Here is a 144,179-nt window from a genome sequence, read left to right as displayed (position 1 = left end):
ATGGCAGCACTCCATGGTGGTGTGAGTCAGTGGTTACAATATTTCACTGTAAGTCTACGCCAGTTAGATTTTTGCAGTGGCCATATGGGATTAGAAAAAAGGTGGCTCTCTAGTCACCAGAATAGTTTATAGATGATAGCCAAGGAGTCTTGGCTGACATGATATTGTCACCTGTGCAGTGTCACGGTAGCAATTAGAAACTGTTGTTCTTTGGACTACATCAAGCCCACAACAGAAGGCTACTCTCAGTGACCAAGCAACCTAGTCAGCTGTTTAATCCATTCTCAAGGCAACTATACCATCCCAAAGCATACCTTGGTTCCCTTAAGTAACTGTCTCTGGAGACAGTCTATGCTAAGGATATATGGAGCCTTGAGACCAGTCATAATAGGATGCTTTTCCCACTCCTTCCCAGATACGCATACCTCAGTCTCCAACACAGACCCTTGCTGGGATCCTCCATCCCTCTAGAAATACTAATAGATGCTTCCCTATTTAACTTATCTTGTTACAGTACACTGTGCAGCAGTGTCCACTAGAGCTTTATACTTATGGGGGGCTGATATGTTAGGCCATGTCAGGCCACTGTGGCAGATCTAGGTCTGTGTAAAATAGACGGGCTTTGACAGAGGAACTTCTGGGTGTTGCAAATCCTTTATGCTGCTGTTACAGTCAGAGCGAGGGGGCATGATGTTTTATGCAGTTCCATTCAGTGCTTTTCAGAGTCACAGTGAGCTCCAGTTTTGCAAGTGTGACAGCCCTACAAGCAAACCCCTACATGTCTTGCAGGGGTTTTGCAGTTTAGTTGCCTTGGCTTATGTTATGAAGGAAGAGATCTCTGACTGTACAGTTTCCTGCCATCATGTCAGTTTGGGTGGCAAGTTAACTGTATAATCAGACTTTTGTACACGGGGATGCCCTCTTTCACCTGAGTGTTGCAGCCTCTCTCTAGTGATATGTAAGGTCTCAGGCTGTGTAGCTTCAGGCCCACCTAGCACATCTGGGAAGAGACCTTTAACTTAAATGCCTATCACTGAGCTCCCTTGTGAATCGCCTAAATTTTGTCGATCATGTTGTACTGAAGTAAGGATTGAAGTACTTGAAGTAAGGATTTTTTTCTCCACATGAGATATTTTCTGCTGGTCTGTGCAGCACTGTGGAAGTGCCTCATTTCTTAAGAGTCTTAGCTTTTATTTCAGTTTTCTGGAGTTTGTTAAGCACTGACCGATGGCTAGAAGGTGTCTGGAGTCCACTTCCTCTCCCCTTCCTCGCTGCTTCTAATCCTGCAGCTGAAGTTTTAACATCCTTCCACCACTTCAATCCTTTCTGATTGCAAATAGATCATGTACAATCAAGGACACTAGTTGCTGAAAATCAATTGCTTGAGCAAATTAGTTATGAATTGATTGAAGGATTGTTGCCTAGGTCATTCTCTCTGGGAGGTGTACTCTTTCATTTCAGATGCCCTGTACCATTTCAATGCTGATGTTACAATATCAATTTTTATTCTATTCTGAGCAATTATTTTTGAGAAGTAGAGGAGCGTGGAATCAGAAAAAATCATATAGAAACAGTTTTAAAGCTTATTCTGTATTTATTTTGGAGAAGGATTTTAGATGGGATATTCAGTAGTGAAGTTGGCACAGAATTATTGTGAGAATGCCTTATTTTTATTTTCATTGGGTAATTTTTTTGTCTCATCTTTATTTTTTTCTAAGATGTCTTACCTTTCAACAGTCCCCCAAACAGAAATTGTGAATTCAGGACACACTGAAACTAAAGCAAAAGAATCCCTGGGAACAAAGAAGAAAAGCATATATATGGAAGACATTCTGGTAGGTGCCAGAAAGTCGTTGGATAGAATAGATAAGTATAAAAAGTTCATAAAAGTAAAATCATGCAAATTTAAATCTTTTACTTGAAACAAAATTTTGCATACCCTTTATTTTATTTCTTTCTCCACTATCTGTTAGTGGTTGCTTTAGAAGTAGTGTTCCATTGAAAACACAGTTTTTCTCTTTGAAATTATAACACATTCTTTGTGATCAGGAAAATGTGGTTAGTATTTGTTACCTCTTAAATTCTAACTCATTGTAAGTGAAACATATGCAATTCCTTGAACCTCTGCAAGGTGTATACTTATGTGACACTCCAGAAAACTCCATTTGACAAGAAGAAATGGACATTAACAGCTTTTTTAGTGTTTTTTTATTAAAAATCTTAAAACAAAGTTGAAGTTACGTTAAACATTTATCCGTTTCATGTTCTGGCTCACCTTAAACTATTACAACAAATCTGTACTAAGTATTAAATTTGCATTTTTTTGTACCCTTTGTGTTGGAGCAATTTTCTGGTACTCCTGCACAATTTTAATTTATTGATAAGTATTTTAACTCTAGGAAACAGTTGCAGCTCTACACTGATATATAATCAAAGATGCATTATTTTCTTATTGGTGATGTATTTCACTTGGTACTGAATATCATGATAGTGGAATCATTTCAATGAGAGTGTGTTCAACATACACTAGGCTGATTTACATACTGAAATTTCAAATGCTTCCTATACATGTGCTTCCTATTGCTATTTTTTCTTCTGTGGCATTTTTTATTGATGTTATTTACTTAAAATCCCATACCTTTAACAATAGCCTGAATTCTTATTTTAGATGAATTTGTTCTGAATTCAATGGTTCTATGCCTTTTGGTAATAATTGTACTTTAAGAGTGCACAAGGTAGCCCTTATAAATCATAAATCATATTAAAATCCCTTCATAAAGTGACTAGCAAGAGTCATATAAATAAATTTTTTTCTGTTCCAGACTCTACATCCTCAGTTCAAGAAAATGTTTAATTATAAGATTAGAGAAGAATAAAATGTTAGGGTACTTATATTTTCAGATACAAGGAAAGCATTTTGATACCTTGTAGATTCTAGTGATAGATGAATTCCATGTCTTAATTATCTCAAATCAAAATCTGAATCTGAAAATTATTGTGTCCCATCCCAATATTAACCAGAGTTAGCAAAGTTATGGCTACTTGTGAATTAGTCTGACTGCAATATAAATGCCAGCACAGCATGACTAAAACCTTTAACAAAATTCTTGCTCTGGACAGTAAAAATCGCAACTAAAAATAAAGACAAGAGGTCTGAGCAAGTTTTGGGTAGGTATTGAAACTCTTAGCCCATGCCCAATGTGGTGGATTGTAGAGTCCTGTTATGTTTATTTGCATATGGTCAGGCACTCATTCTTCTGCAAAGTCTTACTCTGAACAGTAAGGTGCTTTGGTTAATAACACGAGCAGCAAAAGCAGCTCTTGCAGAAGCATAGTTTTCCTTCTGTGTAAATAGTAGGCAGATCACAGAGGTATGGTGGGCTGAGGAGAGGCCTGAGTCAAGAATCTCTCTCTCACACCTGGTCAGGAATCGAAATGCAGACTATTTCAGGAGCAAAAGCTATCCAAGACTACTATTAGCTATCCAATGCTACTCTTGCATTATTCTACTTATGCGGCTTACTGTAAAGCCACAGTTTACCTTTTATTTGGAAAGAATTGTTTTACTGCATATCTCACTCAAACCATAAAATCCCTCCTAGGACAGAATATTTTTATATCCTTTTTATCAAATGAGCGTGTGTTATGAATGGATGATTTAAATAATGGGTTTAAATAAGCCCGTGCCTTTTGCCCAGGCCTCTGGCAGCAGGCAGTCGTGTTATTGAGATGGCCAGCACCCCAAGACTAACTCTCATTCAAGTCTTTAATAATGGCTGATTCAGTCTATTATATAATGAATTATTTATTTAATAGACACAAAACTAACAGACATAAGACTTAAAACAGACTATTTTACTATGTAGTAACAGACTACACAGGAATAAGACAAAAAAGAGGACAACTAGTATTATACACACAGGGTTAAAGGTACCTATTAATTTTACAGCTAGCAAAGAAATAATATAACTTAGGATCCAATGTTTCTTACCATCCAGTTCCTGATGGAGCACACATCGAAATTCTTTCTCTCAATTCTCAGGAAAGTAACCACAGCATTGTGTCCAGGCTCCAGGTAGAAGTCTCACATGCTTTCAGGGCGTGTGGGTAGAAGGCTTCTCAGGGTGTGTGTAGGAGACTTCTGCCTCCATGATAATTGTGCGGGTTTGTATAGACATAAGAACTGTGTCTTTTGGTCAATAATACTTATTTTTCTTTCATCTCTTCCCACATTTGTTCTCCAGACTAAGATGTTGATTCTTAGCTGGGGGCCTGAGCCCTTTGCCACCAGAGATGACCCCATGTGACCCAGTGACCCGCCTGGGTTATCTTTTGCATATGCACCAACCATCAGTGGTAGAGAGCAGGTACGCACGTCCTGCCACAGTTTTATTTAGTAAAATACAGAATAAACTTTGAGAACGAGCAATCATTTTCTTAGAACTAGCAAGCTGTGGTTCAGTTAGCTGAATGTTATATTTCAAAATAAAAGTCCCGAGTATTATAAAATAATATAATGCTAAACTGCCCAATAAAAAATCTGCAGTAGAAGGACATCTTGATTCTTTTTTTTTTGCTGCTAGAGCTGTCTTCATTGAAAACCAGAGAATCAAAGAAAATAATATAGTATGAAATTGAATGTAATTCAGTGTAACTCTGAATACAACATATGTTTATTTAATTATTGTGATGTAGATGGGCTTATCTATTGTAAAATACATTCTTGTTTCACAGCAATAAGAAATCATACAGATAATAAAAATTCTACAGAGTAAACTTCCATGGTACATAAAATTCTAACTCATTTTAAAATAGTAGTTTTTATTTCTGTGGCATCTTCTTGCTGCAAGTCTTTAATAGAATTTATAGGCAGTAACTAATAAAACATTGTAACATCCCCATGAACAATATAAGGTATCTTAGATAACTATCAACCCACAGAGTGCTAAAATAATTCTAGATAACTTATTCTGTACTGCACAGCTTTCAAGATGGGCAATGTACCACAGTGTCAAGAGCTCAGGGGGTTTTTTGTATAATTTTTAACATTCATTACATGTTTTTTTGAAGAGCAAATATGTTTCATTCTAAACTGCTATTCTAGGGCCTTCAATTATCTGACAGACATATTTTCTTGGTATCAATGACACTAATTTTCATACCCTATTGTGTTTACTCACATCACATATGGATGTTTGTGGCATTTAGGTTCCTAACGAGAGTATTGTCATCATGTATTTGGCTTATTGCAATTCATGATCATATTAAGTCCTCTTCATTCCATTTATCTATCCATCTATTCTGTTATACTGGGTCTTTTAGATTATAGGTCTGGGACATAAATTCCACGTGTGCATTTAATTTTTTTTTTTGTAATTAAGTGTAGTTGCTTCAACCTGTGACTTCATTTCTCCTGATCCTGCTGGGGAGAGGAGGAGTGGGTGAGCAGCTCTGTGGTGCTTATTTGTTGGCCAGGTGTAAACTGCAGTTATTTTGGTGGCCAACATAGGGCATGAAGGGTTTGAGTTAATTACAGATTTGACTAGAGTGAATGAGAAGGGATTTATATCTGTAAATGGTTGCTTGTATTCATTCATCTGTTCTTGATATTAGCTTATGTGATCTGTCATGCTCTTTCTTTTTTTTTTGTCTATTATAAAGATTGGCTTTTGCAGTTCCTGTGCTCTGTGGAGCTTAGTGATGCTTTGCCTGGGAGATTTATTGCTAAAACTCTGGTTTTATCTGGTATTTTGGCTCTATACTGAAGTCACTATTGTACTTCAATGATCATCTGATGGATACAATTAGCAACTACATAATTATCATTCTTTCTTTGAGAGGTGGTTTTCATTTGGGTTTTTTAGGAAATACAGAATGGCACCTTAGCCACATTTTGTGATGTTTTCTCCCACATTACAATAAATTCTCAGCATCCTGGCAATCCTTGACTAGTCAAAATACTTCTATTGGTGTTTCTTAGGAATATTGGTTTGGATTTCTAAAGCTCAACACACTATTTAGGAATATGACCTAGGCCCCTTGGCAGTGTGGGTATGGGTGGGAGGACATGTCAGAGAATATGGGCAGCTATCTGGAAAGCTCCTCCCCTTATTTGGATCTTCCTTCCTGAACAAGTGCAGAATGCTGACAATAATATGTTTGAAAAGAGATGCCCTGGCTATTTCAAAGAAGCACATTTTACTGCACTGTGCTGAGGCCTGACCAGTACCTACCAAACACTGATCAATACTGTAAGCACCTCCAAGAATGAAGGTCTCTGAATCTGAAAAATATCAACAGACACTATGGCTAAACCAGAGACTCAGCCCTCCGCTATATCAGTTGCCCCTATAATTAAAAAGAAACAATGCAAATGAGGTCAGCTTGTTTAATAAGGAATGAAGAGGCTTCTTTGAAGAGAGAGGAGGAGATATAAAGAGAAGACACAGTCTGTTCTGCAGCAAAGAAGTCACAAAAACAGGAGGAGGAAGAAACTGAAATATTAAGTGAGAAACCACTCAATTCCTGTTCTTAAGTGAGCTTTGAGACATGTGAAAATATTTCAGCTGTCAACTAGGCAAGAAATGCTGAGTTGACTAATCCAAAGCTGTGATATTGGTGTCAATAGTCAAGAATTAAAGGGTAAGAAAGCCTGGCAGCTGGGATTCCTTGCTAGGGATAAAGCCATTGATGAAGAGATTGGGAAAAGAGCATGAGTCCTCAGCTACTTTTCAAGTGTGAAGGACAGGTATCCCTTCAAGGAAGATCCTGCAAATTCCTAAACTAAATGAACTAATATTGAGGAAGGTATCCAGTACTTGAGGGAATTACTTGAGGTGGAGATGCTCTACAATAGTCTCGATAACCACCAGGTATCCAAAAGCCTGGATGAAGTCTGGGCCATGCAGTCCATGTGGCAAAAGTTTAAAAGAACTTCAGTGGTATCGTATGCCAACAGACGGGTAATAATGAGCTGGATAGACACAGAATCTATGGGTAGATTGCCCAAACAACGCCAAGAATATGAGGATAATCTCACTGCCTTCTGATGACCTTGTACCTTGACTGTAGAGAAACTGAACCAAATATTGTCTGAGCAGTTCAAGGATAGGCCTTCTTCATGCACACCAGCCAAGGTCTCAACTATTAAGTCAGCCTTCCTCTGCCCAATAGAGAGGGTACTGATGACATACACTGTGTGTAACTGTGATTCCTCCTGTGTGACTGGAGCCAACATTAAGAAGTGGGATGGTCAACCTAGCTGGACACCAAAAACTTGGATACAGGAACTGCATGCTGAAAGTACAGCTAAGAGGCATCCATCAAGGAAAATTATTAGTTGACCAGGGTAGAAGGCATATTTGATGCTGATGAAGGTACTTCTGGTTTGAAGTTAAAAAATTCAAGTAATAAATACTCCAACCTGGAACAGAGGGGTCCTGCCTTTTGCCAGGAGGAGGAAAGGGAGAACTGGATTTGCTGAAAAATGCAAACATCATGTAAACACTTATCAAAGATAGGAAACACCTCATAAAAAACCCATTGTACAGCATGATCTGTCTAGGTCAGACCCTGTTGCAAGCTTTTCATCCTCAGATTCTGTATGATAAAACCATACAAGCAGGGACTTGTAGAGCCCCATCAAGAGGCCCAATTATTTGTTACACATTTTAAAGTATGATATGCCCCCATCAACAAAGCAAGCCGTCCTCACTTTCTGTCTGATGACAAGGCAGATCCTTTAAGACAATGAAACAACGTAAGAGTAAGGCTAAGAACCTGGAATATAGTTAAACCATGATGATCACAGAACAAAAAAGGAGGAAAAAGAGTCTGCATTGCATGAAGGTCATGCACTAAAGGGACAGTCTACCAAGCTTCTCATATTCTCTTTATTGACAGATTCTCTTCCTTCTCCAGTGTATCTCTCTAAATCAGAGACATACATGTTTGGTGGGTGGACTGTTCGGTTCATGAGGGATTGGTTGGGTGGTTGCATCCAGAGCTCAATGGCTCAATGCATAGATGTGGATCAGTGACAAGTGATGTCCCTCACAAGTCTGTATTGAAACCAGTATTATTCAGTGTCTTCATCAGTGACATAGACAAAGGGGTTGAGTGCACCCACAGCAAGCCTGTAGTGGATACCAAGCTGAGTGGTGCAGTTGAGAAGCCTCAAGGACAGGATGCCACACAAAGGGACCTTGACAAGCTCCAGAAGCAGGCCCATGGGAATCTTATGAAGTTCCAAGCCAAGTCAAGTGCAAGGTACTGCACCTGGGTCAGGGCAATCCCCAGTATTAACACAGGCTGCAGGATGAATGGATTAAGAGCAGCCCTGCCCAGAAGGACTTGGGGGTGCTGGTGGGTGAGAGGCTGCACATGACCCAGCCATGGGCACTCACAGCCCAGAAAGCCAAACGTGTCCTGGGCTGCATCCAAAGCAGCGTGGGCAGCAGGGCCAGGGAGGGGATTCTGCCCCTCTGCTCTGCTCTGGAGAGACCCCACCTGCAGTGGGGTCTCCCCAGAGACACCTCCATCTCTGGGGTCCCAGCATAGGAAGTACCTGTGTTGAAGCCCTCTGAAGATGATTGGAGTGCTGGAGCACCCCTCCTATGAAGACAGGCTGAGAGAGATAGAGAGCTAGATCCTAGAGAAGAGAAGGCTCCAAGGAGATTGTGGATAACCCAGAAAGCAAGAGGATATCCTGTTCCTAAGTTATTATATGACAACTGGGAATTTTACAACTTTGGGAATTTTCAGGATTGTGTTAAATTCCTGCAACCTGAACATGAAAGACTATTTATATTATTGTTTTTCCTCAACACTGAGCCCTTTCTTTTGCATTGTCTCAAACATGTTTTCCAAGATGATCATGTTCTTGGTGAAAGAGATAATTTATTTTCAGGAACACCTCTCCTGGTTGATCTGTTGATCTGTTTTTCCACTAAATGAAAGAACTATTCAACACCTGGTATTTTTGTTTCCTGGGAAATTTCAGTCGTAATTAGATGCTACTGAAGTGGAGAAAGGTTGCCTGTTTTTCATTTAGATATGGTAAGTGAGTTAAACTCTTCAGTTTTTATCCTGTTAGGTTTTTTACTGTTCCTGAAATAACTTTTATCTCTTGCAGAACTGAATTGGAGTATGGCTCAACACATAAACTTGTTCTCCTGACAGAACTTCAGATGGAAATGAATTTTGTATCTGTGGTACCACATAGAGGCTAGTGACAGAATTCAAGTAGAAAAACAGTAATTATGAGACAAAATTATCATGTGTGCATTCCAGTGTCAACATTGATTACATCCATATTTTTTCTCTGTTCAAGTATCATGAGACAAAAATATGTATTCCGCTTCTGAATAAATGTAAATAAAGGGGCATTCTGAATACAGTGACAAAATAAAGCAGACCCTGAAATATTTAGACAATGTACAATCTGGTTTTAGTTGTCTTTAGTCTGTCTTTACTTGTCTTTACTTGTCAAGTGAAATTGTCATGAGGATGAAAAAACACTCTGTGGCACACATATAAATTGCTGATTTGTTTCCAAAATTCTGCATATTTGACAGATAAAATCTGGTAATATCTAAAGGGAAAGTAACTAATTCTTTAACAGAAGGCAGAGATAAATATAAAAAAAAAAGGTTATGATATACAGATAGAAGAAGGGTTTTTGTATTTGTGAAAAGGTTAACAAGCCCCTCCTTTTTAGGTGGCTATGCAGTCCTTAAGAAAAAGCCTCTCTTCATATTCTCTATCACTTGGATCAGGAAGTTGTCATGAGTTCTCTCCAGGAGCCTTCCAGATTGCTTATAGTCTGTGCTGTCCATCCAGCAGATATTGAGCTGGTTCAATCCCCAAAGAGGATCAGGGCCTGTGAATGTGAGACTGCTTCCAGCTGTCTGAAGAAGGTCTCCTCTATTTTAGTTCCTAACCAAGCAGTCCATGGCAGACATCCACTATGATGTCCCCCATACTCTTCAACTCTATACCCTTACCCAAAAGCTCTCATTGACTCATCATCCATCCCCAGACAGTACTCCTTGCACTCCAGCTGCTCTCACATATAAAGGAAAATTGTCCATCCTTGTGTTTCTAGCAAGTTCTTTCTAAAAACCCTGTATCCATATATTGTAGTACTCCAGTAATTTGTGTAATCCCATCACATTTCTGTGATCCCAACAGAGTAACGCATAGCGCTGCAACTCCACACAGATCTCTAATTCCTCATGTTTATTCTAAATGTTTCAACCATGTAGAGGCACTTCAAAAAGGCATCTCAGCGTGATGATTTACAGAGAAGCTCTGTGGGTTTACCCGATAATGATGCCATGAGTCACTTGCTTACATGTAAATGTTTGAGATGACTCTGCTTAAGCCCTGCTTTGCTGATTATGTATTCCTTTTTTCACACAAGCCCAGGCCCTTTGCTTGCTTACCTTGTTCATCGCTCCCTCACATGGCTGCTGCTCCTTTCCTTCCACATGTTTTGAATTCCTTCCTATCTAGACAGAAAATTTGACTATGTTCAGTAGCAGAGCAGCAGGATTCTGCCAGTGGTGACTTCTCCAGTAGATGTCACCCTCTTTCTGTACTGCCTGAAACTTGCTGTCACCAGCATCCTGTCCCTGCAGCTGGTGGAAACCAGGTGACACCCCCTCACCTAAGAGTTGCCAGTACTGAATAGAGCAAAGAGAGAGAAACAATCCACAGACACCAGGTTTTAGCACATACTCAGAATCTTCATGTCATCCTCCCTTTTTCACAAGAGGCAGGAGGTAGGGGGAATATTTGCTTTGCTTTTGTTTCCATGTTTGGTCATCTCACAGTGGAAGCAAAGAGGCCTGGCATTCCAAATACCACATACAGGAGATTTTGTGCTTTAGCTCGGTGCAATTCAAATACCCTTATGTAATGAAAAGGAAGATCTTTAAAGGTATGTATAGGGAAAAGAAGAATATGGGAAGATGGGCCAGTAATTTATGATGTTTGCTGCATTATTTTCTGCTTCTGTTTCAAGAAGGCTCTAGAAGTCATGGCAGTCACTGCTGCTGTGTCCAGGGACAATCCATAACTTCCTGAGACCCTTTCCCATTTCAAAGCCACTGGACTAAGTCATCTATAAAAGGTTTTTCTGTGCAGTAGCCATTTTCTGAATGCCATGGTTTGCTATTAAGTAACCCATAGAGAGTCACTGCCTTGACTGTGCAAGTTTCAGTCGTGTTGGCACTGCATGGATGGCAAAATCTGGACACCTTATCATATGTGGCTCTCTGCTTCAGATATCTGCTGTGCATAAAACTCCTATGACGGGGTAAGACATAACATCTTCACTGCTCCTTTCATCCACTGAGTACTCCTTACTGAATGATGAATGACTAATCTATGCAACTTACCTTCAGTACGACTTGTAGAACTGGGACTTGCAAGTTTATAAACGGCTTGAAAGATTACTCCTATATGGAGGGACCTCAGTTCATAGTTTATTGTTACATGGATTCTTCCATTCTAATTCTACTCCAGAAGATGACTTGGACACAAATGCCTCACTCCTTTTAATTTCCAAGCATTTATTAACAAATGACCTGTGTTCAGAGCTAAGTGCCTAGTCTTTATTATTCTGTTCATGAAATGAAAAGGAACAACCAACAGAGAAAATTTCATGATCATATTTGAAGATTACTTCTTTTACATTCTTTCAATCTATAGATGCCAGAAAACAAAGTACCAATTCAAACTGCAAATCTCTTGTAAATTTGCAAAGCCAAAAGGAGCTTAGTCTCCCTTGCAGACTTCTTTGCATACAATGCGTTCTCACTTAGAAGAGAATAGGAACATTGTTAGCTATTAAAAAAAAAAAAAAGAAGAAGAAAAAAGCAATACCCATACTAAAAATAATTCTAAAAAACACATGCAAAGACACCAAATATTAAGCACTGGTCAAGATACTGTGTAGTGGTTTGGTTCAAAATATCCATTACTTACTTTTATCCTTCTGTGAGATAAGAATTAGGAGAAAGCAAAGCACGCACAAAACTTAAAAGAATATAAAGAAGTTCATTAACAGACCTAAAAGAAAGGAAAAAAATGTCAAACTAAACCTTCAGAACACTTCTCCTCCCCCCACCTTTCTCCCTTCTCCCACTGACAACGTAAAAAGGCAACCCTTGAGATTTGCCTTCAGTTTACCACCTCTATAGTAACCTTTTTCAGTTCACTTAGGGAGAGGAGTCTCTCTTGCTCATGCTATGGAGACATCTCCACAAGAAACAGCTCTCTCATGGCTTCAATGTCAGAGCCAGACAGCCGCCTGGGTTGGTTCTCTGCTCACATGGGAAAGTCCCTTCCCCTGACTTACAGCTTTCCCCACAACTGCTTCCAAGGGTTCAATCTTTAATTGGTGTTTCTGCCCAATTATACGAACTGAACCCGCTACATACTGAAACCATATTTGTGGTATATGGTCCTAGAAATATATTTTAATTGCAATAAAGATCAGAAGAGCACTGGAAAAATAAAAAAAACTCCTTCCTTCCTCCCTTCCCTTCCCTTCCCTTCCCTTCCCTTCCCTTCCCTTCCCTTCCCTTCCCTTCCCTTCCCTTCCCTTCCCTTCCCTTCCCTTCCCTTCCCTTCCCTTCCCTTCCCTTCCCTTCCCTTCCCTTCCCTTCCCTTCCTTTCCTCCTGTAGTATAACAGCTTCCACAGCCAACAAATCCTGTTGTTGGATTCCTGATTAGAATATCTAATTCTTGATTAGAATATCAATAATCAATAGATGATAAATTTCTCTAAATTAGCAGCACAGAAAAAAGAACTGAAAGAAGCAAACACAACTCAGTAGCACTAACCCATACATAAGAACCTTTCAAAAGGAAGCAAAACTTCAGAAAAAAGTGATGGAATAACATTTCACATCATTTCCCAATATCTATTGGCAACTATTTCACCTGTGCCCTTGCACTTAAGGACAATAGGTATACATATAATCCAAGATTTTGCTTATCTTTTAATTTAGTTGTCAATATTTGACTTTAAAAATCCAAATACTTTTGGGTTAGACTTTATTTCTTACAGCCTGTTTTTATGTATTAACAACCTACTGATTTTTCACTTCTTTTCTCATAAATTTCTATTAAAATAACAATTGAAATAAATTATATTTATATCAAGGTTTGAACTTAGTCAAAATATAAGATAAATTATTTTCATTATATAAAATTATATATACATATAAATATTTAAAAATACTTTATGCATAAGCAACAGTCATAAAATGTTAATCTTTGTGATGCCATAGTAGACCTAGTAAAGAAGGCTATTTGGCTCTCCTTTTAATTTTCTCAAATAATTGCTTTTATTTTTCATTGCAGAATATCTTTATTGTGTGAAGTTTTATTCACTTACAGTTGTATAAAAGTAGAACTTTATTATCTTAAACTGATGATCTCCATATGATATGAAAAACACAGTATGCCCTTTATTCACATAGTAACTCATTATATAACTTCACAGTGTGGTTCTGAATTACTTTGTGTCACTTGATCAGTCACTCAGCAAACTGGTCTGCTAATGTCATCATCAGAGACCTTTCACAGCTGTTTACCAGCTTCAGCTTATGTATTTAATTCCATGGTTCATTATTGGTCTTTCTTTCTTTCTTTCTTTCTTTCTTTCTTTCTTTTTCTTTCTTTCTTTCTTTCTTTCTTTCTTTTTCTTTCTTTCTTTCTTTCTTTCTTTTTCTTTTTTTCTTTCTTTCTTTCTTTCTTTCTTTTTCTTTCTTTCTTTCTTTCTTTTTTTCTTTCTTTCTTTCTTTCTTTCTTTTTCTTTCTTTCTTTCTTTCTTTCTTTCTTTCTTCCTTTCTTTCTTTCTTTCTTTCTTTTTCTTTTTCTTTCTTCCTTTCTTTCTCTCACTTTTCTTTCTCTTTCTCCCTTTTTTCTCTTTTAATTTGTCCTTTAATTTCTCTTTTCCCTTCCCTTCCCTTCCCTTCCCTTCCCTTCCCTTCCCTTCCCTTCCCTTCCCTTCCCTTCCCTTCCCTTCCCTTCCCTTCCCTTCCCTTCCCTTCCTTTCCCTTTCCCTTTCCCTTTCCCTTTCCCTTTCCCTTTCCCTTTCCCTTTCCCTTTCCCTTTCCCTTTCCCTTTCCCTTTCCCTTTCCCTTTCCCTTTCCCTTCCCCTTCCCCTTTCCCTTTCCCTTTCCCTTTCCCTTTCCATTTTATTGCAACTGAAAATTGAAACAGTTTCTCTAAGCTGGTGAGAATCATGTTTAAAGACAACAGATCTGCTTTCTATAGGACATTTTTTATTTGGCGTGTGTCTGTTAAGATCAGTCTCTTCTTTTTGTCTTTAACCCATGCTTCAGCACAGGATCTTTTGATCCTGTTATCCAAAGACATGTGTCTATGACTACATCTACTTTGGAATACTTTTATAATAGATATTTTTACTGGAAAATTAGTGTCTTGTGGAGGTGGAAGCCCTTCACACAAGACACAGACACTTCAACTTTGAAGGAGTTTTTTGACTGGATGTTTTCCTGACCAATCAGAAAGAGACAAAGGGAAACCTGAATTGAGAAATTGACTGCTTTATCTGATAAGAGACTTTAAAATTTTTCAGCTTCTCAAAAGCAGCCAGTAATTCTGGTACCTCACAGAATCATACCTGTAACAATCTCAGAATGAGTTGTACATTTGAATCAGTGTCTTCCATCATCAGTTGCAGGCAAAGAAGTCTAGAGCTGGAGAATTTATTTTACTTACTGACAGCCAATGCAAACCTCCAGTCACTGACTCAGTAACTGTGGAAAGTAAACCATGATCATAAACATTTATATGAACACTTACATAAACACTTGTCCCTTCCCCATTTATAAAACTTTCTGCAATTTGTCTGCAGGTTATGCCTGCAGCTTAGGCAGCAGGCAGAGTAGGCAGTAAGGCTGTTTGTCTGAAGACTACTTTTACTCTCAGTCAGGCTCTCATGCTGCTTTGATCCATTAGGGATGTCCTTCCCCCAGCATGGATCATTCACAAGCCCACTGGGGATATCTTGCCCTGGCATGGGTCACACATGGACATGGTCCCTCAGAGGGGATGTATTGGAGGGTTAATGCTGATGCTGCCTGAGCTTTTTTTTCCTATTCAAACTTAATCTTCAAATTTTGGCCATAGGACCATGATATGTCTTCATGTTCTAAATTACAGAACCTTTGTAGCTAATTTTACATGGATTCACTTTCCAATTAAACAGTCCCATGAAAAAAAATTCCAATAAAATTTGTTTAATTTACAATTAAAAGACATTCTTGCTTTAACAGTGTATTCTAGGTTTTTCTGCTTCTTTTCTTCATAAAAACTGGCAATACTAAGGAAAATATGGTTAGAAAGGAAGAGGGCTTGTGTTTAGTTAAAAAACTGTTTTCAGCCCATATTATCTACTCCCTAAATTCCTCTCATTTCTTCTGTGATTCACCAACAGGACTTTTTCGCCCAAAGATGTACTCCCAGAAAATTACATAGTTAAGATATCCTTAATGCCACCTTCGTCCATGACATAATCTGGATTATAACATCTTCATTAAAATGCAATTTTTCCTAGCATCATAATTATGTATCAGTGATCTGTTTCTATTGAAGAGCTTTTCCTTGATCATTAGAACATCCATGTTGCCAGGGAGTCGTTTTCTTCCAGATATGTGGGTGTGGGTGATAAATACTTACATCAGCTTGGAAGATGTACTCAAATAACAGACTTGGAGGAGAAGAACAAAAGCTGGTGTATCTAATAATTTGGTCAATTTTAAGCCTAGGTATTTCGCCCTCAAGTTTTATCCACAGATCTTATATTTTTAAATAAGACTGTGTGACATAAAGGTGTTTTCCTTCATATTAATGTTTCATATAGTCTATGTCATCATTTGGTAAGAATTGTCAAACTATTAGATTGCACTGTTATAAAATATATTTCTTCAATCAAATATATTTTTCAATCTTGGTAGACAAGCTAGGTAGAATTTTTAGGAATATTTGTGTGACTTTGGTAACTTTCTGTCTGCTGAAACTACTGGAAATGCCTCTGCCAACACATAATGTGCAGCAGAACAGAAGGCTTACCTCCTTTCATTTACAGTAGTACTCTATTGCTAATTTAAACTGGTTTTGATTTCAGCTCATTTCAGTTTAGGGTTGAAAGCAGAATTTTCCAGGAGAACAATGGAGAACATTACGGGAAATATCATTTCAGGCAATTCAAAAATAATTGTCAGAATGCTGCATTAGTAGACCTTATTCTCATCTACAGGTATGTTCAACCCATTTGAGATTCTGCTTCTTTTTAAAGAAAATACATATTAAAAATTAATGTCATTTTTCCGTAGGAACAAAACCAGCCTGGAAAACCATCAACGGAATCACAAATATCCCAGATCCAAGTCCTCAGGAAGCAGTAAAACTCCCTAGTGAATAATTCAGATCAGAAGACCAGGTACTTTTTCCCCAGCTAAATGAAGACTCCCAGTACCATCACACATATTCCTCTTGGTGCTGTTGAAGGGTTTGTTCTCAGCTAGATCTGATGTGCCTCCAGGCTAAGCCTTCTGTCACTCAGCTCCTACTAGGTTCAGTGTCCTGACAGCAGCTGAAGGGAATACATAATTCTTATCAGTGTATGATTGTCATCCACCAGTGTTGTTATCAAAGCTGGTGTAAACATCAAGGTCTTGGCTTTTAGGATCACACAACCTTTGAGAATCAAGGACTGTCACAGAGAGATGTAATAGCTCTGGCAAAGTGGGGAAAGAGCACTTTTTTCAAGAGGCAGGCCAGCCTGATTGGAAGAGTTTTACACTAGGAAAATGGAGGAAGGACACTGCAGACCACAGCTAAGAGGTAAACAGTAGAAAGGGGTGGAAAACAGAGGGTGAAGAGCAATGGCAACAAGAAAGACCCAAAGAATGATAAAACAGGATAGAAAGGAACCAGCCTCAAATACATGCCCACAAATATATGAACCTGGGAAAAAAAGCAGACGTGACTAGAACTCCAGCCACAAAACTGGGATGTTTTTTGAAAAACCAAGGTATGGCAGAACAGCTAGCACAACTGCTCTGAGTTATGTAGAGGCACAAGTTCTTCAAGAGAGACAGAATAAGGAAAGAAACTGTCTTACTGTTAAGAAGCGTCTTGAATGCATGGCACTCCTCTCTGACATACACAAAAGGCCGTGTGAGAGCTCATGTGGTCAGGTCAGTAAGGATGGCACCATCACAGGACTGTGTCCACCCAACCAAGGTATGGAGGGGGACAAGCTTCTTCAAACCATAGCAGGAAGTGACTGTGTCACAAATCTCAGTTCTCCCTGACATCTGCAGGCAATGTAGAGCAGTGAGATTCAAACATTCAAGATTTCCAGAAGCTGTTGAGGGTCACATCATGATGTGGAATGACATGCAGTTGACTCTACTGCTCAGTAAACAAAGAGACAAGGTGGTGGATGTGATAATCAGTAGCTGGTTTCTCTGTAGTGAGCATGACATAGCAGAATGGTTACGAAACCCGATCCAAACTAATTTAATCTTCCAGAAAACCATGATAGTGCCAGAACAAATAGCGCAAAGGTATGTGTTAGTCTGTGAAGGCAGCTGACCTTTTTACCATGAAAAATTGCCAAGTGATCACATAATTAGAATGATGTGCTGAGATCATGGTTTCCAAGATGTCCTAGAAGTCATGTAGGATTTAAAAGAGTGAAATAATTAAGAAAATATGCAAATAAAATAAAATAAAATTTCATCTTGGAAGAAGGATTTCTTTCATGTACCAATCAAATGAAAATTCTGACATCCATTAGGTACTGAAATAGCAGGCCTCCTTTCTTGCTCTTTTTGTGCACACAGTGTGTGTTGTATTTTTAATAACTGTTATTTTGACAGCAAGGATTATTCCCTTGAGACCACATCAGAATCACATGATATGGTTAGTACATTTAAACCTTTTTCTAAGTGAAATGAACTCTGTTGACTGCTATGTATGAGATGCAAATCATCCATCTTACTTTTTGCAACAGAAATAGGACATTTGATTTTGAGACAAAGAGACTGTGGAAGTGGATAAGGTACAACATAGAAAAAATGAAAAAAACCCCACAACTAAATATGTATATACCTCATACAATGTTAATTCATTGTCAGTAACCAAAATGTTTAGTAACTGCATCAAAACAAGTAAGCAAACTATTGATCCCTCACTCGACTCAGCAAGTTGCTTGCCAACAGAGAAAGTACTATCTACTGTTACTGAATAAGAAGGGCCACATATAATTACAGTGCCTTCGAAGGAAATATTAAAATACTAACTCATAAAACATATAAAATAGTAAAAAACCTGAAATGCAATTATTTATGCTTACATACCAACACATTATATCCCTATATGAAATGTTTAACTGTTTGTGGTAAAGTCTCAAAAGTGTTAAAAATCTAAAGAATTGTAGAATGCTTTGGTTTAGAAGGGATCTTTAATGATCATACAGTCCAAACACTCTGACATAGGCATTGACATCTTTCACCAAAACAGGTTTTTAAAAGCCCTATTACTCTGACTTTGAACACTTCCAATTGTGAGACATCCACTTCTGTGGGCAAGCTGTTCGAGTGTTTCAACACCTTCATCATAAAAAACTCTTCCTTTTATCCAGTCTAAATCTACTCACAGTTTAAAACCATTACTGCTTGTCTTGTCACTACAAGTTCTAGTAAAACTTCGCTCTCAATATTTCTTATAAGCCCCTCTTTAAATAATGAAATGTTAGAATGAGGTCTACCTAGAGCCCTTTCTTTTCCAGTCTGAACTCTCTTAGCCTTTTTTCACAGCAGAGGAGTTCCAGCCCTCTGATAATTTTTATGGCCCTTCTCTAGACCCTCTAAAAGGTCCATGTGATTCTTATATTGAGCTGGATGCAGCACTCCAAGTGGGGTGTCACAAGAGCAAAGTAGAGGCAGAGAATCACCTCTTTCAATCTGCTGGCCATGCTGCTTTTGATGAAGCCCAGAATACAGATGGCTTTCTGAGCTGCAAGCAGACATTGCCATCTCATGTCCAATTTTTCATCTACCTGTACCTCCAAGTCCTCCTCTGCCAGTTGCTCTGAAGCAATACATCACTATGTCTGTACTGATAAAGGAAATTGACTCATTCAGGTGCAGGACCTTGCACCTTGCCTTGCTGAACTTCATGACATTCTTGTGGGCCCACTTCCCAAGCCTGTCAAAGTCCCTCTGCATGGCATCTCTTTCCCTAAGCATATCAATGGCACCACTCAGCCTGGTGTGCTCTGCAGTTGTTGAGGGTGCACTCAATTCCACTATCTCTGCCTTTAATGGAGATACTGAATAGTACTAGTCCTAGTATGTACTTTTGAGGGACACAAATTGTCACTGGTTTCCATTTGGAGTTTGATATGTTTACTGTACTCTTTTGATGTAACCACAAAGCCAATTCCTTTTCCATGTAACTGTCCAATTATCAACTCTATATCTCTCCAGTTTAGGTGTAAGAATTGTGAGGACCATATCAAAGGTCCTGCAGAAGCCCATGTAGATTACATGCGTTGCTCTCCCTTGCCCCTGTCGGATGAAGTCACTTCATTGTACATAGTCACAAGATTAGTCAGGCAGGATTTGCTTTTGTGAAGTAATGTTGGCTGTCTCTGATCACTGCCCTATCTTCCATATGCTTCAACATAAATTTCAGGAAGATCTGTTCCATGATCTCATTGGGAGCAGAGGTGAAGCTGATTGGTTAGTAATTCCCACAGTCCTCCTTTCTTTCTTTTCAAAAAATGGGTGTGACGTTTCCCTTTTATTTCCAGTTGCTGGGGACTTAGCCTGACTACCATAACTTTTTCAAACACATTGGAGAGCAGCTTGGCAATTACAGCAGCCAGGTCCCTCAACATCCTGGGCTGCATCTTGTCAGGTCCCTTGGACTTGTGTATATTCATGTTCCTCATCTGGTCTTGAACCCAATCTTCTCTTCCAATCTTCTTTCCCCCAGTCCCTGTCTTAAGGTTCAGGGCCTTGAAGAAGAGGTGATTACCAATGAAAACCAAGGAAAAGAAGTTGTTGAGTATCTCAGTCTTCTTCATGTCATTTTCACTTGTTTTCCTGTAAACAAGAAGACTAATTTCATTAGTAAAGTCTAAATATTTACTCGTGTTGACACCCAAACAGAACTCCATGATAGAATTTAAACTGTTGGACACAACGTTATTCTCCATATTCTCTAAGAGAATACATTTAGCTTCACTGGGTTGACACAGCTTCAGGTGCAGGGAAGGTTTGAGTAGGAAGCTGCTGCAACCTAAGTACAAAATAGGGTATGTTCATTGATAACTGCAGCTGTTTTGGCAAATTCCTTCCTCTACAATGAATTCAACTAAATGAGCTCAAGAATGAAAAAACGGTTTCTATTTTCTAAGTGTTCTTACTAGGAAAAGAATAAATTCCACACAGTATTTCACAATTCCTATAACTTTTAGATGCAGTTATATTATAATTTCTAAAAACTTATTTTCCATCTGATTTGGAAGATGTATTTCAGTTATGTTTCTCTCTGTCAACAATATACTCAGATTCTTTTTGTTCTGACTCTCCATGTTCATAGTCAAGTAAGTATGATTTGTTGATACAAGAAATATATAGAGTTACTTATCATGCAAGAATTGTTGATTTGCATAAACATTTTAGTTTTGGTCTCTTCTGATGTCTTTTTTTTTCAGGCCATTATCAAACCCCTTTTGTCTTTCTTTTTCATAGTAAATCCCATAAGAAATTAAATGCACTTTTTCCTTTTGGTATTCTCAACAAGAAATCCATTTGCTGGTTTTTTTGTGAGATGATGTCCTTGAGTGGAATGAGCGCAGTTCATCATTCTGCTCCCCATTGAACTCATGATCTTGAAGTATTCTTCGGCACAATGACAAATCCCACACGGTAAGATTAGAAGACAATATATTGATAGTAATCTGTTGTACATACTCAGTTTTGATGAAGACTAATCTAATTATACCTCCACTGAAAAACAAAGTTTTTATTGTTGTTTTTCTTGTTGTATTATTATTAGAATTATTATAATATTCCAGGTATTTTTTCAATATGATTACTACACTGGAAACAACAATGGAATTATTATTGTCTTCATTTGTCTTACTTTTTTGGGCAGAGTGTGTTTGAAATATCTTTATACCATTCATATACTTGACATCTTCTAAGGCTAACATATGAGATCTGAATACATTATAAAAATAGGCCCAAGCACCTCCATTTCACAAAGAAGCAGAATCTGTTTTTACTTAATAGTTGGCTTAAGACATTACTTTGATTCTTGTCTAAAATATACTCAGCTCCTTTGTAACGTATTTTATTATACATTACATCTTTAATTAAATGCTGCTTTGGAATGATAGAGCAAAAAAAAAGCTGCTAATTGAAAAAAAGTTTGAGGTTTGAATGCTCAATATCTCTAAAAATCATACCTTCAGTGTTGTTCAGGGAAAAGGGTAAAACAACTTACTGATTGAAATTAAAGCAGACTCAGATAAGAAGCAATCATAGTTTAGCCAGGCTCGGTTCTATCACTCAGAAAACAGTGCTCATCTTCCACCCTTGAGATGACCTCAGTGTGGATAATCATTACTGCAGAGACCTCTTTTGCAGAAAATAAGTCAGATATTAGGCATAAAACAAGGATCTTTGTTACAAATGCCCTTTCATAAAAATAATAAAAAAAAAATTCTTAACTTGCTTTTCAATGAAAAACTCTATTTCACATGTTTTTTTTCAGTATTCTGCAATAAACCTTTTCCATGAGATAAACTCATGACTGGTGTCAATGCCTGCCCATATCTGTCTTAATACCTGCAAGAATTCCAATCTCCTACTCCAGCCATCACATGACCCCAAAAAAACTCTTAATGTTTAATTTCTACAGTGAACATGTATAATTTCTGCCAGTATTCAGGAGTTTAAGACCTAATGTGACATTTACACAAAATACTGTAATAAAAAAAAGTAGTAGGGCAATCAGCAGTTTTAATCAGCAGTTTTAATCAGTTCTAATTTTAAGACTGTTTCAAGTATTTCATGATGGAAAATGAGACATAGCTTAAACAAGCTCCAATATCTTTTCTCCAAATCAAATATGTTCTAAAAGTTTTAAACCAAGATGATGTGTATTTACCAGAACTTTTATCTGGCATTGGATTCTGCCACTCTTTAACTTTGCACGAATGAATTTATACAAAATCTCAAAATGCTAGAGAAAAAAACCCTCTATTTTCCTGCCTTAGTTTACATCAGGGAATATTCCTACTTAGTTTCAAACTTTATTCTTCACCATTGGTTTTATCCTCTATATTCTTATCATTTACAGTTTAATAGTTGGGTATTTCAATGTTTATAAATTCTGGTGGTTTGCCTAAATAAGCTCCGTTTTTCAGGTCTCATGTCTGGGAGATGGGAATGTCGAGGAGAAGATACCACACATATTGTGGATAGGAGAGCTGTTTGCAGGGAAGACTGTGCTGATGACAGGTGCTAAACTGACACCCTTGTAATAAATAACATACCTGAGTTTTTTGCTTACACCTGGATTTGAAAATAAATATGGCTTCACTGTCTTCTTTCTTTGTTTCCTGATCATTTGCATGAAAACCTGTTTGTGAAAGAGGGTTTGCATACATTAATTTGTTACTCAGATTAGGGCTCCTGCTACACAGGCCTTGAGCAACATGCCTGCTGGAGAACACAGAACATTATGGGAGGACTGAATAGAAACAGTTACTTTTCTCTTCTTGCTCATGTTTGGACCTGCAGAGGACCAGTTTGGTCTCTCACTCAAACTAGATTTGCCTCAAGGATCTCAGACCGCACCACCATTAACCTCTCAGTGTTGACTTTATTGTGATGGTTTGATAAAGAACCTATTACCCAATTACATTCTTTATGCTTATGGTAATATGCTTGTAAGACTTTGCTATCTTAACAGCATTTTTTTTTTATTTGCACATATAGCTTGACATCAATCACTATTTCTATTTTTAAAGAATATATATATTCAGACTACTCCTTGAGTTTATATTATTTTTCTTCATTTTAATCTTTCCACTACTACAACATGGTTTAGGTGCAAATCCGGTAGTTGTACGTATTTCATTCCCTTAAGATGTATAGCCATAATGCCTACACTTAATTTTAAAAAATTATAATGAATTACATTAAAGAAAATCCTTTCTGGAACTATTTTTTAACTTATTAATAATTTGATCAGAAACATGAACCTAATCTTAGTGGATCTAGAATAAAACAGAAATAACTTTCCTAAAATTTCACAGCTGTGTAACATATGAATTTGTAGTATCATTGCTGCCCAAAGGGACTCAGACATGCTGAAAGGAACAGTGTAAAGAATTCTTTAATGATTTAAGTCCAATGAATGACACTGCTTTTTTCCTAGTCATTACTTTTGTATCATGAGCAGAATATGATAAAAGTGGTGTTTACATCAAAAGTGTGGGAAAAAGACCCAGTAGTCATTCTTTTTCCTTTATACTCAAACATTCCTCATTTTCAATATGTTTCATGTGACTTTAAATAAAACTGCTGAATGTTCAAAGGACTTCCTTCAGACTAGAACTATGCATATGATCTTTTTTTTTTGAGTAAAGCACCTCTATATTAACATTTCTAAGTCAATACAGAAATTCATTATAGAAAATTGTGTGTGTTCTCCAAAAGGAAGCCTCTTTCAGAGTGCCTATTCCCAGATAAAAACCTGGCCCATTCACTGCTGAGAGACACACACAGAAGAGAGCAGTCCTTGGTGTACTAGGTGAGCAACTGTAGCAGAGGGGACTCATCCTACAAACCTGACACTTGCCTCCTTTTCGAAAACTGTAGTACCACTTTCTCTGTGAGTAACATGTGCAGCTTGGGCCAACAAGTGATTGAGAAGACCCCTGCAGAGAAGAACTTGGGTTTGAGGGTTGACAAAATGCTCAACATGAGTTGGCAACGAGTAATCACAGCCCAGAAAGCCAATTGTATCCTGGGCTACATCCAAAGCAGCGTGGCCAGCAGGGTAAGGGAAGGGATTCTGCCCCTCTGCTCTGCTCTGGTGAGACCCCACCTGGAGTGCCACGTACAGGCCTGGTGCTCCCAACATCAGAAAGACAAGGAACCATTGGACCAAGTTCAGAGGAGACCACGACGCTAAGAAGGGGATGAAGAACCTCCTCTGTGAAGACAGGCTGAAAAATTTGGGCCTCTTCTGCCTGGAAAAGAGAAGGTTACATGGAGACCTCACAACTAGCTTCCAGAATGTGACAGAAGCCTACAGGAATGCTGGAGAGGGACTGTGATAGGTTAGCAAGCATAGTCCCGGAAGGGATGTCCTTGCTAAGGGGTGCTTACAGCTTCCTCTGGGAACTGATAGAACCTATCAGCTGGCCAGTTTGAATATGGACAATTCTTTAAGCCACTTAAAGTTGTGACCACCTCTGTGATCCACACTTAAGAATAGACAAACCCCCCACAGCTCACTCTCTCTCATTTCCGGCGCTGGCACAGGTGGCTGCGGGCCCCGTGTGGGGGCCAGCGGGCCTGGCCAGGCCCTGCTCGGGCCAGGCCGGGCCGGGCCACGGCCATCCTGGAGCCATGGACCTGTTCCAGCCGTGGAACCCCCCCCACAGTGCTGCTGTGGGCAGCCGGAGCAGCTCAGCTCTCCCCCCTCTCCACTGTGATAAGCCACATTCCAGCTGCAAGGCCTAGGTGAGATTAACCCTTTTATTGCTGTGAAGAGCTGAAAACCTGAGGGAAGAGAAAGAGGAGATGCTTAAAGCTGAAATTCTGTTGTGAAGCTATGATATATCAGAGTATCCCGTTGTAATTTCATGAAGATATGGGGGGTGGAGCGTTCAACTCGTAAGCAAAAGCACCTGCGCTGAGATAGGCAGATGCTGACGCAGCTGTAATTTCATGAGAAGTTTGGACAGGGAGAGATGGACCAGATGAGGACTTTTGCTCCAAATGGGAAAGGAGAAAACCTCAGTTCCTAGAGATGCTCCCAGAGATAGTCCTAACAATGAAGATGAGGAAGACCCTTTGCTCTCCTTCTCAGGGAAGGAGAAGGGCCTCTATTTTTTGTTTCTGAACGGCTCAACCTTAAAATTGTATCCCAAAAAACTTCAAGAGTGGACCCTCAAAAGCAGTTGTGGGAAAAGCTGCAAGTCGGGGGAAGGGACTCACATGCGAGCAGAGACTCCTCTTCCTAAATGGACTGAACAAGGTTATTATGGAAGTGGTAAACAGACTGAACATCTTAAGGGTTGTCTTTTTACATTGTCAGTGGGAGAAGGGAGGAAGGTGGGGGGAGGAGGAGAGTTCTGAAGGTATGGTATGATTTTTTTTTCCCCTCTTTTAGGTCTGTTAATAAACTGCTTTATATTCTTTCAAGTTTGGTGCCTGCTTTGCGTTTCTCCTAATTCTTATCTCACAGAAGATAAATAGTAATGAGTATCTTGGACCAAACCACTACAGGGACTCTTCATCAGGAACTGTAGTGATCGGACAAGTTGGAATTGCTTCAAACTGAAAGGGAGCAGGTGTAGATTAGATATAAGGAAGAAATTATTTTCTATGAAGGTGGTGAGTAACTGGAACAGATTGTCCAGGGAAGTTGTGGATGCCCCATTCCTGGCAGTAGTTAAAGCCAGGTTGGATGGGGCCTTGAGTAACTTGGTTTAGTGAGAAGTGTCCCTGCCCTTGGCAGGGTGGGTTGATCTGGATGATCTTTAAGGTCCCTTCCAACGCAAACCATTTCAAATAAATAAATAAATAAATAAATAAATAAAATAAAAAAAAAGGACTGTCATCCTCAAGCACTCAAGACAGAGAACCTTTCTGGGACCTACAACACATTGTTTTTGCTGTTCAGCAACAGTTGGAAAAGCTTAGAAAAACCTCTAAAATTATTAACCTGTTTTGGAATTCATGAGTTGAAATATCAGTGTCTTTTCTGGCAGAAGACTGTTCCATGTGTTGAAAATAAGGCAGTTTTATGTATTACAACAGGAAAATAAGGCAGGATTATGTATTACTTATGATCACTTCCTTCTGTGTGTTTGATGTTTCAAAGCCTGTCTTTTCAATTTAAATTGTGGTATTACCAGGCATTATCATTGCAATAAATAAGAAAAAATAATAAAATTAAATTGTTCTCATCTACTTATATTATTAGTTGTTAAAAAATACTTTTTCAGGACCTTTTAAAATATATTTCAAAGAATCTCAGCAAGACTGAGATTGGAAGGGACTCTGCAGTTTTCTGATCCAACCCTCTGGTCATGCTGAGTCACCTGGAGCCAATTCCCCAAGACCATGTCCGGGTGGCTCTAATCTAGCACTCTGTCACTCTCACTGTGGCAAAGTGATATTCAGAGGGAACCTCCTGTGTTGATGCTTGTGCCCATTACCTCTTGTTCTGACACTGACCACACCGAAAACGGCCTGACTCTGTCTTTACTCATTCTCTTCTATTCCTAAACTACATATATACATTGATAAGACACCCACCACAGAGGCCTTCATTTCTTCAGGGTGAACTACCCCATCTCTCTTAGCCTTTTGTTTTAGGAGAGATGCTTCAGTCCCTTCAGCAGCTTAAGGCTTTTTGTTGGACTCTCTCCACTATGTTCATGCCTACTGTATATTGAGGAGCCCAAAACTGGACACAGGATTCGTGTGGCCTCCCCAGTGATGAATAAAAGGGTAGGATCACCTTTCTTAGTCAGTGTCAATACTGTGAGTAATGTATACCAGAATCCCACTTACCTTCCTTATGCCAAGGGCACATTGCTGACTTATATTCAACATGGTGTCCATCAGGACAAGCTGCTTTCCAGCTTGCTGTCACATTGTCTAGCTGTGTTGGGTTGACCCTGAGTTGATGGACAGTCTTTAAGACCAATTACGCTTCTCACAATTTACATATTTAAACGGCACCGAAAGGCGGGACTTCCCCTTTTTGGTCGGAGCTCGCCTGCTGGAAGGTGGGGGGGCTCCGAGCCTCCCGGCCCCGCTGGGCCGGGCCGGGGCCACTGCCCCTTTCCCCCTTTCCCATCGCTGCGGCACGGACCCTGGGTCACTGAGGGGGACTGTCCCAGAGCCGCAGGCAGCTACAACCAGCCATGGACTGCTCACAGCTAAACCCATCCAGCGCGGCTTCTGGGGACAGGCGGGTCCCTCTCCTCTCCATGCGGAGCCGGCGGAGCCAGCGGGAGCCGGCAGAGCCTCCTGTCTGCAGCCAGCACACTCCGTGCTGAACTGAAGAGGACACCACGCAGCCAGCAGCACAGAGGGAGCGAGGCTTTCCCCACCGTAAAGCCCGAACAAGAACACTCTTCAACATGGCGGCTTCAGAGTCAGAGAGAAAGAGAAGTGAGTCACGTGGGACGGAGCTGAGCATGGCGACAGGAGAAAAGAGGGCGGTGCCGCGATTCTGGCGCGCAGCTTAAAAGAAACCTTCTTGCATGCCGTGGTAAGAAACTGTAATACCACAAACTGTTTGTCTCTTTAATCCATTTGAAGAACATGGGGGGGGGGGGGGGGGTGGAGAATCAACGTGTGCCTATGAAGTTTGTGAAGAGTGCCTATGCCAGGCTATATAGAAGTCGTAAGAGGCTGTTAGAGACTTGTGGCGAAGGAAAGCCTCTGTGTGCAGGCCAAAATAACTTATCCTTAAAAAGATGAATAACCCCATGTGATGGCCCATGTTCTGTAGTGTGAAAGAACTGTGAAATTCTTCATGGGAGAGACGTTCTACACATAGCAGACTGTTTGTTTCCGGGCGGGTCTGCTATTGGTGGCAGTTTGGGAACCACGTGCAACTGAAGGAAAACCCTTTTTTCCTTAAGCATAAGAGAGAGACTTTTCAGGAACTGCAACACTGACTAACATCCCATGTTCTGTCATCCTTGTGTGAGCTGGATAAAAGGAGAGAAGTGCTGGAAAGAAGGGGGTGGGGGGGAATTTACTTTAATTTTGTTTTGTTGTTTTCTCTTTACTTTTAATTCTGTTAGTAATAAAGCTCTTTCATTGTACTGCAACTGTTTAAGGTTTGTGGCCTGCTTTTGCTTTTCTCCTAATTCTTATCTCACAGAAGGAAAATAAGTAAATAATGAATATTTTGAATCAAAACCACTACATTTAATTGGTGTTTTCCGCCCGGTTTCAAACTCAACCCGCTACACTAGCAAACATTGTTTAATCATTGATTTGCCAATGAGAGCACAGACCATCACACTGTGGTTATGAAACAAACCTTGGATGTACCACAATACTGACTGTTAATAAAAGGGCCCATATATTTTGACTTTTGCAAACATGCTGAGAATACATCTAGGTTTACAATCTGCCAAAGTACATTATAACTGTGGTATGGCTTAACTAAGAGACTAATTGATTTCATTAATAATTGCTTTTGTTGAGGAGAAATTTACTATATCTAATGTTAAAGACATACATAATTTGATAGAAGAAAAACACTTTAAATGTCTTAAAGAATCACTTTTCATGATGATTTTAGGGTTTAATTGAAATTTTAAAAAATTTTACGCATGCAAATGGTTGTCAAACATACACTGGAAATAAATATCAGTAAGATTTTTTGAGTAAACTTTTTAGTCAGAAGCTCAAGGTTCAGTTCATGTCAGCTAACTTTGATCTTCTACACCTGTGCATGTGAATTAGCTGTGCATGCCTCTCATTGCAGGAAATGGTGGGAAAAAGGTGCTGTTAGAACACAAAATCATCCTCTGTGTTTAATATCTTTATTTTGGAATGAGACGCATCGCATTCTGAAAGTACATGTTTCTTTCTATAGACTGTAAAATGAGCCTGCCATGACTAGTTCACATGCTTATATCACAGGTAGACATTGTAAATCCTGGCCCTGATGCCTAACATAAATTGGCCATCATGTTGAGCCTTAACTGTTATTTCTGTTCTCATATGTATAGTGTATCATTTTCGCTCAATTCAACACTTAAAAGTCAAAAAGAGACTGAAGAAATAGATAACCTTTGAAAAGCACACAAAATCAAAAGACTTGGATGCTTTCAAACGGAAAATTTCCTTTCTGACTTATAATGCAGTGACTCAAAATTCAGGCATGCTAGTGACTCTCAATTTCCAGAGCTTTCTTGCAGAAATTGCTGATCACTGATACACAGCTACAGGCTATTGTTGAAATACAGCTATGAGAGCTCATTGCAATTTGAAGGGATCAGGGCAATGAGGGAGCGCTTCTCTGAATGAAATTTGCACCACTTCAACAATCCAATTTCCAGGACATTTCACTGAAAAGGCCGTCATGTAGTGGAAGAGTATGAATGCATTCATACATCTGACATCTTTCACTTCCCTCAAGCCCACTCCCTAGACACTCAATGTCATGGCTTTGGACAGGTGGGTAACAGGCCCTATTCTCTATCTCATTGTTTAAATTGTTTGCGACATCATCTCTAAATTCCTGTTCTTTCAATAAATATATTTTCTGAAAGATGATAAAAAATGTGGCTATCAATCCTTTTGCTCTCTCTCCAGTAACAGTAAAAAAGTACATATGTAACCTGTATTTGCCCAGTTTCACCTTTTCTAACCATGTTTACTTATAAAAGCAGATGTCAATGTAATGCATTTGGGGAAATATTGTGAAAAAGCCTCACCGAAGTCTACCTGATCATCCAGTCCTTTCATTTGTAGAACTAACCACCTAGATTCGTTACATTACTCCTGCAAGTGAGCAATCTATTGTACAGGCTTTTGCTGCCAAAATGGCATCACTTCAATTAGAGCCCACACAAGTCCATGACAATTCCCTCTCTTGGAAATGTCCATTGAGCACAACAACAAAGCACATCACTTTTTACTTACAAAAAGTTCTACCTTCTTTTTTCCTCTGACATGTCTTGCTATAGCAAGTATTGCATATGTATACAAAATTAAATGTGCTATATTTACCCTTAAAACAAACAGATATTTTAAAAAACTTGGCATCAAGAATGATTTACAGTCTCTTCTACAGGCCTCTCATTCCTAGTGAGCATAGACGCTCTTGCATACATGAAACACACACACAGATATCGAGCAAGAGATGTTAGTTATTTTTAAATAATAAATTTTATTTCTCTTCATAAAAAAAGCAAACAGTGTTTAAATACTTGTCCCTGTATGGCTTTATACTGCTACTTTAAAAGCACTTTTTTTCATTTGCATATGTAGCTTGACATCAATCACCATTTCTATTTTGAAAGAATATATATATTCAGACTACTACTTGAATTTATATTCTTTTTCTTCATTTTAATCTTTCTACTAATATAACATGATTTAGGTGAAAATCAGGTAGTTGTACATATTTCATTCCCTTAAGATGCACAGTCATAATTCCTACACTTTATTATTGAGAATTAAGTAGATTTTTAAAAAAGATAACGAATTGTGTTTGGTATAGCAATAAATTTGTAGGACAGTACAATTTTTTCTGTAGGAGAAAAAAAAATCTGACTTTTGTCAAGCTCAACAAGCAATTTTCCTTCTGCAAATCATTTATATATTTAATATATCTGCAGTAGATGATAAGAGACAGGTTTGAGTCTTACTTAAACTCTACTTCAGGTTTTACATTACTGAAAAAATTTTAAAATACTTGAATATTAAGTCTGACATATATTCTCAAACATTTAGGTATTTTTAAGATGAATACTACCTTCTCTACATTTGGCATAATGTAGGGAAGTATTCCAGTGGTACACTTCCTTATAAATACTGAGTTTCTCTATGACTAGGACACAATGAAATATATTCATCTAAATTAACTCAGTAGTGAATACGACGTATTCTGGGGACATCAGTGAATAATACTTACAGCAGGCTGAGAACCAAACCCCCCTGTACTGCACATAGACATGTTCTATATTGTTTCCAATACTTTACAATTAACCATTTCACAGGGTGATGGTTATAGAGATCTTTCTTTTTAATACGAACACATGAAGTCCTCAGATTGAAATGATATTCAAATGCTATGTGGTTTTTGCTATTAATAATTTTTCATCCTTTGCATTGAGTTCTCTATCAAACAAAAGCTAATTTTGTTAGCTTGAAAGAGACTTCCATGCCTATTTCCCTCCCTACTGACCATGTTTCACTCAGTACTATGAATAACCATGTCACCTATTTTTATCTCCCACAGGATCAGACATAATTATTCCCTTTTTGAATGCATTCTGCTTCTTTTTAGGCCACCATTCAGACTTGGCAGGATCACCTATGTGCACATACAATACTTTTTCACAGATAATCCTTCAAATTTTCATAGCTGTAATGTCGACTAAAAGGACTAGTAATAGCTAGTCTGCTATTCTGCTGAAGCTACACCCTTTTAACACCACAAGCATTGTCCTGTGTGGGTTTTTTTCTGTTTCTGTACATCTGTAGTTTCTTATGTCAGGTTTAATTTTTTTCTGTGTTTTTTACCATATTTGACACCATTGCTTCCTAGACAAGGGTTCTAAATGCAGTAACAATAACAATTAATTGATGACTTTATCTATGAACCCACTGCCACCCACACCCTGCTTTAAAAATATAATTTGAATTGTGATTGATGCACTTGCAGTGCATCATTCTTATGGGAGGAAGAAGCACAGGTTAAAAAAAGAGGAAACAAAAGAGGAATTTTTATCTGGAAAATGAAGAGCTACAATGCATTCAAAAAGCTTTGGAAAGTGCAAAGAAACTGCAACATTTGAAAGGGATTTCATTCTTTCATTTTTCAAATAGAAATTTTTTTTTTGTTTACTATATAAGTTTGTGCAAAAAGCTGTCTTACTTTTCTTAAATTTAACAGTATTTGTTAGAGATTAGGTCCTTGTTTTTCCTGCATTCAAGTCTATCCTTAGATGAAGAATAAATATTATTTACATACTCTGAAAAGTGTGTGGAATGCATGTAAACAGCTCAACTCTTTGAAACAAGGTGGTAAGAGCTTTGTAAGATTCAACAAAAAATTGTTATTGCTACTAAAAACAAGACTGAAAATTTTTTGAGGGATCATTTCTGCCTGAGATGCTAGCAGGCTGGAAGTGTGCTGATGGTAAAATACCATACAAAACCAAATATGATGGTAACTAGTCTGGTCAACCTAACATCAATCCCCCCCTTTAAAAAATATGGAAAACTTAACGGACTATCTATTTAAAAAAAGGTGTGATAGAATTAATAAGAGTCTCCATCAACAGAGTAGTCTTTAAAAGAGTGATTTTTTTCTTCCAAAAGCTATCACAAGCATATCAACAAGTTCATTCAAAAAATGCAGAAAGATATAAGCAACCATGGCTAAATGTTCTGTCACTTATATCTGACAAAAAACAGTGAAAGAAATATTATTACCTAAAAAGATCCTCTTACACTGAAAAAGCTGCATTTAGAGTAATCACCCATTTCATGAGTACTTCATTCACCAAATAGCTCAACATTTACTATAGTTATATATGTCTGCCATCATTAGACATATTTCTCTTACATGCTTGTTTGATCCTCTTGAGTTCTTTGTTCAGTAATTTTCTTGAGAAGTTATCACAGGGATTTCTAGTCAATGGAAAATATTATGAAGTCTTAAAGGATGTCTATGACATACCTGTAAATCTTTCTGCACATTGGAGACATTAGTTCTCATGGCATTTAGAAGTAGCCCATGATCCTTGCCTGAAATGCACACCTGCAGTTTTAACTACCATTACTTCAAGAATATTTGAATCAGATTTCATAGCTGATCTTTTTTATTGTGATATGAGATCACCTAGGGCTTAGCATTAGTGTATCTACTCTCACTGTTAAATTTTCATTCAATTAAGGATTTCTGAGCAGGTGATGGTAGTTTCATCATCAAAAAGATTTCATCATTTTGCCTTTTATTAACTGCTCACAGAAGGGAAGGTTAGACAGAATTTCTTTTTTGGTTTGTTCAGGGAGATTTTCCTCTGAAATATAACCAAAGGAGAACCCTAAATCCATCTAGACAACACTGAAAAATTGGTGTGTACAGGAGTTGTGACTGTATTCCTTGCTTGTTAGATTTCAATGTACAGATTTCCTACTATGTTGCAGGGTCTAATAGGGTTGGTTTTTCTTGAAGACAAAAAGTTTTTTGCAGGCTAATGAGCTAGCTCATAATACACAGTAAGGGATAATGTAAATATCATTTACACATTATCAGGTACATCAAGGATTTTGATTTGATCTGTGACATTGAAGATCAAGTATTAATGAGATTTACCAGGACTACTCAAAAATGAAATTCCCAAGGGTTATGTTCTACTTATGGGACTTAGTACTCCTTAACATCAATTCTTATACATATATCAACTTCAGTTAAAACTGGAATAAAACATTGTTCCTTTTTCAGAATAAATGGCTCAGTAACCATGTGATACAACACTCTGCATCATGGAATGAATGGAACTATCCTATTTGACTTAAAATACTGTGACATATTAAATGGCTTTAATGCAGTTGTTTAGACTAATGCTGATAAAGGACTCCATCATTTTGTTGCAAAAGAAGTGTCATGAGAACTTTCATATTAATAAATAATAAATATGAACTTCAGTTTCAAAATGGATCTGCAGATATTCATTCCGGTAAGTAAAAGGACAGCACTGTGTTTTGGCAAAGGATAGCTTTTAAAGGACAGATTGCCACTGTTGTGATATTAACATCATCACTCGCGGCAGCCTCCCTTGTTTTTCCTCATAGCTTTTGACAATTGTGAGACCTTATCTAAAGTGGTGGAAAAAATGCAAAATAGAGCTTTGTATCATGATATCTAGATTATAAAAATAATAAAAAGCACCTCTTTTTTCTCTAATCAGAAGCATTTCAGTTGTATCCTTTAGTCTTGGTTTCCAATGCACCAGCATCAGGTTCTACTGCAGCAAATGAAAACATTTCCCAAGCTATTGACATGATAAAAATGTCACAAATTTTCCATAAGACCAAAAAATCTTCATCCATTTAACCCATAAATGTTACCTAATTTTCATCAAAGTTTTTAAGCTAAAAATAAAAGCTTTGAGAAAGCTTGTGAGGGGGATTTAACATTCTCTTTCTTAGAGCAAGCCATTTGTGGTTGCATATTAGAAATCTGTCGTGATGGACACGGTCTACAGTCCAGTAAGGTCAAAAGAAAGAATACTATTAATTTCAGTGGGCTCTGAGAAAAACATTGACACTGGAGACAGTAGCTATTATTATGTCAATAAATAGCTAAGAGGCTTTCCTTGCACAAAACTATTTGCTATTTACTTTGCAAATACATCAGTGACTACTCTTTAAAGATAACTTACAAAACAATCATATATTAGCTTGGTAGGATAATTCCCTATGAAGTATTTTCATCTGTGAAACACAAGGTATTAATCTGTATTACCCAGTGCACAATTTATTGACTTCAGTCAAAAGGTTTTGTGTCTATCAATGGAACAACATGAATTTAAGAAAAAAAATAATCTTGTGCCAGTATTTTTTTTCATTTTCCAGGCCTGGAACAAAATGCCATATGATAGCATGTATAATCCAGCGGGTCTTTCAATTCATAACACTGGAAGATAATTTTTCAAGGAAAACACTTCAGCAAAGAGAAAAATACAGATTCAGTTTCTTAAAACACAGAGGACTTGACTCTTACTAAATGTAAATTACTGTAACTTCTTGGACATCAATGGGCACTTCCTGAACAGTATAATTTATTGGAGCTATGACAGTTTACTCCAAACAATAACCTGACCTCTCATGCCTTCAATTTCATGGTGTTTTATAATGGATAAAATGTGTTAGACAAACACCATCTTCACCCTTGAAGATGATTTGATCTGAAAAGGCAGGAGAGTAGATAATACAAATTGACAGAATCATCTACCTTGATTTGGGGTTTGTTTTACTTCAGGTTTGTTTGGGCAATGACTTTTACATTGCTAACTTTTAAATCAGTAAGAAGTAAATTTCCATTTACTTCAGTAGCTTGTAGTCTTGCCCAAAATGCATCTACAATAAGAACAAAACATATAATACTACTTGATTAGCAGCTCCCCAGAGTGGAATCAGATGAGGATAAATTTCCCAAACATTACACTGGCAGGTGGATAGATGGGAGCATGGGCAGGTGGATAGACAAGAGCATGGGGTAGCATGGCAGGTGCACAGCACTGCCAGTGATGAACACCTTAATTTCTGTAAACTCTGCCTGTGTGCAGAGACACCACCTGCCTCCAGGCCTCACTGACAGCCATTCTGGGTTCAATGACCATGTGACACTACGTTAGACAATTTCCTGTTCTGTAGTTCAGAGTTTTCAGCGGCCCAGCTGCAACTGCATTGTGGCATTCAAAGCAGTGTTCACAGTATTTGCTCACAACACAAAGCTAAGTTTATACCATGGTTGTTCCTAGGATTAGAGCATGCCATAGTTCCTTCACCTTTGGCTGCTAAGAAACTCAGATTTCACCAAGAGTCATTCATATGTAAAACTCATGATTCCAGGCTCAACAACATGTTTTCTACTTTCTGGAAGCTCTACCCGGTCTTGTACCTTTGTCAGTCAACTGTTTCTCTGAAATACTGCTTTCAAACCTTACATACATTTTCAAGAGGCAAAAGTGATGTGTGCAATTTTGCAGCTATTTCAAACTCTTAGAAAAGTGCTACTTATTTTCATTTTATGCCTATCTGCAACACTCTTTTAGGTCTCACTCATTTTTCTGTAGGCAGTCATTTGTCATCTCTATTGCATCATTTTGCAACTGCAGATCTCTCTCTAGGCACTAGACTGTGTTTGGTGAAAGCAATAAAGACTCCAATTACCTATATGTTTCCCTGCTGAAGGTGAACTTTTGAACTACAAAGATAGACTAAATTTTCTGCACTTTACTTTGCAGAAGCAACTGCAGGCCAATTTCATTTCTCAGACATACTGTAGCTCACTGATATCATTCCATAATAACAAAAACATAGAGGAAACGTTCAGAAATTTTTAGCATTATTATAACACACATTCAAGTACATGGCTAAAACTTTAGATGAATAGAACATATTATGGAGTAGGTATGACCGAAATTATTTTTTATGCTTAAACTGTTTATAGCATGTGTAAGATTTACTGTGAAAATTTGATACTTTAAAGAAAAGCAGTATCAATTAGTCTAAAATATTATTTGACTTAATATTTTTTTCTTTAATCAGGTTATCAAAACTTCAGATAAAAATCTTGTCCTTTTCTTCACTTATCTTTCTTATACATGGATTTATAGTTGGTCCAGCTTTCAAGAAAAGTAATACATATTTTCTCAAGATGAAAGTAGAATTTACCTTATTTACAAAAAAAAATAAGTACTTAATAAAAATCTGAGAGTAAAACTCTCAGCGAGTACTTTAAGTACTTAGTAAGAATCACACAGTCTGCTGGATGAAGATGAGAAAGTTGTTGCCAGTAAGAAAGGTTAGTAATTATTACTCCTTTAATTAAAATTAATCCAGAATTCAATCTTACAGTAGAGTACAGTGCACGATACGCATGATTTCCTAGAAAAATGAATAATATTGCTTCATGTATGAGATATGTCTTAGCTGCTGTGGGACTTCCCATATCTGACACAACTTAAGACACAAGGAGGAGACTAAGCAATTTAATGAATGTGTAAAAGCCTTATGCTCACTCCATACAATGGAAAAAAGAAATCTCTTTATTTCTATTATTTGGAATGGTATTTCTGATTTTGTAAGGTTTCACTAAGTGAAGTTTCATATTCACCACTAGTTTGGTTTTCAATTTTCTAACAAAAAGGGAGATAATATAGACTAGGACAATACATTGTAGAATTAACTGGCAAGTACTTAACAGTCAGCATTATTTTTGTATTGTTCTTGTTTGCAAAGAAGCTTGCTGAAGGTTAACCTACACAAATGAGCGAAGCTCCCTCCAGCTGACCGTAATTCTATGTGTTACTAAAACTAATGGGTCTGCGTTGATTTCCATTATCTGAGGCTGGTCCACGGTCTTTCTACTACAGCAAATTAGTTATTTAATAAAGCACTGAGGTTTAGATGTCCGTAGCTGCACTCATTAACTCTAGCTCGAAGTAATTTGCTGAGACCTAAGGTTTGTGGGAAAAATGAAATTATGTGCTCCTTGTGATTATGTGCTTCTAAAGTTTGCATCATAAATATCAATAAGACCACCTTGTCTCAATTTCACTGCAAGAGTTAAACTAAATAAAAGATTTTCAGCAATAAGTTTCTCATTGTTTGTTTTTCCGATTAGAAACAGAAAATTAAATGCTGCAGATCAATTAACATCACTTTTGTTGCAGTCACTTCACAATTTATTTATAAATTAATACATTTTTGGATCCACATGTTCTGTTCATGAAACCCCAGTACTATTTCCTGAAATCTGGGTGATTGACGTAAAGTCTGCAGCTGTGTACTGATGCCTTGAGACAGTAGTTTTAACTGATTATTGCTTATTGTATGCTAGAAAAACATTAAAATGGTTGGCTCTTTTTTCCTTTTTTTTTTTCCACTACTCTTCAGGAAACAAAAAAAAGTAGGTAAATTTTGCTCTCTTTTACGTTAATCTTCGTTAGTACTGCTAGAACATACCAGCTAAAATAGAAGAAATGGATCAAAACTCAAAATGTAAAGTACTTATTCAAATGTGTAGAACTGAAGAAGCCTATGACAACTGAAGAACTACAAAGAGACAGTTTACCTGAATAGGCAATCTTGTTCTGCTGTATATGCTCCATGAGTGCCAGTGTTTCCTGGCACTGACCTTTAAGGTTTCTTAAAGGTACTGTTTCACAGGAATAAAAATGCACGTAGCAGTATCACTGCAATCATGTGTCTTTTCATGTGTTAAAGAATGGAGCTTCTGAATGAATACTGTGCTCTTATACTTCAAACAAACAGATGCCTGTATTCCAGCTCTTAGTAAAGACCATAGGGTATCTCGCAGAGAGCTGATGCTTGACTGGATGGCTGATGGCATGGAGTAGGTCAGAATTGGTACCTTGGCTTCCATCAAGCACAAATTGAACTGGCGAGGTTTTTATAACCTTCTCCAGTAGTTTAGGGCATTGACCACAGCTAAACCTTGTGTGTCTGCATAGAGATCTGTTCCCAGCATCAGGAACTATTGTTAAAAAAAAAGGAGAATAGTGCAAGGTATAAGCAAATATATAGCATATTAACTAACTCTCTTTTCAGGTCTTTCAGTCCACACAGGCAATTAGTGAGCTAGGAGTTCACACACTGACTTCTTCCTCATTGCCTTGCTTTTGTAGACAAGCCCTTTCTGAACTGAGCCACAGAAACACAGATGTGCATTTGGATAATCTCCAAGATCAAATCATTCCAGGCACAATAGGGGAGCAGGAGTTTCTAAAGGTAAGAATATCTCTAAAGGCAAGAATATCAAAATAACGACTATAAAAAGAATTGCATTCCACCAAATGGTTCAGCAAGATTTCTAACAGGAAACCCATGGGAACATCTGGGGGCAAAGAAGGGACATGATCCTCAGCAGTGCATCTCTGTTGTAAAACGTTCATAGGTGTTTTTTATGCAGGAGGTTTACAAAAGGTCTAAATCATGCACACCAATATACGGGGAAGTTTTATGATGCCAGGAAACCCCAGTCAGTACATCTGTTTGCTCTGTTTTACTGGGGCTTTTTCTAAGGAGCAGGATTTATTCCTTTTAAGCTTATTACGAATTTGCTGTATTTGCAAAATATTCATAGCTAAAACCTGTATGCTTCTTCTGTGAACTTCAAGAGGTCTTTTACCAGCTCTGGTTTACCTTCTGATGTGAAAACAGTGCATTTGTGTCATATGTGTCCCAAAAGAGATGTTCAAAGAGAAAAGGTTTAAGCTTGGAAAGAAGCAGGATAAGCTAGTAAAGAAGAGAATGTAGGCTAAAATGGAGAATGAAGTGGAAGTAAGAATAGAAAAGAGGTTCATTTGAGGATTAGCAAATATTCCTGTCTGTGAATGGAGAATGAATTAAAGAGACAGAGAAGTGTACTAAAAATCTAGGTCCTACCCTGAAGCAAGCATGTTGGGTTATACAAGGCACAGAGGGCAAGGTTCACTGCTCTGGTGCTTGGTTGGTTGGCAAGAATAAACGCACAAAAAACCTGTTTCTTTGTTCTGCCAGAATTGGGTGCACTCTCGCATTATGACTTGCATATAGGGAAGCAGAAAGAGTAGGTAATCCATTTTCTGCTTGATGTCAGCTACAGTGAGATTGAACCTTTTCCCAGAAAACTTGTTAACGTTTTGTCTTGATGCCAGTTAAGATGTTTCTTGACATATCTTCACCTCACTTGACATATCTCCACCTCACTGAAATCCATCCTTATTGAAAGCTAAGAGAGACAGTAATAGCTCAAATAAGGCTATTTTTGCACAGCAGAAATCATCCTTGCAAAGATTAAAGAAGCATTTTTTTCATTCAAGAGAGGGTTTCGTCAATTTCTTTGTTTCATTACCCTTCATAGCACCTGCTCAGAACTTAGTATTTAAGGAAATTCCAATATGATGATTGTCTTTTTTTTTTTCTTTGGTATCAAATGAATTGTTAAACTGAAAAATGTAAGTTTAAGGTCGGAGTTTTTCATTTTATAAGTAACGTATCTTAGTCACTTACTTCAGCCTGATCTTGAAAATGCCATCTTAAGAATTTTTCCCAAGTGTCTGTTAAATGTGATTTTCCCCAGTGTTCTTTGTCTGTTTTCAAGTGAGCCTTTCTTTGCAAGTAATTAAAAAAAAAACCAAAACAAAAACCCGACTTCACATTTGATCTGTTTTGAATTCAAGTATTTGTCTCTGACCTTTGCTAAAACTTCTAAAATCACAAGGAGATAAGCATGAAAGAAATCATGTGCTGTTCAAGTACTTAAAGTCTAGAGAAATGCACTGAAGTAGAAAGGGGATTAAGAGAGGAAGGAGGGTGAGGCCAAGCCATACTGTGTTGGTACAAGAAGGATTAGCAAGCAGACTGAACCAGGAGAGAAATTAGCTGTGCTTATTTCAGGTTAGACAGTCATAGGACGTGCAGAGATAGAACCAGATCTCAGCAGTGGAGAGGTACCAGGAAGAGAAAACAGGTACAATGCATGAAGTATAGCTTCACTTTATGTTGGAGCTGGCATTGGAGAACAGCAAGAAAACAGCGGGGAGAACAAGACACACTAGTTAAATGCAGAAAAAGCATGAACTGGGGGAGGGAAGGAGGGGTGGAAAAAAAAGTTTCAGAAAACTGGTGCCTTAGATAGGTTTTAGAATTTTGTGGTAGTGAAGTAAATGTGTCTAGCAAGCATAAAATGTGAATGAATATTTTGGAAGAATTTATAAGTTAATGAGCAAATATAGGTCTACTTAGTTACTATCTTTTGTGCAGATAATGAGAAGAATATTAGTGTCTGTGATCAGAGTTGTTTGCCTTCTCAGACAGAGTATTGAAATGTAGAGTTAGAAGGAATTTTCTAGGGTGAAAGGGGTAGCCCAGAGATTTGTATCACTTGTTTTTATTTTGCTTTCTCTCTTTCTCTCTTTCTCTGTCTCTCCACAGGGGGAGCTAGGTGTCCCATCACAGGAAAGTCAGCGTGTGTGGACAGCCAGCTCTGGGAACAAGCTGGCTCTGCTTGACCCGCTGTCATGCGGATCCCCACGCTGCTCTACCTTTCCCTGCTCCTGCTGCTTAGCACATTGGGTCGAGCTGGAGCTCAGTTCCCTCGGCAGTGCGCAACTGTTGAGTCCCTGAGGAGCGGCATGTGTTGCCCAGACTATTTCCCTGTGTTTGGGCCAGGTACTGACCGGTGTGGTGTGTCCACGGGAAGGGGCCGGTGCGTACAGGTGACGGTCGACTCGCGACCCCACGGCCCACAGTACATCCACGACGGGCGGGATGACCGTGAGCAGTGGCCCATCCGCTTCTTTAACCAAACCTGCCGCTGCAACGGGAACTTCTCTGGCTACAACTGCGGCTCTTGCCGACCCGGCTGGACTGGACCTACCTGTAGCCAACAGATCAGTATAGGTAAGAGCATCAGAAATATGACATGAAAGTTGCTCGTTGTCAGTGCTTGTTTCTAAATGTACCTAGTCTATTTCTTCTCTTTAAGACACAAAATGTCCATTATATTTATTTAGCAAAGGTATGCTGTTAGAGGTTATTAGGGCAAGTGCTAGGTGAGCTGTTCAGCACATGTATCAATTACTTGTATTTACTAGCCAGTAAAAGGAAGAAAAGAAACCTGTAGTCAATTTAGGAAAGTCCATTAAAGGACAGAATGTATAAATTAAAAAAAAAAAAAAAAAGTATTATTTGGAATTATTTAAGAGTAAAACAATATATATAGACATGTATATGTGTTTGTGAGTGTGTCTGGGAATAATATGTACCTCGACATATTTAACACCTCGTGACTATTTTGTGAGGCAGCGGTTCTTTTCATTCAAAACCCCTTATTATAATTCTAAACTATGTACCTGTTCCACTAAATACTTACTCTCCTTGTCGCTATCAATATCTTTAAAAACGTTAAGTCATGACCATGGACTGTTCAAATGAATCAGTCCAGGGCATAGTAAGTCTTTCTGAGAGTTCTCCAGCTTCAGTTTAGTCTAGCATACCACTAAACAGATCTTTAAATTTTTTAAAAAATGTATATTAAATCTTTGCAGGACTAGAAAAATGTTGAATATTATAGGTAAATTTAAAAAGACAAACAATCTTGGGGACAGATCCTTGTTCTCATCTGAAAACCATCTGAATGAACAAGATTTCAATCTTTATTTTTAACCTTAAACACTTCTAACTTTAAAGATGTCATTGAAATCCTGTAAAATCCATAATTCCCCCCAAATGAACAATGGGTTCTGCTGATATGTGAAACAAGAGGTTTCTAGCACAAATGTACAGTGCCTCTTGCAGAAACAGAAATCAGCACGGACGTTTTCACCACATAAGGGAATATTCCATGAATGTAAGAGCATGTTCCAACAAGGGTTAACAAAGCACCACTTACCAAATCAAAATTTTAACAATTCCTTAATAATAATTTATTGATGGCTATGAAAAATATATTTGAATTGGTTATTTTCAGCCTTCGAGCTCCAAGAACTAAACTAGAAAGCAGAAAGTATTACATCTGAATTGGGTCTGCTAAGCCAGATTGCACTCTCTGGTGTTCAGGCCTATTCTATTTTATAATGATAATACCTCTGAAGAATAACCAAGAGATAAATATTAACACACACAAATTTAACAAGGTAAAACTAGAGATAGGCAAACAGCAGTTTTAGCTAATTTTCTAGAATGTACAAGAGCACTTCTTACTCTTCTCTCATTAAATCTTTTACAATGCATTAAAATGCCAAGTAAATCAGATATATTATACATGATAACATGAGTTTAAAAAGAGTAAATTAGTTTCTTATTATGCTTTAAGTTTCCACATTGAGCTCATCTCTTTTGCCCATTTATAGACCTGGCCCCATCTGCTCAGATTTTAGAAATAATTACTGGATTACTGTTGGCATATCCATACTAAATTGCTGTAAAATGCAGTTTGGTGTCTTCATATCTTCTCAGTTCATGACTAACTCCATTAATAGTCACAATTTTTTGCTGTGGCTCAGGCATATACTTGGAAAATGAAAATGTTAAGATGCCTATGTAAATAGTTCTCTACTTGAAACACTACAAAAAACACCACAAACCAACCAACCAACTAACCAAACAAAAAAACAAAAACAAAAAATGCAACACTTCAGTGATGAGGGCTAGCCTGTCAGTTCAGTTCTGCAAAACAGAAAAGCATGTTTCAGGATACGCAGTCCTTGGATGACATTCCTGTTTCATGAAAGCATTTCTTCAAACTTCCCAAAAGCTAAAATATCTCTCACTGAATCAACGTTTTTTAGTGAAATGTAATTCACTTTTCTTCTTCATATAGATTCATGTTGAATATCTGTTGCTACTTGTATCAACATAATCTATCCCTTGGACAATTACAGATTTTAACTGTATTTTTTATAATGACAATAAGTAAATATTGACTAACAACTGTGAGGATTTCTATCCTCATCTTAGTCTAAACTTAGCCTGAAATCTTCTCAGACCAGGTGAAAGAAGGACTGGGGTGATCTGAACTCTGTACTTCTTGCTGAAATACTGGTATTTCAACAGGCCAGTTTTCTTCCTTGTTTCACTCTCTATATGTGGATAATGGTTTTTTTATTATTTTGAGATATACCTCTAAAAAGGATTAATATATGGCAATTGTTAATGACGTCAGGTAATGACATTAAAGAGATCTGTACTATGTGAAATTCACAATAATTCACTGGTGAATCTGCCCTTTTTCCTACAAGGTTCAAGAATAAAAAAATTAATTCTTCATTAAATTGCCAAACAGACAGTTTCTGATTATTATAAATTGGTTTATAGTATTCATTTCTTGTACATTATTACCACCGGAAACCTTAAGTATATTGGATGAAGTTCTGAAATATTTGTATGACCAAGAACTTTTCTCTGGCAGGATGGAAAGATGATCTGTAACAGTACTTCTAAAAGCACTAAAATTGCAAGGACTGGGGCTTTATTTTAACTTACCTCAGCTTTTCTCAAAATAAATAACATCTTCTATTTATTCTCAGTGAGATTCCCCAATTAAAAAAAAGGGTGAATTCTTCAAGAAAAAGGGACTTATCCAGAATTATTAGGAACGCAATAAGTAAGTTCTGTGAGATCAGACTTGAGTGTCTATTACTTTGGTAACTTGCTTCTTCTGTATTACCACAGTCAGAAGGAATCTTTTGGATCTAAGTGCAGAAGAAAGGAATCGCTTTGTGAATGCCTTACACCAGGCCAAGATGACAGTCCATCCTGACATCGTTATTGCCACACGAAGACGTGAAGAAATTTTTGGACCTGATGGCAACACACCTCAGTTCGAGAATATCTCCATTTATAACTACTTTGTGTGGTCTCATTATTATTCTGTCAGGAAGACTTTCCTTGGTGCGGGGCAGCAGAGTTTTGGAGGAGTTGATTTCTCTCATGAGGGACCAGCTTTTGTCACATGGCATAGGTACCATCTATTGCAGCTTGAAAGAGACATGCAGGTGAAGTTCGTGTTAATGTTGGCTGGTATTCATGCTATGTTTTGTACAGTTAAAGAACTTCTCTCCATATTACAGAGGCAAAAAATGAGAGCACCATTTCCTACGTGTTGAAATAATTCTGCTTCAACTTCAGTAACTAATTTGGTACACTAAATTTAATAGAGTGCATTTAGGCTTCAGACTGTCATTTTTATAGAGATGTTAAAAATAGTATTTTAATTAGAGCAATAGAAAATGTAAAATTTCCATAAAAATCTCTTGGAAAAAAATATAACATATTCTAGATATAAGACATTTTATTGGACCAACAATATTATTTCCAGTGGTGTTTTTAATCTCAAGGCCATGATTCTTGAATGACATTAATCAAAGCAGAAGAAACTCTGAAGTGATAACAGGGATGGCTTAGGGATTCAGAATCACATTTTATTTGTGTAACTGGTTAGAGAAATCAGTGTTTTGTTATAAGCTGCTCCATAAATTAGTGCTTCTCTTTTTTCTCTTCTCTCATTCCGACCTATTCATAAAAAGGGTATAGAATTTTATGGACAATCACCCTTCTTAAAAAAGCAAGAATTAAGTTTTCAAGGTCAGGACTAAATAGTGTCTGAAATCACTTCAGTGTTTTCACTAGCTTTAATTGCTTTACATCAAGCTGAGGCACAAAGTCCTTTCCAAGACACACATTTGTCATCAGTGGCACTTCTCCATGTGGAAGCCTTGAGAAGTTCTATTTCTCTGTGATTTAATATATATTCCTATTTATGTCAGTTGACTTGATCATTAGTCAAAGTAATTTTGCCTCACTAACTCCAGAACTGTTCAACTCCAACCCATACCTGAACCAAACAATTGCAATTGGAAAAGCTGGTATCCCTATTCTTTACATTTCCTTCAGTTGTTCCACAGTCCACCTAGTTATTATGTGCACTACAAACACTGCTCTTGCTGACAGGCCGTTAAAAATATTTGGAAAACGGGGGCTTAGTGTTAATTTATGTTTCTTACAACTCACAGTATGGTTTCACGGAAAAGGTACTGTCTTATTAGTGAAGGAGACCATGACTCATTTCAGTAGTCCAGCTCTCTGTTCTGAACAAAGGTATCAATGTGAAAAACTACCAAAAGCTTCCACATGAATTTTCCATAGAGTTCTTCTCCTCTATGAGGCAGGATTCTGACTTTTACTAAGATGTATTTAGCTGGTTTTTAGCATTTTTCTAGCAGTAAATATTATAGCTGTCTGTGTCACACACATAGTAACACCATATTTATGTGGTTTAGAACATGCTACAGGACCCCACTTTTGGACTGCCCTACTGGAACTTTGCAACAGGACAAAATACATGTGATATCTGCTCAGATGACTTGATGGGAGCTAGAAGCAATTTTGATGTCTCTCTTATAAGCCAGAACTCAATCTTCTCTCAGTGGCGAGTGCTATGTGAAAATGTAGAAGATTATGAAACTTTGGGAACCATCTGTAACAGTAAGTATGAATGATGGAAGATATCAGGAGAGAAAATTCTCTTAATAATAAATAAATATAATACTTTACATTGCAGTGTTTTTTCCCAGACAAAAAGTCTTAAAGTGGTTTTTGAATATTCTTGATCCATGTTTCATCAGTCTGTTAAAACAATACATACTATCGGGAGCTTGTAGCACAAGAAAATGTAAATGCTTTGCGCTCCCTTCTTATGCAGTACCTATCATCTCCTGCACCATAAATCATTAAGTTTGGCAGTGTTATTTCTTAACTGAAGCTTAAGTTTTCTTCTGACTACTCCACTTATCACCTTTATGCCATTCTGCTCCTAAAATGAGAACATCTAACAACTCCCTATATTATGTGGACCATGATTTGAATGTAATACCAGATTCTAACACACCCAACCAAATTACAGGAGTTTGAAAAATTCCAGTAAGTTTCTTATATAAGCATTGTCATGGAAATAGGGGAAAAAATAGGAACCCCCCAATATTGGGTTAGTCATTTACATAATCTTTTCCCCAGCTACCCTATCAGGACATCCTCATAAATCTTGGCCTAGGTCTCATCAGGAAATCACATTGAAAATCTGTAGAAAATTTTCCTAAATCACTTAGAGAACAACAAACCTCAGTAAGAAGCTTGTAGATGACTTGTTACATCCTGGAGCAGAGAATCCAGAACACAGGACCCCATGGAGATTCTTTGCCTGACATAAGGAACTGACTGGTTCATTCAGTTGTGTGTCACTTGTGAGGGACTTTTTTTCTCCATGGTTCAGTCATGAGAAGTATTCATTCTGTGGCCTACTGCTCTGCACCTTGTTTTCTCTCTTCTCTCCATTTCCAGGCACTGAGGGTGGTCCCATACGACGAAATCCTGCTGGAAATGTAGCACGACCTATGGTACAGCGTCTCCCAGAGCCTGAGGATGTTGCCCAGTGTTTGGAAGTTGGTGTATTTGACACTCCTCCTTTCTATTCCAATTCAACAGACAGTTTCCGTAACACAGTAGAAGGTAAACATGGCAAATAAATAGACCTGGAACAACTCCAAATAGGTCAAGGAGCAGACTTGCCATTTTTCCTGTTGGAAGTATGAGTTTGGAGACAGGCTGTTGGACAATAAGAACACATTGTTCTCAGCATTAAGTATTAGCTCAGTATTAAGTGGAAATAAGGTCTGGATAAACTACATTATAGCTATAGCTTATGTCTCCTAAAATGCACAAAAGTCTCAAGATTCTGTTGCTGGTATACTAAGTAGAAACCAATTTAGGTTCCTGAAACATAGTTAATAAATTGCTTTTGTCGAAAACAGACAGTCCTTGCTTTTGGCTTGATGCCACTGCATCCCTAAATGCAGCAAACAGTGCATCTAGCAGTTACTCTTGTATCTGAATTAAAATGAACAAAAGAAAGCAAAATAAATTGAAAGCTTTGGTAATAGTTAGTGCAACGGTATTTGAAATAGTAATTGAGGTCTGGGTACAGGATTTACTGCTAAACATGCTAGCCCTGCTCTCTGGGTCATAAAACTGTTCTTCTATAAGCTCTGTGCATTAAAAATTAAACCCTCTGTCACTGGCACCAGAACACACACCCCCCCAACAGAGAAAACAGCCTAAAGGTTTGATTTGTACTGTTCAGACAGTATCCTGACAACTTCTTCTATACTTTAATAATCCAGAGCTTTTAACAGGAAAAGGTAACAAAGTGACAGTTCAGATCCCTGCCTACCAATACCTAGGTGTCTAAACATGGCTTTAGACAATTAGTTGTATGTATCCCTCTCTGGAACAACTGGCCAAAGCTCAAACACAGGAGGAGTTTTCATGATGCTTCAGATCCTAACACCTGACATGAAGGTTGTGGAGTTTTGGGCACTAGCAAAGCTACAGTCTGTCTTCTCTGAAAAAATAAACAATATCAGAACATGTGAGTTTTTCTGATACGTGTTCCTAGTATGCATGGAAACAATGTATGGAAACATAACAGCTAGCTCATTAGAATAAATGGCAAATACACCTGCTTTAGCAACCAGTTACAAAACTCATGCAACTATTTTAGTATGGTGAAATATATGTAGGGTATAAATATACACCTCTATTTTCATGCTAGGATGTTATTTATTTTGGCCATTTTTGCTGTAGAACCCAGCAGCTTTGAAGTCCACATTCTCAGCATTCTTTTATAAAGGCTATTTTATCTGAAAATTATGCATACCAGGAACATTTCTCAAATGTCAGTAGGTAGAGAGTTAGCTACCCATTTGTTTTAAGCAAAGCAACACAACAGCATGAAAGCCTTTCAGAGAAAAAAAAAAGTATTCATCTTGAACTGCAGCTTCCAAACAAAATCTTCACTGGAATTCTCGTGTTCTTTGTTTGCATATTCAGGGTACAGTGATCCTTCAGGAAAATACGACCCAGCAGTTCGAAGTCTTCACAACTTGGCTCATCTGTTTTTGAACGGGACAGGAGGGCAAACTCATTTATCACCCAATGATCCCATTTTTGTCCTCCTGCACACATTTACAGATGCTCTTTTTGACGAGTGGCTGAGACGGCATTCTGCAGGTAAGACGTTCTCATGGACAGAGGCAGGATGGGTGGCTGTCTGTCTCTGTAGTCACAGGAGCTCAACTCCTTCTTGTGGGACAGCAAGATGCCCCTAACTTTAGGAGAGAGGACTGGAATTTTAACAGTTAGTAGAGTTAACAACGACAAAGTTAAAATGAGCAAGCACTCTTCCTCACCCCATTGACATTCATTTGCAGATCACTCTGTGAAGGGACCGGGTCAGAGAGACCAGGCACAATTCAAGGAAACATTATGTGGGACTATACTGTCTCCATAGAGCAAAGACAATGTAACCCTGGAAGGACATTCCATTGTTGTGTGGACTAAATAACGATTTTCTTCTTGTCATTTTTACCACCTTTGTAATATACTACCAGCATTCAGTAACCATCTCCATATACTTCTAAAGGATGGTTACTGTTCCTGCCCTTGCTTTTTTAACTCCAAAAAGAACAGAGGAAGTGAAAAACAGGGAGAAAGGAAGAATAGAAGGAAGGATTTGAAAGGAATGAAGGAAAAAAAAATAAAGAGGGAAGGAGACTGATATCAGTGAACTAGGGAGAGAATTCAGTCTAACCCTTATGTCTATGCATCATGCAGCAAATATAATCATCTGCACAATGCAACAACTGGATTCCTCTTAGGATAATCCATACGCCTCTTCCTTCTTCTACAGAAGAACAACTGTTGCTGCACAAATGAGACTTCTTTGTGCAGCTTCCACAACCTGCCTCACTTAATTTTCCCACCTCAGCTTTCAGAGAGCAATTTTATCTCCTTGTGGTTCTTACATGATCTATCACACGGTTTGGCATCATCTAACCAAGAAGGACTTTCTTTTTCTTATGTTCTGAGCTTTGTTGTTGCTGTTGTTGATGGTTTGATTTTGTTTGGTTTGCGGTTTTTCTGTTTTCATTCAGCTGACTTCCTTCTGATTTAACACAGTGTTGCCAAAACTTCCACTGGAATTTACATCAACTGTCCTCCTGATGGGAGAGCTGTTCATCACTGTTACAATCAGGCAAAGCTAGAATGTAGAAAAAAGTCTTTTCCATATTTCTCCTTTTCCAAGTGAGAAGAAATGAAAAGTCCAACACAGGCAGAATTTTTAAAAATTTATTGGTGGTTTCTATTCAAAAACAAAGATAACACTAGTGGCCTTGGTTTTCAACAGTGCAGAGTGTCTGTTTTGTATCTGTCACACTAGAAAACCAATCCATCTGGAACAACTGAAAAAGAATACTGGGGTACTCAAAATCCTGAGTTTGAAAAAAAAAAGTAGTCCAAGTTATTTTGAACTTATTTACAGAAATGTGATTTGACTTTCAAATTTAGATATCTCAACATACCCACTGGAGAATGCCCCTATTGGACACAACCGACAGTACAACATGGTGCCTTTCTGGCCTCCAGTAACCAATAATGAAATGTTTGTTACTGCACCAGAAAACCTGGGATACACCTATGAAGTCGAGTGGCCAGGTAAACTGTGCAACCTAGATACTTCCTCTCCTTTTTTGTTTTTTTTTTATAGTATCTTTGTCATTTGACATTTATTCAAATTTCACCAACAATATCTGCTGTCTTTGTAAAGGCTTTTTTCTCCTTTCCTGCCTTACTTTCTGATATTTGTTTGGGATGTGGTATAGCTACTGGTCAGAGATTGTTCCAGCACGAGGTTCTCAATTTTAGGAGAAGTTCATATTTGGATCTTAACCTTGCAGAACGTCCTTATTCCTATGTCAAATAGCTTCATTAACTCATAGAGAGAATGCAAGTCCTCACAAACCAGGCGGCATGAGAAAGGTCCAGGACAGATTTTAGAGAGGAGCAAGATAGACTAAAACTTCTCACTAAATCTTCTAATTTCTGAACAAAAATTATCAAACAAGATTTGAATTAGTTCTACTCCCCAGCTCAGTGAATAATGACAAATGCTGAGTTTCAGTCTGAACCTCTGATACTTATCCATATACTTGACATTTGCTTTTAATATCTTTGCCTTTTGTTTTCCTTCTTGTAGGTCGGGCTCTCCATGTCACAGAGATGATAACTATTGCAATAGTGACTGCACTGGTTCTTGTTGCAATTATCTTTGCTGCTGCCGCATGTATCGTACGTGTCAAGAAAAATAAGGATGAGTTGCATCAGCCTCTTCTTACTGACCAGTATCAGCACTACTCAGATGATTATGATGGCATACCAACACCAAGCCAGTCTGTTGTTTGAAGAGATGGCACTTTTTTGCATCTGTCTGAAACTGGGGATCTTTTTGCTTTATTTCATAAATGGTGGTCATCCACCTGCTTTAAAATAAAGAGCATAAACTGTCAGGCGTCTCAATATGTTTGCTTCAGATTTCACTTCCACTTTCATCACACCTAGGTATCAGTAAGTCATATTTGAAATGCTAATTCTATGTTGATTATAACAGAATCTCTCAAGAGTCACCTGCAAGCCTTTTCCATGCATATTTCTGAAAAATCTGGCAAACAGTAGTTAACTTGCCAATAGCCAATGTCATCTGACTTCATCCAATCTTTATACCCAGAATTCTTTTATGAAGTACCTTTGTGAAAAGGTCAAATCTAGAACAGGACAGAAGGAGAATATGAAATACAAGTAAACACCTTGGCTAGATGAGTAGAATGTCTTTCAAAACAGCCAGCATGCCAGACAGGGAGTGACAACAGAATTCTGAGGAGAAAAGTGTATTTGAAATCCAACTTTATTCACAAAATATAGTTATGAACTTATTGCTGCATTTAAGTGGATCTATGAAAGAGATTCATTGTCAAAGCCACTCCAGTATTTGGACACTTAAAACTGGTGTTCAAACACAGCTGCCTGAAAGGGCATCCAGTTCAAAGGACAGCTGGCAGCAGCCTTTCCTTAATTTTTATTTCTATTTTTGACTCTCTCTCTCCCTTCCTCTCTCACACTATCCCCAAGGCAGGGCATTTCCCCCAGCAATGAGAGACTTTGCTTCAGTTGTCTCATGCTGAAATTTAAACCCACTCTTGTACTTCGAGAGAAGGCCCTAGGCATTAAGCTGTAGAACAGACTCAGAAAAATAGCCTTAAGCAGCGGCTCTTGAATAAATTCAACAAAGCCAACAGGAGAGCAACAAACTAACACCTGCCTTTACAGCCTGAGGTAGGCTTGAGGAATCTGGCTTGAAGCCTCACCTCCTCTCTCTCATCCTAACTGAGTACCAATAAATCATCAGATTGTCCTCCTATAATGTGTTATTGAATTTAATTTAGCAGTCATTATCTGACAACAGAGATGTTCCTGGTTTCAGGCCATCAAATCCCACACCATGCACTGAGCTTTAACTGATTGTAACATCAAAATGTCCTTTGTCTCTCTTTCTGTCTGAGCCCAACTTCACAGAAACGGCAAATGACTTCGACTGAGCTCCTTCAGACTGAGGCAGCCCTCCTAGAGACCAAGTTACTAGGCAGAAGTAAAGGTCACATGCCTTGCTAGCCTCAGGAGTTGCAGTGAGGACCAGGTGTGCTCAGGGCACATGCACTCAGTTGCAAGAAGATACATCGAGAATGATTCAAACAGGAAGCCAAGTACTCTTGGCTAGGCAAGTGGAAGATGAGTTATCATCTCAACCCATTTTACAAAGCATGAGCTCTGGAGAGCAACAAAAATGTACACATGTAACTGATACTGAGAAAGAAAAAATTCACCTATAGCACCCACAGCACAATTACCTAGAAATTTTTGTTGTGCTCTTGTTTTAACTTACAGGCTAGCCAACAAGTATATCACATATACAAGCAGCAGCTTGTGCTCCAACTTAAATGCCTTTTCCTGTCATTCTTGTGTGTACCAACTAGCAACTTAACAAGTCATCCATTTTACTGATTTCAGTGCATTAAAGTAGGGTGATCCAACATACGTTGGAGTCAAGAGACCTGGATTTTATTCTTAGCTGTTACTGACCTGGTGAATGTTCTTAGCTAGCACATTTTTACCTCTGTGACTCATTTGGCTTATTTATAAACTGAAAAACATTTCTAAAGTGTATTTACTTCAATGGATGAAAAAAAACCATACAGAAGCTTGACAGGAAAAGGAAAATGTCAAGGCAAAATCAGATTTTGAGAAGAGGATGTTAATCATTAAAGCCGTTCAATCCTTAAAGTAAATGCATACACTCGTGTTCTGAGGAGGGCACAAGTCTTGAGGGTCGGAGATTGAAGACAAATGCCTGCTAGTTACAGCTGCCACACATAATGAAGGAAACAAAGCAGGTTTTCACAACGGAGGTAAAATAAAAGCGACAGCAAACACAGGAATTAGAGACAGAAGGAAAGTGGAGAACGGTGTGCTTGACCCATTCTCGATAATAGTCTCACAAGTCCTTCTTCCTTTGGTCACTATTTGCAGTAGTTGAACTATGTCTGGGTGTGGAGAAGTTCCTGCCATTCATTGAAGCTGCCTGGTGCTTGTTCCTGAGCTAATACGATGGTGGAGTAACTAACTTGGATTTGAAATCTGAGATGACCAGCATATGAAAAAAATTGAAAAAAAAACCCAAACCAACAGAAAATTGGTTGTATCATAATTAAAGTCGTTAACTTTTTACATTGAGGCAAAAACAGGTAGGAAAGGTCCCAAGAAGAGAGGAAGGGAAACTGTGGAAAAAAAAGGATTGACTGAGAAGTCCTAGGTGCAGCAATTATGAAGCACAAGGTGTCATTTCTCCCATGTCTTTTCCTCCCTGTTCCTCTCCTGAAGGTTTATTCATATAAGAGTTTTACATGAATAAAAGCAACTATAAAGTATATCTGGAAATTGTATACCTGGAAATGACGGTAAAACAGAGCTAAGTTCATGGTGAACTGGTGACCATGCCAAAAAGAACTGTGACATAAATAGCCAAAAGTTGGCACCATTAAGGAAAAACTGAAAGGAGTCTCAGATTCGGATACATGTAGAGTTCCTCAAAGATCTGTCAGGTAGGAACTCACACAAATTAGAATTGTGAAATTTATGTAACATTTGGAGGTTACTATATAGTATTGATAATGATGCTAAGGGGAACAAAACCCAGGAATTTAACTGCTGATAGATCATCTTTCCACAAATAATTATAGGCCTAATTATATACCATATTATTCTTCTTTTGACTTATATTGCAGTGACTGTATCACAAAACAAAACCACAAAAAACAGCCAAACACACAAACAATTTAGGCCTCTTAGGCCTAAATTAGGCACCCTATAAAACTGGGGATATTAATGAGTTGCTTTCTTAGCTCCCTAAGTTTGGCTTTTGAAATTTATTTCTCTTATAGAAAACTAAATTAGTAGACAGAAACTAGTGAACTCAAATAGTGAAACAGTAATTCAGGTTCTCTCCAGACAGCATTAAATTAATAGAGGTTTTGAGAATATTCAAGAGAGAAGAGGAACTAAAGTAATGAACTTTAGAAACAAACAGAAGGCTGACAAAACAGCATTTCACTTTGGAAAGGAAATATTGAAAAAGTTCTTTAACCATGTAAATGAAAACGCAATAAATGCAGAGTCAAGATTAGCATGATACACATAAATTTTCCTATGTCAATGATACTCGACCTCTGTTTTCATTAAGATGAACTACGTTTCTTGCACAGAAAGAGGTAAAAGCTAATGGAATGATAGACAGTAACCACCTAACAGGAACTAAACAATACATCTGCACCAAGACATGGGGTAATTTTCATCAGAGAGCCTAAAAATTACTTAAGAAACTGTAAGTCTGTCTATAAGGTGACTGAATAACTTCACCAGGTCACCTGGGACATTGTGCAATTGGGAGTAGAAATATTTTGTGAGGGAGGGAAAGTAAAAATGTTCTCTGCAACTACAAACTTATTAATTTAGACTCAATAGCATGACAGTCTTCAAAACAAACCATGGAAATACAATTTGGATTAAATACGACAGATTTATCAAAGTTAGACTATGCTAGTTAGCTTAATATCTTTCTTTGATAAGATAAACCAAAGATTTTATTTAGGAATTATGTTGATTCTGAGGGCTTTGTAAAATGACATGTGCTTAAGCCTGAAAGTTAAGAATTGAAAGAGGAAGTGTGTGGACTGGGAAGAGCATTAGCGAGAGGTAGCGATGCATTACTGAAAGATGTAGCAGGGGTACAGGGCTGGTTCCTGTAGCAGAATAATGAAGATTGAATCAGCCTTATTTAGTTCTTTCAAGAGAGATTTGATGCACAAAAATGCACTAAGTGGATAATTGCTGACTTCGGCGGGGGGAAGACATGCAGACAATCAATGTGATTGATAAAGCAAGCTTCGTTTATTGGCAATACAGAGGCACTTATATAGTGTGAGAGTATATGCTTATCAGTTCTTTTAATTGGTTTAAACTTACGAAAGTGCATCCTTACTTCTACATAATTGGGTTAGATAAAAGACTACATTTGGCAAGCTTCTGTTATTTATGTTTAGACTTGAGAAATCAAAGTTCTCCTCCCTTCTCATGGTCAGTACATCTTACCAGCACAGCACTGTACCTCCTTAAAACTCCCTTTTGGTTCTCAGGCCTGTTTCTCACACCGGCATTTTCTCATGCAGGCCTTTGCTTGTACAGCTCTTTTATTGATCTGTCTTTATCAATGATCCGTGTCCCTGATCCTCTAACCATTCTCCAACAGTGGATGGTCACCCCGTTAGGACAGTAATGGAACAGAACATACAGAGGCACAATGATAACCTGCAAAATACCTTGTGAACCTGAAATTTGAAGAAAGGTTGAGAGGGAGCAAAACAGCACAGCAATGATATCTCCTCTCTTTCCCTAGATTCCAGTAAGAGGAATTTCTATTCCCACATCCAAACTTTTCCAGTAAGGAAAAAAAGTATTGCCAACAAGTTTGCAACAGCAAACCTTATGCCACCAAAGTGATACTCAAGTGAAAACAGCAAAGGCAGTTGGCCCTAAGATACAGCATAGTTCATTCAATAAATATACTGTATACCCTAGAAGTTTTAAAGATTCTGTGAGTTGGCTGCCCACAATAAAGGCAGCATCTGAGGAAAACATTTCCTTACACATTGATATTTCTACATTAAAGAAAAGATTTTCAAAGGCACATTAAAGAATTTAGTGGAAGCTGCTAGGTGATTAGGCTGTCCAGTTAACTTCCTCTTAATGATGGGTAGTAAAACCACAACTCTTCTAAGCATTTGCTTTGGGCACAAAGCTGAACAATTTTCTAACTCCAGAAGTCTCACTTCATCTATGTGTGGGAGGGTTTAACAACCCTTATTACTAAAAGCTTTATGTTGACAGTGAATTAGAATGGCTCCCAAAACAAGATTTATTGCCAAAGCATATTCTGATTGCCACCTTAAATTTTTAGTGTTCAAAACATGCCTACCAGCTAAATATTTGACTATCAAAAAAATAATTCAGCAAGGAAGCATGAATAAAACTGAGATGTTTAGATTCAAAATGTTAATTTGAAGCAAAATGTATTGATCTCCTCTATAAAAACTAAATTTTAACTTGATATCTCATTTAACCTCCAGTTCAGAATTAAATTGCTGGCTTTAGCAGATGCAATGGTACCTTCCCAAGCTAGCATGTTGTCCTGGTACCACGCAAACTGCTGCCTGCCCCAAGCAAGGACAGATGGAGTCTGATCATGGCGCACAGGGGAACAGGCGAATCTCCAGCTTGGGTTTGCCCCACTCCCAATGGCTGGCATGCAAAGGAGGTAGGATAAAGCAGAGGGCCTCTCGGGGGGCAGAAGAGCTTACTCCAGGCTGAAGAACCCACGAGGAGAGACCAAGCCACGTGCCGGGCAGGTTGCTTTTGTACCCTGACAAGGAGGCACAGAAAACTCACAGTAACCAATGATACATCAGCCAGGGGGTGTTACTGGGGTGGGGAGAAGGGGTTACAGCCAATGGAGGAAGGGGTAGGCAGGGAGGAGTAACATAGGCCAATTAGCTGCCGAATAACCTACAGCTGGCTCTGGGTCTCTCTGGGAAAGCAGCTGGATATGGGGAAGGGAGATATGCAGCTACAAGGTAAGGCATGGATTTATGTATTTTTCCCAGCCTTATGAATGCTCAGGGCTTTTGGGGCTGGCCCTGGGGTTGGTCATGGTTCACTGCAACAAGCAGATGCTCTGTCCAGGTAAAGTGAAAGGGAAATCACATTCATAATACTTGCTTCTTGGTGTTCACTGGAGAGAATTAGCACAATTTCAACAAAAATAAACCTTGGATTGATTTCTGTGTAGATTTTTAAACATAGAGCATAGTGTGCATTGTTATGTGTCATCCTCCCAACCCCCCCCCTCCCCAATACCCAGAGTATGCTTAGGTAAGGCATTTCCAATTCCAGTTACGTGCACCTCTGTTCCCTCTTCACCCCTCAACTGCTGGGAGCAAAGGACAGGATCTAAACAGTAATTTTACAGTATGTTGAGTTTTCATGCATAGAAACTGACTTCAAGACCTTTGGCAATCAGCCAAGAATGGATTTAGATTTTATAATTCATAACAACTCTTTGAGGAATAAGGCTAGTATCTTGCTAAGTCCATGCCCCTGTTCAGTACAGGAGGGACCCATGGTTCTTGCTTGAAGCTAAAAAATCTGCACAGGAAGACAGAAGCAATGCTGTAGAATCTACCAACCTTAATTTGAGGCTGAACTGGGGACAGGATGACTGCCTAAGAGGATTTTTAAGTTGACCATTCAACCTGTCTGCTTACCACTGGTGTTAAGTTTTATTTTGCTTCAGTTCAGAAAGTTTCAGAGAAAACTAATGGTATAGATAAAAGGTCTTATGCTGAAGAGAATTTCTCCAAATAAAAAAAATCTCAAGGGAGAAGAGAGAAGACTGATAAAGTGTTTGATAGAAACTGAAAGTTGTGTTGTAGCTGAAATGGACTCAGGCTATTGAGCGTGAAGTTTGCAGGAAGAACAATATTTCTCTCTAGACTGACAGATAATATACTACCAAAAAAACCCCCAAAAACCCCAAACCAAAAAAACCCTCCAAACAATATCATTGCATCTAAGGCCTCCAAGTGGAATTTTATCTTCTTGTAACACATACGAATCAATATATAGGAACACTTCTCAGTATGAGCAGCAGAGTTACAAAGAATGAAATAAAATTAAATAGCCTTGACTGATTGAACAGTTATGTCTGGCATTAATCAAAAGCAAAGATGCTGGTTTCAGCTGGACTTTGAATGACAGGAATCATCTGTACTTCTTATTTTTCAATTTATGTGGTGGAAAAACATCACCCTTGCTAACAGATACTAAGATATTGCATTTAATATGACCATAAAGCATAAGTCTTGTTCAAAATAAGGCGAATTACACCATGGCTCCAAGTGTGCAGGCAGTGTAACCCCACCAGGCTGCTGCTGGCCCCAGTGGGGAGCGCACAGTGTGGGGTGCGCTGCTGGATACATGGGAGTCCTCTGCCCAACAAGCCAGGTCGTCCTCTACAGAAGAATAGAAAACCACTGAACTAAAAAGGCACTTCAAGTTCTAAACACAGTTTTCTGAAGAAGTAGTTTAATTTGTGCCGTTCATCTTCCTATTCCAAGAGAAGTCTAACTTCTTTTTCATTGGGACACTATTTAAATTGTTGCAGAGTCACTATTTTACAAACGTATGCTTAACAGAATCAACTCATGCCTAAATGTCTCATATCGGTAACTGCATTACTGGTTCACAACAGCAACTAAATGTTGCCCACTCAGGAAGGCAATGATTATTGTTGTTGTTGTTATTATTAATAATAAATTGGTTTTTGACGGGCAGAGACATGATGATCAAAGTGTCTTTTTTTTACCCCTGGACCTCAAGTGATAAGAAAACGGTGGCCTACCAAATACTGACATAATTTGATATTGGCAATTTATTATCTTAACTTGTTATTTTCGTACTTCTAATGTTTTTTTTCTGGCAGTCTTGGAAGACAAATCAGCAGCTGAAGCAGAGGGCCCTCAAAAAGAGCATCACTCCTTCAAGTAAATAAGAAGCATCCCCATCTGAGTAACTTCTTCAGATGTTCTCTCATTAGTTTCAGGCTTATTATAATTATCCTTAGGGATTCTTTAAAATGTCTCTTCTAGTAGTGAAGATTTGGGGTCAGAGAGAAGAGTACTTCATACTTCAGCTTCCCACACACAGAAAATGCGTATTCTGTTCAAAATTACCCCAAAACTATTTCTGACTCAGAGGAAAATATCATAAATGTTAATTATGGCTCTTACCCTTCAGGTGTTAGTGAAGTGACAGGAAAAATAAGTCTATTCTCTTAGCTATGGAAGATAAGATAAGGAAAAATGACAGATAATGAAGGATAATGACATCAACCAATAGTAGATATCTGGAAGGAATTCTGTGAACCTTAACATCTCAGGGTCATGTCCTGTATCATCCTCAGGGGTTGCATGTTCTATGATTCTATAATTTTACACCTTGGAGAAGGAGCATTAGCTTTGACATTTGCTTGAGCCATATTAAGGCTAGAGGTGCTTCCTAGGCCTGACTGTTTTGTGACCAGTGATTCACCTGGTTTGTTTGTTTGTTTTGGTACTGCTTTACTGTTTTTACTGAAAAGACCCCTCTTGTTCTGCCTCATCTCTCAGCCTTTATTCAGGTTCAGCTCAGCAGCACTGAGGCTAATGGGTCAGACCACAAAACAGAGAGGGTTTGCTTTTCAAACCTGTCACCAGCCTGCAGGTTGGAAATCTGCAAAATGTTACTGGTCATGTCAGTAGCAGAGAGATGGACAGGTGAGGAGAACTCCATAAACAGAGGAGAGAGGAAGATAGTATTTACTTCTGGGGGAAAATTTGTCTTTGTGCATGATGTCTGTTCGCGATCTGTATCTTCAAATGACTTTGGATAGCTGGCTATCCAAAGTCCTTTGGATAGTTACTGAAAGCAGGCCCTCTGCATGTGGATGAATTTCACCTATTTGAGAGGAAACTTTGTCTTCTGAAAAAACATTTTTATCCAAAGTTTTGACTTGAAAATTTCCATCCAAAATACGATAATAAATGTTTTGCCGACCAATGAAAAAAATATGGAAAACGAAAAAAAGATGAAAAAGGGGAAAAAAAGAAAAGACTATTAAGAAAACTTGAAGGATGGGAAGCCAGAAAGAGAAATGAGCACTAAAACATTTTAAATGAGTATTGCTTGTTTTAATCAAGTTTTCAGATTATGTTTAAAAAAGGAGGAATAAGTATTCCGTTGTGGAAATACTTGCCTGTATTTAAACAGCTGTAGGTTTTTTCCCTCTCGCAAGGTCCTTTCTGTTTAAGTAGCCCTTGCGGTATCATTCTAGCACAGCCCTCTTTCCAGGATAGGAAATAATCCTGTTTAGTGTTTCATATCCATGTGTTTTATGCAAAAATAATGTGCTTTGCCTTCCACTAAATTTCTCAAAAGACCTAAATCCAAACTGACTTGGACAAACACCCCTTTCTGCAGGCAGTAGCCTCTCCTACAACCCCAGGAGAAGGCAGACACGCAGCACAGCACTGGATGTTCATGGGTCCTCCCCAGGCACTGGATGTAGCAGCCTGCACAGCTATTTTGTCCAAGGATGCTTTCAGGGACACAGCCTGGGACTCTCCAGGCCCTCTGAATCCTTTTGTACGACCTACCACTAACAAGCAGATCAACTTCAGCCCCTGTGGTCAGGCACTTCCAGGCACAGTTTCTGGTTTCTCAATCAGCTTGTGTTGCTTTTCCAGACAGAGAAGAAAATGGAGCCCAGTAATTCTCAAATAACATTGTGTTGATGTACTAGGTATGCAGTGTGGAAGAGGGAAATTTTTATCATCTACAACCAGATATTGATGACATTGGAATTTCACTTGTAACTACCTGTGGGATGCACTGGTGATAGTCCCTGAGAGATGAGCACACCATAGGTGGTACAGGTAGGCATGGCTGCTCCAGCATGTGGGGATGCAAGACCAAGATACCGGTGTGGGATCATGACTGCAGCTTAGCTTCTTCCATAGGAACAAGGGTCTGGAAGGACATCTGTGACACCGTAAAAGTAGTCAATGAGGTTATCACATTTCATTCTGGATTTGCACTTAATTCGGTGAGAAAGGTCTATAGACCAAAGACTGTATTTTAGAAATAAAACAGAATGTTAGAGTAACACTTAGGGGCCTCAAAAACCAAATGCTTTCTTGACTATTTGCTTGACATCACCAAGTATTAAGTGAAAGATACTTCCCTAAAGATTTAGATTTTAAAAATTGCTTTATCATTGTATAAGGAATATGCCATTAGTGTCTGAGACAAAAGACTGTCCTTATGTCTAAACAGCACATAGAGCCAGTCTGTGTAACCTTCACATTTCTCTGCCCCAGGCTTTTTGTTGGCATCAACCATGTGCCTGGACCTCTCTTCAGGAAGCACTGAGGGCAACTTCCATAAAAAGGAGAAAAACAATTTAAATTCCTAGCAGGTTAGAATTTGGGCTGACACATTCTTCACCTATGGCTAAGCATTGTGTCCTTCCGTCTAAAATTAGTACCCTCAGACACCATCTTCCTAGGTACAGGTTATCAGAGAAACAAACATATGATGGAGAAGATCAGCTGTGGGAAAGGATGGTGTCAGAAGATCCTTCAATAAGTGCATTTAGGGCTATCTCAAGGACAACAAAAGTAGGCTTGAAATATTTCACTTTATTTAAGACCCTGAGCCACCTGGAAAAAATTATATCTGTTGTGGTATCATCTGGCTGCAATTTACCTGAGCCTGAATTCAAACCTGATCTTTAGGCTTAGTCACCTCCTGAGGCTGCAATTTTCTTCTTCTCCTGAGGCAGGTAAAGTTTAGTTAGGATCAGGAAGTACCAGGATAGGTGATTCAGGCTACAGTCTCTGTGAGGTAACTGCTATCATCAGACGCTGTTAACATTTTTACTTGCTTAACTAAAGCAAGCTCTTGTTGCAGTACAATAAGTGGCAGTGGCCACTTCAACAGAACAATCGGAGGATTGGTGGACAGGCCTCCAGGACACAGAAGTTTAATTCTTACCTCACAGTTACGGTGAGTTCCCATGGTCCCAGTGGGAATTAGTTTGCATATTTCAATGTTACTGGTTTAGGAGTTCTCCACCCAGTTTTATGTAAGTTCATGTTTAGGCATTTTCCCTAATTGCTTATGCATTAGTTCTAGAAAGTTCTCTTTTCTTCGATGCCCCATTGCTTGGTTCATGTAACTCCCTCCCCTAAGTTATCCCCATTGGTTATTCTCCTGTTGTCTCCCCCCTCCTCAGTCAATCCCCATTGGCTGTTTCCCTTTCTTCCACCTCCACATAAAATACTGTGTTCTCCCTTATCCCTGGTCTTTGTCTCTGGACCCTCCACCTGTAATAAACCAGCTGGAACCTATACAAAGAGCCCTCTCTCATCCTTTGCGTCCACCGACACCTTGCCAACACCTTTGTTTGGGGCTTGCTCCTTGTGAAGGAGCCAGCCTTCTCTGTGCTGCAGCTAAAGCCAAGGACGTCTGCAGTTGGACGCTGTGCGGCCTCGGGCAGCCCCACTGGCATCAAGCTATGGATTAACCATGTCAATACAGTAGAACAGTATCAATGGGAGTTAGAAAGTTGGGCTTTGTAGGGGCTGCCTAGGAATTTAATGCTCACAGTGCCTTCTGTTAACTACATAATTTTAGGTCTAGGCCATGTAAGCACCACCAGCTAAGGCAAAGCAGTGGGCATGATATCACGGTGCCTGATCTCATTGCAGATTACTGCTGATGGTCTAAATCTAGCTGGATCTAAATCTAGCTTTATCTGCTCAGCATGGACACTGGTAGGGGACTCCAGGAAATGAGGATTACTTGCTTGAGCTGTACTAGAGGCTTAAGGCAGACTTCAGTAACTGTGCATAGTATTATAACTGGTTTGGAAGTCTTCATCCATGTTTTACCTCATGTTATAGAAACTCAGTGGGTTAATTTAATTATAGCATTGGGATTAATACTTGTTCTGACAAGCAGCAATAATTACTTTTTTGAAGAGAGAAGTTTTCAAGACTACATGTGTGCTTTGTAGAGAGGTATGTGCTAGGGTATAGATTATGTGAGGAACTGATTTGCTAATCTGGATTAAAGTTGATTGTCCAAAGAGAAAATATTAAATCAATATGAAAATAAATAAATCAAACTATAAAAGCCATCATTTACTATGAAATTAGGTTTCAAACCATCAAGGACTGATCTGCTGTTTTGGCAGTCAGAATCTTGTTCAGCAGCTGAAAACATCCCAGAAGCTAAATTTACATTTTGTGTGTCTTTGGCTTCAGAGTAAATAAAACTGCTAGACCTATATACTAAATGACATACAGAATGGCTGAGAGTGGTTTATGGCTGCCCATTGGGACTAGGGATCAGTCAAGGACCAAGGTTCAGATGAACATGCAAAACTGGGTTTATGGGGCTAGTGGAACAGATCCACAGACTATCCTGATTGAACTTACTGATTGGATGGAGCACAGAGCCACTGGGAGGGACACAGCTGATGAGGCGGGGGGTGTGCTGCATGCTTACTTATACTTGGAATAGATCTCCACTTCCTGCAAAACCAAAGAGCATCACTGACAGAGAATGCAAAAGCTTGACTTTAATGGACACTGGTGATTGCCATTCATTTGTTTATGCTTAATAAGGGAAAACTGAAAATATTCAGATGAAAATTGTATGTATGTAACCAAGTTGGGAATGGGCTAGATTTTTGGTGTGCTTTACCAATCTAGGCAGGAATTAAATCAGCCTAGGAATTTTAGGGTTTTTTACCCCTTGTTCCCTACCCATAAGTTTTAGTGAAGTTATTGTTAAAAGCTCACAACAAAGAGACTATTGGTGTCACTGTGTTTATTCCATGTTAAGTATTTTCCCAGCAGAACTGGGAGGGATGGAAAGCACTTCAAGACACTTAAAATAATGAGCTATTTCCTCTCCTTATAGCACTTAAAATAATTGTCTTAGGGAGGGTGAAGAGTCATTCCTGGCAATAATTTAATGTGTTCTCTTCATATTATTCCTTTCAGCGATATCAAGGTTGTCTGTAATAAATGACTCTTCTACAGCTGACAGCTTTGATAACACTGTTCACTTCCCATAATAAATAAGATCAGCCTTCAGTGCCACTTTCACTGACATTTATCTTGTGACTCTTAAGGTTTTTTAATCAGTGCAAGGCCAAACACAGACCTTACTGTGTTTGTGACAGGTCCTGAGCCTGACTGTATAGCTGCTATTGTAGTGAATAAACATCTGTCCCCTTTACCTAATAAGCAAAGACTAGCTGACATCAGGTGGTGTGCAAATGAAAAAGACGGGAGAGGTTGCATGAGCAACGCCTTTAAGATGTCAAAAGTGAATCTTTCAACAGCAAGATAAAAAGTAGGACAGCAATCATGACCTGCTTTGCATGCACTTCCTGACCTCCCATGGTTTTCCACTGCCTGCCTGGGGACAACGAGAACGTCTGTGCTTCGAATAATGAGTGTGGTATCTTGCTAGGAGAACCCAGAAGATTCATGCCAGGTCTGATTTGAGTCACTGTCATTTCCCTTGGAGACACTATTTGCAAAACTCAGAACTGGTTGAAGAGCCGTTAATAAGCTACAAACAAGAGGACTGCTGTTCAGAAGACAGAACCCTTCTGCTGCTTGAAGAAACAGGTTTTTGAATAAGGTTTCTCTTAGCAGCAAGCCAATATACTTAAGTTAATACACTGTATGAAATCTGGAAACCCAAGCAATTATTTTAGCTTACATACAGAAACAAATCTACTTCAAGGCCAGGTTGGATGGGGGCTTTGAGCAACCTGTTCTAGTGGAAAGCATCCCTGCCTATGCAAGGGGATTGGAACTAGAGGTTCTTTCTGGTCATTTTCAATCCTAACCATTCTAGGAGTCTATGAATTCATGAAGTAAACATAAAAAGACTAGAATCCAGAGGAATTAACAAATAAAAGAATACAGTATCTTGTCTCAAAAATTAACCTGCTTCATTCACTTACAATTTTAACGGAAAAATTAAGGTCCATTATACTTGAATTAAAAATAACTTTTATTCAACAGAAATTTTTTGAGACTGGAAAGTCACAACAACCTTAGAAGCTGTACAAATTGACTGGTGGTGTCAAAAGCCTTTTGACCCCTTCGAGTCTTCCTTCCACCACCTATTCTTCAACCCTCCCACAGTGGATGGACACAGGAATACTTTAGTTGGAAACTAAACTGTGCCAGTTTGGACAAATTTGGAGGAAGAGATATCATCTGATAGAAGGCGGGTTACAACCAGCCCTCTCCCACCAGGGGTGGGAAAAAAGAAATTTTCCTCGGAGGAAAGTGAAGGAGATAAAAACTATTTAACAAACACACAGGAAAAGCATAATAATGCTAAATAATAAAACCTCTCACTGTGGAGAGAAACCTGGAAAAATTGCAGAGTCCTTCCGTAGGTGTAATCTCTCTCCTCCTCCTTGGAGCTGGGTCATGGGCCCACCTCCAGGGCCTCGGTCGAAAATTCTCCCAATGTGTTCTGATGTTGAAACAGTCCAGAAGAGAAGGGAAAAAATGAAGTCCCAGGAAAACAAAGTTCAACTCTCCATCTCCCTCCAGAGAAAAGGAGCCAAAAGCTGGCTAGAAAGCAAGCAGGGTGCTTCCTCCGCTCTTGTTACTGCAGCAGCAGAGGAGTGTGTATCTGTGTCCTTGAACAACTGCTTTGAAAAGTTTGCTCAGTTTTTTCCCTCTCCCCCCTCTCAGGCTCAGTTTAAAGGTACAGAAAGGCACAAAGTTAATTCCTGGGCATAGAGCAGCAATAGGGGATACACATCATAAAGTCACCCCAAGACAATAGCTAACCTGATTTTTTTTATATTGAAGTCTAGAAAGAAGCAGAATGCTGATGATAAAAATACAATTAAGAACAATCCTATCTTCCACTCCTTAACATGACAGATGTGTAGAACACTTTATATCTATGCTGCTGGAACAATAAAAATAGGAATCAGTGGTTTGTTCCCTTACATTTTGCTGAAAATTAAAATAGGCACCTTCACATTACTCAGTTTCATGTGATAGAAAAATTTCAGGGTCCTGAATGTCTTCACAGCTCCAGAGATTAGTAATGCATTACAACTGGCTTACAAAGCCAGAAAGTTTAAACTGGCCATCCAATCTGAACAAAAAGAAATTTGAATGGCTTTGCAAGTCATGTGTTCTTTATGAATCAATCTAATAAAAAGGATCTTACACTACTCTTTGTTTATTGGTTAGAATGTCACAATTGTATGTGCTATTATTGTAGCTCTCCTTCACATTAATTCTGTCACCTCATAGGCTTTCCTCTTTTAATTTCTATGATTTAATTTTATTTAATTGCTGCTATTTTACAAACCAACAGACTTAATTTCATTTCAATATAATATGAAAAGATGCTTCCACTGTAAATGCTCAAGGGGAAGGCAGGGTGTGGTATCTATAGCTTACTCAGTAAACTGGACCTAACTGGCCTCTGCTTGAACCTAGTGCTATTTAGATGCTTTGGCATTTCTCACACTTGTAGAATGGCTATGTTCCCAGGAATAGTAACTGAGCATGTGAGTTCCTTTTAGCAATTCTCCAAGCCCTGAATAGAGTCACATTTTCTGCAGTCCAATTCTATGCAGCAGTGATAGCCCTTTCTTAAAATACAGCCTTCCTTCTCCTTAGTCCATCTTGGACAAATATCTGAAAATTAATATGCAAGCTTACAAACTTACATAGGGTAAAAATGGCTAATTCTTAGGAAAATTAGTTTTTTAAACTTCTCAGCAACCTACTATATCCCAGAAGTCTAACTTCAGCCATTTAATCTTCATTCTCTCCAGGGTTAAACCATGAATCCTGAAGCCACAAAATTGTTTTTATTTCTATAAATCTATTAGAAACTCTAAACTGTGAAGCAATGAGAGCACCAGATGTCTGTCCATTTCCATTAGCAAGACTGAAACCTCAAACAATACTGGCATCACTAAAGGAGGAAGCTAGATACAAGGGGTATCTGCGGTGGCACAGGGGAATCAGTCATGGCACTGACATAATTTTGGCCTATTGAGCACAGTTCACCTGCAGCAACCTTGGGCAAGTGTATGCAGCCTGACATGTAGTAAAATAGTATATTTTCATGGCAACTACTGAAATAAGGGAAGTTTTAATGGTTTGGGGTTTTTTCCTCTCTTTTTTTTACAGAGATGTAGAAGAGATGTGGAAAATCAGAGAAACACTTTCTTACCGTGAGGTGAAAATGGGGGAGATACTAGCAAAAAACACTACTAACAAACTACAAATTCTTTTTTGTTTGTTTGTTTGGATATATACAGTAATTTTTTTAATAAAGTGTTACTTCTCTTCTAGCATCCCTTGGCTTTCCAAGTAAAATACGTGTGTCATGGGTTAGCAAGCATAGTCCTGGAAGTGATGTTCTTGCAAAGGGGTGCTTACAGCTCCTCTATGACCTGATAGAACCTATCAACTGGCTAGTTTGAATATGGACAATTTTTTAAGCCTCTTAGAATTTTGATCACCTCTGTGGTCCACATTTAAGAATGGACAAACCCCGGGAAAGCTCTCTCTTGCTTCCAGCCAGAGGACTGGTAACTGGGCTGGGCCCGTGCGGGGCCCAGCGGCCCTGCCGGGCCCTACTCAGGTCGGGCCAGGCCGGGCCCCAGCCATCCTGGAGCCGTGCAGCCCTGTTCCACCTGTGGCCCCCCCACAGCCCTGTTACGTGCAGAGCAGCCCGGTTTCTCTCCCCCTCTCCAGTGTGGCCAAGATTCAGCTGAAGCTGCTCTGCTGCCCGGCAAAGATCATGTGACCAACAGTGATAAGCGAAATTCCAGCTGCAAGGCCTAGGTGAGATTAACCCTTTTAGTGCTATGAAGAGCTGAAAACCTGAGAGAGGAGAAAGAGGAGATGCTTAAAGCTGAAATTCTGTTGTAAAGCTATGGTGGTGATGGACTATGGTATATCAGAGTACCCGCTGTAATTTCATGAAAGCATGGAGGGTGGAGCATCCAAACTGTACTTGTGAGCAAAAGCACCTATGCTGAAACAAGCAAATGCTGAAGCAGCTGTAATTTGATGAGAAGTTTGAACAGGGAGAGATGGAAGCGATGAGGACTCTTGCTCCAGCTGGAAGGAGAAGACCTCTGTTCCTAGAGATGCTCCCAGAGATAGTCCTAGAGATGAAGATGATGAGGACCCTTTTCCTCCCAGGGAAGAGGAGGGCCTTTATTCTTAGAGATAAAATGCTCCCAGAGATGGGTGAAGAGAACTTTTGTTTCTGAACGGCTCAACCTTAAAATGGTACCCCAGTAGCTCAAGATTGGACCCTCGAAGTCAGTTGTGGGAAAAGCTGCAAGTCGTGGGAGGGGACTCTCACATGCAAGCAGAGAACCATCCCAGACGGCTGTCTCATTGTGGTAATGTCTCCATAGTATGAGCAAGAGAGACTCCTCTTCCTAAATGAACTGAACAAGGATATTATGGAAGTGGTAAACAGACTGAACATCTCAAGGGTTGTCTTTTACATTGTCAGTGGGAGAAGGGAGAAAGGTGGGGGAAGGAGACGTGTTCTGATGGTGTGGTATGATTTTTTTTTCCCCTTCTTTTAGGTCTATTAGTAAACTTCTTTATATTCTTCCAAGTTTTGTGCCTGCTTTGCTCTTCTCCTAATTCTTATCTCACAGAAGATAAACAGTAATTAGTATTTTGGACCAACTACACTACACTAAATTGGTGTTTCTGCCCAGTTAAAACTGAACCCACTACAATGTGTAATATACCTAAAAAGCTTACAGATATGGTTGTTGTTGAAAATCCTACCTTACCTATGCTCAACTGTCTTTCTCCACCCTGAACTCCTAAACCCTCAGTGCCTTCTATTCCCTCATGCAACATCCTCCTTCAATGATCAGAGAGTCTTTGTTATATCCCCTTACAACCAAGTGCAGTGAAAAGGTACATGTACCTATTAATTCTGTCACTAACTGCTAGGACAGACCCTGATGTTTGCTTTTGACAAGTCCAATGTGGAATCAGGTGCCAGAACCAAGAGCAGAAAACTACTCTCTTCATTTTTACTGAGCTCTCCAAGCAAAACAAAACTACAACAGACAATAAGAAAGCACCACTTCAGTCACCCCCGCCTCCCCTCAAAAAACCTAAACCAAATAGAACACAAAACAAAACCCTAGAAGTCAGGTGTAGATGAAGAAGACTGGAAAAGACTGAGTGGAAGGGAAACAGGCAGACAGAAGAGGAATGGAAAAAGTGTTATCAGATGAAAAGTGAAGGACATTCTGAAGAACTCAGCTGGTAGAGAGTGAGCTAGAAAGGCTCTACCTTCAAGCAAAGAGAGATGGAAAATTAATGGCTTCTTGGTCTTACATGATGGTTCTTAATGGCTTGGAGCAATAATGAGGAATTTAACAGCTGACTGGGCTGTAAGTGAAAGAGGCAAAAGAAGAAGAAATGAATTCTTAAATTTTTTTTGGCAACCTATTCAGTGGAACCTATTCAGAGGAAGGTATCCCTTCCCATTACAGGAGGAGTGAACTAGGTGTTCTTTAAGGTCTCTTCCAAACCAAACCATTCTGTGAGTCTGACATTATTGGACTTCGGCTGGCAGTTCACTGACAGAATGGAAATTAGACAGTCATTAGCAAGCTCAGGACTAACAGAGTAAGAAAAGTAAGACTGAAACAACAAAGCTTAAAAGAGGGCAGGAACTGAAAGACATAGGTGAGAGAAATTATGTTGAGTCAGGAAGCAACTGCATGTGAGAAAGAAAGCAATTGAATGTGAAAAAGATGTGGTTGAAACTAAAGCCTGTGATCACACAATTAAATGTAATACTGAAAATACGGAGCAAGACAGTTTGTGCTACAAAGAGTTGCATTTCTTCTTGCAACACTGTCCAAACTTGTGAGTGCTTAATTTCTGGGTCTGGTATTAGAGTGGATATACACCATTTGCAGGAAAAGGTAATTTTGCTAACAAGGAAAGAGGTAGCAGGCCTAAATCTTAACTGAATACTCCTGCTGCCTTGTGTCTGCCCTTTAATTGCAGTTATTACAGCAGGAAATTCACATTTTCTCCAAAGACTTGAACCAAAGCCACTAGTTATAAGCCATGGTTATAAGCCATGTGGTTAAGAATGTTTTCATCATATGCTACAAGGGTTTAGCATTTTGTCATGTATGTTAGTCTTGGAAATGGTAAGAAAAATTTGAAGGATTTGCGAAAGTATGTCTATCCCATGACTTACCTTCCCAAGTCTTTTTACAGAGAAATACTGCTTATATTTCTTCATAGTAGGAAGAAATGAAGTTGCACTGACAACCATGATAACTTAGATAATCAGTAATTTAAAAAGAAAAGTTCAATCAAAGGAACTGTTTTTCACAGGACAAAATTGTAGAATTGACTTTTTTAGGTTGGAAAAGACCTTCAGGATCATCAAGTCCAACAACTCAGAGCAGGGACAAAAAGATGCTGAATTGTTGAGCCAGGTGCAAGGAATCTGTTCAACCAAAATCATAAAATCATTGTAGAATAGCTGTTTTCCCCCACCAGTGCTATCCACGTGGGGTGCACTGATGCTGGCAGAGACCCTACTGAGAAAGCAAGATAGGGCTGTACAACTGATCAGCATCCTCAGGCCGTACCAGGTAAAGCTGAAGATACAACAGGCACTGATGTACTTTGGCAAATCACCAGGAAGTTTAAAGCACATAACAGAACACATTAAAAACATAAAACTCTCTAGAAATCTCTGTCTTTGGCACCCACAAAGCTTCATTGCATTCCTGAGCCAATACAAATTGCTACAGCATTTTTTACCCAACCATGACCCATTCACTAAACTGAGCCAGGACATAGCACAGGACTGCTCATGGCCAAGATTCAACTGAGTTAAGGCTGCATTTGAGTATGTAATGTTGCTGACACACTCTGAAAAGAAAAGGAACTGTACAAAGACACATAAGGTGTAAGTTTAGCATGTTCCTATGTGCTCAGGGCAAGTTCTCCAAAATAATTTCTGTTTTGTGAACAGAACAGTATATGGTTTCTGAGACCACCCTCCTGTAGTGACAGCCAATTCAGTTGTTCCTTTTCTTTACAAGTTGCTAAGGAAAGAGAAAAATGCTTATTTTACTGTTTTATCTTGCCAGAAGGACTGAAAGTTGTACTCATAAAAACTAAACAAAAACTGTTACTGTGCCAAATAATATTTTTGGTACTTGGGTGGCATACTTTTGATCCTTTCATGAGGATACGAGGCTTATGTGAAGAAAGACCCTGGTGTTATGGATCACAAAGGTGGTTGTTCTTCCAGTAGCAAGGAAAATCCTTCCCTGTGAACAGATGTAAACAAATTATATTTTGGAAGCAAAGTACCAGAAACTGAAGTAGTGATAACCTCTCATAATAACAAAATACTTCATAATTCTACATTCAGATAAGCAAAAACAAGGTTTGAAAAGTTTCTAACTGAGAGACCAAGGTGAATTCACTCTACAGATAGAACATGATACAGAAGGGCCTGAAGAGATTTTTCTGAGAGCCTCAGAATACCTGGAAAGAGAACTAAGGTCTTTTGAACACAAATTCAGTATTGACTGTGTTATGCTGATGCATCCTGCTTTTTCCCCTGAGGTTTCTTCCCCTCTTCAGGACAAGAAACTATCCTTACATAACTTCTACATCAACATGTCACAGACTAAAAATTGTACCCACAAATTTTCTCTAACTAATGTGTAAAATATCTTTCACCTGATCTTTCCACTATGGATGCTATTTTCTCACTCAGGCTGAGACTTTTAACAGAATAAAACTACCAGTGCTTGTGTGTAGTGCAACTCTGTCAGCAGTAAATACGAAAACAGCTCCAGCAAAGTAGTGACATCTGGAAGTGACGTCACAATAAAATAATATTCAATGTCACAGCAAAACCATCCCCATATTCAAGCTTTATGTTATGATATATCTGTGATATACGAAGGGCAGACAGTCAAAAGATTTAGAAATATGACTAGGCAACTCTCACACTTCCTCCTTGTTGGGGAGGATGAAAGTTTGGTAAGAAAGTTTCACAGATATGTAGGCTTGGCAGAAAGATCTCTGAATGTAGAAAATGAGGATGAGATAGAAATGAAAGCAAGTTTTGATACAGAGTAAAAGATGTTTTGCTGAAACACTGATCACTGAATAACTGAGAAGGCAAAGGGTGGAGATGAGTTGGAAGGAGATTTTTATGAATAGGACAAAGGTATGTGACTACAAACAAAGACATGTTTTTCACCAAGTAAATAAGTCTCAAGAAGAGCATAAGTAAATAGAAAACGTGTTTACCAAAAAGAGAGATATGGCAGGCAAACAAGAAATGTCAATGTAGGAAGAAAAAGAGAGGTCTGAGAATTTTCCATTGTAAGCTTAAATTGTAACTTACTCTTGTGATTGGATAATAATGACTACAATATGGTGATGGTAGTAGCTATGATAGGCTATAGGCAAATGTAAAGGTATTGTGTATGGTGCTTATTGGTTGTTATGTATTAAGATACTCTGCAAAGAAAAGTATATAATGCTTTGTAACGTGAACAGAAAGTGGCTTCAGGTATGCCTACAGCTGGAGCTGGCAGCTGAAAGGCTGGCTCTGGATACCCACTTCCCTGAAATGCTGTAACTTCCCTATGCAATAAACAGCTTTCAAGAGAGCCGCCTGAAGTGCAGACATCCTTCGTGAAACTTTCTCCTATACCTCCTGTAATGTGTCATAACTGCAAAGGATGAGCATGATTCACAGGATGTTGTTACTCTTCTCCTTCCTTATGTGTCAGACCTGACTGATTTCAGAAGTTTGTTTTTTTTGATGTAGATGTGATGTAACCCAATGCTTGGGCCTCATGTGAGGGTTTTGGTCCAAAAACACTGGATGGTTGAAAATTTTTTGTCCCAAGAAAAAAAATCTTTTAAATTTAGATTGTTGCATTGACTAGCATTCTCTTCTTCACTTCATCTATGAAACTGACATGCATTATTAATTTCACAACAAATAAAGGACACTCTTCTGTTTGTGCATTGGGAGCACAGCTCAATTAAACTTTTTCAATCAGTGGCTTGAAATCCTTGGGAGATCTGTGGCCTGTTTCTCAGGCTTCCTTTACCAGCTAGTCTTCCTTTACCAAGTGGTCTGAAATCTACTGTCAGTAGATTTCAAACTATTGTGCAGTGAGGGATCTGTCTGCAGGAAAATATGATGAAGTTCACAATTGGGAAAAAAGATTAAACCACTGGACTTGGAAGTTGTTGAGGTGGATGCATGCTCTTGAGTGTTGCACAGAATTCTACACACAGTCTCCAGTGTTGCTTACAGTCTTATAAAAATCAATACCACTCTGAGATGAATGCCTTCCACAGCCTTTAAGGTCCTTATACTAAGCTTGACTCATAGATGCAGTACATTGTTCCATGTATTTTTAAAGTCTGGATTGCATAAATGGTATTTACAATCTCTGCTCAGTGGCAGTAATGGCTAAGGAAATCATGTATGTACATGGGTAAAGTAACAGGGAAAGAATAACAATGCTTTAGATACACTTCTGTGTTCTCTGTGTGCAATGATTAATGCCTCTGGAGTCAGCACATAAGCACCAGTTGCTCTGAGCACATTGAAAAAGTGAACATGTCTTCAGTTCTGATTCATCTGGGTTCTTGTACAAGCCTGTGAAACAGCAAGTGTAGCAGTCTCATCTCCTCCCTTTAAACAAGGCCAAGAAAATAATAATCAGTGTTTCTGAATGTTGTTCCTGCATTTCTTTTTCTATTATCTTCTCCCACATCACAGAGAGGAGTTCCAGAATGGCTTTAATAGCTTTTAGGTGTCATTAAGACAGTGTGTAAAAACTGATGGAAGTAAAATGTCCTGCTACTTTCTCACCACCATGTTCATGTTCTACTGCTCACTGGATTTTGGACACAGGACAACGCATGGCAGTGGTATTCCTCCTGAGGCTGCTGGGGAGGTAACAGTCTGTCAGTGCAACATACCTTTGATAGCTCTTTCAGACTTTCACAGTTCTTTTTCTTACAGCTGCATACAGTCTTAAATTTGGGGAAAGCCTGCTTTGGGGTGAATTGCCTACACACTGCTCCACCTGGAGGTTCTGACTTTGGTTGTTACGAACCAAACTTTTACAAGTCTATAAACATGCACCAGGCTTCATCGTGTTAGTGGATTTGAGGAATAGTCACTTTGATGATGGTTATTAATACCTCCTGTTAGTCTACCTGACCGCACTCACTTGCAGTGCTTCTTTAGTTCTAGATTATCTTCCTTCCTCCTAAGGGAACTACTTAAAAAGCTCAGCTTTACTCTCCCCAAGCAGGAGTCATGCAATGTGACGCCAGAGCATGACCAATGAACATCCCTCTCAAAACACCTCACCCTCCTCTGGGTGTTGGTTTGAATAAACAAATAATGATTGCTTCCTAGAATCGTCTGACAAAGAATACTGGCACTGTGAGGTAACTGGTTGAAAGCAGGAAAGGCAGGACTCCTGTCTACCACACCCTATGTTGTCATGTACCTGGAACTCTCTTAATGCTCATGCAGCCTTTGAAGACAAGTCGAAGATCCCATTTCTGTAGCCCAAACTCCACAGGTAGGTTATTATGAGAAGTACATTATCACAAAGTGAGAAATAACTCCCAAAAAACTGTCCTCCAAGAAATTAATTTTTTTTAACCCTTAAATATTCACAGTGTGATATGACATAACTCCTGGTTAATTATCAATCAAACTTACTGCTGTACTATTGGAATCTGCCTGACATTGTGAACAGATTAAAGAAGTAGAAAATTTCTGCAAGTCTAAGGTACCCGCTGTCTGCCTTTCAACATATTCTACCAGCATTATTTTTATAAAGCGGAGCTAGAAATGACAATATCTGAGCATTCAGCTCAGTATGGTGAAGTATTTTATGTTGGCCAAAAGTTGAGGTCTGTGTGATTGCCCAATCAGTCAACTGCAAACCTTGTGTAATCTCTGGATTGAGCTAATATTTCAAACATCATTGAGTCAAATTCATCTTGGATGAATTCTAGCTGAGAGAGGGCCTGACTATAGGTGCCTACCTTTGTATCTGGGTCCAGGAAAATTCCAACATTGCAGAATCCTATTACAACTTTTTTGGTCCTCTAAAGTATCCTAAGGACTGTATTTAATAAATTTTAAAGAAATGTCTATAAAGAGATACATTATTATTAAATTCAATTATATAAATAATCTGAGCTGCTCTGCCTCATCCCTTAAATATAACATCGCTGTAAATAAATTTGCATTTGTTTTGTTGTTTCTTTCCATTTTGAAGTCTAGCACTCCTCAATAAGCATCATCTTTTATGGAAAGCAAAAAAAAGGAATAAACTGAGAACAAGTCTCTAAGCCTCTTCCTTCTCAAGCTGCCCAGTGTTGTCCTGTTTCATGACTTGTCCCCTAATTTCCCATGTGATTAGCTTCAGCAATCATTCAAGAGCTAAATCTGTGAAGAACTACCATTAAAATAAAGATCTCACCTTACAGGCTTGAAAGTAGTTGCCTGATTAAACTGCATGTCTGAAGTTCATAAAATCAAGTTGACAATGTGATCTTTGGAAATACAGGTGTGTTGCATGATGGTACTATTGGGTATTTTCACTTCCTGGACAGACAGTATTGTGTTCCAGACCTCATATGTTTAAGGCATCAAAAAAAACCAAAACGGTGGAATGATTTCAGTTTACTTTCAAAATGTTTATCATAACATCCACTCTCCAATTTCTTATGTAAAATAATTGTTTCACCTAAGGCAAGTCTACGGCTGTGCTCAGTAGAGTAACAGGAAGAAGCTTTTATTCCTTTGCTCTTAAAACTTGTGAGAGATGCAGATTGTGTGACAATAGAGAGCCTATCCAACAAGAGGCTGAACAGTTTGGTCTCTGTTCTATACACACAAGCATTCACACTTTGTTGGACTAAAATACCAAGACTTTCGGCTACAGAAAGAATTAAATGGTTGGTAGGAGTATTTAACAAGGCATTAAAGTCAGTGAATATGCCTATCTGGACTTAAACAGACAAACTACCTAGCAAACACTGATCTAAATGACCTTACTTAGAGATTCAAAGTAAGACATTCAAAATGCTCTGAATCTCACACAAATAGTGGGCATCTCAGAGATGAAGAATATAGAGTAATGAAGGAGGACTACAGAGATTCTATTCACCACTACAGGGAGTAAATTCATATGGCCAAAGCTCAGCTAAAGTCCAAACTAAGCAGCACTTTGAAGGACAATAAAAAGCCTTCTTTTTTAAATATGTTAACTGCAAAAGAAGTGCCAGAGATAATATTGGTCCATTACTGGATTAGGTCAGTCACCTCAAAATCAGGATGCAGACAAAGCGGAGGCATTTTTGCCTTTTTGCCTCTAACATCAGCAACTCCTAAGCTCTCTTTTGGAAGGCTGTGATTATGGAAATTATAAACTCCCAGCTAACTCTGAGCTTGAGACTTGCTGCTTTAGCTGAATGCATATAAATTTATGCAGCTTAATGGGACCTGTGCCAGTGTACTGAAAAACCTGGCTTACGTCCTTGCAGAATCTCTCCCCATTATTTTTTCCACAGTGTTTGGAGTCTGGAGAGGTCCCAGTCAACTGGAAGCATAGCAAATGTTCTCCCAGTTTTCAAGAAGTGTAGGAAGGAAGACTCTGGTAATTGCAGGCCTGTAAGTCTCACTTCAGTGACTGGTAAAATTATGAATAAATTTATTCTGGGAGTTAGTGAAAAGTACCTGAGACACAATGCAGTCATTGGTCATAACCAGCACTGGTTCATAAGGGGCAAGTCCTGCTCCACTAAATTAATTTCCTTTTATGACAAGGTCACCCATCTAGTTGTCCAAGGAAAGGCAGTAGATATGGGTTCTTCGATATTAACAAAGCTTTTGATACTGTCTCTCACATCATCCTTCTGGATGAAATGTCCAGCACTCAGCTACTCAAGTTCATTGTATGTTGGGTGAGCAATTGGCTGACTCAAAGAATTAAAGTAAATGGGGTCATATCAGGCTGGCAGCCAATCACCAGTGGGGTTCCCCAGGGCTCAGTATTCAGCCAGTGCTCTTTAGTGTTTTATAAATTATCTGGATGTGGGAATTAAATGAATATTAAGGAAGTTTGCCAGTTATACTAAAATAGGAGGAACTGTTAACTCCCTCAAGGGTAGAGAGAACTTACAGAGAGATGTGGATAAACTAGAGAGGTGGCAATCACCAACTGCATGAAATTTAACAAGAGCAAGTGCCAGATTCTCAACCTGGGACAGAGTAATCCTGGTTATATATAATTGGTGGATGAGAGACTGAAGAGAAGCACCAAAAAGAAAGAGATCTGATGGTTTAGGTAGAGGGAAGTTGGATATGAGTCAACTTCATGCCCTGGCGGCCAAAAGAGCCAGATATGTCGTGGGGTGCATCAAGCACAGCACCCAGGAAGGTGCCTCGGAACAAGGGTATCAAACTATTAAGAGTGTGTCCAGAGAAGGGTGACCAAGGTGGTGAAAGACCCTGAGGATAAAGCATTCAAGAGCAGCCGAGGTCACTTTGTTCACCTTGAAGAAGGGACGGTTGAGGGTTGTCCTTTTCAGAGACTACAGCTTCCTCACAGCAGGCAGTGGAAGAGGGTCTCCCCTCTCTGGTGACCAGCAACAGGACATGAGGAAATGGAATGAAGATTCATCAGGGGAAATTCATACTGGACATTAGGGAAGTGTTCTTTATCAAGATGGTTACTGGAACAGGTTTCACAGGGAACTGGTCACAGCACCAAGCCTGTCAGAGTCCAATGAGTGTCTGGATGATGCTCTTAATCATCTGGTTTAGGTTTAGGTAGTCCTGCAAGGAGCAGGGCATTGGATTAGATGATCCTTATGGACCCCTTACACCTTAAGACACTTGATGAGTCTAAAAGGACAAAGGATCTGTCCCACGAGACGAAAATGGAATTTACATACTGTTTACTGGTTTTGTTTACTTAAAGAGAAACCTGTTCCCTTGAAACACGTATAAGTTTAGCAAATCTTGTAATCCTGAAGATTTAACAAGGTGACTGTAACATAGGTGTATCTTTTAATCTTTGTAATTCAAAAGTGTAGCCATTGACTTGCTGGGTGCTATACTAATGCAAGGCCAGTGGGAAGTAAGAATCAGGCCACCAGATGGTAAAGCATAAATTCATGAATGCATTATGCAGTTTACTTTCTGAGTGTTGCTTATCCAGAAAGAAAGAAACAACTTATTTTCATTCTTTTTAGATTATTTAGAGTAGGATTTGGGGAAATTTTTTATCACTAAAACACCTTTTTTCAAACTAGCGTAAATTGTTTCATTTCTTCCTAAATTTTTATTTTTAAAAGCTTGGTAATTCAGGTCATCAAAAATATTTAAAGAAAAAATAACATTTCAGAATTTTCTTTAGTTTCTTCAAATATAAGGTCTGAATACAGACCTTTTTTATAGGATGCTGCTTGTAGAACAAAGTAGTTTTATAGTTCAATGGTATAACAACAATGGTATAACAACAGTCATGTAAATTTAAACTTTTACTTACCAAGGTGTTCATAGCTCACAGAGGAGGAATTTCAGTGTGATCCCTACTAATTTATGGAATGGCATAAATCAATATTAACATGAGATTATACAGAAACTAGTCTGTAAATATCAATATACTAAAATAGAACTTCAGAAAATATTTAGGGGTGGTAGCAGTAAGAAGGAAGATTCTTATTTGGTGTGAGTTGCTGGTTTTGGCTTTCTTTTCTGAGAAGAATATCGATAGAGTTTTTGTCATATGAACTAAACGTTTATGACAAATATGAGATAAATAAATGTCTTTTCACGTGTCTTACACACAGGATTTCCAGACTGTTACAGTGATAAAATAAGGGTCCTGGTCTAAAATCAATGCACCTTTAAGATATCAGATACATCTGCAGATTTTTTGCTTGACTGTACTAAACCCTTGCAAAGGTCTCTGATAATAAATCTTAGATTTTAAGGTACTGATGAAATTATTCCCCAGAAAGCATCCAGTTTGCTGTAAAAACATTTTGTTTCCCTGAGTTCACCACACCACACTTTGTGATTCTAGTTGTTATAGAGGACCTGACACTCAGAGTGGCTAGACTCACTTTCTCAACCCCCTTGACACGTGTCAGCTGTGGCTCCACAGATGCGGCTATTCATACTTTTGTGCCTAAAATGTTTTTCGGTGCAGTGGGACCAGGTGCATCATGGGACAACGAGCAACAGGACACACCCAGCACTGCTATCTGCACAGCCAACGTGTGCCTTGCTATCACTTAGAGCAACTGACTCAGCTTGCAAGCTTTGCTTCTTAAAGAGGAGGGGGATAAAAAAACCCCAGAAATATTAAGGGGGGGTGGGAGGAATGCACTTGCCTGCAATAAAACCTGTCTGATGAGTGGGAATACCATTCACACTGTACTTACGCTCCTATTCCTGTTAGAAGGGGTGACTTTTTCTCTTTTCTTTTTTCACCTTCTTCCCTTTTTCTTTTCCTATTTATTTTCCTAGTCCTTCCTGTCATTCTTTTTCTTCTCCCTTGTCCTTTTTTTTTCCCTTTTCCCCTCTTTTTTCACCTCTCCTCTGGCCCTCCTCCCCACGTTCCCGAGAGACACGGTGTTCCCAGGCCCCTGCCGGTCGGGTGGCGCAGTCCCCGCCGTGCGGGGGCGCCCCGCGGCCGCGGGCATGCCGCGCCTCTCCCGCACAGGCACCGCGGTGGGAGGGCTGCGCCGCGCCTCTTCCACCTGCCCGCGGCTTTAAAGTTGCGGCCGGGCGGGACACGCGATGACTCGGGTTGCGCTGTGCCGGCCGCAGCTGCCGGGGCGCGTCGCGGTCTCGCACACGAAGCGGGGCCGTTTTTTTCCATCGGCCCTGCTCGCCTGCTGCTGCCTTTCCCGGGCGGTCGGGGAGGGGGCGGGAGGGGCTGCTGCCCCCGGGAGATGCCCATGCCCGCTGCGGGTGCCCCGCGCGGCGCGTCCGCCGTCCCCGGCGCTGCCGCGGCTCTCCGCGCCTCTGCGCCCCGGCAGCGGCCGGGCGGGCGCGGCTAGTGCCGCCGTCGGCCCCTCCGGGGCGAGCTATGGAGCCCGGCGCCCCGCCGGACCTCCGCGACGTCGAGCAGAAGCTGGGGCGCAAAGTGCCCGAGAGCCTGGCGCGGCCCCTGCGCGGGGAGGAGCTCCCGGCCCGCCCCGCCGCGGCGGCCCCCGGTCCCCGCCGCGCTGCCGCCCTGGCCCGTCTGGAGACGAAACTTCAGCTCCTGAGGCAGGAGATGGTGAGTAGCCGGGCTCCGGCCGCAGCTCTTCCGCACCGCCGCCTCCCGCTCGGCAGCACCGGCCCCTCCGCGGCAGCGCTCCCGGCGGCGGCGGCCCGAGCCGGGACTGCGCTCCCTGCGCCTGCCGGCCGGCCCGCCCGCCACAGGAAGGAGGTGCTGCCGGCCCCGGGAGCAGCCGGCACCGCGCATCCATCCCCGGTGGGGCCGGGCGGCGGCGAGGGCTCTGCTGCCGGCCGGGAGAGCAAGAGGCTGCTCGTCGGTGCGGCGTAGAGCGAGGGACTTGGCGGCTCTTTTCCTCGCAGCGGGGCAGTTCGCCACGGACTCGCTGGTGGCTTCTGTTCCTTTGTCAGCTCATTAGAAGTACTGAATGCTGGAGTACCAATAAACGAAATAATGCACTACTCTCCCGTTGTTGTAACTGCATTTTCTGCATTGCACCTGTTCCTGCTCTTGAGTAATACCTAAAGACACACAGGATATTTTCGGGCTGGAAATTTGGTCTGGAATTCAGGGACTTGATTGCTGGACTTTAGTCTTCAGAGACCTAATTAGTTCCAAACAGGCTGCAGATGATGCAGAGCAATTCTTGAAAAAACAGCTATTTATAGTTTGGTTGAATGGTATATTTTCTTTTGCCAGTGGCCTGTGATGGGCCTATGCTGTATGTAGTTCAGATCTTCTAACTTGTTTACTGTCTTCGTGCAGGTGCTTGTCCTACTTTGTATGTCACCATCTCAATAAATTTATTTCACCATAAAATGATGCCATAAAACTGGCTTAATTTTTTCTAAGACAAACCAAAAGGAAACTCTTTGCAAGCAAGTGACTGAATGATTAGTGAACACTCACAGCAGATGTGATCTTGACAATGCAGGGTACCTCAGATATGTGAGCATAGATATCTTCCATTTTTTGGGGGGGTGTAATTGTTATGTTAGGTCCCAAAAGACACTTTTTAGTAGCAGTTCTTTCCATAGCTCCTGCCACTAAGCTTATTTGAAAATGGGATGAAATTTTAGCAGGTTGGGATGGGGATTTTTCTGGCAATGTGTTGAGATAACTTTATGCAACAATCTTGGAACTCAGCCATTTACAGCAAATAAATCAATATCATTTTATGTGAATGAGTGCAATGCCATACCACAAGTCCCTCTACAGTGCTACATATAGGTACATATATATTTAAGTAAAAGGTGTATGGGTTTGTAATGTTTTTTAAAGAACGAGTGGGCTGGGCAAAAAGGGAAAGAGAATGGATATTTTGAGAGTTAATAGCCAAGACGGTAATGTTAATCTTCAGGTGTAACTTATAAACTACACTTGCTGTTGTATGGCTTCATATGATGTAAGAGATCTTCACAAATCAAACTATCAGTGTACTCTGTGGAGATCTTTTAGCTCCCTTTCAGTACCTAAACCGGGCCAAACAAGAAACTGGAGAGGGGGACTTTTGACAACAGCATGGAGGGACAGGATGAGGGGGAGCAGCTTTAAAGTGGAAGAGGGTAGAGTCAGAGATGTTAGGAAGGAGTTGTTTACTCAGAGGGTAGTGGGGCACTGGAACAGGTTGCCCAGAAAAATTTTGGGTGCCTTTGAACTTGTCTTTTGGAAGATGTCCCTGCCTATGGCAGGGAGGTTGGAACTAGATGATCTTTAATGTCCCTTCCAACCAAAGCCATTCTGTGATTCTATGATTTTAGGGTAATGATCATGGAGAATTTCAGTTTTAATATTGAGTAACACACTGTCAGCATAGCTCATGCTTATTTTTTAATTTTAAGCTTGCACAATGGTTGTAGAATGACCTGCAGGTGGCTTATAATGTATGGGATGTCGGACTGCAAAGGAAGCAAATAAAGCAGCCAGAGTTCTTGGCGTGACTGTTTAGACATGTCAAGATAACTAGGCCTAGTAAGGGAGGGGGACCCAAGTGAATTTCCCCTATCACCTTTTCCTTTCAAGTTGGTCTCAGACCTTCACCTGCTTCACACTCACAAATTCCATGTCACACTCTTCTTTTGCCTCTTCTTCCTCCTGCCATCCAGTTTCTCTTTTCCCTGCCTGCCCTAAGCACAAACATGTTTGAGTCCCAAAAGCCTTTATGTCTCCTGTTTGTCACTTCAATGACTGACTGTCTTTTCATATCTGAACTAATTTTTCATGCTAAGTAAGAGGAGCTGAGTTACAATCCTCTTCCCATTTGACTTCTGGTCTGTATGTGCCCATTAAACTACTGATACAATGACTAATTGTGGAGTATTGGTACCCTGTCTATACTTTTTTCCTGCTCTCAGCTGCCTTCTGTAATGCAGAATGTGAAAATGAACTACCTTCCTGAGGTTTTTCTCTAGTCTCTAACACCTTCAGGATTTTCCTCAACCCTAAGGGTTTCTTCAGCTCCTTAACTTGTCACTTTCCCCTCTGCAGTGTTCTTTGTGACACTGGACATACTTTATAAATTTAAGAACAATATCAGGTAAAAATTGTGGTTCCTTTCCCTGCTTTTTTCTTCTTTTTTACTGAATATAATTTCTAAAATGGAGCCAAAACCTCTATTTTCTTATTTCACACCTCTTTCTGGTGCATTATTCTTTGGCTTTGCTGCAAGGCATAGGAGGTCTTGGACATGTAGAAAAGTAGTCTATAGCTACTGCAGTACTAAACAGATGCAAAAAATGGAAAAGACTAGAAGCTTAGAAAATCAAGTGTTATCCATTAAACTTTTTTTTTCTGGTTGTAGTATGGTGGAAACTTCTACAGCCCACTCAATTGAATTTTGGCTAGACCTATCTATGCTTTTTTTGCTTGCTTGTTTCAGATTTGAGACAAACTTTTTGTAGACATATAAAAAACAAGGTTATTCAGGCCCTTCTTTTCTAGTCATGTATAAAAAAGGACAGTATTTGACTTGGAAATGCTGCATTTGACTGTGAGTTACAGTACCTGATAGATGGTGGGGTGTATGTGGCGACTGTCTATCTGCTCTGTAGAGGACCTGAGGCTTTGCCCTTGCTCCTTCAGATCCTTTCACTCTTCACAGTAGTTCTTTTTACCGCAAGCCTGATTTTGCTAATGGTCACTGGACTCACACACAAAGCACACAGAGTATTGTTCTTGAAATATGGACCTGCTTGGCCAGATCTACTTCCCTTTTCTTATCTTGCATTTTCCCCTGAAGGCCATGGTGGAGACTGCATTGGATCCTGAAAACCTTTGAATTACAAGGCCATAAAGTAAGAGGAGAAGCAAGATGTAATTTTCAGTGTGGGTCAAAACACTGTGCTCTGGTCAAACTCGGGTGGAATGAATACCTCCCACTATCTGATCCTTAATTCAGTATGAAATTTGTCAGTGTTACTGTTAAGATCTTTCTTCCCATGGTCTTTTGGGTGGAATGTTCCATTGGAGAGTTGATAATAATCCTTTCTAGCAGCAGCCTTTTCTCTAGTATACCATGCTTCTGAGGTCATATTCAACACATACACCTTCACTGCAGAAAATAATCTCTGAGGCTCATTCTGCAGCCTGAAATGATACTGCTTCTAAAGCCTCATTTCTCCTTCACAAGGTCTGGGCTTACTCTAAAGGAGATTTTCTTTAACACCTGAAGGAAGAGAGTGGGTGTTTTTTTCCTTTTAACTAAAAATTTTTACAAAATCTACTCTTTGATGCCTATTTGCAGGCTAGAAATTTAGACACAGTATAGTCTGCATTACATACAGTAATTAAAAAAAAAATGTTTTGCTTAAAAATATTTAAGGCAGAAAAGATAAACTGTGTCTTGGAAGTGAGGGGTGGATAGCAGTGCTGGGACTTTTAATGAGATTCCTTCCAGTGAACACTGTTGAGGATTAAATTTTGTTAGTGAATACCCAACTGGGTGTACTGAGTGCAGCAGTTTTTAGAGTGAAGGATAAAGTAATTGAAACAATCCTATTTCCAAGTAGCTGAGCATGTCAGATTTAGGCTATAGCTATTTGAGATAGAGGCATATTCCTATGCTAACTCACTAGATGAGTTTTCTTCTCCTTTGTTCTAGTTCTCTTTTAGTATAACTATTTTTTAAAGGCAATTAGCACTGATCCCTGACAAAATGAAATTGGAATTAAAGCAAATGTGACCATTACAATGGCAGTCCTTCTTGGTGTTTTTGATGGTTTGTTCTATTTTCTTTATGCTTTTTTTATTGGTTTTAGGTTGTTTGTTTTTTAACCATCCCTAGCACATTAATGAAGGTGCAGGTTGGAGGGCAGAGCTGTTGTAACCCTATTCTACCAGCTCTTAAGAGTCTGACCAACTTCATATTTGCTTACATTTATTAGATTCATGGTTGCGGGGGGTCTACATTTATTAGTTTCTTTGAAGGACTGATTTTAAAATGTCTACAACGGTGACTTGAAATATCTCTTTAACACATGCTGTAGGTGCAAGCTGCTACATTCACTATTTTGTATGATAACATCAGTTGTCTTAACTGAAGCCAAGATTTGGTTAGTGTGCCTAGTCAGCAATGCAAAGCTGTGTATCAGATGCTGGTTTTCGATTAGATTAATTGTAATTTTTGCTTAAAAGCTTGACTGAAGATAAAATCTTAAATATAAAATTACTAGTGCCTAAGCCTCAAGCCTATGCAGGAGAGTTTGATTAACCTTTGTTTCTTCATGAGCCGTTATTCAGTGAATCCCTGAAGTGAGACAAGTAGAAGTACAAAGAAGGCATACAGAAATAGAAATTAACTTGTTTCCCAAAGTCCTCCTGAAGTTCACTGAAAAAGGTGTTAATCCTGGATCTTGCTAGCGAGTTGCCTCCATACACTCCAATTTGCATGATGGAGTAGAGGAGTTTGTACTTTTTGCATATAATGCAGATTGGGCAGTGATAATAGGATACTCACGTTAAAGGGGAATTGTAGATTGATCCTTAGGGAAAATAATCAAATCTAATAAGGAAAAATTGCAACCTAATTATAGTACCAGCACTTTGCCAAGTTTTCCATCTTTTAAGATCATCTCTGGAAGGATGAGATGACCAAGGTTATTTAAATTAATGCATATTTAAACATATGTTTTGACTGGCAAATCTCACTCAGTGCCTGGCGGAAGGATTTGAATTGTGGAACAGCTCCATGTTGTACTCAAGCAGTGCTTATGTCTGTTCTTATTCAGCCATAGCAGTTGCTGAAGGGTTTAAGTCCACAGGAAGTACAGATGAATATGTGCTTACGTTATTAGCTGCTGCATGGCCAAGAGCCCGTGAAGCATTGCTGATACCTTACCGAGAAGCATCAGTGTGAGATACTTCAGTACACGTGCATCTGTCTTGTGTGAGTCATCACAGCGGCGTCAGGGATACTACAGTCAAGACTTCCAGTTAGACTGCCCACGTACTGTGAGACTTCTGCCAGACTTTATTTCAGAGAATATGTATTATAATTTCATTCCTTCCTGATTACTTTTTCAAGAGTAGAAGAATCATTGAGGCTGCTTTTTGAAATCTGATTCCTGACAATTTGTAATGAAAAGGCGTGAATACTAAACCACTTCTGCACAGAGTTGTACAGTTTATGATAAGCTTTAGCAAATAGATTATAACCTTTCTGATTAAATCAGCATGGCTTTCATAGAATAGCCTGGGGTAGAAGGGCTGTTCTGTAAAGGGACCTCAGAAGACCATCTGGTTTCACCTTTCAGAGGAAAGGGAGTCTGGGTGAGATTATCAAGCACCCTGTCCAATTGCATCTTGAAATTGCCATCAGTTGCATCAGCCATGTAACTGGGGAGGTTGTTCTTATGATTGTCTTCACTGAAAAAAAATTAACTTGTATTAAGATGAAACCTCTCCTGGTCCTGTTTGTATCAGCCCAAATTATTGGAGTGCTGTGATGAGATACCCCTATCCCCAACACTTCTCTAGGGAGAAAAGACCTAACTCCTTCAGTCTTTCCTCATATGGCAGATTTTACAGCCCTTTGATCATCATAATTTTGTGTGGATGCTTTCTTTTTTATGGTTACTTATGAGAACAATAATTTGAAAGTACCTTTTGTGTATGAGCAGGAAAAACTTGAAATGCGCAATACCAAATACATTCATTAAGCAGAGGTGATGGCAAGCAAATGCATTTCTACTCTTCAATACTTTCTTTCTCCTAATAGTAAATGGTTAAAGAAAAAGATTGTGTTTTCAATTCATGTTTTAAAGGTTACAAGATTATTTGTCTGTTCTCTACCCTCAAGGTCAAAACGTATCAAACTTTCCACAGTGGACATGTTTATTTTCTGTGTTTCATTTCTGTCCATGTCCTGGAAGAGAGGCTGGTTACTGGAATCTGAAGCAAATGAGGATGAAGTTACAGGAGTAAAAAGACAGAGAATCTGAGCTGTTTAAAAGCAATTGGAATTCAATTAAATCAAGTGCAATTTCTCTCATGGATTTAACTTGTATTTATGAGCATCAAAGTTATATTTCTTATATGTAAGCAGTTCCAGGAGGTGGTTCTCAGTTTACTGTTCGTAAAGATGAGGAACTCTGGTCATAAAATTATGGACAGCTTCATAATAGAAGGGAGACTTTTTTGTTGTGAAGACAGACTCATAGCCTTTGTTATCCAGTCCTTACTCTCATACATGTGGCTTCTAATTATAAGGTTTTTCCCATGGTGGAAGTTTGTGATAAGCAATTGGAAGCAACACTAATCTGGAGGGTGCCCAAAACAAGTGACCAAAATACATCTAGAAGGTCTGTAAGCCATCTTGTATTAAATCTTTGAAAGGTATAAACAACATAGTTCAATCTTTCAAGCTTTTTCAAATCTAGAAGGATATTGGGATGGTCATTTATATCAGAGGCCACTTTTTCTGTATTCAAGTGCTGAGTCCCTCTGGTGCCTGCCTGCACATCAGTGTATGGAATAAAATGTGCCTGAGGATCCCCCTCTTTGAAGTAGCTCTTAATGAGGTTTCTCTCTTTCCATAGAAGAAGATAAGAAAGGACACTAGAGAGTATATATATGTCAGGTATATAGGTGTATAAAGTCAGCCACTCTGTTTTTTCAGGATATGCAACCTGGCCTAGAGCTTCCATAAACATGGAGAATAGCATACTGGCACACCAATGCAACCATGACCTCAGCAATCCAAACCTTATCTTTCCCCACCAACCTAGCCTTTCATACTTACGGTTTGTCAAGAGAATGGTATGGCACATTTCTTAATTAACAGTAAACACAAACTAGCTAAGCTGCCAGAGAAGTTATCCGAATGTTTCATTTGCTGTGCTGTACAATAAAGTCTCAAGGCTGTATGGCTCTGCTGGGTGCAGTGCCAGATGAAGTGAAAGCATTTGTGACTTTAAAGCAATGGCTAATTGCTATTTAGCTACTGGGGGTCTCAGATTTTATAAACACTTTACTGGCATAATTTGTAATTTTGTTCACTTTTGTTAGATATCAGCTGCATTCATGACTAAAGTACTTCCAGAAGGAGAGCGATTTTACTGCATTCTGCTTTGGATATGAAACCTACCTCTCTCTAGATACAGAAGGAAACACATCCAAGAACTATAATGCAACAAATGCATTGAGTGTTTCCAAGCTCACATATTTTTACCCCAAGGTAGAAACAAATATAGAACAGCTTGGTTGCTTTGTATTTTTCTTTCTTTTTTTTTTTTTTTGTCTTCCTACAGAAGTTCCATTAGTTTAAAGAAATGTTATATTTGAGATAGTTGCACTGCTTTTGTTAACTCAGATGTTTATGAGAGACAGCAAATGTTGGATTTCTTAATATTGTTTGCTGAAAGGATTTTTTTTAATTTAAAAACTTCAGACTCAGACCTTGATCCTTCCAATAATTATAAATGACTAGAAAAAACCAGTCCTGACACCAAGGAGGAAACTATGAAGCATTTCTGTGTAGAGAGGAGTAGGATCTGTATTGTTTAGCCTACTCTTTAGAAAACTAGTGAAAATTGCTTGCACACCCTGCCTCTACTGAGCCCTGGTACGGCCATATCTGGAGTGCTGTTTGGGGATCCATTTTGGGCTGTCCAGTTTAAGACAATGAACTGCTGGAGAGTTGGTCCAGCGGAGGGCTATAAAGATGATTAGGGGTCTGGAGCATCGTCTACCTTATGAGGAAAGGCTGAGGAAACTGGACCAGTTTAGCCTGGAGAAGAGATGACAGCTGAACAGGGATCTTATCAATGTGTACAAATATCTTAAGGACAGTGTCAAGAAGATGGGACCAGACTGTATTCAGTGGTGCCCAGTGACAGGAGAAGGGACAAAGGACAAACTGAAATACAGGAAGTTCCATCCAAATACAAGGAAAAGCTTTTTCACATTGAGGTAACTGAGCGCTGGAACAGGCTGCCCAGAGAGGTTGTGGAGTCTACCTCTTCGGAAATTTTTAAAACCTGCCTAGACTCCATCCTGTTCAACTTGCCATAGCAGTGATGAGGGGATTAGATGATCTTCAGAGGTCCTTTCCAACCCCAGCTGTTTTGTGATTCTCTGCTTCTGAATATCTAGTGTTCTTCCTGGAGTGAGATTAATATGTACCTTTTTAAGAGTGCCTGGAGAAGGCCTGTTCCAGCCACATTGAAAGGGTGGAGTTGTTCTCTAATTTGGCTGCTAATACATACCATTTTCTTTGGTAGACAAAGGCAGATGGTGCATGTTTAGAACAACCTACTTAATAATAAAACACTGTCAGTGTAGGGGGTTTATGTTGGTTTTGGTGTTGAAGAATCCTTTCCATGGGCAGGCAGGTTTTCTGACTTATGGGATTTAGATGGGTCTGCACAAAAACTTGACAACTTGGAGAAGTCATTCAAGGAGTCATTGCAAACTTCAGACTATTTTTCTAGTCTTCTCAAAACTATACAGCTACGAGAGGAGCAACTATGAAGCCTGAATGATAATTTTTACAGGAAATTTCCTTTTCTGTGACTTCAAGTACATTTTGCCTTCACAGGGCTATTTCAACCGCTGTGACTGTTAATGGCTTGTCCACATGTCTTGGCAGAATTGTGTGGTACTCTGAAATATTTTTGTTTCAAGTGGTGTTCTGTGGCAGGGTTCTAGTGTTACAGGGTTTGTAGGAGAAAACTGTAAATCCTGTCACAGCAGAGGAGAAAGCCTCCTTCCAAGAGAAGAGCATAACTACTAGCATGCCAAAGCAAGAGTGATTTTCTTCAAATGCCTGTGGAATTTACGTCCTCCTTTGTTAGCACTTAACACTGATTGCTGTGTCTGGGGCAGGGGAGTGAAGGCTTGATTGCTGTTTTTCCCAGAGCCAGATGAGGTAGCCATCTGTGACAGTAACTTCATAAAGCTATTTATGCATTGACCAGTGCAGAGCATCAGTCCACCCATTTCAGACAAGAAACAAAACTCAACCAAAGCAACACTATGATCTTTAATCTTCTGTAATTTCTCTCCTTCATTTTTATTAATTTGTACTCTGGTGAAGTTTAATAACAAAATTACTTAAGAAGAACTGTAACCAGCCCTTTTCAGATACAACCAAACTCTAGTCCAAATCTGCTGTGTTTTCCTTGACTAGTTCTCTCATTTCCCAATAATAACCCTTGGTTATTCACAAAGGCCATATTTATCTTTTCCTAGCCATGTTTTGCAAGTCTTATACTATATTTCTGCTCCCCAGCTAGCTTAGTAGCTCGTACTTCCTCAGTAGAAGAAGAAATGGGAAATGTAAGCAATGACCTTGATTCCTTCCCAAGTTACTTATACCTCTGATAACTGCATTGATAACTATGATTAATATTCTTTGCTGAACTAGAATCATGCCAGAATGCCCCAGTACTCTTCTATGTAGAAATCTTTGCTAAGAACAGGTTTAAGTATAAAAAGAGCAATATGACATGAGCTAGAGTAGGAGAAGCTGAGGACTGGACTATATGGTGTGGATAATAGTTATTGATCAGAGAAGGGATCAAATAATATGGAAAGTAAATATTACCTAGAGTGCCTGGTTTTGCCTTGAAGTTTATAGTTCATTACTGACTACTCTTGCTACCTTCTCTCATCCATTGCCTAGAAATAGGATGTGTCTTTGTTTAATTGTTAGTATGCATTGATAATCATGCCTTGTGACCACCAGAATGAATTGCTGTGGTGTGTTCTGTAGGAAACAAAGGGCTTCATGGGTTTTTGAGCCAAAAGGGCTCAAAAGCCATAGATGGTGTAGTTCTTAACAGGGTGCTTGGCTTGTTGCGCTGGCCAGTTTCAGTATTTCAGCTTGCTAGAAATGGTTGTAGCCTCTTGTTTGCTTCTAGATTTTTAATCTATAGATCCCAGATTCGGGTTAGCTGCTAGCTGTTTGATACCTTCTTACTGGATGAGAAAGAAATAAATTACTAAATTACTTAATTTTTAAATTTTTTATAGGTACCTGGAAGTTTGAAAGGCTGTTTTTGTTCGAAAGACTCAAAATAGGCAACTTCATTTTTGTCTGAAAGACCTCAAACTGGCTAGTACTTTTAGAGAGATGTAAAGACTGTGTAGGGACCATATTTTAGGAGAATGATGATTACACCACTGAGGAGATTTGGATGAAGTTTTGCATTAAAAAGAAAAATTAAGCTGAATTTGAAAGACATGGAACTTCAAATAGGTCACAAAGTAAGCATAAAAATAACAAAACAAAATCCCGTTATTTTTTAAGATACTGAGTCATTTTTATTCAAAAATTTTCAAAATGTTTAGCATCGAAACATAATGCTCGTAATGTTTTAACAGGGAAAAAATCCCAACGATCAGCAAATCACTTTCTAGCACTATTAAAGCATTTTTAAACGCACATATGATCACTTGTAATAACAAAGCTGTCTTGAAGTTCTTTTTTATTCTTATCCAGGTAAACCTTCAGTAAATAGGATGGCAGGTTGTCTTTACTAAAGATTTGGTTGTTAGATTAAAAATATGCTTTCTGTAGGATATATCCCATCTCCAGGAACACAGAATTGTTTCAAACAGAATTCCATTTTGAATTCTAGGGAGATTCAGACAAAGATTTAATTTTTTTGTAATCTTATGTGTCTCTCCAGTGGCATTGTGAAAGCAGACTTGAATTTCAAGAGAGTTCAGATCTCTCGCCAGTGTTAGTATTGTTGTGTCTCATTTCTGATTTAATAAGTTGGGTGGTTTGATGTTTTTAATAGAGTTTGGGGTTTTTTTTACATTTTATAATGTTTTCAAACTTTGGTGTTACCACCATAAAAGCAGTATTTTCAAACTTTGGATACACCTGTAAGCAAACCCTATTATCTTCTCTTATTTTAGTTTTATGGTTTTGTGTATACTTACACAGTGCCAGTATTAAAAGTAATTAATTTAAAAGGGATGAGTGCTATTATATTTTTTCATTTTTTTGCATAGTGTTTCTAAGACTATGTTTTGGTCAAGACAAACATATATACGGCAGAGAGTGAAATCCAGTGAAAAAAAAGAAATCAGTTATGTTCTTGAGCCGCAGTGCTGTCTCATGTTGGTCAGAAGACACACGCAGTCCTGCATTGTGTCTGGTGTCCAGAACACTTCACAGTGATGCTGTGATCATCCATCTGCTGTAACACTTTTTGACACTCACAGCTGAATGTTACAGCTTCATATTGACCTGAATGTTTGCAGTGGAGTTAACTTGTCTGTCAACAAATGTGAGTCCATATTATGGATTGTTCTGGACATGTTCACCTTTGTCACAGTAGATACATTTCTAAGGTCTGATGATGCTTTTATGACAGCAGTGTGAGATATTTCGAAACATTCAGTAAAACCTTCCAGCAGTATTAGAAGTTTTTCCTCTTCTCAAATCCCTACATTTTCTCACTTTTCCCTTTCATGTTAATTCAACTAAACTTTAAAAGAGTCAGGATTTTCCTTTTATAGTTTTTCATCCTTCTGAGACTAGATGTTTCTCTCTCCTAATTCTGTGGTACTTCTATATTTAAAGAGCTTATCTAACATTTGTTTTATTTGGACAGGAGGTAAGGAAATAAGAACTAAACTAATTAACTTTTTTTTTCCCTTCTACTTGCTCTCAGTTGTACATCACATTTCTTTTTAACGATCATTGTCAAAAAGACCATACTTGGGAGATATTTAAATAGTCTCTTTTTCACCATAAAATAAAAAGATGGCCAAAAAACTTAAACAAACAAATAAAAGTATACTTTTCCCTCGGGAACTTTTTACTACATTTAAGCATACAAGATACCTCAAACAGTATGATGTTAAAAGAAAAAAATGTACTCTACTAAGCAAATGATTCATCCTAATCACTGATATTTTATTATCAAAGGTATTAATGCACTTGGCAGGCTGCCTACACATACTCCCCAGAAAAGGACCATGCATGTTTTAAGGAAGTGAAAAAAGGCCTTGAGATTCGCCTCTTTTTTTTTTTTTTTTTTTTTTTTTTTTTTTAAAGAGATAATATGACTAAATAATTGCACAACTTGGTGGTATGTATTTTCCTGTCAAGTATAAGGGAAATCAATTAGTATGCATAAAATTAAAATATTAAAATAGGCTGTTGTAAGAGAAATGTAAATCACCAATACTGTAATTTCCTGTATCAGATGATAACCATATTAGCATAATATTTTCTTCATATATTTGCAAGAAATATCCTTGGGACCTGCTCATTGAGTTACTTACTCTCATTGCCTACTGAACTAACTTGCTGTGTCATGAAGTTGCTCTGCCTCCTCATTACTCTGGTGTATTCTCCTACATTATTCTGGTGGTGGCTCAGACCTGACCTGCCCGCTTCCTTGCTTTAGGTAATGGGTTGGTAAGCTCTCCTTACAGGAGAATACTTTTATCCTTTCATCACTGTTGTGGAATCACAAGGTCTCTCTTTCTCCTTCCTAGTTAAATGTTACTGTGCTCAAAGCTGTGTTATGTAACTGCCAAATTTTACAGATGGACCTGTGGAAATACTTATTGCATGGACTTGGTGAAGGATTGCAGTGGAAATGCAGCAGCTTGAAACAGGACAATGACTAGGCTGGAGCCTCTTTTTAAAGTAGCAAAGGGTGCAGACAGAAACTGAAAACTTAATGACTATGCACTTTATGAGCTGCTGGGAGTTCAGTGATTGTAATGAATGCTATGTAAAATGTGATATGAAGGTTTTAACAATTTTGGAGTCTTCAAGAGATGCAAGAGTATAAGAAACCTCTTGCAAAAGAAGTCAAAAATTAAGTGATTACAACTTCTGTAGTCTGCCACAATATTCAGGTCAGTGTAACTTGCTCACTTTGCAGAAAGAAAGTAGATCAGAAAACTGTAACTACGAAGCAACAGTGGATCACATAAATTTAGCTTTTGTATATATATATGTTGCTTTTGTATGTGCTCCCTCATTCTCTGAAGCTTACTACAAGCTTAAAAACCAGGAGAGAACAAATGGGAAAATGATACAGCAATATGCTATAACACAAGTCCATGCTGAAAGAAACCAGATACAGAAAAAGCTGTCAATCTACATTTATCACTGTTAAATGAAATATAATTTAGCTAAATCAGTGTGAGGTAAATCACAGTCAGAGGCACAAGGCATAATGACGAACATTGCAGCACCTACCTTGACTCTGACAGTCTCATCCTCTGCCAGGCTTTGGTCCACATCTCCATTATTTTGAGAGAGCTCGTGTACAGTTTCAGTCAGGTTGGTTGCGTTAGTTTGATTATTGTGGTGTCTGAATTGACCAAAGTTAGTTGGCTTTGCTGTGGAGTGCATGTGGCACATTCCCACAAGCAGTTACTCTTCCACGGATGCATAGATGATCCCTTCCAGTTAATGACAGTACACTTGTGTTCTTACTCTCTGTCACATAAAACTCCCTGCATTTTTAACAAGAGATGCTGAAGATTATGTTCAAATTCAGAAGTCCGCCTAGGCATTCTAATTTTTTCATCTTGATCCTGAAATACCATTTCCTAAAGCGGCATAATTATCTGAAGAAACCAATGCAAACACCTTGAATCAGTGGGACAATTTAGGAGCAGACAAGAAGTTTAAAGACATGCACATCCATATGTTTTAATTTAAGTAGGATGTAGCTCCTGCACAACCTGTTAATCATCCTGTGTGTTAAAGGAGCAGACATTATCTGTTATTTGTGGTTTTATTTTATTTTAGAAATGTTAAATGGAAAAAAAGAGAGCATCTCTTTTACTCACTAGTGTTGAGAAGCTGTTGTAATATCACTTTGAGCTTGCTCGCCTTCAAATGGCATGCCTCATGCTTTGTGATGGTGGCTTAATAAACAAATCCTGTGCGTGTCACCAGACTTACCCCTGTTGTAACCATGTCAGCTTGATGACTCCAGTTAAATAACGCTTGAATTCCCATATTCTGAATTTTGGATTTTGAACTTTGATAAGTTGCTTATAGTATTTTTAGCTTGTTATGTATATGGTCTCACAGAATTAGTCGATGAGGTTTTATTGACCAGTTTTTATCCTTATATATCTTCTTACTATATTTGTATCTTGATAATACTTGAGTAATTCAATATTGCCAGCCAGTGTTTTATTTTATTTTCATCACTTTCATATTTTGCCTGATAAATTAATTTCTGTAGTTCCTTTAAAAGTTGTTATTCAGTGTTTGTATTAGCAGAGGTAACACCAGGAGAAAGTGGAATAAGGTTAGCTTTTTTGAAGAAAGAGACATCTCAGAATGAAAAACAAATTATTATTTAGACATTGATTTTTAGATTTTTTTTTAATTGCATCTCAAATTAATTAATGGAATGTGCTATTCTATGGAAAGCTGAGGTAATCTCCCTTTTAAAAACAAAAGGGGAGGTAGGCATAGCTGGCAAGCTCTTTATCCTGTATGATACAGGAAATAGAAGACCTTGAATAGGAAAGCAGAAAGCTGTCTCTGACACATCCTAAAATATGGAAACAACAGTCGCATTAATACTTCTGAACCACAGTGGTCATGCACACCTCTTTGGTATGGAAAAGTTCTCCTGGTTTGAAATTCTTTTTGTAAAAAGTGTGATAGAGATGGGTGTGGTAGTGTTTAGCAATAGGTGGAATTGGCTGTAGTTAGTTTCCTCTAACTTCTCCACGTTTGTTATCTTCTGCAAGACTTCCCAGGCCTGAGCCTCTGTGGGCCTTTCCCGGGAGTATTGTACTTTGCTACCGTTTCCTTTCACTTATCGTGGAATTTGTGTCCAAACTCAAGATGTTTTAGACCACAGATTCCAGAGCAGCCAACCCGAGATCTGTCTTGAGATCCTGAGCAGAGCTTCTGATCTGAGTGACTTAAATAGCTCCCTGAATCCATTAAGTTGTAAGTATAAGATTTTGTCTCTTGTAAGTACTTACTTCACCTCCTGAAAGAAATACCTTATTATTTAGGTTCATTCACTTTTTTTCCTTTTACTAGTGGAGTCTTTACAGCACAGAGCATAAAAGTGTTGAGAAAAAAATGAAACTGAAATAATTTGAATAAACTTAGGGATATCTTTTCCTCAGATCACTTTTTATGGTTGCCATTAATATCCCTGCAGAATTCCTGTAGTTAGAAGAAGCAGCATGTGAATCCAGGAATTTAAAAGAAAGTAATCCACAGGAAGAAGCTAGAGTTTCAAACAGCTTTCATAGATTAGTAGGGTATATTTAACAGAAATTTTAGCTTTGCCATTTCTGAAGGGGAAGGTGACCCACTGTGTTTGAAACTGATTGGAAGTTATGTCTGCAGAACATGCAGCAGCAAAACACAAGGCCATTTTGCCCAGTTGTGAGTACATGTGTGACTTTGATCCAAAAGCTAAGTGACCAGGCTAGGGACAGCTAATGCGCTACTTTGGGTGACTGCCAGGAAGCGATAATTGTCTTTGTTAGCAGTCCTGGCCACTAAGTTTTATTCTAAAAGCAATAACCTAGTCAAGTCCTTTCTCAAGACCACTGAATTATATATAAAAATAGCATGCTATCTCTTTGCATATATATGTACACAAAAGCCCTTATGTTTGTATATACATAAATTCCCTTGAATAAATTATGACAGTATTGTACATATTATTACAGAAGACCAAAAGAAAGGAAGATATACCTTGTTAGAACAACAAATATGAGAGGGAGGCACAGGCAGGTGTTCAGTCTAGTTATTCCTTCCAGATTGAAGATCTGGTTCTGTCTGAATGCTAATCTGTGCACTTATGCTACCAGACTGTGTTACTTGAAAGATGCTGTCACTTTAATTTCATTATTTTCTCTTCCTGTGACTAGCTCTTAATGTTAAACATTTAGTATCCTTCCTGTGATCATCACTATTACAAATATACAAAGCAAAACTAAGCAAAAATACATAAAAGTTAACCTGTAACAAGAAATTAGTTTTTTCTCTCTTGTCACAAATAATTTCCTTTATACACCGTAAGTTTTTGTGAGGGCTGATCCATAATAACACACACCTTCCTTATGGTGGCCTTGTGCTCTAGCTTTAACTCAAAGGCAGCTATAAAAACTGTTCTGAAATACCTCTATTAGCTATGATACACTATATAGATTGTGCCTGAAATGCACCTGTTACTGTGCATAGCAAATGGGGCTGTCAAGCATGATGAGATTTTATTGTATTTAGTCCTGTTAGCTGAACCATCTTGGACTGACTTGTTTACTCCAACGATGCTCCAATTTGTTTACTTCAACAGCTTCCAGGATAAATGAGTTGCAGCTACATAAGTGAGTAAAAGGTAATGTTTGTGTTTGTGCTAAAGCAGATAAGGGGCAGAAAATGTCATTTTGACATTTTTGTGTTATCAAGCAGATGATGAAGTAAACCATATTAAAGAAAGATGACGTTTGTTAAACTACTATTTAGTATTTACTTTAGGAAAAGCACACTCTTGATATGGGAGACTTGGAATGACATGGTAGCTAGGAGGAGGACGACTCTAGTACGCAGGAATGCAGAGAATTGGTTCCAGTAAGGCTATTCCACAAAAATGCTGAAGCTAATGGTGTATTCAGAGAATAAAATTATTTCCTGTGAACTGAGTATGAATATATGAGATGTCTACTTTATCTAAAAGGGACTGTTTTGTTTGAGTCATATTGGTGCTAGTTCTGTTAAACATTTCCTTAATCAGTCTTCTGGGAAACTTGTCTCCAAGCATGTTTATATTCAGCAAGTTGCTGAAGTCTGTAGTTGCAGTTGAGAAGTTGGGTAATTTACTGCTTTCATGACAGCCTAGTTGCCGAGCAAATGGTTTATAGTGATTTATTGGTAAAAGTAGAGAAATTGGCTTGAGCAGGAGAACTACAAAATGGTCAATCTGTTTTCATAACCTCACTCCTGAAACAATGATAGATGGGCAGTGTTAAAATTGTGAAATGTGGGTAGAACTATTTTGCACAGTACCATGTTAGCTGTGTTAAATCTTGTGATACTGGATTGAGAATAATTCAGAAGTCATTCTGGGGACTGGGGAAGGAAGCTGGGAATACACATGACAAATACACAGGCATTCTGTTACTGGCAAAGCTTGAAATGTCTTTGCATTGGGTTGTCCCTGACCAGTAAGTAAGCACCCACCAGCTGCTCACTCACTCCCCTCTTCTCTTCCAGTGGGATCAGGGGAGAGAATTAAAGGAAAAAAAGTCAGAAAAACTTGGATTTTAATAAAGACAGTTTAAAAAATGAAGAAAATAAATTAACAAGTGATGCAGTCAGTAACACACCGTCTCCCACCAGTAGACCAAGCCAGCCCCCAAGCAACAGCTTTATAGGAAAGATCAAAAACACAGGTTTTATTCCTGGGCACAGCATTGTATGGCAAGAAATAACCCTTTGGTGAATGCTGGTCAACTGTCCCATCTCTGTCCACTCCAAACATCTTTCTCAGTCCCAGTCTACTTGCTGAGGGTGCAGAGTGAAAAACAGAAAAGGCCTTGATTGCACTCACTGCTCAGCAAGAGCTGAAACACTGGAGTGCTACCAACATGGTTTAGTCACAGATACAGAGGACAACACCGCACCGGCTGCTAGGAAGCATCCCAGCTGGATCCACTACAGTCTTCTGCAGTATCTAAGAGAATAAAAATACATTGAAATAACTTTTGAACAACTGTACGAGGTCAGTGTAATTTGGGATCCTGAGAAGATGACATTTGAGTATGGAAAGAATCATGTTCAGATTATATTCTTAGAAAAACAAGATATAGTCTCTGCTTCCTGAGAATACTGATTCTGTTCCAGTCCATTGTGTATGAACAATACAGGTGCTATTTTTCTGTACAACAATTGTAGACTTGGAGAACTGCATAAAACATCTATTGTCCATAGATCTTACTTGTTTCTTTCTTTATTTCTCAGTTGACTGAAGACTTTCAAATTCTCAATATGGCACAAAAGACAGTGGCACAGATTTTTTTTCCGGTACTTAAAATGTTTCAGATGAGGAGAAGGAAGCACTAAATATAAACCTTAGGTCTCCGCTTTATTTGTCAGCTGAAGTGACTTTAAAACTGGCTTGTATAGTTTGCCTGTTAAGGAAAACATGAAGATGTTTAACTCAAATATATCTGTGAAATCCAACACTGTAATATTCCTCTGTCCATTACAATTAACGTGTATGTGTCAACCATCACAACTAAGTGAGAAAGTAGGAGTTTGTTCTTAATGTCCACTTTTGTTTAGTTAGTTACAGCAAATGCTTGCTCCATATCTATAATAAGTGGTTGACTCTGAACTTCATCACCTTCATCTAATATGGGTTTAAAGAACTGATATTTACAATTTCAGTAAGTTCCGTATTTTAACTCTCAGAAATTTACATGGCAGATTTTAATGTGCACTCAGGAGTAGTGTGAGTAAAAGTTGAATATCCACAAGCTTTTTTCCAAATTGTGCACATTTGAAAATTTTAGCCAGCCCAAGTAGCCATAATAAGGATAACTTGGGGTGAATGCCTAGCTGTCTGTAACTGTAAGTAGCTTAGGGTAATTGTAAATAGAAATGGCTTTGTGTTTCTCTGATTAGTGAAAAGCTATCCCCTAGGAGTTGTCATAGCAGCTGTGTTTCTCATCTAAACAGCATTGTGTGTACAAGTCTTGTCACTGACCAGCATTCCTGTTAATGGACTGCTTAGGTGGGCTGATCAGGTTCCCACCTGACCTTCACTGAAAGTGTAGATATACTTTGGGGTTTTTTTGTTTGTTTGCTTGTGGGCTTTTTTACTAGTTATTGAAATAGATTTGTCCCAGATATGAAAGCTGGATTTCTTTTGTGTTTTCTTTTAACCCATTCATTGCCTCCATCATGCTCTTTGGCTTGATTATGAAACGACTAATTTTTTTAATTACTTCTGCCGTGTAGGTTAATCTTCGAGCCACTGATGTGAAGCTTATGCGCCAGCTCCTCCTCATCAATGAAAGTATTGAATCAATCAAGTGGATGATAGAAGAGAAAGCCATTGCCAGCCGAGGCAGCAGTTTGAGTGGAAGCCTGTGCAGCTTGCTGGAAAGTCAGGAGACATCTCTCCATGGCAGCTGTAACAGTTTACAAGACTGTAGTGATGGACTGGATGGAATATCAGTGGGGAGTTATTTGGACACCTTAGTGGATGATGTCCCTGGTCACCAAACCCCTTCGGATATGGACAAGTTCAGTGATTCTTCTGTCATGGAGGACTCACAGTCTCTGCATAAGCATCCCAAAATTGATTCTGATGAGTACTACTGTTTTGGTTAATAAGATCAAGTTCCAGTGGGACACAAATGCACTTGTACTTATCCTTTTTCTTTGCTGCTATTTTATTTCATGTGCAAAACCCCCAAAGTTCTCTTGGAAGGAGTACATAATATGATACTTCAATTCTATTGCTTAACTTTTCTATTGCTTCTAATGCATTTTCTCATTGATGGGTTGGGCTTTTCTCTTCCTCCTCCTCCCATTTTTTTTTTCTTAATTTATTGTCACCTTTTTTTTTTTTTTTTTTTTTTTTTTTTGGTTTTGGTTTTGGTTTTTTACAATGCTATATTTACAAGTCTGTAAGAGTGGGGAAGGAAAAGCTGTATCTTTAAAATTAAACATCAGGGAATGAGAGCAACAGTTTTGTATTTGTTGTCAATAAAATAGCTTCTGATAAATATATGTTGTCATAAATTTTCTTCACTACAATGTTTGGCCTTTCCAAAGACACTGTTCTTATTGAGCCTTAAATCTGAATCTTGAAAATACCTCTACAAAATAATTTTCCTTTTGTAAGAAATTAGATTTGGTTCTGTTAAGCTGTCTTCATTTGAAATACAAAGTATCCTAAACTTTTCTGTGTGGAGTTTCTTTTCTTCTGCAATGTTCTCATGTCTCTTGCCTAATTTTGATGTTAAATTCCAATTCTAAATTGGTTTTTTTTTAAATTCAGCAGTGTTGCCCTGCTGTCTTTTTCTTTCCTGTTTTACAAGAGTTTGCCTTAACCTTTTTGTGCCTACTGGTGCAGTTGAGAGCTGCAGCTAATCAGTTATATTGGAAGCGGCTGAAAAGTAAAGCAGTAACTGTTGTATATAGAGTCTCTGACTTTGAGGCTGCTTTTGTGCAGAAGATTAGGAGGTAGATTTTTCTTTTAAGTATTTCAGAGTCATAAGAAGCTCCCCAAGATTTTATCCTTTCTACAGTAAGAAAAAAATTAGAATAAAAGAACTAAAATTGACCTAGACACTCCAACAGGTGATGAGTATTTTGAGCATACAGACAGTGAAAGAGGTGTTGATACTTAAACATCATCTAAAACTGTTTTGTTTTGCCAAGTCTGACAGTATTCCTATTGCCAGTGAAGGCATGAAATTCTCTCCCTAAAGCAATGTTTACTAAATAGAAGTCAAGCTCCCATTTAAAAACTATTTTACACTTTCCGAAGGGATACGAGTACATGCAGCAGTTGATGTATGTGGGCTTGGTTCATTCTGAGATAGTCCTATAAGGTTCTGCTCATCCAAGCCACATTTCCAGGGATCCATCTTGTCCAATCTTGAGCAATATCAAGTGTGAAGAAAAGGTAAAAAATCAAGAAATTGATTTGTGCTTTGTGACTAGTTCCATTGCTTCTCAATATAGAATATTTCTGTGTCTCTCAGAATTAAAATCCAAGATGTATATTTTGCTTTGGTCATCATGATTTATCAGATAGAGAGATGTGTGTTTTTAAAAATGAGCCTTTTCAGTTTTGCTTCTGAGATCAACCTGGGTAATACAGGTAGCTGGAAGAAAAATGAGGCAAGCCCTCAAATATCAATGCCATGCTGGTTTAACTTTCCTAGGGTTTTTTTAATTCCTTCCCCAGCTTATGACTACTTAAAAAAAAAAAGCTTGAAGAAAAAATCTTGGCAAAAATTTCTTCTCAGGGTGACGTTAAGTAGGATATTGACTGGAGATTCAAAACAGGTTTTATTATTTTCAATTATTTTAATCTAGGGAAAAGAACTAACTTCCTGATATAAAACTGTGACTCTCTTGAATGTTTTTTTACCTTTATTGCTTGGTGTGGAAGTTAAACACTAGGATGTATACTCTCTCTGAATCTAATGTGAATGTGCAATATGCAGTCTTTCCTTCTCCAGCTAAGGTTTTGGGAAGTAGGCCAACAATTACATGAAATTTTTTCACTATGAAGAAAATTAAAGAATATTCTTAACATACCTTCTCAAATATCCCCTCACGTTATGCTGAAATTACTTCAAGGAAAATACAGGCTGTAGCTGTCACCCACTCACAACTGTAACTGGATAAAGAGTAATTTAATCAGGGATATATTTATCACATGATTTAAAATTCCATTTAAATAGGAATCAAAGCTGGGGGGAAAAAAGCCTTTACTTTACCACTTACTTTACCACTTACTAAAAGTGGTAAAGTAAGAGCTGTATGTGGTTAGAACTTTTATTCCTCTGTATCTCTTGACTGTTAAGTGGAGAAAAACTACAAGTGCCAAAACAAAGATTTCAGGAGACTGCTAGAAGGAAACAAGTGTTTCCAGGTGTTGTGTTTCTGATATCCAGGAACGTGAACACCTTGGTTTTTATTTTTGAAACATAAAAGCTTCAAAGATTTAGGTGTGACTTGGATTCCTTAATTGGAATTAACAGGATTTCATAGTCAGAAGATAATTATTTACTCTGACTTGCCACTTAAAGACAGATCATGAAATTTGATCTTCTCCTAAAATTAGTCAAATAACTTAAAACTGAACTACAAATTGACTGTTTAGACAATGGAAAATTCAATGCTCATTTAAAAAGTATTCCCGTTGGCTCTTTAACTTTGCTTTTAAACAGTTTACATATATTTTTCTAGCTTCCTCTTTACCTGGTTGACCTTGGTCTTGCAAAATCCTTGTGTGGCATAAAGGAATCTGCATGCCCTCTTCCAGCATGGACTTCCTTGTAACTTTTTATCTGATTTACAGAACTGAAAAAAAGAAAAAAAGATTCAGTATTATAGAGCAAAGTATCTCAAAGCACTTTGCAAAGCTATGCCTGTTTCAAATGGATAAAAGCAACAGAATTAAAAAAAACCCATGGATAAATAGTAAATATAATTAATTTATTCTCTGTCATTTTGTATCACCTTAGCTCTTTTGAGACTTAGTTTGCTTTCGGGAAGGACAAACAATTTCAAAACACTTGGCAAAATCACAGGTGATGAGCAACACCCAGGCCATTCCTATTTCTATACCACTGAAATTTTGTCTTTGAAAGACATTCCACTGTGTAAGGTATGTAGTTCAGAGACAATAGGGGACGCCCAAGAATAAGGTAAATTCAGTACATTTTCTGTTTTAGGATGATTGTTTCCTGCTAGTGGGAACCAGCTAGTAAATGAATGTGGCTCTGGTTCACAAAAAAACTGTTAAAGGAGGGGGAAAAATACGGCTAACATTTTCACATCTGAAAACTGGGACTTTAAAGATTCTGCCAAAACAGTCTGGTTATGACATTTTGAGGCCAAAAAAACTGCTTTCAAAAGAACAGTTAACATTCTTTGAAGTCCCCCTGCCGGCTGCCAGGTCTAGTATTGATCTCGAGGTTACATTGACTCATGAAGAACCAAGCAGGAGCTCTTGAATCATCCATCAGAAGGCCAGAAACATTGCACTGGGAGAGCAAAGACAGACCAGCATCTCTGCCTTTGGAAGGTGAACTACCATTACCCTATAAACAAGGTGATGAGAAAAGATGGAAATCTGGTGCATCTTCTTAAAAGTGAGCCCTCACTTTTGAAGGGTGTGGTAAAATACTGGAAGTGCTGTAGAATCGTGTGAAGTTAAAAAAATCTTTCTCTGCATTTCTCTTTGAAAAAGAGAACTGGTTAGTCAAGATGGGTGAAGTTCAGTGTGAAATAATGTCTGGTAGCTGCATCTCATATAACGCTATATAATCAACTGAGAGACTGGAGATTTTGTTTAATAATCTTAAGCAGTTACTAAGCTGTCAAAAAAGCTTGTGCTAGTATTTTTCATCTTGCCAACACTCCTGAACCAAGTCTAAAAGATGTGTCTTTGATATAAAGAATTAGCATATACCAAATAAACATGAGATCAGTAGAAAGCATCAATCACCTTACAGCAAATGAGGCTTTGTTTCACTTTAAATGTGCTCTCTTACAGCAAGTTTGTCTTTCTCAGAATACCTATGAATTTACTATAGAAACAGTTTAAGAGCATCCTGCCCTGAAACAAACAGAACATTTTTCCTTACATGAATTAAAAAGAGATTAATGCTGCCTACACTTGACCTTCCCATTGGCCGGAGACTAAATTTCCCTGCTAAGTATGTCTAGAGTGAAAATAAAACAATTTCTTTCCCTCCACCACAGAATTTTCTATGCTTTAACATACCACCAATTGGGTAAGCAATCTTTATGAAGTCCTTTTAAAAGCCTACTTTTCCAGCAAACATGTCTGGTCTCCAGAACTGACATTTTCTTATAATTTTGCTTGGTTTTGTTGGCTTGGTCTCAAAAGAAGGATGTTTGATATGTCTTTTAGTTGCTGGTAGGGGACCACATGATACAAATACCTGATAAATAAATAAATACCAGTAACAGAATTTCTGTTTAGGCCAGAGAGGGAAGTGTTGTTCTTGGTTTGTTCTTGGGATCTTTTCTTGTTCGATTTTTTTTTTCTTTTTTTTCATTTTCAAAAGCGGGCTGCAAAAACCAAGTGAGTATTCCTGAGCAGTTTTGAAAATTTTTTCTCCCATTTTTGTCTGAAATTCATATGGAGAGCAAGCAGCCCAAAAGGCTGAAATCATGCTTTTACCTGTAAACAGTTATCCTCAGTGCAAATTTGTCAGCATTGCTGGGTCCAAAAATTTTACAGTTGCCAGATGTAACATTATAATACTTTTAAACCCTTTCACACAATGACTGCATCGCTCACCTTCTGGAAACCTATGAGACCACGGAAACCTTTAAAATTTAGAAAGGATACTGCTTTGATTTTGTGAAGGAAGCTGTTATTGTTAGAATGCAGTAAATTTTGGCTTATGAATTATGAACTTGAAGAACAAAATACCCAACAAAATTAAAAATGTTTTTGTGTTAGGTCTGTCTTTTAGTACAGTGTTTCTCTTCAATGTGGTTGGAGACAGTTTATCTTCAGTGCATGTTATATCCCTACGAAATAGAAGACAGTTTACTTTTTCAGATGGCATTATGTGAGGCTTTTTCAGAACCATTAAAGTTGTAAAAGCATTAAAACAGTGCATGAAATACTGAATTAAAAATAGGTTTTAAGATTTAGAAACTATAATTTTAACTATTGTTGGTAATATGGCTATTGCTACTAGTTTCATTTTGAAGAAAGAAAATCTCCTTTTGACTCTAAAATACTATTTTATTTGTATTCCAAGTAAATTTCCAAGAACCAATACTACAGAGAGAGAACAATAAATGCTATCTGTGAGATAAGTTGTAGAAAATCGCTTGGTTAATTCTTTGTCCATGTTTTACTGTCAGAAGTGTTCCCATCATCTTACCGGATGAATGTCTAAACAATACCATGCGTCTTATCAGGCAAATCAGAATTAAGCAATAGAGCATAAAGCACTATTTGTAATAAAGTGATTGTGCTGCCTTTTTAGGGAAAAAAAAATACAAAGCAAACTGCCAAAAAAAGAGCAAACCAAAGACATTTCTTTAGGAAAGGAAGGAAGAGAGACAATAACAGAGTGGTTATCAATGCCCCCCAGTCCTGAGTGCATCGAAATGATAGGAGATCTCAGTATGTTACAGTCAGATCTGACCCTATGGCTAGGCTTGCAGGAGGCAGCCTAAATGTTTTATACATAGAAAACAAATCTGAATGCTTCCTCTGCATTTTCAATTTACTGAATTCTACCTAAAAGCATTTGTTATACCAAGGAAAAGAAATTATGAACTTGGCATTTGGTAGTCTGGCTTTCTAGATTGCTTATTCTATCCTTAAGTTATACTGATTTCCAGGCAACTGTTCAAATGTTTGAAGAAAAGTGCTACAGTTATATTAAAGCAGTACATGAGTATAGAAGGCGATTAACAGTAGTTCATATTTGCTTTCCTCCTACTCATTTTCTGAGAATCAGTTTTTTCTAAACGGCAGGCTTTTCCAGTGAACATGAGAGGAATTTCACAATATGTATATATTTTACAATCCAATTATTTAGGCAAAGTTATTAACTGCCCAGTTGATAACACAAGTGATCAAATCGGGGGGAACTTTTTCACCTTTTGTGCATCTCAGAGAATTTTGATTACTCAGACCATTTCTTTTTCTCAGAAATACAGTGTCCTTTGTTCCTGACAACTGGCTATCACACAGTTTGCACAGTCAAGTAATCCTAAAAATATTTTGATGAGGGGGGAGGAGAAGGGTAATTAAAATGCTCCTCGTTTTTTGCACAGAGAAGCTGTGTTTGGAACAGTGACATAACTCTTAGGACAAATATGGCTTTCATTGTGCCACCCCACCTCCCCGTTGTTTGAATAAATGTAAATATTTGCTTCAGTCCATGAAGCTACCCAGAGTCACTGCTGGGTCGCTTTCTTTCTGGTATTCAACATGCTGATATCAGCGCAGAGATTTTCAGAATGAGTCACAGGGCTGTATGGGAAGCTACCAACTTGTTTAATCTTCACATAGAACTGATTGCTCCTCAAACACTATCATCAGGAAAGGTAGAACTGAGAAAGGCTTTCAGATAAAAATTATGGTTTTAAAAAAATTAATTTAAACCTAGGGTTTTCAGTCTTATCATTCCACTTGTCATACTGTAGGTTAAATTACTCTGGCCGCTGATGAAAGCTGAAGGATGAGTTTCAGTTTTTAAGAGAAAATATTATGAAAATATTATCATGATACTTTTTGCTCTGAAATGAATTAAAATTCAGAATGTTCCCCTGGATTTGCTGAAGGAATTTTTTTTTTCTTTTTATCTCAGAGAGAGAATACAAGCTATCCAGGGAGTGTAGTTTCTTGGTGAACTGGAACACACAGATGAGGGAGTGACTGAATATAGATACAGTATTTGGATAACCAGAATATGCTGTTGATCCCAGTGAAGCATGCAGTAGCAGTGGTCTTGGAAGACAGTTACAGTCTGATTGGTTTCCAGAGGTGAATCTTACAAACAGCAGGGAATTTGATACAGTATTTGTGGAGGCTTCCTTATGGGCAGAGGTTTGGTGGCTGAGGATTTTGGGGTTTTGGTTGCGGGGTGGGGTTTGGTTGGTTGGGTGCTTTTTCCCACCCTATACAATGGTAAGATCTTGTATTTGTACTAATCTATGATTTCAAATACCTTCCCTTTTTCTGTCTGTGCTTTCAAGTGTTTGGCAATTAGAACCACCAAGACATTCACTGAATAATGGTAATACCATGCCTGGAATTGGACTTTCTGTTAAAATGCTGGCATTTCTATACCTTTAAATAAGCATGCATGAAATATTTTAGCATGCATGTGGATTTCCGTGGTAGAAAATCATCTTGAAGCAGTTTACTAAGAGAATCATTCCTGGACCAAGGTTTCCCTATGTTTCTGCACAATATGAATTCTTTGATTTTTGCAGTTCTCTTTTCCATTATGTAATAAATCTGGGATACAGTAAATTATTGGGGGGGGAGGGGATTTCCCTTATCTTTTGGACTTGGGCCAACAAAATTCTAGCAAGGGTTTTAAGAATTTGTTGTTTTTTCTTAAAGATGCTAGAATCATTTAGAAAGACAGATTTACTATATGTTTTTTCAAAGGGCTAAAAAGTAGTTTAGGACTTAACAAGGCACTATCCATGATTTCAGGTTCTTTACCATGGCAGTTAGGGCAATAAAACAAACGAGTTTGGTTTACTCCACATTTCTAAGTGGATGTTAATCTTGACATTATGACATGAATATTGAAAGCCTAAATTGCCAGTTTTGCCATGATATCAAGCTGATAAACCACTGACAAGGTAAACATGATAGATTGACATGTTTTAAGACTAGGTGTCATATGATCTAGCCTGGGAAATTCTTTCAGTGAGGCATCCTTGGAACAGCTGATTTGTGTTACAAATCCCAAATTGAGTCGTATGCTTTTATACTGATGAATATTAATCAGTAGGACCTGAGATGGTATCTGGAATGTACAGTACACAGAAGACTGTACCATTAGAGACTGTCATGAACAATGTACAATTCATTCAATTTATTAATGCTCTGTTTCCCCTTCAGGCAAATCATTTCACCACTGTGTGATAATAAAGCACTTCAGTCAGACAATTTTGACAAACTTGACATGTTATTGAACAGGTGCCATGTTCTCAGATAAAAACCCACAGCTTGCTTTGCTGGGTTTTCTCATAACCAGGCCTGGAAAAGGAATGCATATTGCCATCAGCGCCAGGTTATTTTACGCAAAACTTAGACATTGGCATTTGTATGATATTGAGGAGGACTGTTTAGTGAGAAAGATTAGGAGCTGCAGAGAGAGGAGAGAAGGAATTATAACACGGCTGATGTCAAAAAATGCTGGTGTCGTATAGGTTCCAAGTGCTGGTTAGGAACCAAAATCACAAAGCAGGATCAGTCATGAAGGCAGGAACTGGCAAAACAATTGCTTCTCATCTCTCAACTCTATCTCCACTGCAGATCTCATGGACATGTACACTCACAAGACATCATTCCTTTTCACAGGCTGTTTCTAGACATGTAGGGGATAATTTCATGAACCCCTTAAAATGCTACATCCTGCTTGTCTCTTCTACCTATTGTCCCAAGCTACTTTCCTTTTTCACCTTGGAAAGAGCCTGGAAAAAAAGCCTAATCTCTACCTTTAATCACTCAGGCAAGGAATCCTGGCAGAGAAAGAACTGGCCACTACTCAACCTACCTCGTCCTCCCAGAAGTGCACTCCAGGCTTTACTAGCTTCTGATCTGTGTTAACCAGTATAGTAAACAGAACTTTATTTTCCAAAAAGTGGTGGGGAAGGACACGGTTTAAAGGTTTATAATTCCTTAATTCAGCAACAGTCTGTATTCTGCTTTTGTTTCAGCAGCTTGTATACAAAATGGGGCTTTATTGCATCAAAACATCGAAAGAGCAGGTCAGGTCTAGCCTTTTCCACAAAGAAATAAAAAATAAATTTAATAACAAAAAAAAAAAATTCCCCTGTACCTTTTATATGGAGAAATAAGGTACAAAAATTTGTCACTTTTCCTTGATAGTGAGGGAAGTTCAAAGTACAATTTGGAATACAGCCCAGAGTACCTAAGTCACATAAGTTTATCAAGGACTACCTTTTTGACAAAATACTGTTCTCTGCTATAGGTATCTCATGTTCAAACATGGCCTATGGCTTTCGGCCTGTAAGGAAAAATATTTATACTATATATCTTCATGTTTTTTCTATGTATTTTATGCTTTATATGTAGAATTCTTGGACAGTTAGCCTCATTTTAGAAATTAGGAGGACTGTTGTTCTGTATACAGGTTCATTGTTTAGTGATATTAAGCAGTTACTGTTTACAGTTTTTAATTGTTTAAAATTAGTTTAAATGAATGATTCATCTAATTTTTTGGGTTTCTAATCTTCATAACCCTAAAGCATGGACAATGGTTTCTCCCTTTCATTGAACTAATTGAATTTAGATAAGACTAACAGTATAATCTTCCCCTTTCGCTTCAATTTCTTTTCAGCTGAGAATACTCATTTTTCACAGTGATAGGAGATCTTCTTTCAAACTTTTGGAACAATGCTGTTGGGGTATTTGTGACTTTTTGAAAAAAAACAACACATGAATAATATTTTGCAAATCTTGCAAATCAATCAGCCCTTTAATTTTGTTTTAGAAGTGCTTCCCAGGAGGAGCATTTGCTACAGTAATAAGCTCACTCATTAAGATACAAATATGAGAAAATCCTAGTCTGGAAAACAATTGCCTTTCTTGACACACTAGGCAAAGTGGGAAGAGCTGACTCTATGCCCCAGCATAATCTTCTTAAAAAAGAAGGCAAAGGACTATTTTATCTGTTTTACCTACTTGCCCCTAGCTATCCTGGCAGTTCAGTGGGGTAGAAAAATGTACCTATTCATGGGAAAGTTCTGACAGACTTTCCAAACAAACATTACAAAGCTGATTTGTAGCCAGTCTCTGGCAAACCAGTTTCCTACAACCCTTCTGCAAGTGTAGGCATTCATTAGGCATTCACTTCAGAAAGATACTTAAGTATGTGGTTAACTTCAAGTGAGTGAGTAATCTCATTGATTTCAATAGGACTATTCATGTCCTTAAATGCCTGGCTGAATCAGGAACTAAATCCTCCTGGTTATCCTTTCAGCCTGCTCAGAGAAAACTCTGTGCAGACACTGAATCTCTCCAGATGAAAATTTGCCAAACGGTCTTCACTTAGTATCCAGAGTCCGTTGTTTTCACTGCCTCTAAAATGCCTCTGTTATCACCACATTACTGGAAGACAATTCAACTTTCAGTTGTTTTCTTCTTAATCTTTACAAAGATCATCATGTAGCAATATTCTCTGATAATGGTATAATTGAAACTGTGACCATATTAGGGTTCAGTCAAAGTGTAGGGAGTTTATTAATCAGAATATGAGTTTGTTTTCTTTTTTTTTAATGTCGGTACTTGTTTTAAGGTGTTTTGTAATCTAAGCCAATTTGTCAGTCAGTCTTTCAAAAGGAAGGGAAAATATGCATTGCGACAGCAGTAGAGAAAAATATTAATCATTCAGTCATAGTTCATTCAGTACTACTGTATGTCATGGCACCTGCTTAAGGTGTTTAAAATTTCTGATTTCTTTGTCAACTTGCCAGGTATCTTCAAATTATGCTCTGGTGGAGTGGGTGGGGGGGTACAACAACAACAAAAGACAACCTACAAATGGCTTTCTTTTTCCTTTTTTTTGTTGAGGATTAGGGAAGCTGTTTCATCCTACCTGGTAAAGACAGCACTTCTCAGTTCTTTCCCTGAGGATCAGTCCTGCACATTGCTAGCATGTACTTCCACTAGCTGTGTGCTAACATACTGTAGTGCTCTCCCTGAAGACAAAAAATGTGTTATTCAAATATGAAAGAGTGAGTTCAGGAGAACAAAGGGTAAATCTATTTGTAATTCTCTATCTGTTCTATATGAATACTCTTCCTAAGTCCCAATAGCATCTTTACTGATACCCTCATTTCATGTATTGTGAGCCAGTAGTGACTAAGCTCAGACTATAGACAAAGGTTGCATTTTCTTTTTGCTAATGCTTCTCTCATGTTGGAGTTACGCTGTTGCCTGTCAATAAACAACAAGCAACAAAAGCCTCTTCTTTTTTATTATCTCTTAGGGAACCATTAGACTATCACAGAAAAAGGGAGGTAATTCACCAGAAAGTATCCTTCTAATTGGGGATATATAATTGTACGTGGTATCACTGTGGAGGACAGTACGTGTCTTCTGATCAAGAAGTTCAGACATAGTACTGGACTTTTCACACAGTGTCTCTGGAGTTGGGTATGGATTAACTTAAAGAGATTCCTTTTATTCTCTTAAAATTAGTAGAAAAAGTTAAATGTGGCCTGACTATCTTCATGCTTTCTCACAGACCCCATAAGCAGAAAATACATAGACTTTGTAGTTCTAGGGATGAGAAAGTGGAAATGTATAGAAATAGCTCACATTCAAAATGAAAATGTGTCAATAAGATCTTAGCATGAACAGAGTCCATTAAAAATACTTGAAGACTAACCCTCTTTCTGTCAAAAGCTGCATCCTTGCTCAGGTTTATTTATCTAAATTTTGCCAGGAATTACTTGTGTGACAATAAAGGGCACACAGTATACTAAATATTAGTGCCATACAGTGTGACCAGTGTAATTTACTATTTTCTATCTATTATACTGCCTTCTCCTCACATGTGTGTACTGTGACCTCTAAATAACCTAGACCTGGTAGGGAGAATCAAACTCTAGTGTGAGACCATGAATAGCATAAATCCAGAAGGTTGGTAGGCTTGGAACAAGCAGTCTTGTAAAATAGGAGACCCAAACCCTCATTTTACAGATTGAATCCATTTCTGTTGTACTGTGATGAGGGTTTTTCTTATTTTAAATGCAAAATTGTCTTGCAAGAAAATTTCCAGCTATTTATTCCTTATTTCTTTGATATAATTCACACTTTAATTATAGAAGTAGTTCATGCTTGCCAGAATCTGCACCCACTTTTTTTGTTGGAAATGCAGGATTGTTTAGGAAATGATAATTTGATTCACTGTGAAGCTCAAGGACGTTCAGACAAATGGTTGGCTGGATCACATTTAATGGATTATACCAAATAGAATGCAAGAACCAATAAATCTGTATAATAGGCTGTGGAATTAAGTAAGTATTGACCAGTGCAGAAGGAATCAATGGCTGTTGAAAAAAGAATGATTACAGTATATTGCATCCTCAGGGTATAAGCATATAAATACACGCAAGTGTTTGAACTTTGAAAGCTTTGTTCTGTTTAGGCAATGGAAAAAACCCTTGGAACCATTACCTAGTCTAAATGTTACTTTCACTTAGAGGGAGAAGCGGTACGGGGACGGTTATTCTTGTCAAAATATGATAATATTCTTGTGGGAAAAAATACAGGTGAAATAAATACTTTCAGAATTGTCTAAATGTTTAGAAGAGCCCGATCTAGTCTGACAAGAGCTGGAATGTCTGTAATTACATTGGGAGAAAACCATCAATTTATACTCTCTTCACTCTCTAAAGCTATGTAGTAAAATAGCTGCAGGGCGTTCCATGCTGATTTCATGGGAAAAGCTTCCAGATTGTTGTGAAAGAACACAAATATTTTGGGCCAGCATCTCACAGAAGTGTTAAACTGAATCATGAACAGTATCAGTGTACATAGACAAAACACAATTTTCTTGCACAAAAAGGTGAAAACAGAAATATCAAACCCTGAAAAAAAGTCTGGCCTAGAAGTGTCCTTGAAATTTTTGTGTTGCCTTTTGGAGATACTGCCATGTGTGAGGCTCATATTTATGTTTTCCCTACAGAAGTATGTAGCCTGGTGCTTTCAAAAGATCATGTAACTACAGTCAGTTATTTTTCAATGTCAATCTCTTATATGGTGGGTTGACTTCCTCTGTCAACAGAAACAGATGAATATCGATGTTCTTGCCAATATTATAATACAGTTTAACTGCTTTTAGCAGTAACTACTTTTGAATTCAGTGAGAGTTTGATAGTTGGACTTGAATAAGCTGTTCTGAAATAAAAGTCAACAGCTTCAAAGTGTATTGTCTGAGACTCAGCAAATAGATCCATATTTAGGTGAACATGGATTTGGTCCAGCATCCCAAAGTAGTGAGCAGCACCATGAAACTCCATGTTCATCACATTTAGGCTTTCTGCTTGGCAGAAGGTACTGACAATATCTTAGTGGAAAGACATTGACATCTTAATTTCTATATTTGTATCTTAAATTGTGTCTGGAAATGTGTAGTAAGTGCACAAATGAGATGCACATCACGAAGTCCTTGAATTCAAGAGAGCAGGCCAAAATCCTTGCTCTTCCCAGTAAGCTTGAAGATTTTGGCTCAATTGTGTTCAATAGGAGTCCTACCAATATGACTCTGGCTATTGATTTAATTTTGGCTTGTTGCTTGACTCATACCCAGATCGAACACCTTTCCACTAAGAAAGAGTAATTTTACCACCTCCAAGTCCCCCATGGTGAAGCTAAGTTCAGAATGCCCATTAACTTCATATTAATCAATTAAATGTGCACATGAGTTAACACTTCCATTAATTATTTAACTCCATCAAATTCAAAATTGACTTGGACTTTATGAGCATCAGTTAAGCTGTGGATATCAGTTGGATAAACAGATCTGCACAGGAAGTATTTACAGCCTAAATGAGTTCTAACATAGAGAGCTATTTTTGTTTCATGTTTCTTTTAATAGCTGTCTTGGCTGGAAAATGCCAGCTTTGCCACATTAAAACTATGTATAAATCTAGCCCTTATTCAGTTAGTGGTATAAGTTGAGCTGAAAGGAGAATTATTTTTGAGATAGCAAGAAAGTTCATTTCGACTTTTTGTGAACGTACTATTTCAAGTTTCCCCTCCAGCCTTAGAAAGGGGAACAAACCCCATCTCCCAAATTATTTAAAAGGAATTTCTTTTTCTTCTCGAAGCCTATTATTCAGCCTACCATTAAGATAGGAAAATCCTGATTCAGACCCATTCTACCCCTAATTTCCATTTCTTTCCCTCTAGACACTTCCCCGTTGAGTCATATGGTTTATAGTTTAAACCAATCCCCTAGGAACTGACACATCTGAGTTTCAGTCCTCGTGCCAATAAGGTTTTATATGTATTTTGTACAAAATAGGACCACATCATCAGGAAAATTTGAAGGGCTCATCTTCTATAAAAGAGCTAACCTTTGTCCTAATGTCTTCTATAAAGCAAGCTAAAAGGGAAGTAAAATTAAAACAATATTTTAAGTTTGATAAACTTTTAAATTTGATATAAACCAATTTTTTTCAGTTTGACATCCATACTGTAGCATACATTTTTGAGAGAAATTTGATGTAAGAAGAAAGAGGTCATCTGGAAGACAGAAGATGTTTTCAAGCATATGAACATTTTGAAAGTAGATGTAGAGCCAGATCTTCTATGCATCCTATTTGTCTTCTTCCTTGATGATAACAGTCCTGAAGTGTTTGAAGAATGTAATCATATTCCTTCCTAGTAACTATTTAGCCAGATCAAGGTATTTATTTCACTTGGGCTTTTCTCATAAAATAATCCCTACAACCACATGTTTATTTCTGTTTCTTTCTCTGAACTCCCTCCAGCATGCTGAAATTCCTTGGCACAGAGGTGCTCGTTCCCATAAGCTGTATCTGTGGTGTGGTCTCTTTCATGCTACACTGACTAGAGCACTCTTCTCCCTGGGCCACAGCACTGTGCCTCTACACGTACAGCCTAAATTTACACTGGCATTTTGTTGTTACTGTGTTCCTTTGCAAGATTCCTTACAACTGGTATCTGGAATCACCCTGAGGAACTTTGGCTGAATCCCTCTTCTGATAAATATATTTGTTTCAGGTTATTCTTCCCCTAGAGTAGCCTGCATTTTTTCCAAATTAGACACAATTTTCTTCTTCTCTGACCAATTTCTAACTTTTCTCTTTTCTTGTCTAGTCTTTTTTTACCAGATTAAACCTTATAATATGTAAGCATCACTCACATTCTGTTTCTTATTGCTTTGTCAATGAGCAAAATACATGAGACAAAAGTTAAGGTGGTTTTCTTTGGCATCCACTGCTCTCTGTTACCAATTATTTTGCCACTTAAAGCATTATTTTTTATTAACATTTTTACTATAACTCCTAGTGAAACCTGTATATGTGCTATCTGATATCTTTCTCTTGCCCAATTTCATTCCTGGAGTAGTTGGTAAAACAAGAGTTCAGGTTAGTAAAATTACTTTGGAATTTAAGAGGCATACCCATGCCAATGACTTTGCCTTAGGAATTTATATGTACTTATTATTCTCATATATAAAACCCTCAGAATTTCAAATGTAATTAACTTGTCATTATTACTGTTCTAATGTAAATGTAGGACTGTAGTACAAAAGATTGAAGTTATGACTAACAGGATATTTAGGTTTGTTATGCCTGGACCCTAAGCATTACATCATATTAAGTCCTGGTCCTAAGTAACCCTTGCAGAAATTTAAAATATTGGAAATAAAGGAAAATATTATTTCATAAAAACTAAATAATGAAGCAATTAAAAAAGATGTTCTATAAAATGCAAGAATGAAGCTTAAACTAAATTATAGAGAATTGTTCCAATGATGTAAAATCTATGTGTTCAAATGCAGAATGAAAAGTAGTGTTAGATTTAACTTGCCCATAGGAAGACTAACTCCAAGGCTGTTTCAAAGTATTTGCTCTTTAATCACAATGTTGTTGAAAAAGGAGGCTGGGGCAATGCAAAATTACCACTCTCTGAGTTGTTCTGAGCAAGTATCAAAAGGAATTTAATAACAGTGCTTGGAAAGAGTTTGTAGATTAATAATAACCTTGAAAAGACTTGTTTCTTAAGGAATGAGAAAATGTATAAGACAGCTTTATATGGAAAGTAGGAAGGCATCAGTTTTATCAAGCACAGGTCTGGATTTCACTTTCTTGTTAATGAAGGACCACTGATGACATGGTGTTTATGAGCTGAAGAGAAAATAATGTTTTACTTGACACTGTATTACAAATAGGATGTAGAAATATTCCCATAAAGGTTTTAGATGCTTAGAACATACTAAATGGTTTTCATAACAAAAGAAAAAACAGGGCGATGCTTTAAAGTTTCAAAGTTTGGATTTATTGAATTAGGGGGGTTGGTTTAGGATTTTTTTTTTATTTTTTAAGAAAAAAACCCAAACCAAACAAAACAAAAAACCCACAACAACCCAAAAAAGCCAATAAAAAACCCAAAACAGAGAAAGCCTTGGAAGGTTAAAATGGTACCTCTGAAAACTGTTGCTCTGAAACCTTTTGTAGCCTCCTATCATGGAGTTTGATCCAAGGTGTCATGGATATTGACAAAGACCTATCCTGCATCAAAAGGGACTTCAGGAAAGTGAAGACTTTTCTTGAAAGACATTACTCAGGAAGTTAGATGTCAGTATGGAGTTATGGTTTGGCTTTATGAAGTTTGGTACATGCACCGTACATACTGGTATTGTTGAAGGCATTCCACACCTTCATGTTTAGTGGAAAAGGCTGGATTCTTCCTTGTGGAACAGCAAACTTCTGTATACTTTTTATCCAATAATCTCATGTCCTCTTTTTTCAAGAGCTATATGGAGAATTCCCTTCCTAAGACAGTCTGGAAGCAGGGTGTGTCAAAATTCACCAATCCTGCAAAACCTTGTGGAGAAGAAAAAACATCCTGACAGGTGCCTGGAATCCTTTCTGGCTGCTTTGGGCTGCAAGTCTGGCACATCGCTGGGAACAAGGTGACTTTGTACCCTACTTTAGAAAACAGGTAAATTAAGCCCTGCTGTTACTGCAGCAAGAATTCACAGAATGAAAACATTTCCATTTAAAAAAAAAAATGTTTTCCAGCAGAACCAATCAAATGAAAATGTTTGAGCATACCTAATAATAAATAACATTGAAACATACTTTGGTAGGTTTGCTTCTGTAATAAGACGCAGTAGGGTAAGTTCAATCACCATACATAAAATCTCAAGAGTTGTAGAGATTGGTTCAGGAATTCTGCGATGAAAGATTCAGACTTGTTTTTCTGTAATTTCACTGAGTTATTCACTGTTCTTGAGAAATGATTTGCATGTTGTACTGTCATGGATTTTTAGGTGTTCACTATAGAAGCCAAACATAACGATTATTTTGTCAAAATGTGTTAGGTGCTTTTTCAAATATCCCAGAGCAATGGTCTTATCCCAAGGGTTTAAATCTGGATAATTTACAATCTCACTTATAGCTCCCAAATGAAGGTACAGAAGCTTGAATGCTTGTGAGACCAGCTCTGTCTTAAACTTTTTTCAAACCTTGGACAAGTAATTCCATCTCCAGAGCATCAGTTTGGTGATAGAAGAGTCCTCATCTATAAACCACTTTGAGGTAAAATTCAAAAAGCACTTTTTTTATGTTTCCATATAGATTGCCTCAGTGTTTTTTTTCATCATGGCCTCAAAAAAGCAGCTGTGTTTTGGTTCAATGTTTTTATAGGTGTGCAATGGGGCACTACCTCTTGCACTATGCAGTATATACAGCAAGAAGCTTTTGTCCAACAGGCAGATACAACCACTGTCACATTCTTTTTCCTCTGCCCTTCCCACCCATATGGCAAGATGGGGTCGGTTTTCTTCTCCTTTCATTTTCGAAGGAAAGGGAAGTGCTATCTGTTTTCCACACTGTTTCAACTAAAACAGTGCAGTGTGTAAAATTTCAGTCCCCATGTTTTGTGCTCAAAGCCACGTGTTTCTCTTAGCATTCAGAGAGAAAAGATGTTTGAGGGAAAGATTGCACCAGGTGTGCTTAATCACATGTAGCATTTTGTTTTTCACATTTGTTTGAACAGCTATATGAGGTTGAAGAAATATTTATAACTTGAGAGGAAAGTGCTGCAGAGTAACGCTGTGGTCCTCCATTGACTGAGGACCATATTTTTTAATACATAAAACAGTGCTGCAGAGTAGGATGATATCTTCACTGTTCAGGGAATCAGGCTAAGAACATTTTTGGCTCAGTTCACATATTCTGATTTTAAAAACACACCATACAATTAGTATAGCCTCTATTGAATGGACAAACTCAGTTGAAAAGATAAGTGGAAAAATTTCACCAAGAATGTCCTGCTTTCTTAAAATTTCCACCTTTTTTTAAAAAGGTGACCTTTGAGTTAAGAAGAATCTAGAGAAACATGTCTCAAATACTGCCTGAGAATAGAGCAGCCGAAGAATATTAGGAGAAGGAGGAAAATGCTCTTACACTTTATAGCATCAGTGAGGCTATTACTGTGTCTGACAGACATATTTAAAAGCAATATATAAAATTAGAAAAGTCTACTGAGATGGTCTGAAATCTGAATAATGGACTATGAAGGGTAAGATTTAAGATCCTTCTACTGTGGAAGATTTAAGGTATCAATCCATCAAATAATCCAACAGGAGGTTAGCCTGTGACTTGATCTCATTTTCAAAGTATCTACATAGGAATGATTTATGGATTTTAGCAGAAAAGAAAGCGCAAAGAGATCAAGAGAAGTAAGCTGGTGGAGGTGAATGCCAACTAAAAATAAAGCACTGTAATAACAGTGGAATGATTTCTATGCCACCTGAAACTCCTAAATCAATACAAGCTGTCTTTTTAAAAGATACACTGTAATTCAAACAGAAATGATGGGTTTAGTGCAAAAATACCTGTGTTGTACTGTTGCTCAGAACTTAATTTCTGCTTGTGGACTGGGAAAGTTTCAGATCATGCTTCAGAGCTCAGCCTATTGTAGTGCTTGTGGCTGAGATTTCTTTATTTTTCGTGTGAGCTAATTCAGGAGGCAAAAAGCCACAGTACTACACATTTTTGCCATGAACAGTGCAGGTTCTGAGGTCTACAAGCTGACAGTATGACACAGACACTGGGTACTTCACTTCTCGCATGTTACCTATTAGGCATATTTTCATTCCAGAAGAAGAGACTGGTCAAACTATATGAAATTACTATAAGTATTAAGATATCTCATGGGCTTTGCTCTCCTGAACTTGAGAGAAATTTAAGAATTAGCTATCTAGTCATTCAAGGTTTTATTTCTGTATTCTGCAAAGCTGGGATAATGTAGTTGGAAAAGGTAGTTGAAATGTGGAATAGCCGTTCTGATTTTTGGAAAACATGATTGACGTAGGAGCAGCAGCATTGTATCCCAGGGATTTTCCCATTCCCAAACTGCTATTCATTTCCCCAGCAACGGATAGTTTCTTTTTATGCCTTAACCTTTTAAACAGCCTGAGGCTAAAGCCTGAGTGGCTTCCTCCAGGCTTCCTGGAGGCTCCCAGGCTTCCAGCATCAGTCCTTCCTTCACAATTAAAACATTTCTGATGTTAAACAACCCTTCATTGTTGTTTCAAGAATAGCTGCTGTATCACCTGTTAGAGGTTTCCTGTTTATCAGTAGAGAGCCTAGAGATCACAAAGTATCTCTCTTGAGTATTAGGAAGACTAAAATGCTACTTTCTGATGGCTTTCTTTAGCTACTGCTGCCGTGGACATTTTGCGCAAGTACAAACCATTTGGACAACTAATCTCAATAAATCAATTTTACATAGCACTTTTTTTTGAAATCTGTTTCCAGATGGTCTTTCTAAACTACTCAATTGAAAGAGACATAAAAATGTTCCAGAAGACAATATTCCATAACTAAAGCATATATTTAAAAAAAATAATTTTCTCTTTTCCTTTATAAAGTGTTTATTATCTAAAAGTTTGTGTTCCTAATCTCTTTCTTTTATTTTTTGTATTATAAGCCTTTTCTCTTTTAGCTGTTTGGACTAGAAGACAGTAAAGTTTTCCAAACTTGTAAGAATTATTGAATTTCTGTTAAAATGTGTTGGTCTTAAGTCCACAGATAATTTTAATTATATGATGGAAAGTGAAGGAATGAATAACATATATAGGGAATTAATACTGTATTTCTATTTGTCAATGGCTTGGTGTTGGTTTAGTACTCCAAATCAGTAATAAGGATGTTAAAAAATGATAAACTAAAATAGTTAATCCCCTACTCTTTTGTTCTTATTAATGAATGCTTGTTTGTAAATTGCTCTGATACATGCCATTGAAGGCACAATTATTCAAGTCAGTAGACCAAATCTTTGCATACAAACAAGAATATAGCAGAAAGGAAGGACTGACTGGTAAGTGGTCTCATGAGGCTGCTATCACAGCTGTTAATCAGGGAGCATTAGAGAGGCCTTTCCTCCAGTTAACAAAGTATAATTATCAAAACTTGGCATCCTGATTGCTGGTGAAGGAGCTAAACAAACCAGATGCGTTGACTTCTGTGGTCCCAGCCAGGGGGTTTCAATCTTATGAAAGTCAGGATTTTAAGTGAGGTTAGTTTAGATTGTAGTGCACACATGAAGGTACTTAATGCAGTTCTGTTTCCCATTTCATCTTTTCTCTGTTTCTTTCAATTGGTTTTGTGTAATTATTATTTTGTCTTTCTGTCCACTAAAAAAACAGTCTTATGCAAAGCAAGATGATAAACAGTATAAAAATAATACTTCATTTTATAATTTCGTGTGGCTGTCATACAGACAAATGTTTTTGTTTCCTGACAAGACATTAGCAAGGAACAACAAAAACTTTGCTGCCAATTTGTTCCAAGTTTAATCCACATACCTAGGACCAGATAAGAACATTTTTAGAGGACATCTATAAAGATGTTCATCTTAACTCAGTGGAGAATCAAAAGTTGTTTACTGCTTTGAAAGCTTTCCCTTGATAGCCATTTAATAAATGAGCAAAGGCAACTCCATTTCTTGTACCATTTATGTGTACAATACTTTCTCAAACAATAGGTTTTAGAAGAGAAGAAAGAAAGCAGCTACACTGTCATAAACAGTATTTTCCCCATCTATATTCTGCTGGCAGCAACAGGAATATTTTGTAGATGATCTTTACAAATATGCATGGTGGTTTAATTTTATGATGGTTCAAAACTAAGAGCAAAGCTTCATCTTAATAAATGATCTTGTTATCATTAAATAATATGTGTTTAGGTCTTTCTTCCTTTCATTTCTAGGTTGAAATTATTTGTGCAGGTTTACCTGTCTCTGTAACCATGAGAATCCCTGATGATATCAACATGACAGTCTTTTCTGTGGTTCAATTTCCTTTATGCTCCCCACAGGATACACCTAGGAGACATGACGATTTTAAAGTCCAGTGATAACTGAACGCATTTCAGTTTATATCTATGTGGTAAATACAGATGTTTTACTTGCTGAATCAGCAAGAAGCAGAGCAAATCTGAAATGATTATCATTCAAAAATTCATTAAATATACCATGAGAGTGGTCCTTGTTTGTGACCTGCCTCAATGCAGCATACAGCAGCCCTGAACAGAAACAGAACTATTTATACTTCGAGGAAGAATGCTTGGGAATATTTAATGGGGAGAGCACAACAGTCAAAACATACTGCTAAGTGAGCGTCCTTCTCTCCTTTGCATCCTTTCCCTCCTATCCTCCTTTCATTCTCCCACTGCCTCTCACACCCCCTCACTCCCTTGCATTGGTTTGCTGTAGCTATTCAGATGCAGACCAGAGAGAAACTGTGGACATTCATGCTTTGAGGTTACTTGGAAACAAAATCTTAAATGCCCACCTGTGCATTAATCCTCACTTTTGAAACTCATGCATGATAACCTGAAAGAGCTCAGATCTCCATGAGTAGCTATCAGTAACTATTTTCTCTCTTCTTGTTTACATATCTGTTTGTGTCTATAATTCTCAGGGATTAGTGTAAACCTAGGGTAGCAAGTAGTTTTAATTAAAAATAGATTGAGTAGACCAATGAACTGTAACAGAAAATCCTTGTGAACTAAGAGCGACAGTAAACCTGAATAAGTTTTTTCCTGTTTTAAGCAGGAGTGGATTTGCTCTTATCACTAATCTTTGCTTTTAGAGCACATGGAATGCCTCTTTATTATACTTTACTTTCTATAATTCATTCCAAAACTCAGAATGTTTTGATCACTCTCTGGAAGGCTGAATATTCGAAGCCACTTATGTCACCTCTGTCATCTGTAAAATTGTGTCTTTGTTCAGCCCTGTGAAAAGACAAGTAAGATATGGGTTTCTAAGGATACGCATGGCTAGGTCTATTGTGCAAGCATAACAATTAAAGCATAATATATTGCTACTTATTCAAAGAATTTTACAAGGTTAGAAATTCCAGTCACAGTATATCCTTGAGTTAAAATCTAGAAATATAAAAAACATACAAGATTAACAAGATTCTCTACGTGATGGCAACAGCCACAGGTCTCTTCTCCTTTCTGTGTGTATCTGTATGCATCACATTACACAAGACAATTATGTAATAACATGATGAAAGCCTTTCAAAGTAAGTAAGAGTTATTCAACCATCTCAAGGAAAGCCGGGGTTGTTTTTCTATTCACAAAGCTTTTATATAACCTATTTTCTTATCAGTTTCCGCTGTCTGCAGTTTCTTAAATCATGAGTTATGGATGACTAAACTCAGAAATTAAATGAGTCAATGACAGTATGAAGATGTGGTCCCACAATTCTCCCTTACAGAATGCATAGGAACACCTTGTCCTATACTTCAGCAATGCAGTTGGGTCAAATGGTAGGTGTTTTAAAAAGAAATCACAAAATTTGTTTCGTCTGTGACAAATAATCCTATTTTAGCTTCGGGATCCTTCTTGTAAACGTAATTTCAGTCTCCAGGAAACAGTACTCAGCTGTTTTTTCCTGCAAAAGGTGTCTGTTTTCTTTTATAACAATACAGATTTTATGAATTGAGGTTTGTAAGCAGCAAGTTGTATCCCTTTCTGATTTTCTCTTTTGTAACCAGGGAAGTTTGGTATTTGTCAAATGTCACTTCCATTTTTCTCAAACTAAGATAGGTGTCTGCCTTTAGCATAGGAGACCCTGTTACCAATTAGCTGCATTTTCGGCAGGGTGTCAAGTAATATAAGTTAGTGCAGCTCTTAGGTAGCAGAACTTGGTACAGGACTTTACAAGTTTTCTATTATCTCAACAGGCACTAGTTATTAGGAAGTATCAGACTGGGTAAGGTTTTTAAATCATGGATCAACAGCGTATTTATTTTAAAATGTTACACCTTGACCTTAATAACATAGTCCTCACATGCTGGTTTAGATACTATAAAACTTACTCTGCTGATTTAGGATTGTAACCATGCTTCTGGAGGGAACTGGTAGGAGAAACAAATTGACCAAATCTACTGGAAATTAATGACTGCCCTTGCTACTAATGCTATCAGGAAATATTTGTGTTTCAGACACAGTTTTACTGCTTTCTGCTGCTCCTAAGAATCCTTACCTTATATGCATAGCATCTTTTATCTCTTTTAATAAATACACTACTTGTGGAATGCAAACTACCCTTTATCTTTTAACCCCAGAAAAACATCTAGCTTTAAAATATTCCAGAATTCCATTTGTTTCCTCAGTAATCTGTGAATTTCTGTGTTCTTGTTCTTGAAAATGCTAGCATCTTGTACCAGCCTGCTCAGGAAACCTCTAGACAAGGATAACTGAAATATTTCCTTTGGAATCAAATACATAATCAGGAAAAAAATCATATGGAGTCCTATTAAAATAGTTTTTTCTTTCAGAACTCATTATTGTACATACAGGTCTGAACATAAAAATGGCAAGCTTTTAGTTTCTCTTCTACAATTCAAACTAAGGCTTTATCTTTCATTAAAATATTTACTATTAACAGTAAAATTTTTCAAACTTTTCTCTCTCTCTGGATTTGTTCAGATTGGGTCATGCTAATTTCAAAAGCCAATGACAAAGACTATGGGACATTTCTATTATAGGTTCTCTTAGAAGATGCTCATGTCATTACACAGGGAATCCAGATGGATTACTGCTGGCCCATTAGCATACCAACACATTGTTGATACCTTTACTAATATGAAAGAAAGGGAAAAAAATTTTAGACAAATACATTTGTTTATACATTTAAAATGGATTTAGGTTTTTGAAGATTTTTATTGGCCCCCAGTCAGAGTTTGCGAGCCATATTGATATGCACTTCTAAGATACTTCAGTGAAATTAAGGAATACATCAAGACCTAGTTAATATCGAACACCTTCGTAAAGTTAGACTGCACATTTTTTAAGAAGTTACTCTCCATTGAGGTACATCTTTAAGTACTTAAGCACCTGTTAGGCATAAACTTTATTCATTCAGTAATATTTGGACTCAAAGATTAGTAGAGAATCCAAAGTTACCTTTCGTTTTGAAACTTCTTTTCAATATATACATAAAAAAGCCCTCATTCCAGATATACTTTTGCACCATGCCTGAGAAGCTTCCTTCTGCAGCCCCAAAAAGCCCATCTACCGATCACTGCACCATGAAGAGTTCCAAAAGCAGTGACTTTAAGGAGCTCTCACATGCACTTCTTGCAAATATATTTCTCCCTGTTTCTTTGTCAGTAGCCCCACTGACACACACCATTCCACAAAACACGTGGCAATGGAAATGATATTCAAAAGGACTAAGCAAGTGCTAAGAAGGTAAATCTTCACCAAATGTCTCTTTAAGGATTCTTCAACACAATGCTGTGTTTAGCTGTTTGGTGGTGCGCCATCCTCATAGCTTAACAATGTAACAGGAAAAAAAACCTTTGTGTTACTAGGATAAATGTGTTGTTTCTTCTTTATGATTTGCTTTTGGATAACTAACACAGCTCACGGTGGGAAACTGAAAGTCTGAAAGGCATACAGCCTCATTACGCTTTTCCACTGAATCACATGGACTGAAACTCCACTCTATATAAACACTAAAATACCAGAAATGCCACTGCTGAAGAAGCTTATCCATCCTGAGTTTTACAGTGTCTGTCTGACTGGTTTGTCAAAAAGATTTGCAGATAAGAGGAAAACAGAACAGTTTTGATGCCAGATTTCTCAAAACAGAAGTCAAACAGTAGGGATGTGTGTGAAATAAATCAATCCTAACTTTTCCCTTTCCACTTTGGCACATTCATGTCTCTTGAGCAGATTAAGTTACGGGTTCCTCAGTTTACATGAGAGGAAAATCTAAACTTTTCCATACAGAAAGGAGTTTTTGCAGTCTGCAAATGAAGTGTATGTGACATAGTTGGTTTCTCCATCACTGTGACTTTAGAGAAGCCTGAATTTTAAGAGTACTTTTTATACTGTAGCATTCGCCAGAGGTTTCCAGTTTCCCTAATTATCGAAAACCTGGAAAAGAGAGGGAAACTTTCAAGATGGCTCAGAAGCTAGTCTCAGTCTGTGAGGGGAATGTCTCCACTGTCTGAGAAAGGGGAAAGCGTTAGAAAGAAATAAAGGAGTAAGTTGAGGAAACTTTTGTTTTTGTCACTTGAGATTGTCTGTCTAAAAACATCAGTGTAGTCTGTGCTTGCACACAGCGGGGTATTTTGTAATTGCACTAAGCTGAAAACGGAGCTCAAAGAGTTGTCTGGAGCTCATGAAACAATAAAGTAGCCTTTGATTTGTAAAGCAAGGTAGAGGAGCTGGAATGCTATGGCTTCAGAGAACTTACAACTAGCCATGAGGTTGTGGAAAACCATAGGATAGTTTATTCAGACTTGAAGAGTGTGGAGCAGAAAAGGCAACAGCAGCATAAGTCAGGCAGCTGTTCTGGAAGGCCTGGTTCTCTGTGCTGCAGCAAAGGGCACAACAATCATCATCTTCCTGACAGCTGGTGAGTGAAAGGCTTTAGGGTGAACTCAGGTAAAGACATGTGGGAAACATCTAATCCTCTAATAAACAGACTTATTGAAAAAGTCCCGTGCATAGTGACCTCATACTCAGTAGAGCAGTTTGAAGGTACAGAATTTTTGTGTGAATCTTTCTAATTTCTGAAAGAAATATCCATTAACAAACACTCTCTTCTTAATAGTCACATGCAGAAATGTTTTCTACAACTCTTTTCCTATGCACCATTAAGTGAAATATTAATAACTATAGTTAAAATTATGGTTACATAAAAAGTTCATTTTCATAATGTTCACTGCTCTGGCACAAAACTAATCACTGAGATCGGGATAAAAGTGACATTAAAGGGATAAAAATTACGATGTGCCCAACTTTGGGCTGATTAGAATATTCAGCTGTCACAGCTGGAAAACTAAGGGCAAAAATTGAAGTTTTACATTTGTTATGAAAGAGCTTTTCTTCTAAGAATCTTACAAAAAAAAAAAAAAATGGGCCATTCATTGAAAGTAGCAGAACCAGAATCTAGGACGCAGTAATTATTGTGCTGCAAGAGCGCTGATGTGGATGAAATGCTTTGCCTTCATGTGAGCCAGTGGTGGAAGTACAGACATAGAAACAAATGTCTGGGTAGCACCGAAACCTGAATAAACTCCAAAATCTCACCATGATAAATAACTTTGGAGAAATTTTGATTTTTTGCTGATGAAAGGAATTAAATTTATGCAGTTTAACATAGATGTTTCTCTCCATTTTATCTTATGCATTTTCCTTGTAGAAAGAAACATTAATGTTGGCTAAAAATTCGTGTGATTTAAAAAAAAAAATTAAAAAATTTCCATTCATCTGGAGTCCTTTCTCATCCACAGAAGCATGCAATCCAAGCCCACTAACTAACTCAGTACTAGCACTCTAGGCTGTTATAGTCTAATACTAGGATTTTTAGCACTGAATTTACCCCCTGCCCCAGTCTTAATACATGATCCTTTGAAGATACCTCTGATTTTATTATTAATAATGAAGATAGATTATGATATAGAAATATTTACAGGGTAAAACCACCATCTATGAAATCAGACACCAGTTAGCAAATGCTAGAGAGATACTGGTTTAATGTTTTTCAGGATACAACAAACTATTGTGTCAACTCCTTCAACTCCAGTGATTTCTGCACATGCTTAAAATTTTTTTAAACTGTTTTTCTAAACTTTTGATTACTTGTTCTTTTTTTATGGAACAATTTAGAGATTTATTTGTCAGCAAGTTCATCACAGATTAGCTCATCTTAACATTTGTCTCATTAACAGTTTTCTATGTTAATGTCTGCAAACACTGATGACCTCCAACAATATGCTTGACCTCTTACGTGTTCTGTATTTTTGTTTTTGATGCTTTCCAGTTCAGCATGCATCACTGAAGTTACAAACAGAGCAGAAAGGATGTACAGCAGGGCAGATAGCTAAGTGGAATATGTAATCAAAGCAAGAGATGTGCTTTGATAGTGTCTTTTGTTAGGTACTTGTGCTGGTTTTTACTGGGGTAGAGTTAACTTTCTTCACAGTGGCTGGTGTGGGGCTGTGTTTTGGATTTGTGCTGAACACAAGGTTGATAATTTAGAGACGTTTTTGTTATTGCTGAGCAGGGCTTGCACAGAGTCAAGGCCTTTTCTGCTTTTTGTACTCCCGGAAGTTGAGGATGCTTGGGTGCTTGGGAGGAGAGACAGCTGGGACAGGTGATCTGAGCTGACCACAGGGATATTCCACACCATGCAACATCGTGCTCAGTGTATAAAATGGGGAAAGAAACACAAAAGGGGGGGGGGGGAACATTTGGAGTGATAGTGTTTGTCTTCCCAATTAACCATTATGCGTGATGGAACCCTGCTCTCCTGGAGATGGCTGAACACCTGCCTGCCCATGGGTATCATTGAATTAATTCCTTGTTTTACTTTGTTTCTGTGCACAACTTTTGCTGTGCACAACTGATTGTCTTTATCTCAGTTCATGATTTTTCTACCTTTTGCCCTTCTGATTCTCTCTCCAATCCCACTGGTGGGGGATTGAGCAAGCAGCTGCATAGGGCTGTGGTTAAATATGCCACTACTGTAGGGGCACCAGAACTGGACAGGCTTAATGTTTTACTTCAATTTCATAAATACAGGAACTAAAATGATGCTGCGCATGCATATTTACAATACATAGGTGAAGCACAAACTTATGCCAACACACTGTGAAACTTTCAGAATTGTGTTTTATTACCCTGGCATTCTTTTAGCCATTTTTTTTAGCCATTCTTTTAGCCAATTTACATTCAGTGAACAGCATAGTGTACAGGAGCCTTACAGTCTGACAGAATGTATTTCGTTTTTCTTCAGAGATTTTCATCTTTTGTAGATGACTAGACCATATTGTATGAAATTGGCATATCTTACTGCAGTGCAGCTATGGAGTGCCTGCAGTTTTTCTCAGTTGACCACAGTCCCCAAGGTGAAATGACACTGGGGAAATGACAGGCAGTATCAAACCTGGAAAAACTACTTGCTCCATTTAAAGAAATTTCAATAACTTCCAAGAGGTGGGTACTGCCTTATTAACTTGCCCCACTAGTGACAGGTTCCCAGTCTGATGTCACCCCATTCATTGTAACCCCTTGTGCCCGACCTGTGAGCCAGTTGCTCACCCATCACATGATGTGTTTATCCAGCTGTGGGCTGGACATTTTGTCCAGAAGAATCCTGGGGTTCCACAGGCCTGCATCCTTGGCCCTGTGCTCTTCAACATCTTCATTTATAACCTGAATGCTGCACTTGGAGGAATACTAAGTAAGGTTGCCAACACTAAATTGGGTGGAGTTGTTGACTCCCTGGAAGGCAGAGAGACCCTGCAGAGAGACCTTGACAAATTGGAAGGCTGGGCAATCACCAACCATATGGAATTTAACAAGGGAATGTGCTGGATTCTGCACCAGGGATGGGGCAACCCTGGATGTATGGACAGACTGGGAAATAAGGTGCTGGAGAGCAGTGCCATGGAAAGGGACCAGTGCGTCCTGGTCAGAGGCAAGCTGAACATGAGTCAGCAGTGCCCTGGCAGCCAGGAGGGCCAGCCCTGTCCTGGGGGGCATCAGGCACAGCATCGCCAGCCTGGCAAGGGAGGGGATTGTCCCGCTCTGCTCTGCGCTGGAGCAGCCTCACCTCGAGTGCTGGGGCAGTTTGGGGCACTGCAATATGAGAAAGACATTAAACTGTTAGAGAGTGTCCAAAGGAGGCCAGTGAGGATGGTGAAGGGCTTTGAGGGGAAGCCGTAGGAGGAGTGGCTGAAGTCACTTGGTTTGTTCAGCCTGGAGGAGACTGGGGGGAAACTCACTGCAATCTTCAACATCTTCATTAGGGGAAGTGGAGGGACAGGGACCAATCTCTTTACTCTTGTGACCAGTGACAGGTCTTGAGGAAACTGCATGAAACTGAGTCAGGGGAGGTTTAGGCTGGGTGTCAGAGAAAGGCTTTTCATCCATATGGTGGCTGGGCTCCCCAGGACAGTGGCCACAGCACCAGCCTGACAGAGTTCAAGAAGCATTTGGACAATAATCTCGGGCACATGGTGTGACTCTTGGGGTGTCCTACAGTAAGGAGGTGGACTTGATGGACCTGATGGGTCCTTCCAACCCAGCATATTCTATGATTCTGTGATTCTATACAATTACCAATCCCTTGAAAAATACAACAGAAGATGAAGCTAGATAGGCATCTAGTGGACATATTTATTATATAAGTTGCTCTATATTAGAACTAGAAGATATCTAGGGCAATAAGACGACATAAATAATTGCTCTTTCTAACTTTTCATACTGATATTTACAGCTGTCATGCTGATGTGTACCAAAGTCTTTTGGATTTGGGGTTTTTTTCCAGGGAGTCTATCAAAAAGAGTTTTATTTTTTTTTCCCAGTAATTTACATTTAGCAAATATGGCTGATGAAATAGTTTTTGTTCCTCATAGCAGAAACACATTTTCTCTGATCAGCTGTAATTCATCTGAATTACCAGTTTCATTGTTTCTGTTTGTTTTTACCTAGGCCATGATTTAGTTGAAGAATGGTTTCAAATACATTTTAGAAGTTCTGCTAATAGCGTTTACAGCCAAATTCATAATGACCTTCAAAAATTTTCTGACATCCAGGAAGGAAAAAATAAGTAAATATTACATGAAAGCTAGTAAAATCTTACTACTTTTAATATGAGGGCATTTCATTTTCAAACACAGAAGAAATATCCCTTTCTAATACCATTTCTTATGACCATAACTTGAAACAAACCTGAAGGTATTTGAATCTGGCTATATCATTATTTAAGCAGTTTTACCCTTTGGGTAACACACATACCACTTTGTATTTCTCTCTGCTCTTGTCTCTCTGCAGTAAGACTGAAGAAATTAACCCTGCAAAATAAATGAGGTTTTGTTCTGACCACACAAATGCAAGATCCCAGTGAGCACAATTTTGAGGAATGCTGTTGTCTAATTTCTATTTATCACTGTCACATACACTTATAAAGAGCCAGGGCATAGCATTAGCAGGTCATATGAAAACTTGTCCATGACAAGCATTCTTGATAGCAGAAACCAAGCAAAATCTAAGGGAAGAGTCTAAAAAACATGTAAGGTGCATTTTGGCCAGCGAAAAGATTATTTTGAATATTCATTTTTATTTCCTTTTGGGTAAGAAAATACTTTAAATTCAAACCTTTCATATTTTCCTTCCTTTTTTATTCAGAGCTGCATAGAATGTAATTGTCTTTAGGGAACAGATTTTACCAGGAAGATGTGCAGATGGAAGGAACAAAGGTTCCATGAGGGAAAAAAGTTTATCTACATTTTCTGGCAATTAAAGAGTAGTCTTAGCTGTAAATTTTGATCTATAACTACTTTTACATTATTTCTATTCTTCACTTGAAACAAACCTGATCACCTTTGCTTTCAAATGAGTTTTTCCAGTGCTCCTCTTCACTCCATTGCCATTTAGTTTGCTAACATCTCTTGGACAATAAAATATCTGGAACCAAAATTAACATTGCTGTTCACTAAGATATTCATGACCACATTTAACTGTCCATAATAGACATGATGACTCTGTTGGAGAAAGAGATAAAAAAGAAATCCAGTCCTTTGATTTAACTTAGTTTAAATATGTGTATCACAAGTGTAAACTACTTATTCTGGTCTGCTAGGTATAGTAAGAAAGTGTGGTGGATGTTTGCTCTGCAGTCTTGCAGTTTCATCACAGAACCCTTTATAAGGAATTCTGGTTTTAGGATCCTCAGGGTCACAGATGTTATCTCGCTTAGAGTTTTCAATTCATTACCAAAGTATGCAAAGTTTGTAGAAATGCATGTAAGAGTAATAGTTGGACTCAATGGTCTTGAGGTCTTTTCCAGCTTTAATGATTCTATGTTTCTAGGAACAGTTATTCTATTCCTCATATTTCTGTATTTCTGTCTTCTGCAATGTTATTTATGCTGGAACCCTAGGCAATAGTGACATATCCTTGCTTTCTGGTTTGGACCCATTTATATAGATTTCAGTTTGGTGAAATAGGAGAGCTAATGTTAACATTAATCACTGTTTTTCAGCTGTCTTGGAGCTCTATTTACTAGATATTTTCTAGGCAAAGTGGAAAGTTTCTGCATGATCAATAAACATTTAAGCAGTGGTAGTTTATATTCCTTTCTTTTGTTTTTCTCCCAACAGTTCATTTAACATCTGAAGGTGATCTGTTGTAGGATATCCTGATTAATAGTATTTCTGTTCTGTTGGAAATCTGGAGCTCAGCATGAAATGAATTGCTTACAAAATTAAGACAATGAGATATAACTTCCTTCAGAGTTGATTTTATTTGGAGCAGCCAAACTCCTCTTTGCCTGTTTTTTTTTTTTAAAGGACATAGTAGATAGATAGGTAGGTAGGTAGGTAGGTAGGTAGATAGATAGATAGATAGATAGATAGATAGATAGATAGACAAATAGACCAGAGTACATAATATATTTCTTACACACAGTTGTATATATATGATTATATGCATACAATGGGACTGTACCCCTATGCCCCCTGATGCCTTGGCTGCCAATTACATTCCTCAGGAAAACTGCCAGTATGAAACAGTACAGAAGGAACACATTATGATAAATTTCCTCCAAAGCCAGTGCTGAAAGAAATTGAAAGGGATTTAGCACAGATACTGATGCTGTCAATTGTTAAAGGTTTGAATTTCTGGTTCATTTGAAAATTGAACTCTGAGCACTAGGGATTTTTAAGGTATCTTTCCAGTGATACAAGGTTCAGTGGTCCACATCTGTAGGAACAAACAGTTGTATTTTCCTTTACATTCCTTTTTTCCTTTCTGCCATTTACCTTATCTCTATGAATTTCAACATTATGGTTGAGATGGCAGCTAATCCAAAATTACTTTGCTCATGGAAGTGGAAGAAGTCTTTGCTTCTCTATTCATACTTGCCCAGAAGCCTATCTTTGTTTGACTTCAGCACATGTCAATGTTTTTGATCTGACTGGGAGATGGGACTCCACAGATCAAACTATGGGACACTGTATGGTGATGTTGTCTAATCTTCCATTCTTTTTCTGTTACTCTCTGGGGAATCTGCTGCCTTGTAAATTATGGCCAAGAGTGAGTATTTCCTAAATGGATCCCTCATGAATTATTTAATTTTTCTAAATATGATCTAAGTTTTAAAATGTAATGATATTAAAGTGGGATTTTTCCTAGTCCAGTAGGATTAGTTCTTTTCACATGAAACAACGTGTGGCAATCTCCACCAGCTATTAGATGTATAGTGCTTTATATGTCATCTTTGCAGAAAAACGGTCCTATAATTGTGCAATATGCCTTCACAGATCAGCAACAATTCTTTACTCAAAAATTATGGCATTTCAGCTTGGGGCCAAAAATTCCCAAGTCCTTTGTCTATGAAACCACAAATATCATTTTTGGAACCATTGAAAATGCTACTTCACTAGTTATTAAAAAATGTCATCTTAATTTATGATATTACAATAAACTTAAAGAAACCAAGTTTAAGTGTGAAGGGAAGACTTGCTGCACACAATACTTCAATTCTGGTAAGAAAATATCTGTAAATGCACATAAGAAAATCTTATAGATCTAGCAGGAGAAAAGTACAGACTGTGTGACCTAGCAGTTTATCTGCATCTGTAATAATTTAGCTAGTGTCTTGATAATGTTGTTTAGCATACCCTGAAGTGTTATATTTAAATATCTCATTAAAAAAAGACATGTCTTTCACCCCCCTTTAAATGGACTTTCTGAGTCCTCGATTTTGAAAAAAATACCTTCCAAAAATTTTTTGTGCCCAACCCTGAAATTAAGTTTAGTTCCAGTGTCCTAAAATGCAATGAAATCAGATTTCCTTATATGAACAGGGTATATATAAGATGTCAAGATTGTGCTTTTTCAAATGCATGTGTATGTTTAGTCCATGATTATGCATCTAGAGATTCCTATTGACTCTACTAAGAAGTTTTTTTATATATTTGGATATGCATATGAACATATATATATATATATATATATATATATACATGTACATATATATAGCAAGTTATACACTTAATTATTTCATTTTATTTATGTTTTTGTTTTCATAGAAGATATATAATGAGTAAAGGAGAATTTCTCCTGAAAAGGAGAAAACTTAATTCATATTACAGCCTGAACACATGCTGTTATGTTACTTTCTCGTGCACCTGTCAGTTACTGTTATGCTGGGTTGGTCCTTGTGCACAAACAAGCCCATCAGCTTTTTTAGCTAGAGCATGAAAAGTTCAATGTGAAACTGAGCAACATTCTGAATCTCCCTGATATATAGTTGTGCTGATGTATTCCTGCTGGGAAATGTGCCTTTCAGTGTAGAAACTCCTGTAGTAATTTCAACGGGTATCAATAGCTTTGTTAAAGCAATGTGGCACTGCTGCTGGTTGCACGGAAAGACCCTTGAGACATCCTCTCTTGGACATATCCTAAAACTCCCTGGGAAATTTACACTTAATAGCTCACAAGTTACAAGCAACTATCTTACTTACTAGTTCTCTTTTGGTATGTCTCTCTGATATTTACACCCCTCTACCTAGCTAGTGGCAAGGGCTGATATGTTTTGATTACAAACAAGAGTAAGCCTAAGTTTAGTCAGTGAAAGCAAGCAGCACTGCTTTACTTGTAGCAGGTTGTTCTGTCTAAACAAGGATACAGCAGCTCAAACTTTGTCTGGCTTACAAGTTATCAGTGATAGATGAGCAAGGAGGCTCTTCTTATCAGTGATAGGATCAAGCAAGAAGGATCTGCTGGTTTTAGTACTGAAGAATGCTGAGACCTACTTGACCGTACTATCAAACCAGTTGTGAGGACATGCAAGACAGATGCTCCCTGATTGAGCCTGGGTGCAGCAAGGATGTGCAGGCCCTGCTATGGAAATGAGACTCAAAATTTTCAAGCAGCAAAACAAAAGAGCTGATAACAGCTTTTTCAGCAGCAAAGAATATTTTGCTGAGTAAACATGACAACACACATTCTAAAAATGTATAAAATAATAAAAATGACAATCACTTTATACTATAAAAGGCCCGTCCCATTTTTACACAGCAAGCACTTCTTGCACACCTTCCAAAGGTGAAAGGATTTAAAGAAATCATTTAATATATTTAAATAAATATATATTGGGGTTGTCATCCTTAATTCTGTGGATAAAATCATATAAAAGTTCAATTAGACCTGTTTAAACTTTAGACATAAACTGTTGAGCCACTTAGCCATAACTCTGTGGCTAGGACTGGATCTGAGGAGTTGGGAGAGCAAAGGGGTTCTTTCTGAACCGTGTGGCTCAATGAAAAGGCTTTGCTGATAAGCTTTGTTTGAAGGTCCCACTCTGCCCACAACAGCCCCGTAACCCCTGACTGGCAGCTATTGGCAGTGTGGGAGCAGTGCCCAGCCCTGTGCAAAGGGTGGGGACCTTTCCAGCATCAGGCACAGCTAGCATGAGTGATGCCACACCTGTGCCCCCAGGCCAGCCCCCAGCCACACAGGGGACACTACATGCGGTCCAGCTGAGGCTGACCTTCCTGAGTAAGTCAGAGGCTGACTGATGTCAACAACTCTAACAATAACAAGATTCAGATCACCTTTGCAAAGGGAAAACCTGGGGTCAATAGATTCCCCAAAGTAAATGCTGCAACCTAAAACTTTCTTCTAGCAGCATTAAGAAGCTCTTGAATTTTCTGTCAGACAGTATTGAAGCTTTATGACAAGCAGTCCCAAGACACAATGAATGTCCAGAATTATCTCAGCATTTTTTTAACACCATGCTTATCTAGAAGACTGAATGAAGAATAGTTTTTCATTTGGATGCCCACAATGAGTTCATCATTAGAACTTAATTTGTTACTGAAAGTAATGGAAATTTTGAATCTGCACATCTACAGTGGAACAAACCCCTGTGTTGACCCAAATACCAAGACCTGCATCCATTTGGTTCTAAATCCCATAATTTTTGAAGTTAAATTTTCAACAGATAAAGCCTCAGACTCATGTAAGATCATGATCAGTCTTTTAGAGCTGTTAAACCTAGTTTTCTGTCAAGTTACAAAAAAGAGTTTCTTTTTCTCAGTGCTGAATGCAGGCTGATCTATGATGCCTTTGGTGATGTCACTCTCTCTTCCAGATCCAGTTTGCATGGAATAGTGACATGGAGAAGGCACTGAGGTACTTAGGGGGACTGTTAGATGTTCTTTGTTTTAGTGTTTGCTTTTTGTTGTCCAGTCTGTCTTTCCTGAGAATTAATACCATATTGTTTTTGCCTTACCACTGGCTATATGGCAACATAACCACACATTAATATAGGGCTTAAGAGCAGTAATAATTTACAACTTACAACCCAGGGATTAGTGCTGAGTCCTCCTCAATGACATTCCATTTACCTGAGGGTCAGCTTTACTGTGCCTGAGCATTAGCAGGACAGATTTCTTAAATCCAACACTTTTCATTAGGGGTGGAGTTGATCTCACTCAGCTTTAGCCGTATAAAAGGACATTGACTACCTGGATAGATTCCCAGTTTAGTCATCAGCAAACGTCATATTCGGTATCCTAGTCATCCCAGCCTGAGGTAGATCAGTCACAGGAAGTGCCAATCTCAGTGATTATCTCCAAAAAGCAACAAGATCTCAATGTTTGGTATCTCTGAGAGTATCTTGTCATCCTGGAAATGCTCCAGAGCAAAAACCACTGGTCTACAGTGTTTTTGTAGATAAGCTTTGAGAACAAAGGTCCCATGAACAGAAATTGGTCCCTCAGAAGGCCTGTCTGACAGTTCTTTTTCCTATTGAGCCTATCCTTAAAGTAACTCATGATAGCTTAAGTAACATTCAAATTCCTGTATTTCTGCAGTTAAAATCACCTAAATACATGGGCTGTAATTTTTTTCCACTGGATTTGAGATGAGTGTGAAATAAATTTTTCCCAGATCTGATTTCATTTCCATAACAAGACTGCTTGTCTGGTGTAAAGGAATAAAATAAATTGATGAAGATTCAAGGAAAGGCAAAGATTTAATATCCTATTCACAGCATAAGGCAGAACAGCACCAGCTGATTTATAAAATTCTCTTTACAGGCTGAGTGAGAGATCTGCTTTTCTATCAGTGTACAGAAGACCTGTATTAACATGAAAGTATAAAAATATTCAGCATGATGTAATAGAATTTTAAAATAATATTCCATTTTTATAAAATTTTATGTAAATTATTACATTATATATTTTATATAATATATAAATATATTTTACAGAAAAGCAAAAGTAAACAAATACCCTGATGAGTTTTCAGCTGCAGACAAAGAAAAAATTTTGACAATTAAAATCTTGCACATGGACTTTTGAATACAAGATGCAAAGCAATAGGTTAAAGTTGTAAGCAGCTGCTAGTCTTAGTATATGCAGAGAGAAGGCCTTTTGAATGACTCAGTAGAAAGATCAATGATTTGCTTATCTAGGCTTATGCTCTCAAAATATTGGCTATGGACATATATAATCCAGACAAACTTCACTACTGAACTCCTTGAGCTATGGAAAAATTCAGTATTTTAAGTCAGTGTCTTCTAATACCAAAACACATGAAAAAAATTATGGAAAATAACTAGAAAAACAGTTACTCATAGATCAAGACTTGAATGTGTTTGTTTACACTTAAGTGCTTGAACAGTTGAATTTACTACACATGAGTATGTTTTCATCACTGTCTTATAAAAACATACACTAGAAACAATGGGAAGCCATAATCATGGCGGAATTTATGATACTGGTGTTTTCGGATGAGGTTTGTTGAGCACTGAGATGCCTTGCCAACAGCATCAGAAGCAAACACACAAAAAAAGTGCTAATAACACCTATCAATGTTTCCCAACATTCAGATTTACTTAGGAAGTTTTAGTGAGCTAACTGCTTCTTAGTATTTAGTGTTGAAGGCTTTTGCTATTGGAACTGCTTTAGAAAATAAATGCCGACTATGAGATCAGCAAACAGGAGATCGTTGCATCTTTTGCTTTGGTTGTGACAACCAGCATTGTATAGACCAAGCTATTGGAAAAGCAAATCCATGGGATATGCCATAAACCAATTGTAACATCCATCATTTCTGATAAAAACTAATTTTCTCCTAATCAGTCCAATTTTTAATCTAACTGGAATGTCCTCTCTTCTGTCCTACCAACCCCTTTGCAAACCATTCTCTGTTAAAACTGATCCATTGTCTGCTGTCATTTGTATGTGTTTTTCTTTACATATTATCAGGATTTACTTAAAAAATTTAAACCTATAATTTTTTTGAAAGGAATATAAATTTTTTATTCAGAAATATTCCCTCCTATTAACCATGTTTCTACAACAAATTTAGTTTTATTTACTGGTGTCTGGAATAATGTCAATGACTCATAAATTGTTATCTAGGATACTATCTGAGTAATTATCTTTCAGGAAAATCTGGTTGTCTTCTTTTCATATTTGTGTATTTTTGTACTTACAATATGTATGAGGATGCCAAACTGAAAGGCGCAGTGGGGAGGTAATAAAATTCACCCTGACAGCCCTGTCAGACAGAGGGACATTCCAGTAACTCCTTAATCTCCACTGTCATACATCAGAAAACATTTTTAGGAATCAAGACCTGAAAATTCATAATATGTAACTATAAGGTGGTGAGAAACTGAATGATGGTACTCTTCAACAATGATCTCATAACTCTTACTATAATCCATTGACTAGGTGGAAGAGAAGTTGTAGCAACAGAATAGTCAAACTCCACAGAAGTAATGGTCAAGCTCGGTTTTCTTCCCTGTACTTTTTTGAGGTATGTCATTTGAGAACTAGGTCACTTTCCAGGCCATGTTTTTGAAAGAGTTCACCAACAGTCTCTAGAATTAGATCTGCAGGTTTTTTGGCCTTAAAATAAAACTGCCCTGAGACATTCTTTGTATCTAAAGCAAACTCTAGGTTGATGAAGTGGGATGGTCATTTTACTGGCTAAGAGAGTATTCAGCTTGCTTTGTCAGTGAGTGAGGAAGGCATGAAACAAGTTTTTCTTGAGGGTATCGCCCACATATTTTCTTAGCACCAGTACTCAGGTTCTCATTACTTCAACCTTCTGAATTAATTATCGCATTATCAGGGTGTAATCAATCTTTTCCCTCCAGAACTGCCTGCTGAATGTCTTCCCTCCCTTCAGAACATTAATGTGCCAGCACTGTAGTACTGAGAATGAGGAACGTGCACCGAAGAGAAGTTATCACACAGAAAGGCTCACAAGAGCAAACAGAGAACCAGACGCTTCATTTTGCTTCTTAAAATCTACTGTATAAAAATTATAAAAGCCACTGGAGGATAGTTCTTGATAGTTCTCCAGACCTTCAAAATGTAAAGATTTTTTTAAGCCTTCAAAGTGACTGAAAGCTTCTGCACTAAAATATACACTAGATCTAATTCAAACTCCCTTTTTCTTTCAAGGTTGTATGTCAAGAAACCTTGAAATCCAGCAATGCACATCTATATAGGTCAAACATAGTTAGCTTTTTAGAGCACAGGAGGCTTTGCAGTGCATATTGATGCTCTAATCTGAAACTACATAAAGCACTTCTTCATTGCAGAGCACACATTTTCATTCAGACTAAAATAAGTCACTGTCCGTATTTGCCAGGACATGTGGCTACACTCTTGGCTAATTGTCTCACTTTAAGGCTCCTCTATGGCTAGACTGCTAACACTGATCGTACTTGATTCTCACAGTATAACCTCTGAGTTGGTAAAGCAACCCAAGGGCAAAGCATATGCTGTACTTCCAAGGCAGCATCACTCTTGACATCATAGGCTCGTTTTGGCAAAACAGGAAGATTAAAACATTCCATGCTTCCCTAACAGTTTGGATGAATATGTTAAAGTCTACATTACTGAAAAGGTTTCTTCTATTTCAGAGCTTATGAGGAAAAATGAGCTAGCTGACATGATTTATGTTTTGGCCCCATATATTTATGAGGAAAAATGAGCTAGCTGACACGATTTATGTTTTGGCCCCATATATTTATGTTATCGCCTCTCTTTATTTGCAGGTAGAATTCAATTTAGCATTTAGAGACAGAAGACTTCTAGGCTCATAGTTCTCTAAAAAGAAGGAAGAAAAGTAATTGACTGGGGTCAAGAGAAGATAAAACAGTCAGAGCTCTGTTCAGCTTACTGAAGATAAGAGAAGAATCACACAGTAATATGCAGTTGAGGACTGCCACGCTCTCAATAAGGCCACTAACAATAAATGGATTTCTGACTCTTTTTTAACACATTTTTATACGTAATATTCTTGTTTTATAGAGAAGTAAACCACAGTGAGATACCTGCTCACAAACCTAAGGTTCAATAATGTCCAAAGTGTGGGTGGGTGTACCTGTGGTTCTGCTTATGTCCCCATCGGCATAAACAGACTCACCAACACTATTACTGATGCATTCCTGATGTCATCATGACATTAATTAAGCCTCTAGAATGGAAATGGAATTAAAACTCTACACTTTTTCTTCTAGGCCTCAGACAGGTCTCAAAAAAGTTCAGAACTTTCTCAAACTCTAAGATTTTCTCGTGTCCTCATCTGCAGCAACAGACTTAGAAGTCACCTCTGCAGTAGGATGTAGAGTCAATGGAACTTCTGTGGAAGATGCACATATTGAAATAGTTGTACTAACTCCTATGCTTGCAATAAACAACTGAAAAAGGAGAAAGCTATTAACATATAGCAGTATAATATTCACTGGTTGTCCACAGTAAACATGGGGCAAAGCCTTCACCTTTAAAAGGCAATCGCTTTGTTTATTCACACTGGGGACTTGGACCCAAGTTCTGCAATGAGTTATACTAGTGTAAATTTAAAGTAAGATCCATATGAGTGGAGCTTACTTTAAAAAATTCACAAAAATGAAACTGGAGGTGAAACTTACCTGGCCAAACAGCTTTGTTTAGCCTCTTTAGAGTTCTGGCTGTCTCCCCAGATCTTTCACTAGATGTGATCTGACTGGAAAAATCACATGAAAATGCTGTGAAGGATATAAATAAAGAATGTGAAAGAGATGATTTCTTAAATGGTTTTACTTGCCAATACCTTGGAGTTTCATCCAATTTGGAATAAAGCCTAATATCTTGAAGTTTGGCTTCCAATGTCAAAATATGTTCTTCCGCAAATGTCAAAATATGTTCTTCTGCAAATACTTCAATTCATCATAGTGACTTCCATGTAAAACCATAAACTGTACTTTTTTGTGTTGTTGTAAGATCAACTCTACTGAAGCAATAGACTTTTTAACCTAGAAATTTGATTTCAGCTCACAAAAAAGAATTGCTAGGGAAAGCACCTCGTCTGCCTAGAGAGTATGGCAAGTAAAGAAAGTAAATTCAGGGCTTACTGTACCTTCTCCTCCCCCCTCCCCATGTTTCTTCAAGAAAGAAACACACAAAGGAATTCTGTATAAAATATAACCATATTATTTCCTCAAAAATGGTCTTAGCTAAGGCTAGTGGCCTTAGCTGCCACTAGAACACTTAGAAAAAATCCTTAGAGTAGTTCTATCTCTCTTTTTGTTGTTTTAAACCAAGATTTTTTCCACTGTATCTTTAAATCCATCAATTCATATCACCAAATACCTTTAGTGACATTAATAGTACAAAGAATTACCTTGAACAAGAGAATGCATCTGTAAAAGCTGACAGCCTCCTTCATAATTGCACTATCTTCCTTTACAGCAGTGCTCTTCTCCCCCCACCAAACATGGCATCATACTGAGCTGGATCTTGGTTTAGTCTGCTGCCATCCTGCCAGAATACAATAAACATAGTGCTGAAATATCTTACATGTCACTTGTGACTTTTTGTTTTCATTTTGTTTCTACTTTAGGGCAGTGTCCAAGAGCAGCAAGATGCTTTTGAAAGAGGAATTTCTTACATCATAGCAATGTAAGAAATAAAAGCTATCAAGTATGTAATCGGAATTTTATTGCTGCATTGAGGTAAAGAAAATACTGAATGAGTTGACGTAATTTTGTAAAAGCTGGTTAGTATTTAAATATCGTTTGCTACTTTACCACCTGAAGTACACTAGATAGTTTAAAGACAGCATGTTCTCCAGCCTTAAGCTGTTTGAAATTCAGGGTGTTTTTTTCTCATCACAGTTTACCATAGGGTGTCCAGAGTTCATCTGTTTTCCTGTAGGAAACAGGAATTAAATTTAAGAACACTCTGGCTACTTTGGAGAATAGAAGTGTAGTTACTCCATGTACAACTCTCTTTACTTGAGATAGGTTATGAACCCTCCCCTACAGATGGTTCTTTAACCTACTTTCCACAATTAACTTGCAGAATCCAGAGACAGAATCACAGAATCATCAAAGTTCAAAAAGATTTTCAAATTTTCTAGTCCAGCTGTCAACCTAGCACCACCATAATCACTCCTAAACCATATCCTCAAGATCTATGCCTCTTGAACATTTTGACAGATTGTGACTCACCACCTCCTTGGGCAACTTATTCCAATGCCTAACCACTCTTTCAGTAAAAAAAATTTCTACTATCTAACCCAGCGCCACTTGAGGCTGTTTTCTATTGTCCTTTCACTGGAAACGTGGCAGAAGAGACTGATCCCCCCCTGTTTACAACCTCCTTTCAGGAAGCTGTGGAGAGCAATGTCATTGTATTGTAGTGAAGGGCCCAGAACTGAACACAGGATTTGAGGTGTGGCCTCACCACTGCCAAGTGCTGCAGGACAATCCCTGCCCTGGTCCTGCTGGCCACACTGTTGCTGACACAGGCCAGGATGCCACTGGCCTTCTGGGCCACCTGGGCACACCCTGGCTCATGTTCAGCTGCTGGCACCAGCACCCCCAGGTCCTTTTCCTGTGGGCAGCTTTGCAGCCACTCTGCCCCAGCCTGCGGCACTGCCTGGGGTTGTTGTGGCCCAAGGGCAGGACCTGGCACATGGTCTAGTGTAAGTTCATATCATTGTCCTCAGCCCACCAATCCAGCCTGTCCAGATCCCTCTGCAGAGCCTTCCTGCCCTCCAGCAGATTAACATTTCTGCCCAGCTTTGTGTCTGTGAGTTTACTGAGAGTGCACTCAATCCCCTCATCAAGATCATCAATAAAGATATTCAACTGAACTGGCCGCAGTAGTGAGGAGTGGAACACCACTAGTGACTGGCTGACAGCTGGATGTTGCTAGATTCCCCACTACCCCTTGGAGTAGTGGGGAATCTAGCCAGTTCTTCAGGACTTCTGTCTTCCATAACTAAAAACATGATGTCTGAGATCTCTGGTTAGTTTCATTCACATTCTTGCAATTTTCTCAGAAACATTTACTTCAAAAAGTCATTTAAAACTCATGTTCTAATATCTGCAAAAGAAAATTAAGATGAAATAAGATTGTGACTTGGATTTAACTGACTGTTAGGTTTAAAGAAATTAAATACCTCTCTTCAGAAAATTTCCAGTATCACAACATTGTTGTGATAAGGTTGCGCCCAAGATTAGTGGCAGAAGTCTAAATTCAGTGTTAGCCTGATTTACTAGAGGAATTATTGAATAATAGAGCAAAAAAAATTGGAATGCGAAAATATTCCTTCCCTTTTTTTTCTCCATTTTGGTCTTCAGCCTGGAGTGGTCCACACAATATCCCTTTTTTATCCTTTTTTTTCAAAGACTAAACATATGCAGTAAAAAATATTGAAGAATACTGCTTTCTTCATTGACCCATATGCTGACTAGTACAATCTCATTTATCTCATGTGCTTAGGGAGAAAAGAATTACAATCTCTATTGCATAAAGTAGGATGATTAAGGGATTTGGAAGAAATTGGAACAACCCATACACTTTGGTTTGTTGAATTAGTCGCTGTTTGTAGTTTAGTGCAAACTTTTCCATTCTCATCAGAGTAACTGAACCATAGATGTTCACACTTAGAAATGAATAGAGAAAAAGGAAATACAAAAAAAATAATATAAATCACTATTAAACTTAGCTCTCTCTTCGTTCATATCCTTTATCCCATCCCAGTTATGTTAGAAATGTTCCCCTTAATCGTGAACATACAAAATGAAAACTGTCAGCCTGAAAATACTCATTCTGCATTTCCTGCAGTCTCAGGTTTGTGCTAACAGTAGCCATAGGTCAGTAATATATTCACATCAGCTTCTCTCTTTAGGCACTAACTAATCCCACTGAAACAAGTACAGCTACTTGCATATTTAATGCCTTGTTTGTCAGATTACCTCCAGTGTATGGCAATCATCTTTTATCATGTGCTAACTAAAGGAATATGCACACCACCTTAACTCTACCTAGATTATAAGGTTAGTTTGATGAACTTCAAAAAAAAAATGCATTCTGCTGTGAGCAGAATAAAAAATGCATAGGACCATTAGCAGAGACAATGTATGAAAAGTCTAAATTTAAAAATCTGACTCTTAGTTTGATCTCTGGGTCTAATTATCCCGCCCACCACAAACCCAGGAGAAGCATCTGGCTTTGTTGTTTAATAAGTCTCCTGACATCTTAGCATTCTAGACATGGAAAAAATGCATTAAAAACATATACAGGTTATTTGAAGTCAGTTCAAGCTAAATTGTGTCTCAATGAGTCGTGTTTGTTTCAGTTTTGAAATACATACATATTCAAATTAAATAGCTACAGGATACATGTACAGCACTTGCCTTGTCTAACTAACTCCAAGCCCGTGGGCTTCCAAAGTTGGCTCTTTTGAGCAAAACTCTCATACATCTGCCCTTTGGAGTTTTGTTTTGGACTCTGGACTTGTCTGAGCTTTGCCTAGTCCTAGAAGTGGGCCTGGAATTTCTTACTTCCTAGATGAAGCAGAGAACATCTCAAAGGTTCTTTGAATGAGGAACTGAAAATTTCACAATTGGCTGAGTCAGTTGGCAAAGGGATTCTGCCCAAACCTGTGAGAGTCCATGCATGCACAGATAACCTGGAACTGTTCAGGTGAGTGCTGACTACTCTGTAAGCTGGTCTCCACTGCAGTGCTCTTCAACCTGCCAGAAGCTCCTGCTTTGAGGAACTGAGATACAGTAATGAGCAAGTTGCAATGTGTTTTGAGTGAAGCTGTACCAACTTGTTCACAGACTGCAGAAGAACAGCTTTTTAGGATTCACATGTCTACTG

General features: G+C 38.2%; 2 protein-coding genes and 1 long non-coding RNA gene across 4 annotated transcripts; 2 read left to right on the top strand and 1 right to left on the bottom strand.

The window, feature by feature from the left end:
• The first annotated feature begins 40,097 nt into the window (after positions 1 to 40,097).
• TYRP1 (tyrosinase related protein 1) lies at positions 40,098 to 50,714 on the top strand. The gene is made up of 8 exons (XM_048292500.1): positions 40,098 to 40,282; positions 40,747 to 41,214; positions 43,987 to 44,309; positions 45,594 to 45,798; positions 46,651 to 46,818; positions 48,199 to 48,378; positions 49,717 to 49,863; positions 50,405 to 50,714. Exons 2-8 carry the CDS (start codon positions 40,833 to 40,835, stop codon positions 50,608 to 50,610), a joined length of 1,611 nt encoding a protein of 536 aa, XP_048148457.1. The 5' UTR covers positions 40,098 to 40,282; positions 40,747 to 40,832; the 3' UTR covers positions 50,611 to 50,714.
• Positions 50,715 to 79,323: 28,609 nt separating this feature from the next.
• LURAP1L (leucine rich adaptor protein 1 like) lies at positions 79,324 to 100,192 on the top strand. The gene is made up of 2 exons (XM_048292600.1): positions 79,324 to 79,876; positions 99,246 to 100,192. Exons 1-2 carry the CDS (start codon positions 79,685 to 79,687, stop codon positions 99,618 to 99,620), a joined length of 567 nt encoding a protein of 188 aa, XP_048148557.1. The 5' UTR covers positions 79,324 to 79,684; the 3' UTR covers positions 99,621 to 100,192.
• On the bottom strand, positions 97,547 to 140,819 carry LOC125320356. Of its 2 annotated transcripts, none has more exons than XR_007201081.1 (5): positions 140,686 to 140,819; positions 139,955 to 140,050; positions 102,231 to 102,332; positions 101,565 to 101,646; positions 97,547 to 98,413 (listed from the first exon to the last, which is right to left on the bottom strand). It is a non-coding gene; the product is annotated as an uncharacterized LOC125320356 (long non-coding RNA). The 2 variants fall into 2 exon arrangements; XR_007201082.1 differs by having other exon boundaries at positions 139,955 to 140,028.
• Positions 140,820 to 144,179: the final 3,360 nt, after the last annotated feature.

The sequence above is a fragment of the Corvus hawaiiensis genome, chromosome Z (assembly GCF_020740725.1).
Source record: "Corvus hawaiiensis isolate bCorHaw1 chromosome Z, bCorHaw1.pri.cur, whole genome shotgun sequence".
Classification (NCBI taxonomy): Eukaryota; Metazoa; Chordata; class Aves; order Passeriformes; family Corvidae; genus Corvus; species Corvus hawaiiensis.
The sequence above is the reverse complement of the archived record's forward strand: the minus strand, read 5'-3'. Positions and strand labels throughout refer to the sequence as shown.

Bases quoted from the DNA above. Each gene is read 5' to 3' on its own strand.
- LURAP1L (XM_048292600.1), top strand. From the start codon at position 79,685: ATGGAGCCCGGCGCCCCGCCGGACCTCCGCGACGTCGAGCAGAAGCTG. The intron at 79,877-99,245 runs GTGAGTAGCCGG...TCTGCCGTGTAG, and splicing joins AGCTCCTGAGGCAGGAGATG to GTTAATCTTCGAGCCACTGA.
- TYRP1 (XM_048292500.1), top strand. From the start codon at position 40,833: ATGCGGATCCCCACGCTGCTCTACCTTTCCCTGCTCCTGCTGCTTAGC. The intron at 44,310-45,593 runs GTGAAGTTCGTG...TATGTGGTTTAG, and splicing joins AGCTTGAAAGAGACATGCAG to AACATGCTACAGGACCCCAC. The intron at 48,379-49,716 runs GTAAGACGTTCT...TTTCAAATTTAG, and splicing joins GCTGAGACGGCATTCTGCAG to ATATCTCAACATACCCACTG.